The sequence below is a fragment of the Semicossyphus pulcher genome, unplaced genomic scaffold, assembly GCF_022749685.1.
Source record: "Semicossyphus pulcher isolate SPU_LCO1_2020_fin unplaced genomic scaffold, fSemPul1.0.p SCAF_17, whole genome shotgun sequence".
Classification (NCBI taxonomy): Eukaryota; Metazoa; Chordata; class Actinopteri; order Labriformes; family Labridae; genus Semicossyphus; species Semicossyphus pulcher.
The window spans coordinates 10271992-10410930 of NW_027211681.1; the positions used below are offsets into that span (position 1 = coordinate 10271992).

The 138939-nt window shown below is 40.5% G+C and overlaps 15 protein-coding genes across 18 annotated transcripts; 6 read left to right on the top strand and 9 right to left on the bottom strand.

Annotated features, from left to right (window-relative positions):
- Positions 1–1018: 1018 nt before the first annotated feature.
- On the top strand, positions 1019–6820 carry lias (lipoic acid synthetase). The gene is made up of 11 exons (XM_069665993.1): positions 1019–1141; positions 1418–1593; positions 2375–2468; positions 2638–2718; positions 2999–3155; positions 3337–3394; positions 3489–3617; positions 4167–4312; positions 4407–4477; positions 4589–4700; positions 5941–6820. The coding sequence occupies exons 1-11, from the start codon at positions 1019–1021 to the stop codon at positions 6000–6002; spliced, it is 1209 nt and encodes a 402-aa protein (XP_069522094.1). The 3' UTR covers positions 6003–6820.
- Positions 6821–6912: 92 nt separating this feature from the next.
- ugdh (UDP-glucose 6-dehydrogenase) lies at positions 6913–12950 on the bottom strand. The gene is made up of 12 exons (XM_069666122.1): positions 12716–12950; positions 11243–11404; positions 10664–10765; positions 10365–10565; positions 10084–10281; positions 9663–9810; positions 9463–9557; positions 9232–9362; positions 8833–8972; positions 7810–7901; positions 7603–7713; positions 6913–7511 (listed from the first exon to the last, which is right to left on the bottom strand). The coding sequence occupies exons 2-12, from the start codon at positions 11402–11404 to the stop codon at positions 7401–7403; spliced, it is 1491 nt and encodes a 496-aa protein (XP_069522223.1). The 5' UTR covers positions 12716–12950; the 3' UTR covers positions 6913–7400.
- A 1307-nt stretch (positions 12951–14257) lies between these two features.
- map9 (microtubule-associated protein 9) lies at positions 14258–19133 on the bottom strand. Of its 2 annotated transcripts, none has more exons than XM_069666064.1 (13): positions 18829–19133; positions 18621–18711; positions 17846–18346; positions 17569–17741; positions 17368–17461; positions 17219–17286; positions 17048–17106; positions 16799–16961; positions 16606–16692; positions 16324–16485; positions 16090–16235; positions 15374–15509; positions 14258–15154 (listed from the first exon to the last, which is right to left on the bottom strand). In XM_069666064.1, the coding sequence occupies exons 1-13, from the start codon at positions 18898–18900 to the stop codon at positions 15035–15037; spliced, it is 1872 nt and encodes a 623-aa protein (XP_069522165.1). In that variant the 5' UTR covers positions 18901–19133; the 3' UTR covers positions 14258–15034. The 2 variants fall into 2 exon arrangements, with proteins under 2 accessions (XP_069522165.1, XP_069522164.1); XM_069666063.1 differs by having other exon boundaries at positions 17048–17109.
- A 371-nt stretch (positions 19134–19504) lies between these two features.
- Positions 19505–27685, bottom strand: smim14 (small integral membrane protein 14). Of its 2 annotated transcripts, none has more exons than XM_069665727.1 (5): positions 27626–27685; positions 24186–24281; positions 23345–23393; positions 22980–23134; positions 19505–21349 (listed from the first exon to the last, which is right to left on the bottom strand). In XM_069665727.1, the coding sequence occupies exons 2-5, from the start codon at positions 24258–24260 to the stop codon at positions 21311–21313; spliced, it is 318 nt and encodes a 105-aa protein (XP_069521828.1). In that variant the 5' UTR covers positions 24261–24281; positions 27626–27685; the 3' UTR covers positions 19505–21310. The 2 variants fall into 2 exon arrangements, with proteins under 2 accessions (XP_069521828.1, XP_069521827.1); XM_069665726.1 differs by lacking the exon at positions 27626–27685 and adding an exon at positions 25677–25797.
- ube2kb (ubiquitin-conjugating enzyme E2Kb (UBC1 homolog, yeast)) lies at positions 27249–32791 on the top strand. 2 transcript variants are annotated; one of them, XM_069665725.1, is made up of 8 exons: positions 27249–27519; positions 28403–28496; positions 28596–28654; positions 29472–29554; positions 29640–29739; positions 29867–29995; positions 30483–30568; positions 31471–32791. In XM_069665725.1, exons 1-7 carry the CDS (start codon positions 27457–27459, stop codon positions 30555–30557), a joined length of 603 nt encoding a protein of 200 aa, XP_069521826.1. In that variant the 5' UTR covers positions 27249–27456; the 3' UTR covers positions 30558–30568; positions 31471–32791. The 2 variants fall into 2 exon arrangements, with proteins under 2 accessions (XP_069521826.1, XP_069521825.1); XM_069665724.1 differs by having other exon boundaries at positions 30483–32791.
- Positions 32792–32865: 74 nt separating this feature from the next.
- Positions 32866–54743, bottom strand: pds5a (PDS5 cohesin associated factor A). The gene is made up of 33 exons (XM_069666065.1): positions 54669–54743; positions 53605–53757; positions 46010–46213; positions 45781–45867; positions 45585–45682; positions 45255–45381; positions 44860–44940; positions 44618–44758; positions 43994–44109; positions 43521–43615; positions 43262–43407; positions 42810–42961; positions 42157–42270; positions 41797–41878; positions 41664–41712; positions 41442–41581; positions 40639–40754; positions 40050–40155; positions 39773–39933; positions 39498–39621; positions 39180–39338; positions 38981–39049; positions 38669–38805; positions 38253–38376; positions 37822–38026; positions 37381–37495; positions 37123–37255; positions 36777–36896; positions 36587–36649; positions 36318–36469; positions 36129–36210; positions 35779–36032; positions 32866–33884 (listed from the first exon to the last, which is right to left on the bottom strand). Exons 2-33 carry the CDS (start codon positions 53716–53718, stop codon positions 33881–33883), a joined length of 3870 nt encoding a protein of 1289 aa, XP_069522166.1. The 5' UTR covers positions 53719–53757; positions 54669–54743; the 3' UTR covers positions 32866–33880.
- Positions 54744–55882: 1139 nt separating this feature from the next.
- On the top strand, positions 55883–70226 carry n4bp2 (NEDD4 binding protein 2). The gene is given in 17 exon segments (XM_069666652.1): positions 55883–56028; positions 56031–56285; positions 57216–58227; positions 59025–59149; positions 59350–59438; positions 59576–59652; positions 59770–59910; positions 61916–64587; positions 64749–64834; positions 65517–65562; positions 65750–65973; positions 66064–66188; positions 66309–66435; positions 66587–66763; positions 67403–67571; positions 68801–68924; positions 69036–70226. Coding segments are annotated over 17 exon segments (5526 nt in total). The 5' UTR covers positions 55883–55997; the 3' UTR covers positions 69082–70226.
- Positions 70227–71082: 856 nt separating this feature from the next.
- On the top strand, positions 71083–74660 carry rhoh (ras homolog family member H). The gene is made up of 2 exons (XM_069666046.1): positions 71083–71338; positions 72436–74660. The coding sequence occupies exon 2, from the start codon at positions 72886–72888 to the stop codon at positions 73471–73473; it is 588 nt and encodes a 195-aa protein (XP_069522147.1). The 5' UTR covers positions 71083–71338; positions 72436–72885; the 3' UTR covers positions 73474–74660.
- Positions 74661–85322: 10662 nt separating this feature from the next.
- chic2 (cysteine-rich hydrophobic domain 2) lies at positions 85323–90809 on the bottom strand. The gene is made up of 6 exons (XM_069666708.1): positions 90505–90809; positions 89371–89425; positions 88941–89096; positions 88807–88863; positions 88659–88718; positions 85323–88265 (listed from the first exon to the last, which is right to left on the bottom strand). Exons 1-6 carry the CDS (start codon positions 90636–90638, stop codon positions 88215–88217), a joined length of 513 nt encoding a protein of 170 aa, XP_069522809.1. The 5' UTR covers positions 90639–90809; the 3' UTR covers positions 85323–88214.
- A 1356-nt stretch (positions 90810–92165) lies between these two features.
- Positions 92166–93647, top strand: rhbdd2 (rhomboid domain containing 2). Its single transcript, XM_069666592.1, has one exon. It carries the CDS (start codon positions 92366–92368, stop codon positions 93323–93325), a length of 960 nt encoding a protein of 319 aa, XP_069522693.1. The 5' UTR covers positions 92166–92365; the 3' UTR covers positions 93326–93647.
- Positions 93648–94888: 1241 nt separating this feature from the next.
- Positions 94889–97657, bottom strand: LOC138594743 (OCIA domain-containing protein 1). The gene is made up of 8 exons (XM_069665953.1): positions 97486–97657; positions 97185–97269; positions 97017–97070; positions 96869–96916; positions 96456–96585; positions 96217–96371; positions 95703–95864; positions 94889–95087 (listed from the first exon to the last, which is right to left on the bottom strand). Exons 1-8 carry the CDS (start codon positions 97537–97539, stop codon positions 95053–95055), a joined length of 723 nt encoding a protein of 240 aa, XP_069522054.1. The 5' UTR covers positions 97540–97657; the 3' UTR covers positions 94889–95052.
- Positions 97658–101690: 4033 nt separating this feature from the next.
- On the top strand, positions 101691–108833 carry slc34a2a (solute carrier family 34 member 2a). The gene is made up of 13 exons (XM_069665457.1): positions 101691–101720; positions 101936–101999; positions 102109–102219; positions 103150–103278; positions 104518–104661; positions 104774–104885; positions 105367–105559; positions 105663–105758; positions 105848–105968; positions 106495–106662; positions 106777–106893; positions 107174–107298; positions 108270–108833. Exons 1-13 carry the CDS (start codon positions 101691–101693, stop codon positions 108831–108833), a joined length of 1974 nt encoding a protein of 657 aa, XP_069521558.1.
- A 7470-nt stretch (positions 108834–116303) lies between these two features.
- On the bottom strand, positions 116304–117960 carry bglapl (bone gamma-carboxyglutamate (gla) protein, like). The gene is made up of 4 exons (XM_069666531.1): positions 117886–117960; positions 117440–117796; positions 117225–117342; positions 116304–116957 (listed from the first exon to the last, which is right to left on the bottom strand). Exons 1-4 carry the CDS (start codon positions 117944–117946, stop codon positions 116855–116857), a joined length of 639 nt encoding a protein of 212 aa, XP_069522632.1. The 5' UTR covers positions 117947–117960; the 3' UTR covers positions 116304–116854.
- A 5312-nt stretch (positions 117961–123272) lies between these two features.
- Positions 123273–128191, bottom strand: LOC138595353 (endoplasmic reticulum resident protein 27). The gene is made up of 7 exons (XM_069666731.1): positions 128134–128191; positions 127589–127674; positions 125545–125682; positions 125313–125429; positions 124105–124230; positions 123748–123945; positions 123273–123314 (listed from the first exon to the last, which is right to left on the bottom strand). Exons 1-7 carry the CDS (start codon positions 128189–128191, stop codon positions 123273–123275), a joined length of 765 nt encoding a protein of 254 aa, XP_069522832.1.
- A 9237-nt stretch (positions 128192–137428) lies between these two features.
- Positions 137429–138886, bottom strand: LOC138594894 (retinal cone rhodopsin-sensitive cGMP 3',5'-cyclic phosphodiesterase subunit gamma-like). Its single transcript, XM_069666168.1, has 3 exons — positions 138809–138886; positions 138072–138193; positions 137429–137979 (listed from the first exon to the last, which is right to left on the bottom strand). Exons 2-3 carry the CDS (start codon positions 138179–138181, stop codon positions 137862–137864), a joined length of 228 nt encoding a protein of 75 aa, XP_069522269.1. The 5' UTR covers positions 138182–138193; positions 138809–138886; the 3' UTR covers positions 137429–137861.
- Positions 138887–138939: the final 53 nt, after the last annotated feature.

The window sequence follows — 138939 nt, forward strand, 5'->3', positions numbered from 1 at the left end:
GCTAGCACAGCCACACTGCGTTTACTCAACTAGCATAGACACCTTATCTAATGCTAACGGTTAGCTACAGTAGGCAGTTGGACTTATGTTACCCATGTGTTAGACGGAAGAGTGGCAATTCTGAAACAAATTAATGAACGCAACTAACAGCTGAAACTATGATATATATTTTACAAACAATACTATTCAACCCGCCGCGGCCCTTAGCAAAGAAGCAGCCGTAAAATCAGGCCTTCAGAGACTCAGCCAAAAACAACTGTCATATTTCCTAACAAATCTCACGAAAACGGCAAAATACAACTTATGTAGTGAAACACAACACTGTCTGAATTTAACAGATGAAAATTAAATAAAAAACATTTTTAATTGACACAGATGGAGTTAGATGAAACCCAGACAGTAATCTTTCAGCTATCCTCACCTCGCCGGTAGCAGAGGAAAGGAGGAAGGAAGGACGTCACGACGCAAATGTAGAGCACGTACGTAGCGTCATCAGGCATAACAAGACAATCAAGGATATTCGTGCTTGTTATAATAAATGTTGACAACAACATATTGAAAACGTTTTCGCTGTAGCATTTGTTGGGGAAAAAAGCACTCGCATTAAGGCCATATTGTAAAAACCGCAATAACTATAAGCCGACCGGAAAAACTTTTCCGTCGGCTATTTTTGTAATAAATAATAGGGGATATCGTGTTTTGCAACAATTACTGGCAGTTACATCAGAGTATAAATCTATTTGTTCAATGATAAAGACTAGTCTCACATTAAAAATAACTTATTCATTCCTTTCTTTTACTGTTTCCCCCCCTAGTTTTGTATTTTCAATATAGTCGATGCTGTTGTTCTTAAGAAAATCTTAAGAAATTCTTAAGAAATTATCCAATATATCGTTTTTAACTGATATTGGGCTATATCCACGAACCCACCAGCTTTGACAGAACAGAATGTTTTCCTATTTTCCCATTCTACCGATATGTATTGAATGCACCACCAGACCAAAGCAGCTGCTCATCGATGTTTGTTGCCAGTGACCGACGCCAGCTAGCTAAAGTCATGGCGCTGCTTAAACAAAGTTGCTGTGTTGCTGGCCGTTTCTCCACAAACCATCTATGGCTGAGTCCAAGAAGCATCCCACATGTAAGTATATCATTTAATGCTCGAATATTGTCCCCATAACAAACACTATCCGTATGGGCAATCTATTAACAGCTACCGTCGGTTGTAAGCCTCGTCACAGGCCTTGAGATACAACTTGCAGTGATGTAACCTGACGTGCTGTTTTGTTTATCAGCTGTAGTGACAACAAGGTTCTTATAAAATTCCCAAAACGTCTGGTACACGGACTCTTCATAGAAATATTGAGACTCTGTGAAGCAGTGGCACGTGAGCTAACCCTCATTCCTTCCTCTGCAGTTTTACAGCTGCAGTCTGTCAACTGTGGCAAAGTCCTCCCCGGACAGGGTTGACAGAAAGAAGGAGCTTCTCGGTGATGAAGGGCCTGATCTGCAAGACTTCATTTCAGGGGAACTATCAGAGAAAAGCAAGTGGGAAGATTACAGAGGCAACCTGAAGAGAGAGAAGGGAGAGAGGTGAGAAGGCACAAGTATTACAGCTGTGGTAAATATTAGTAACTAAGTGGGGATTTTTAGCTTTTTCATGTACAACCACGCTTCCTATTGTATCTGTTAATGTAAATTGTTATCAGAAGAAGGTTCAAAGACCAGCTCATATAGAACCTTATCTACCAGACAGAGTTTAGCTGAGTCAACAGCTTTCATAGTTTAAAGGAAAATTGTTATACTACCCAGATCCTTATACATCCTGTCCGATAAAATTTCTGTGTGAAATTACCCTACCACTTTCCTTTAATTAAAGTGTAATTAATGTAACTTAACTTTGATTTATTTAACCTGGTCAGGGTTGTGTTTCCTTGAAGAAGTGGTTGTGTTTTAATGATGACAGTACAACAACTAGTTAGTACTGTTTTTATTGTTTTATTTTAGATCTATCGCTAGCTTAGCACTTAATCAATTATGCAGTATCATCAAAACAAATTGAAAATATCATCCATATCATCTTTGACATGTGCTTTTATTTTGAAATTCCCATGGCATATCGCCAGTTAAGTGTTTGTCAGTGTTTCTGTTCTTTTCTAACTGTGTGAAATCGGAACATGATGCCATCTAATTAATCCATCACAAGCCCTTCATTTGATAGTGGCAGGCTTTATGATGTCAACGAATATGGGATCATTAAAGAAAATAAATTATGTCATATTGTGAATATACATATTCACACCCCTCATCCTCACATAGAGACCAGACCACTGTTGCATGCTTATAAGGGGCTCTGCTGTTGTTAATGTGACAGGCTGCGACTTCCCCCATGGCTGAAGACGGAGATCCCCATTGGAAAAAACTACAACAAGCTGAAGAACACGCTGAGAGACCTCAACCTGCACACGGTGAGTCACACAGACAGGTGAAAGAAACAGTTTTAAAGCTGCTTAATGAAAAGGAATGAATACAGTATAATTTAAAATGTCCAATAAATACTACTGCTACTGAAGAGAAGTCTGGTTATTCTGCGTCTGTTCTTTTGCGTTGAAGAAGCTGTGTCTGTTTCCTCCTCAGGTGTGTGAGGAGGCCAGGTGTCCTAACATTGGGGAGTGCTGGGGAGGAGGAGAGTACGCTACAGCTACAGCCACCATCATGGTGAGTCTGCTCCTGACACAGTGCTACACTGTGGTGCAGCTGAAGTCATAGACAGCAACCAGATGTTTGCACTTGGATCTCTGTACTTCTGGCACACAAGTACTTGTCAGCCAAGTTCTTATTCTAAAAAAAAAAGTATATGTCAGTCATACTCATTTTCTGCTTATTGATTTTACAGATAGATGTAAAATCCTTAATCTATAGGATAAAAAAACTAATCCTCTAATCCTAAACATGCATATCCTGAGTTTTTTCTGTCTCTGTATTTATTTACAAATAGTTGATGGGGGACACGTGTACCCGTGGGTGCAGGTTCTGCTCTGTAAAGACAGCCCGTCGGCCCCCACCTCTGGACCCAGAAGAACCATACAACACAGCCAAGGCCATCGCTGCCTGGGGGCTGGACTACGTGGTTCTCACCTCAGTTGACAGAGATGGTAATGTGTTCCTAATTCAGTGTATCTTCTTTTAATTCTACTCAGGTGCAACTTCACAGCAAAGCTGTTAATGTGATTCTGGATTTGACGAAACAATGTTTACCAGATAACTTATTAATGAGAATAAATACTATGTTCACATACACTTTTAATGTCATTGATCCTCTCTTTCGTCATGCAGATATTTCCGATGGAGGAGCAGAGCACTTTGCTAAGACTGTCTCCAATCTGAAGGGAAGGTAAAACCTCCCATCCCTTTTTGATTTATATAATGTTTTTGTTTCAATATCTGTCCAGAATAAATTAATCAGCTTTCCTGTCGTCCCCATGAAGGAACTCTCAGATCCTGGTTGAATGTCTGACCCCAGATTTTCGTGGTGACCTGGCTGCAGTGGAGAAGATCGCCCTGTCAGGGTTAGACGTGTACGCCCACAATGTGGAGACAGTGCGAGAGCTTCAAAGGTGCTGACTCACATTTGAAATATGGCATTCTTTTTTTTTACTGGTTTCATTTTATGTTTGCTCATATTCCTGAGTTTTGATTTAAGTCCATCAAGGACTGAAGCCTCTGCATATGATCTTCGATTTAATCGCTGAGCTAAACTGGCCACTACTTTTTTTAATTTGAATAAATATCTTGTGTTAAAATAAGTATTACACACTCACAAAAGTACACACTATAAAAACACTAAGTGTAGACAGTAATACACACTTTTACCAGCAGGTGGAACTAAAGAGCCATATCCCGTGCTGTTAGTAATACTGGATTTATCAGAATCAGAAATACTTTGTTTATGGGGACAATTCGGGCGTGACAGCTGCTCTGCTACAGAGAAAAGCATGAAGAAATCTAGGAAATATAAGTAAGAAATATGTCAAATATGTGCAGTCTATACACAATACAATAAATGCAGAGGTGGAAACACAGGGAAAACATAATTGTTCATTGTAATCTAGATCCATATTTACTTTATAGATTATTTATCGACCATCTATCCCATCTGTTTCCAGGCACGTGCGTGACCCCAGAGCGAACTTTGACCAGTCTCTGAGTGTCCTGAAGCATGCTAAAAAAGTAAAACCCACTGTGCTCACAAAGACCTCCATCATGTTGGGACTGGGGGAGACCGACCAGCAGATACTTGACACATTGACTGGTGTGTACACACGCCCCCACACACAGAGACACTTCCAAAATGTTGATGTAAAGTACAACAATGTCCTGATCACACAGTCCTGGTGATGTTTCAGAGCTGCGAGAGGCAGGAGTGGACTGTCTGACACTGGGCCAATACATGCAACCCACCAAACGGCATCTGAAGGTGAGCGCTTTAAACTTTATGATGCATTTCACCGTCTACAAGGGCTAAAGTGCTCAAAGAGAGGCACTGAGTAAATGAATGCACAATGTGACAATGAGTGTTTGTGCTAAGGTGGAGGAATACGTCACTCCTGAGAGGTTCGCCCACTGGGAGAAGGTGGGAAATGAAATGGGCTTTATTTACACAGCCAGCGGGCCACTGGTGCGATCCTCCTACAAAGCAGGTGAGACACACACACACACACACACACACACACACACACACACACACACACACACACACACACACACACACACAGACAGACACACAGGCACAGAAGTTATAAATGAGATACAAAGAGTGTAATAGTAGCTTAAAGAGCTAACTTGCATAAATTAGAAATCTATTTTTCACTTGCCCCTGATGGTATGTAGACATGCAGATGGTTTTTGGGTTACTTTGGGCCTTTCTTAAACCACTCCCTACACACTTCCACTCCATTTGCACGCTTGTGTGGAGGCTCCGCCACATTGAGTGCCATCCAAAACCTCTGAGTGTGGAGTGGGTTATTAAACCCTCCACCACCGAGTCTGCACCGATGCTGACTTATTGACCAGGTGCAACGCTGTGTTATGTCCGTCATGAGATGAGAGACGTGTTATATTATTATTAAGAACTCGGGATGAAATTTACCACACTGTTATTTTCGTAGCTTTTGTTATTTGAAACTATGGGTACACACATTTCCTGCCTCCACCGGAGTGAGGAGAGTTCGTTTCAAAGCTCGGCGTTGCATTTAATCTCAATTCACCTTCGAAGGGTGCTCCGTGGGGAGGGTCCACATTTTGAAATTTCTAACTCTGAGACATCTGCCACCACAACATTAAAGTACCCAGATACCCCAACAATCCACAGACCCCTCTATAGTCAGTTCACACAGCGACCTTTTCTTCAGTACAAAGAACTTATAATAAAAAACTGCTCACTGTAGCGTGCAGTAGGAGTGACATTGATTCTGCAAGGACATTATGTTCTGAATTTTTGAAATGCCATTTCCACTTCTTTCAACCTCGAAATCTCTGTAAACTATTTGTCTCATTTATGACACCACTAGCTGAATGTTTTCATGTTTTTATCAAGAGGTATTTCTGTAATTTCTATGAAGTGACCTTTTAAATTCTTTTGCGAAGACCAAGGCTAAAGTTTTCTCACAAAACAAATTTCAAGCAAGCTTACAATCATGTAAGACTCAGAAACAGAGTGAGAGTCATGCTCTGAAGCAAGCTGTTAACGAAGGTGCTGCAGCTAACATTTGAACTACAGCAGCTCTACAGCAGTGTGAGATGTTTAAATGTCTGTCGGTCACAAAGGTTCTGGTGACTGCTTACATCTAGAAAAAGCTCTAATTCCACACAACTCTTCATCTAAGTTATATTAGTGAGAGAACATATATATTTCTAACATATGCCCTTTCCTCTTCACAGGCGAGTTCTTCCTGAAGAATCTACTGAACAAGAGAAAAGCAGAAGTCACAGCAGCAGAATGAAAAACAAACAGCAGCTTATAGAGACTTTCTCTTTTAAATCTAGCGCCTACCTATAATAGCAATACACATGTACAACTCCTGCTGTAGCACAATGCATCTCTAACATGGAAACATATTTATCACATATTACAAACAAAGCTTATGTTAAGTTCAGGGACCAGTCGTTTGCACTAGACCTCCACTGCTAAGCTGTGACGGCCCAGAGCTCAAAGTTTAAGAGGGAGGAGATCAAAGAGAACCAGCAGCAGTTTGAGGCCTGCAGATAAGAAGTTAACCTGGGCGCACACCCTGCCAGAAGGACTATGCCAGTGGTGTTGGCCGTCGCTGTAATTTGCAATCTCTGCAGCTCCAGGGGGGGGCCCTAAATCTCATGCAGCATGTACTCCCTCCCCTCAGGGGCCCTGGAGTTCAGGTGAAGAGCTGCTGACCTTTAACCACGAGCTCTTTGATGTCTGCTGCTTCTGGACTGATGATTTAATGAAGCAGGAGAGGTTGGGTTTCTCTTCAGTCTGAGGGTTTATTCAGCAGCACAAAAGAGAAATTATAGATTTAAAAGCAAAGTTATTGTTGCTAAAGATTTAACACTGTCTCATTCTGTTTTATATTACTATTACATTAGGAAAAAGTATGAATTCATCCTTCATTGGTCGTATTGTCATTTAAAGACATCAATTCAATTTGGCAGTTTGGGCTCAACTGTTTTTTTCCTACTGTAATAAAATACAATTTTACACCTTAAAAAAAGTTTTTTTAGAAAACTGGTTTAGAAAAAACTCAAATGTAATATGTACATTTATATTTATGTAATTAAATGTCATCAGTCCACATGTGCGTGTGTTATTTTGTGTCACTTTTGTTTTCCTACATCGATTCTGAATGAAAAACAGGCACAAATTAAAGACATCACATTTTATTGCATTGGCATTTTTAGTAAAAAGTCACCGATACAGAGGACAAATACTGATTAACATACAGTAAGATGATTTATAAAAATATTTTTAAAAATAGTATAAAATTTTGCAATAATACTTGATTATATAGTAAACACTGTAAGAAAGTAAACCCACATTAATAGTGTTCATTTGAAATGGACTAAAACAGACAGCATCGTGTTTAACCGCACCCGAAACGCTTTGAGACATGAAATGTAGAAAATTAAGAGTTCCTGTTTGTTCAATGGTTTATCACATGGATCACATTCACACAAATTTTGGACTGAAGGCTCAACTTCTTCCTCTCATCCGACCTCCTGCAGGGAGCAGCTAGTCACACCGTTCATCATGAGGCGAGAACCAACCAGCAGAGCAGTCAGGCCTGAATGAAGTGTAGCACAAGCAATAAAGAGCTGGAGAGAGGAATGTGTTGCTTGTCATGCGAGTGCAGCGGCTGAGGTGAGTTTTAGACTTTGGCTTTCTTGGTGGGAGGTTCAATGACAGCGTTGCGAGGACCGACGCCCGCCGGAGTGTAGGGGATTCTGGTTACTGTCACTTTCTTACCGATGGTCTCGATCTGCGAACACAAAAATAAATAAAATGTAACATAAAACTATTGTTTCCAAACATCCATGTCTGTGTATGTGTGGGGTTTCCTGCGGGCTCACCTGGAAGCCGATGTTCTGCAGGTTAGCGTGGAGGTGGTCCAGCACTCTGCGACCATCAAATATGAAGGCAGGCTTCAGCATCTTCTTGTAAATCTTTTCATAGTCCAGCTCCTGTAGTGGATTAGACGGTTGTGATGACTTTAATGCTCTTTTAGTCTGAGGATGAAGCAATTTAAAGGATGTAAGGAAAAGAAAGTGCTGACAGACCTTAAACATGTCCCACTCAGTGCAGATGACCAACGCATGCGCACTCTGGCAGGCCTCATACGGGTCTGTGGTCACGGTCACCAGCTCCGACACTAAGGAACAAAAACAAAAAACAAGTCAAAGAAGAGTCACAATGACTCATATCAGTGATCATTACGGCTTTTAGGGTCTAATTACACGTTTTGATTTTTTTTGTAATGTCCCCTACCAATGACTCAAAACCATAGAGTGAGTATTAAAAAGTGGAAGTAACCACGGAAACATCACCCATTGGTTTGGTCACCCAAAAGTCAAGTTTAATGACTCGACATAGCTGGGGTAATGCCTAGCAGACAGCTAGCAACAACAAACTGTGAGTGTTGCCATAACACTAATTACAAATAACTTCTGATACAATTGAAACATGTGCGTTTATGTCTAAATTACCTCTGCACAGATCAACGGTCATGAAAGAGTAAATGAGCTGTAGAGACCAAGTTGTACAAGGCTGTAAACATGTTTCGATCTGCGCTGAAGCTTAGGGACAGGCTAACTTCTGAAGCCAGCCTCAAGTGGCCATTTGAGGAACTGCAGTTTTGGCACTTTCATGTTGACTTTGTGTTCCCGCCCCAGATGTTGTTGCTTACAACCAAAGAACATAATGTTCAATTTGAGTATCTTCAATCCCAGGCTGCAACTAACTTATTTTCATTAGTAATTAATCTGTGACAACACCAATATACAAGTTATGATCATAGAAAGCTCAGAAAATTAGCTGGGCATTTTTCCTAAAAATTACTTACTATTTTTTGTATGGGTTTTTGCTGATGGAAGACACATATGCAACAAAAGCTGGACTTGAAGTTTCGATTACATAATGTCATACTTGTCCTCCCTCTCTCCCCTCATTTTAAATCAAGTCAACTTTTTTTAAAAAGCCCAATATCATACATTTGCATCAAGTTGATTTCCTGCAATATCTCTGCTGTATCTGCAGTAATACAGGGAAATACATTTCTTTCATTGAACCTAGTTGACACACACCTCTCTCTGGGTTGTCCTCCGAGATGTTGGGCTGCGAGAGGTCATGAATGATTTGTTCCTTGAGCACTTTGGGGTCGTAGATGAACAGCTTGGCTCCTTCATCCATCAGATACTTTGAGATGTAGATACTGGACGACTCCCTGGAGTTGTAAAACAAACACACACACACACTTGATGTCAACTTTGATCAGGGCCAGAGTTCACTTCAGAGGGTTGGCAGGTGTCCATGTGGAGGAAAGCGTGATCAACAGTGACACGGCATGTTTTTATGTGTGCTCTTTAGGCTTTTCATGCACACAATGGTCAGTTAATGACTAACATAAAGTTATTGAAAAGAAATAATAAACTGGGAGGTGAAGAATGTCCACAAGGGTGTGAGAAGCAAGAAAAGAGACTCACCTTGTGTCACCTGTGTCCTTTTTGAAGGAGAAGCCCAGCAGAGCAATCTTTTTACCAGTGACAGTGTTGAAGAGGCAGTCAATTATCCTGCAGGCAAACCGCCGCCTCTGGTACTCATTCATGTCTATCACCTGAGAGGATCACAAACAGAGGTGGAGAGGAAGGTGAACACAGTGAGCCAACACTCTTAGAGAAAGGGGGAAATGAGGTGCTGTACAGTGAAGGTCTCACCTGCTGCCAGTATGAGGCTACCTCAGGCAGGTTGAGGGCCTCACACAGGTACACCAAGTTCAGCACGTCCTTCTGGAAACAGCTCCCACCAAAACCTGACCAGAGTGTTGGAGAATTAAAGAGACAGAAAGCAGCACTTAAATCTGTGTTTAAATGAATTAAAACTAACGCAGAAGCTCACATCAAACATTGTTTCTTACCCACACTGGCTTTGAGAAACTTGCTGCCTATCCTCTGGTCCATACCGATCGCCTTGGCTACCTCCTCCACGTCGGCGCCGGTGGCCTCGCACAGAGCACTGATGCTGTTGATGCTGCTGATTCGCTGTGCCAGGAATGCATTGGCTGCCTAAAAAAAGCATGCAAACATTTGCTGCTTCATGTTCTCAAATAAGATAATTCTATTTGTTTTTCTTTTTAATTGAGAGCATTAAACATATAGATTTACTTGACTGCAACAATAACAAGCTTAAGTCTATTTATCTGTGTAGCTCTTATCTGAACTCGAAAGCTAATTCAATATGTGATCTTGGGATAATTGTTTATTTATTGTAGCATTAAACAGCAAGTTAACTAAATCAAACACAATGAAAATAATCTGTAGTTGCAGCTCTAGACTCACTAGTTTGGACAGCTCGGAGGACCACGTGTTGGTCGTGATGATCCGCGCTTTGGGGACCCAGTGTTCATAGACGGCACACAGCGCCCTGATGGCCCTCTGACCTTCAGCAGTTTCATCTCCACCAATCAGGACGCGGTCCGGCTCCTTCAGGTCCCGCACTGCTGTTCCTTCTGCAAGGAACTCTGGGTTGGACAGCACCTAAAGCAGAAGCAGGATTAAAAAAACCTCACAGAGCAACAGATGTCAGAGATTCATTCTCAAACAGCTACAATAAAACTCACCTGTAGGTTGAGGCTGGGCTTAGTGTTGGCGTCAAATATCCGTCTGATGCTCTCGGCAGCGCGGACCGGGACTGTGCTCTTCTCTGTGACGATCTTGTAGCCATCAGACACCTCCACTATCCGACGAGCGCACGCCTCAATGAACTTGAGGTCAGCCGCACGACCCTTTCCCATCCCATAGGTCTTAGTTGGTGTGTTTACCTGTGGAGGAATATTTTAATAGATGTCAGATTTTTTTCTCCAACAGGTCAAACAGCAGAAACTGTGCATCAGTATGCGTGTGCAAGGGGGGGACTCACCGAGATAAAGACGAGGTCTGCATCCCTGATTGCTGAGTCTATGTCTGTGGAGAAGAACAGATTTCTTCCTCTGCATGATTCAACCACCTCCTTCAAACCCGGCTGCAGTGGGAGGAAGTGGGAAAATGAGACAGAGGGTGTGTCGGTGAATGTGTACGACAAAACACAGCACAGACAGTTACAAATGTAATACGAGTTCTCAGTGGCGAGCGTAAAGGGCAGTTTATGACCAGTCATGATGATGTAATACCCTGTGGTGGCTGTTGCGACATCACACAGCCTGGAACTACTTAATGTTTCAGTCAGCCCGCGATGGAGTAATGTTGTACAGAAACAATGACTGTGAAGGTTGCCTAGCTACAATATATCTACTGATGAACTGATTTTAAGTGGAATTAATGAAACTAACCACTCCCCCGAGATATCTGGCTCTCAGATAAGAATGCAACAGAATAGCACATGGCTTATCAGTGTTATAATAAAATACAACCCACTCTTCATTAATGTTTCACCAGAAGTCACGCAATTAATCCTGTTGTTAAAGAAATGGTCTCTTAATTAATTAAAATCATATGATACCTCATATATGGGCAGGGTGTCTGAGTTCCAGGCTTTGATGCGGGACTCATTGACATCCACGACGGTCACGGTGATCTCTGGACACATGTGGGCGATCACACTACATGTTGGGCCTCCTACGTACCCGGCACCAATGCAGCAGATCCTCTTTATCTGAAACATCTGCAAGTACACAGAGAAAAAGCTGGTGTGAGAAAATACACTTTTTGTAACACAGTTTTATAAATGTATTTCACCTTGACCAAAACTGGGATTTTGAAGCAAATACTTTTAAGACTAAATTGGCCGAAGAGTTTTTTGTTTTTTTTAGATTAATTAATTAAATACATTTGAAACTACTTTTCAATCAACCTACCTGAAACCTTGTTAGGCAGTTTTGGAATCTAATTTTTTGTTAATTATCGATAGATCGGCAACAGACTAATATATATGATAATATATATTGGCCTGTCTAGCTCAATTCTGAATGTAGCGCCATGTTCAGATAACCTCTTTTTCCAATCTATCAGTTTTTTCTAATGTACTATCATACCAAAAAGTTACTCAGCTTCAACAGTGTCACTTCCATGGTTTCTCTAAAAGCCTGCGATCCATCAAAAAGATAGTTTGGTTCCTTGTATTAAACCATTTCTGTATAATTTTGGATATTCCTTTATTAGAACAGATCTCAAATTTACTTGCCAAGACTTTAGAGCTTTTATGACTGCTCGGTCGATAATTAATTCCCTCAACAAAAAATAATTTGCAGCTATTTTGATGATCTTATAGTCGTTTTATTCATTTTTAAGCAAATTCACCAAACGTTTACTTACCTCAGCTTCTCAATTATCTTAATAATGAGGTTTTTAACTTCTATTACTTTTGTGAACGTTTACTTTAAAATGTTAAGTTTTGATTTGATATTTATGTGTTTCTATTGTATAAAAGCCCTATAGATTGACTAATAGTAAGGGCAATCATTAATTTCAGCTCTATGCTACACTGAACATTGCATGTCCACTCACTTGTCCATATATTTCGCTTTACTGAAGAGTATCTCAACTTTAAAAATAACTTCCTCTAGCTTATCTACATTGATAAGCAGAGCTTCAAAAGAAACAATGTAAAGTTTGCTTTCCCTGGTATACTTTTTCTTTTCTGAATCATCTCAAATCATCCTGCTCCAGTGGTAATGGTTACCAGCCGCACCGTTACATCCTGGGAGAAAATAAAGAGCCTTTCATTCAACTCAGCCTCGTCCAGCAGACAAGAAAAATGACCTTTTATCCCAGATACCTTTCAGCTAATTGACATTAGCTGTGATTCCGAGCTAGTGTCACTGATTATAGGGTAACATAACACATTAACAGCATCATAATTACGCCAGTTTGCTTCTTCTTTCATAACGTTAAGTGAGCCAACTGAGCACAAGAATCAAATGAATGGACGTCTCTGTTGAAGCTAGCTAGCAACGGTTAGCTAACGGTAGATTACCTTTGCCAACTCGACAGTCAGTCAACTTCAGGAATGCGCAGATTATGTTGCTCCACTCTTAAATGTGTCTTGTAGAAACAGCAGCCGTCGGTTCCGGAGCCGCTTTTCTGCCACAATAAATATTAAATAACTTAAACTCGGGTAAACCAGCGCTCGACTGACAAAGTCACTGCATGAGGGCTTCTCTAATAACTTTTCCTGCACTACCTTTATCGGAACTGATGCACTTCTGCCAAGGTAGCACCACCTTATTCATGACATCGAGCAGAGGGAGAGACACTTCCGGCGTTAGGTTTTCAGAGTAAAATCATGTTATCACTGTTCCGCCCTAATAACTACACTACACTGGAATGGACAAAATAACAGAAAACATGCTTAATGTATTAGTGGTGGAACAAGTGTTTACTTTTAATTACTAAGTCCTGCATTGAAAGTATCTAAGTATCATCAGGACATTGAACTAAAAGTATTAAAATTAAAGTAGCCTACTCAATTCAGAAAATGGCTTCTATGGCCGTTAAACTGTTAAATATTATATCATTAGAATATTAAGAGTGATGCATTCATCTACAAGCATAAATTTACTGTTTGAATGAATTTAGATTTAGCTCATTATTAGTATATAACTGTAAATCTTGATTATCAATATGGATTCTCTGTTAATCGATTGATTTGTTTGTTAAAACTCTAAAGCTGGAAGCATGAATTGTTTTTTGCCTTCAGTTTGACTTACACAATAACAATTAATAGATTCTAATTATTTTTCAACAGCACTATAAATAATATTAATGCTTTTCTTGTATATACTGTTGGGTCTTAAATGTATAGCATCAAATTAAGACTTCTATATAAAATGTCATAATATTTGTTTGTTTAATCTTTTTTAACTTACTAGTATCTCAAGCTTTCATATATTTTTAGTAATGTTAGGAATACAATATTTCCCCCTGAAGTGGAGTTAAAGTAGAAAGTTCATTTTACTTCATTGTAACAGCAGCATAAACTTAAACTTCAACATGTGGTCAGTACAACTTTCTAAAACGATAAAAAAAAAGTTCACTTCAAGGGTCATTTGGTAGCTCTCATGGAGCTTTTAACCACATCACATTGTCCTTATCATCAGCCCATTTAATAAATGACAAGGTAACCGAGTACATATCATTCCAAATGTAAGCTTATCCTAATTTGTTTTTTCAAGTAAAACTAGCTTTCAGGGTAATTTCGTAAGGAGTGTACTCAAAAAATGCTGCTTTGGCAAATGTTACCTCCATAATAATAAAAATCTCCAAAACAGCTCAACGATGTAACATCGGAAATAAAAACCTCCATGAAGTAATACTAAAAATGCTGCTGTACTGAAGGCCAAGAGGGATCCCAAACCTCACATTTTTACAAGAACATGATGCCTGGATAAGGGGTCATGGTAACTTCAAAAGATACTGATCTAAAGAAGGAACCACTCCTATTTTTAGAAACACTTGTCTTCAGGAGAGACAACCAGCTTGAGCACAGATAGTAGAATCTAAACAGCTTTGTGGGAGCTTTTATTGTAAAATAGAGTGGAAGCACAGACCTAATAATGGGCAATAAACAAAGGCATTAACAGCACTCTCTCATTAAGACAATTAGGTTTCGCTGTCTGAGTTGTAAATCCAAATTGCTTCCGTGTGTAGAGACTTGTTTAAAGGGACGCCTACATGCTGGTGGAGTGGGGCTATCACTTCATTGTGTTGATGCATCACTAAAGACATTCTTAAAGACTGTAAAACAATGAAAATGAATGAATACTAGTTATAAATAAACAACTGAAATCATGCTTAACATAAAATAAGTGTGTAATAACACTGTTGAACAGATCAGTCTCTTAGACTGTGTGACGTTTTGGAGCCTCAGGAAATGTAAAGACACAAATAAACTTTCAACAATATTTAAACTATAAACATTAGTAGGAAAATCAGCTGTTTGCATCAGTATTATTTGTTATTGCTGCTTCAGTTTCTGATGTATTACATAGTAATAAAAGAGTCACATTTATAAAAAAAAAAAAAAAGGTTAGGGTTGTTATTGCAATTTATCACACTGTCTTTCCTTTCATATTATGCCACACAAAATGTTTTCAAGTTTTTGAGCACACTGCAACATTTCACAAAATGAGTTACATAAGAAATATAAACTAGCACTGCAACTGCTGCTATTATAAAATGTGAGAAAACTATACAATTTAGCAGTTGATGTTTAAAACACTCAACATTACGGTACAAAACTTAAAACTTCAATGTAACCTACCACAGATACTGCATTAGTGGTATATTTGAAATGTTATTTCCTGAATGGTATAGTTTTATTAGGAGGGCTCCACGGTGGAGGGGGGCTGTCTCTGAGTATCGCTTGTATTCGTCTTTCTTCTCTTTGTCTCTTCTGTTCTAGGTCTTTCCGTATCTGGGAAAAAAAGGGAAATCAATAACAAGAGATATTAACCCTTCCAGACTACTTCAATATAAACACTACTCTGAGTACTGCCAGATCAACAGAAATGACCCCTCTGATTTCAGACTACACACTGGTGGTGATTGCTAAGTGAGCAACAATTCTTTCAAAAACAAACAAACAAGACCTCTGACGCCTTTAATCGCCGGTAACATAATGTGATCTACTTACCACCCAGTTTTCATACATCTCTAAAGCCGTTTTATCTCTCTCTTCTTTCATGTAGCGTTCCTCCTCTACTTTAGTTCTGATTTCTTTTCGCTCCGTCGCAACTTTCCTATGGAGAACATCTTTCTTCTTTTCATGCCTTAAACATAGTAAGAAAAAAGACTTTAACGTTTGGTTGAGAGTTTGTCCACTTCACTGTTAATGTTTGTGTGAGCGAGAAAGGGGGGATAAAATATGGATAAACTTTAAGTTTAGGCTGACATCTAGTGGTTGATTATTTTACTAATTATTTTAATAAACTGTTGACCACGGCATGCAGCAGTTTGAAATGTACTACTTCTGTTTCGTGAAGGTTTAAATGCTTACTGTCAGAACACACCTTTAATGTTCCAGTAATGTAAGATAAATGTATGAAAAGAATGTGTGCAATCCTGCCACTCTAGTCTCTAAATGTCAGGAACGTGTAAAGTCTGGTTGCATTGTGGGTAGAGACTTTGCAACTAACAGCACAGCAGCTGTAAGACTGAACTGTTCAGACATTACAGCCAATGTTTGCTTTTTTACTCATCAGTCAAAATGTGCAAAAGACCTGAAACCTCTATCACTGGAGGTTAGTGCAAAGACAGGTCATATTACATCACCTTTCAAACAGATAAGCTTAATAAATATATAGAAAAACCCTATTGAGAGAACATATTAAGATGATGATTTACACTCACCAGTTAGAAAAGGCAGATCTGCTGTCTCTCTTTCTTTCTTCCTCCTTTTCTTGTTTATTTAAGTTCTGTTTGCTTTCAGTATCTCTTTGTTTTCTGTTCTTTTCTTTAAGTAGATGATCATGCTCACTTTTCCATTTTTCAAACACCTGTAGCATTTAAAACATTACTGATCAGAACCACATCTTTCCACAGGAGTGATTATTATATATTCCAGAATATAAATGATCAACACACCTGTTGAGCAGATTGTCTTTTTTCCTCTTGCTCCTCAATCGCTCTTTGCTCTTTTCTCATCTTGTCTTGCTTTTCTTTGGCTTTTGCTTTGAGACTCTCCGCTTTCGTTTCTTTCCAAGCCTTGTATGATGCGACAGCATCCTCCTTCTTTGCTTCTTCGTCCTGTTTGTTGATGGCAAGCGAAGTGCATACATGTTAAAAGTAACTAGTGTGTGTGTTTATAGTTTGTTGTTTCATATTTCCAAAATTTCCAAAAATCCATATTTACAAAAAATTAATCACCCTTTTCTTTTTTTCCTTTAGAGTTTCCTCTTTCTTCTTCAGCTGCATGTTCTCTCTTGACTTTTCCTTTTTCTTTTTAAGCCATTCCTGTGGGGACAACATGTTGACTGTAGCAAAGCAGATTGTTACGGTGCGTCCCTCCACCTAGTGGTTTGCACCCTACATGACACTACAGGATCATCATCACACTGACCTGGTAAATGGCAGCTCTGAGTGAATCTGCTGCCTGAGGCTGAGACTCTTCTAGTGAAACTTTGCGATCCAGAACTTTGAGACTTCCCAAATACTTTGACTCCACTTTCTGGGAGCACACACTGTGAGATCTCTGGGTGATCTTTGAGTGAGAACTTGATGTCCTGATTTCAATAAATGACAGTCAGTAAAGTAAGAATCTTTCTCTAATCATAGAGCTATTTTTCATTGTTGCAGCTTGTTTACCCACCTGCTGTCAAATGATTTTCCTTGTACATGAGAGAGCTGATCTGAGTGATCTCCTGAGTCCTGCTTAAACAAGGCAATAAACACGTCGACTGAGATATAATCAAAGTAAGAGGCAGTAAACTAGAAACTACCTAAAAGGCATCACAGTAAAACATCATAGTGAATTACTTACATTAAACTCTTCAAATGATGTGGAGTACTTTCTCTCCTCATCTTTGCTGTCATCAGAATAAAAGCTCTCTGAAACAGTATATGAAATATATAAATACAAAATAATAATGAATATATAAAGAGGATAACTGAGTTAATAATAATACATACTCCTGGATCCAGAATCGACTGTGGACTTGGTCTGCGACAGGTCACTCCTGCTTGAAGACATTTTGCTGAGGCTGCATGAAACTCCTTCCGTCCACTACATGAGGAAACAACAACATGCTTTGATTATAAAATGTTTCTTTGATCACTCTGCAACTGCAAGTACTGACTAACGAGATGTGTGTGTTGACTTCGGGTCCTTACAGCTGTATTGCTGTCTGTGCCGGTGGAGAGGGGAATGGATGCAGAGGAGGTCTGTGGCCTGCTGACATCCTGAGATTCAGCATCTTCAGCTTTCTTTTCTGTAGCATGTTGACTCAATCCCAGAGTCCTTTGCCTCGGTTTTGGCCTGGGCGGCTCCCTCTCTATAGCACTTTCTGGATAATGACAGGTTGTGGACAATAAATTTTAAACCTCAACTAATATTTGTGATATAAGTAATGTTACCTTTGCCTCCTGTTAAGAAACAGTGTAAACAGACCTGCTGAAGATGCATGTTTGAGGTCAGTTGCTGATAACTGGAGTGGAGTCTGTGGAGAGCTGCTCTTCTCCTCTGGAGTCTCCTTCACACTGTTGTCCGGTGGTAAAGGTAAAGGCATGTCCAGCAGAGTATCCCCTGAGCTTTGGTATGACAAAGACTTACTCGAGCCCTGTCTTGTGATTTGAGAATCACTAGACTCCACATTGCTGCCTTTAAATCGTTCATTATCTTCAGTGGCTTCTGTGGAGTGTTGAGTGGAAAATGAGCTATTATAATCATTGTGTTGACTGACAGGCGTCTCGTTGTCATGTGACTCTGATGCTGTTGTGTGTCCCGAGGGAGAGCTGATTCTTTGGGTTTTCAGAAAGGAAACTCTCTTCGTCCTGCCATGTTTGCTTTCATCGTCTGAAACGTCAAAGTCGTTGATTTTGGCTTTGCTCTTCTCAGCCTTAAATATGCTGGATCTCTTTTTTCTTGATTTGAGGAGTTCATTCAAAAAATCTGTAAAAAACAAACAAACAAACAAACTAACAGGATCATTTGGACAATTAATCAACCAGACTTTGTTTGTATGGTACTATTCATACAAGTAAATTCATCACAAAATGCTCGTCATATACGACCCCTTCCTCCAGAGTGTATATCAAGCCGCGAAACAGAATACAATTTATGAATATATATGTACATATCAGATATAAAACTAAATGACAGACCACCTAAGGGACTTGCATCTTAGGGATCTCATGTATTATATTTTGATGCTCTGCCATCTTACCATCTTCATCCTCATTGAAGTCATCAGAGTACGAGTATTGGTTTGTTTTAGTTTTGCTTGCTCTGGCCGATACAGCAGCCTGAAGTTCATCCTTCAACGACATAAATTCAGGTTGATATAACACTTTACAAGTCTTCAGGGCGCTGTTGGTTTAACAAATAATTTCTCAACTATTAAGATACTCCTCGACAAAATATAAGGCTTTTACCTGAAATGTTGTCCTTCTCGATGTTTTCGGGCTTTTCGTGTAAGCCAGTGTCCTGAAGTCCTGACTTGTCATTCTGAAAACAATAACCAGTAGTCTCTCATTGCCTTCACAGAAATTAGCATGCTAGCTATTGCTCGCTGCGTTCATTAATAGCTAGCTGCTTAGCTGTCAATGCTAACAAGAAGGCTACATCCGCATAATGCAAAGTTTGATGTTACATGATTGTTGTCGTGTTCATTACAAACCACACGGCTACTTATTAATGTTAAGCCCTAAAGACACTCTGACATAGCTACAGCGGGCTAACTGACTTGTTGACGGTTACCCAGGGAAACGTGGTGGACACTTCCGGTTTAACACTGCGCATGCTTACAGGATTAACCGAAACAAGTCAAATGCCAGGAGGGGAGCAAATTTGACGTGTAGTTTTTTTTACTTGTGGGATGTATGTATAATAACTATGTATTGTGCAGAGTTGTATGTTGAAAATAATATAATATCAACTATTACTGTCAAGTAAACGAAGTACACATATGTTCCTAAAAAGAGTACATCATGAAGTAGATTAAATTGGAAAACGAACTGTTCTTTATGTTCCACTTCTGGTTCCTGCACTTACCCTGCTTTGGTGCATTTATGGGGTGATGTCTTAAAAAAACAAAAACAGCCAGGAAAGTAAGACTGAGTTATTTTTATTTTTTGTTTTGTTGTAGGAAAAGTGCATAGTTGAAGCCCTTTTTTCGCTTATACAGTAACAGTGAACATCATGGTCTTCTGTGTTGTTCATCTCAACAATCTAAAACGGCTTTCCCTAAATTATACACAATTACTTGTGGTTTACTTAAAATCTTCCTTCTGTATATCTATTCCCTGCCACCTTTCAAGCAATTATAGAAAGATGTCTTAAAAAAATCTGAGATGACATTTGATTATAAGGCTATGAAGAGCAGCCATTGAAGACTGTTGAGATGAACTGAGCCCACATTTGTTACAGAGCAGATACAGGTTCTGAATTCTTTGACAATGCATTAAAGAAAGACACTTCACTTTTAAGAATAATCCATGTCATTTCTGATGTCACCATGGAGCATAAACAAGTCCTAGAAATAATAGCCATGTTACCATAGTAGGTATATGACAAAGATTACACTCTGACTAGAAAACAGGAAACCTACTATCTACTAGAGATAAAAAAAATATTTCCATTATTTAGCAGAACTCTGGATCAATGAATAAACATCAAATCACAGAAGAAAAAAATACCCCCGCATTGTAACCCACTGTAATGAGAAAACAGAAACCTTTACTGCAGATCACTGCTCCTCCTCTTCTGCTTATGACCTTAGCATAAAAATGTCTTTAAGTATTGCTGTTCATTCACAAGACGTTCTCTACATGAGCACTGAGACCAGAACTATACCCTCACATTGTCATTTTTTGTAATATATTGATTTAACATATTATCATAAAGAAGTCTTGAAGTAGAAACCTTGGTTTACACCCATTAACAACACTGGTGGGATTTTAAGTAAAAAAAGACCAGTCCCTCATCTACAATATTATTTGGACAGCTTAATCTGCACACCACACCTTCAAAGGAACCGACACCAGAACAAAAAGTGCTGATAAAATATGATTCTCTGCTACTAATTAGTCAGTACACAATTGTCACTTTCATCTTTCAACACAAAACAATTACAGTACATAGAATCATCTTAATGTGATTAAAAGTCATTTAGTATATCGTGTCATAATGATCATAATAAAGTCATGAAGGTTAGTCATTCTGCTGGTTTAAATATGCTATTAAAACATTATGTGATATTATATCATTACTGGCTCTGTTGAGAGATGTATGAAGTTAAAAGAGTGGAATGAAGAACCCGCAACCCTTCATTACACAACAAGTACACAAACATTATTTTAACTTTGCCAAAAGGGAACTCCCTGCTACCCCTCCCTTCTCTCCAAACCCATGTAACACATTCCTTCATTTTGAGTTTCTGCAGGTCAGTCAGCAACAAAGCTGAAATCATGGACTATCTCAGAACAGCTTAATAACTCCTGAATAAAAACTTGGTGAACACACTACAGTGAGCCCAGCTGATGTATCAACATGTTAATGTCTGAAGATTACAACACAACATTTACAGTACTTGTTTATTATTAGTATTTGTGATAAGATTGCGTTATTATGAAGTTTTACATTTCACCTGACATTTCCTGATGATCTTGATAAAGCCTCATTCTCATCAGATCTTCTATGCTGGTTTTGACCTCATCAATCCAGCCCCAGTTGGGCTCTCATAACAGGAATCATAGACTGACCCGCCACAAAACACAAAGACATGAGAATAAAAAAGAAAAGAAAAAGATATTTGGATAAAGCTAGACAGGGAGATGGTAACTGGTCACAGTAACTCGCTCACTGTGCAGCTCCAGTCAGAGCAGTCGTATGAGTGCTGGTTGTCTGGCTCCACTGCTAGTCAATAGGTGGTGCTGGAGGCTCTCTTCTGTCACTCTGCAGACCAAGACAAGAGACAAGAAAGAGAGAAAAGTGAACAATCTTCATGAAGTCAGGTTCTGAGTCACATTAAAGTAATAATCTCGAAGATTTTCCTTTAAATAAATGTCTGTTAAGTCACTATCCATCGCCAAATGAGGTAACACAACGGTGATTGAGCCTGTGGCCCACTGATGAAAGCCTTTGCATTTGCAGCATTACAGACTGGGTGTCTGTGGTGACATTACCAGAAAAAAATCACAAGCGGCGCCCAGTTAGTGACGCATTTTCCGTCAACCAGCAGTGGTTGTTCTGCCAGAGTGGGTAAGAGGAGCTAAGCGGCTGCTTTTCAGGTCTCTGCAAGTGTTGCGAGTAAACAGTAATCTACTATGGCTGAACAAACAAAGAAAAGATCGATGACTACAGATACAACTTCAAAGATAAGTGAAAATCCAAAGAAAAAGAAACAAATGTGACGCTCAGATGAGGGAAGACAGTCTAAGAAGGAAAGCGACCGTCAGCGAGGAAAGTCAAGAGTTACAACAAGAGAGCCAACCGTGGACGTCACACATGCAACAGTGTCTAGATATCTGTGAAGTGTGCTCCCGCAATCTCTTCGAGGTTAGCACTTTAAGGTACAGCTCTAGCCGAGTTAAAATAAAGAAAAGATTCAGTCTCTGGTTCTTGAAAAATATTGACCAAACTACCTTAAAACAAGCAAATGTATGAATTTTTTTGGTCAGACTGGTACTTCATACATCCTGACCAGCATAGAAAAACATTTAATGAAACAATCTGGTCTAAAACTAACTGAAAAAACAAAACAAAAAACACTGCCCTACAACTACCAATAACAAGGTAAACAAAATGTTAATTCGAAATTGCAATTTAGCAGCCCATCTTTGCTCATGACAGATTACATTTGAAATGTTTCAGGGTTCTTGTATCGAGCATGCTGGTTCACAGGGACACGTGAATAAAATTGAGTCAGTTGTTAATCGTTATAATAATGACCTGTGCTTTACCTGCTATGAAAATGTATACTGCTAAAAACAACCATCAAGTGGAGAATATGACGACACAAAATCAACAACCCTAACTTAATAGGAAAACATAAACCACAGGCATTCATAGCAGTGACCGCACATTCGGCCAATAAAATATATATGATGCATAAAAAGGTATTATCTATGATTTTTATTAATTCTAAGAGTGATTTGTTTGCTCAGGGCTCATAGCGCTCAAGAATCTTATAATCAAAAGGATCATTGATTAAATACTGGGTCACTACAAGACATTCAGTGAAGATCATGCTGTAATTATTCATTTTAGTACATAAATTCATTATTTCCTGCAGATTCATCAGCATTTCATCCCTGAAAACAAAGCAGGAATTAGTTCTAATTTTAGAAGTGACAGGCATTATAATTAGCATGCAGTAAATTAAGTACCATTTTAGCTCATTACAGTGCTTTTTTGTAATCCCTGATTATAGCTTTGTTTAGATCTGACTTTTTAAAATTATATATTAATTACTCACAATACAGGCAAATGGAAGTGTGACTTATACAGTGTCAGGCAGATGTGTATATGTGCCAATGTTTTTATTTGTCATTGTTATGTAGGTGGGACTGTAATCATTACTGACATTGTGGGGTCCGGTAGGTTTGCCTGAGGGACGGGAACCCCTGAGACTGGATGGGCGCAAAAGGAACAGGACCAGAGCCAACATCATCCATGCTATCATAACCATAGGGAGGGTCAGGTCACCACCCCCGCCAAGTGGCCCACTGGGACCAGGCACTGAAAACAAAGATAAGATAGATAAAGATAAGATATACTTGATTGTAACACAACTTTGCTCCTTACAAAGTTATCTACACTTTTAGCACATGATGAGTGCAGACATGCTTCCATATAATATTTTAAAAAATCAATCAATCAGTTGTTATTTATATATCGACACCTTAATCTTTGTAATATTTTAAATTGGTTTAATTTGGCTATACATACATTCCTGAGGGCAGTCTGTGTCTGTGCAGTAGGACTGGGATTGCCTGAGCTGAAAGGGAAATCACAGAAGGAACAAATGAGAGGTAATAGAGCAAAAGAATAGGAAAAACAACATGCAAAACTGCAACTTGTGACTTATATACTATGGTCACAGCTGCCCTCAACTAGGCATCTGTAAAACTATGCTAATAAAACTGTATGACTTTAACTTGAAGAGTTCTTTGTCACACTAGGCAAACAAACACACTCACAGCTATCTGCCGCCAATAGCAAATATTTGCATGTGGTTGGTGCTGAGCAACCATCTTACATGTTTTTCATCTCTGACTGTCAAATTCTTTGCAAATTGTTAAAACCCCTGGGGCGGCTGCAGACTCTGAGCCAACTGCAGCTAGCCATGCAAGTAACACCTGTACACAAAGAGCCAATGAGGTCGCCTGGAAACTGACAACATACTCTCTTTTCTTTCTTTAACGCTATGTCTCTTTATAATTTTAACTTTACATTTTGCTAAATTCTTTACATTAAGAGGAGCCAGAGAATATTTACAAAAACAATGCAAACCTGACAGCACACAGGGCAACAGAGTGAAACATCCCTGCGTGGCAGAACAGATTGGCTAAAGATAAACACTGAACAGGAACCAGGATATGTTGCTTAAGTGTCATGTTTTCGTTTTCTTCCCTGGAGACTTGCTGGTGATTTCTAAAGTTAATCTCTTTGCTTCCCTCTCGAGCGCAACATATTCATACTTTGCACTGCATATTTGGAACACTTTGACCTATCTCTGCTCTGTCATGATCAAGTCTGATAATAAAAGCTACCGAGTTCAATGACTTACCAGGTTGATGAGACGCCTCATGGCATACTCATGGGTGCAAATGCACTCACAAGGGTCGAAGCCTCCCTCTGCCATTTCTCACCAGACGTTGCCCACCTTGGGACAAAACCAAAGTACTGTAAGGAAGGAGGACTTACATGAACAAGTGAGAGAAACCTAATGCTGCGCCCTATTGTTGTTTCACAGGCATTCGCAGATTAGAGGGAGGAGACTGCTGAAGACAGTCAGCAGACTCTGTGGCTGTATTATCTTGCATCATCTAGGTTTTTGTTAACAGCACAGGCTGACAAAATGTTGTCTTCAAGTTAATGATATATTTTTACATTTTTAGCCTGCAGTGATGTGTATTAAGTGTAACCACCTTAAAAGTAATAAGTAAGATGGGGAATAACTACACTTCATGAAAAAGGGAAAAGCTCTTTATTCGTATGATGAAGCCTTTAATAAAAAGATTCGGCATATTTTCTACGCATGGATTCTACTGCTGCCAAACATGTTACGTCCAAACACATCTAGGTCCTTAAAAAAGGAATTAAGCTGAAAGAAATGCAGATGTCTGCTACAGGTGTCTGATCAAAGTTATCCACATCTATACAAGTACACCACATACCACAGTTTTAAGGAGATAAAAATATTGGTAGTTGATGGCTGAATTTTTCTCTCTTTTTCTTTCTTCATTATTTTGTTTTTGTTTCTAGTACAAAGTATAAAATATAATAATGATTTTTTTGCACATGTTCTTTCTGTTTTTGTCTTGGCACATTATGTTCTTTTTATTGCATCTTACGCAGGTTTGTGCCTCAATGTTTGTACATTACAATAGACACAACTTTGCCATTTATTTTCTGCAATTTCTTGTTATACATTGCCCTATGGCTTCGTATATAACTAAACCAATATATTGCAATAAAACGCATGATAGATATGCTCCAGCCCATTGATCTAAAAAGAAAGCTCTGGTCTACACCGCTATAAAGCAAGTGAACAGTGTTTACGTTGACCAATGAGACTATATATTCCTAACAGTGCATTTCTAATAATAGAATTGACACATTGGATTAGCAAGCACTCTGCTCGACCCCAAAATGTCCAAGTATGAAATAACATTTTTTTTTAGATTAACAGCCATTGTTTACAAACGCTACACTGACATATAATCATTGTTGCATTTCCACTCAATTACTAACTCTTTATCACCATTATATAAAAACATGTACAGGTTATACATTTCCAGGGCTGCCATGCCTGTATATTTCTGAAGTGGCAAACAAATAGATGCCAGTTCATCTCGACTCTGCTGAGACTCACCCTGCTGAGTGTTGCATTTACATTGTTTTGCTCTTGAGCTTATTTAGCTAACGCCAGACTAGCCTCTTGCTAACGTAGCCAAACAACAGGGAGGAAACTCACAGCTGTCTTTTGGTCCGACAGTTAATGGACATATGATTGGAGACAGATGTGACAACAACACGGCATCGAAAAACGACTTACTTTGAAGCTTTGTAGATGTTACGAAAACCTTAGATGTTTTTAAAGGGCCTCGGCTGCACTGCTGGTGCACTGTCGTTCTCCACAAGACCGTAAAACCGCAACAATATCAACCTACCGTCTGTGTTTTATTCGATGCACGTGAGCCAACCAACCAGCTATTCTTTATGACAGACATCCGGGAGGGTAAGGGGGTGTGGGGTAGACGCGCACGGGGCGCTTTAAATGTTCCTATTGGGCTAAAGGTTTGATGGGCAGGCCTTTTAGCCAATCACGGTGAGAAACGATTATAGCGTCTGGATAGTAAACAAACAGACCAGCTGCCTATCACCAAACAGAGGCAGATGAACCGAATCCCAACATCTGTGCAGTTGTGTAACCTAATATACAGTTATAGAATGTAACCAAGAACATGTACTTAATTACGTCTTACAACTGTAGCTACTTTGTAGAAGAAGATTTTTTTTAAACAAAACATAACATCAATTTATAACATACAATGCATTGTTAGGGTAATTCTTTATATCCTTTATATAAAGTACTAATAGAAGCATATCGGATACAACTTGAGAATGCAGCATGCACAGTCATAATAATCCAACAAAATAAAAATATAAAAGGGGCCATTCTGTAGCATAATTAATATCTGACTTTGTCTCAGTGAGATTTTGATAGAAGACTTTTGCTCGTCACAGAGTATTTTATCATTGTAGTATTTGTATTTGAAGATCTAAACATTATTCCTCCACTGCCAAATATATAAATACATAACATAACAAGATTTACTGAAAGTTTATTACAATACAGTCTAATCAGGTTTTTTTTCTTAGCTTGTTGTTATTTCTTCCATTTTACACTGTAAGTTGGTCAAAAATAAAGTACCCTATTTGTGTTTAAAAATGAGTAAATAATTAAATATGTTAGAATGTAAGCATATCAATATCCTTACATCTTGTGAATTCCATGTATAATTTTTAAATACAGATCTGCATCTGTAACAAGAGCTAACTGATAAGAGAAAAGGAGTTAAATGAACAATATTGCAATAGTTCTTTTACAGTTATTATATTATTATGGGAGAACTTTGCATTTTTCTTCTCTTGATTTTAATTCAACAATTTATAAAGTGAGAAATGAAGGCAACATAAAAGTAAGTTAATGTCTTGGCCATGAAACGTACTTTACGGTTAGCAAAAGGGAAGGAGATGAAAACTGTCATTTGAGTGAAACGTTCAGTTTAAGTTTGAGAGTGTCAGTTTGTTTAAAAGCAAAGAAATCACTCGGACAGTCACTTTCAGAGTAAAAGAACAGTTGAACCTGACAGCTTTTCTCCAAACTTTTCTATTTTATAAATAAAAAAACAAACAAAAAAGTGATGTTGAGGTCATATTTTTACACATCAGCAGATGTAAAGTCTTGAATGCGAATGGAGGTAGCTAGAAATCAGATGTGTTAAATACATGATGAGAAATGTCCTGAAGGTAAGTTACAAAAGATCATTAACCCATGTACCAGAGCTCATTAATGAAAGTTCCAGTTTCCTCTTCATTTAGCCGCACTGTGTGGAGGGTTTGTTCTGGACTCACTGACGGTGTGCAGTGGCAGGCGAGCAGGCAGCAGGCAGGCAGTCGACGGCAACGCTGAGCTGCCTCTGAAGTGAAAATAAGCGGTGGACGGTGAACGTGAAAGGACGGCTTCGTAACTGTGAAAAGCACCGAGCAAGCAGTCCTCATACAGACGGACAACACAGGGAGAGAGAGGCCCGGGTGTAGCAGACACAGCCATGGCGAACATCGCGGTCCAAAGAATCAAGCGGGAGTTCAAAGAAGTTGTCAAAAGCGAAGAGGTGTGTTAACGTTACTGGATATTTTTTATAAACTTCTTTTAGTTTCTGTTGTAACTCATTGAAAATATAAAGTGTCTGTAGCCTTCATGACAGAGACTAAAATTACCTCTGCTAACGTCAGGTCCCACAGTCCTGTGTTGCAGTAGGTCAGGCCTAACAGGAGAACTTTAGCTAGCTGTAGCTTGAGCTGAGTGTCTGTGCGAACCTCTCCTGTTATGCCAGGTGGGTGTGTTCAGGAAACATCGGTGATTCAGTTCTGTCCTTTAACAGGCCCTCTGTTTTTGCCAAACAATACCGCATACCTTTGGGTAACGACCCACTTAATTAAAATTACCTTATATGAGCAAAAGCACGAGCCTCATAAATTGAACCATGACTGTTGACCAACCGACATCACCTCCTGACGGTTGGTGTTTACGGCTTTTAACGCTCCAACGGAAGCGTCAGTTTGACATCTCATCTACAGTTAGCATTAGCCTGTTTGTTATGCTATAACGTTCAATAAGGTATCACATTTATTAAACCCTTATCAATAGTTTATTTTTGGGGGGAGTGTTAGAGGTCATTTAAAGTGTGTATTTTGTCATCATACCACCCGTCAATTCCTGTTAGTGTGGCTTTGTAGTTAACTTTTTTTTAGCTTTGTTCCGTTAGCAAGCTAGCTATGTTGCTAACGTCTTTAAATGTCCCAGCGCTTCCTGTTAAACTCCTTAACAAGCCGACTTTGATATGTACAATAGAAAATGACAACCAATATATATACATATATATGGCTTTACGTTTGTATGTAAAAGAGTGTTTTTTCATACTTGATAGAGACATGTCCAGACACAGGCTGAAATCAGGATAATTATTGACGGCGTCCCTCTCATTTGTCCCATAGACAAGTAAAAACCAGATTAAAGTAGACATGGTGGATGAGAACTTCACAGAGCTGAGGGGGGAGATAGCAGGTCCTCCAGATACACCATACGAAGGTACTGTCACACACCTGCCTGTTAACAAATTGGCAATACGTGTGCTTAAAAAGTTAACATTTCTAATGCTTAAACTTTTTGTTTTTCTTTCTTTCCAAGGTGGCAAATATCAGCTTGAAATAAAAATCCCAGAAACCTATCCTTTTAACCCGCCGAAGGTATGTGATTCTGTATCTAACACCTGGTAGTTGCTGTATGTTCTTTGCTTCTCCTTACATGCACACTGTTATCCTGGTCAGAATCATGTTTTTTCAAAGCCTGACCGGAGTGTATTGAGACTGATGGTCATTATAGGCTCCTTTGTAGGAGTCAAAATAGACCTTTTCTCCATGATTTATGCACTGATTTTTCAATATCACTATACAAGGGTACTTTCTTAAAAAAATAACTGTGTATGTAACATTGACATTTACATTGGCATTTTCTGAAGTATTTGTTCTGTAAATCGTTTTGATATTTGAAAAAATATTCACCATTAACAAAATATCTGTAATAGGCCAATATCAGCCAGGTTATATCGGTCGACAGAATCAGTGGTCAGGCTATACTTATGGAGTAAGCATAGAGAGTTACCGAGATGTATAGGAACCAAAGACACCCATGCACACAAACAGACACAAGTTAGACTCATTAATACAGGGAGCTGAATCCTTATGTGCTATGTAAACATTATGTCATGTGTAATGAATATTGACATAAAATTATCTATCACTGCAATGTGCAATATATTTGGCGATAGTATAAAGGTTCTTTAAAATCTGTAAAGATTTGCAGTTGAGTCAATTTTTACTACACTGTTTGAATTCAATTATATTTAAACATGTAATATTATGATACAACAGTTAGTATCATGGATTGTGATATTGCCTACCAGTACTTCATACACTTCAAGATATTGAAGTGACACCTATCACAGTTTTAAATGACATGCTTGCCTACTTTTTCTCTGTAATCATACCATCCTGTCTTTCTTAGGTACGTTTCATCACTAAGATCTGGCACCCTAACATCAGTTCTGTGACAGGAGCAATATGTCTGGACATTTTAAAAGACCAGTGGTAAGTCGGGCATATCTGAACCTTGTGAGCTACTGCACAACTTTCCCCATGTTACGCAAGTAAAAACACTCTTTTGCTCCATCAGGGCAGCTGCTATGACCCTGCGGACGGTGCTGTTGTCTCTACAGGCTCTCCTCGCTGCTGCAGAGCCAGATGATCCACAGGATGCTGTAGTAGCAAACCAGGTGAGAGACATGTTTGAGTAGAGTCAATTATCTTGGCATATGTGGCCAGTCTCACAGTCATTTTGACCCTGTTTTCAGATTTCTTTAACGTTTTACCATGTTCACTGTACTTTCTCTCTATCCTCAGTATAAGCAGAACCCAGAAATGTTCAAACAGACTGCGAGGCTGTGGTCTCACGTGTACGCAGGCGCTCCTGTCTCCAGTCCTGATTACACACGCAAAATAGACAAACTCTGTGCCATGGGCTTTGATAAGGTCAGAACCACTTTCCGTTTATGTTGTGCCTTAATTTTTATACATTGAAATGCATGCATGATGTGTCACAATAGAGATTTTGGGTGAATATTCTTCTGTGGTATTTAACTTTTTGTCTTTGGGTTTTAGACTGTTGGTCTGATTTTTAAAAAAAGAGACAGGTGGGGACATCACCTTGGACTCTAGGAACTAATGACTAATGATGTCATTTTTTATAACAGACGACGAATCTATCATGAAAAAAGTTGTTAATATATCGTTAGTAGCAGGCTTCATTTGACAGCTGGCCTCTCTAAGTGAGCTGGCAACAATTTATACAACAATATATACTGTGGAAATAAAAAACTTCTTTGCTGTTGATGCCTGCATCATTTAATTGTATTTGATGACCATAATAGCATACTCATCCCATCTTAAAGCCATTTTTTTCAGTTTTATTAACTTAAAGATAACAATCATTTTAACTCCATTTCCCATTGGCTTACAGAATGCAGTAATAGCGGCCTTGTCTTCAAAATCCTGGGATGTGGAAACAGCGACAGAGCTGCTCCTCAGCAACTGAAACCCAGCCAGGTGTGAGGATCCTTCATCATAGCATCAGCCCCTCGGCACCATCCCACCATTGCCTTTTGTAACGCAGACAACCCCCCCCCCCCCATTCACCACGGCAGTTTGAGCCTTCTTTTAAAACAAGTTTGTTTGCGACAAACTCAACACCGGTAGACCCACAATCAACAATAACACCAATCGCACACCACCCTGTTGCCTGTCTGACTCCATCTGTCCATTACAAGTCTTTTCTGCCACTAACTCAAATTATGTAAAAAAAAAAAAAACTTTCAGTCATGCATCTTGTCTTCCATGCCCTTCAATTATATTTGCTCCGAAGCTTTTTTCCCCCCTTATTTCATAAATTTCTGTTCCTCAGTAATGCAGAAAATCAAATAACTGCCATTGCCTGTTGGGTTTTCCAGGGTAAAAATGTAAACGACATCCTGAATACTGCTCTCACAGCAAATCACCATTACTCCCCTCAGCATCCACTTGGATCGTGTGTCGATCTTTTATGGACATTTAAAACTATAAAGGGTCTAGCTGGACTAAGTTGACTTGACTGGATAGTTTTCTGCAGGAGCAGTGTGATGGTTGATTCCTGATCAGTTCATTGTAGATGTTTCAATCAAATGCAGCGATTTGGATGTTCAGGTTTGTTTTCTGTAGAATCAGAGAAGAGCGCACATCCTCAAACATCTGCACACATGCACAGAAGGAAAAAAAGTTATCTGTAAATAGACGCGTGTACATTTGAATATACAACCGGGATATACTTTTTTTCTTACATTGCATTGTAAAACAAATTATTTTAAATATAAACTATGCCTAGTTTACAATTATACTGGAGAGATAAGTTTTAATGCTTTTGTGAGCCCAGGAGATATCCCTCTAATTATCCTGTTCTGTTTTCTTTGTTTAAGATTGTTTGTGGGGGGATAGCCAAAATCCTGGCCCTAATGGCGCAGGAGGGGACAGCCTGCGCAGGCCCCAGATCAGGTCATTACACGCTACCTTTTGTGCTACACCACAGTCCAACCTTTTCTTGTGTCTTTTTATTGTCCTTGCATGTTCTATGCTGCCTTTGTTTTATTTGGCCAAATGATGTGGTGTTTGGGCGTCTGTTCGATTCAGACTTGTGAAGCTTGAAAGACTCTTTCTAAACCTGTGGAAAGAAACACCTGGATCCTTTGCTCGGAAAGCCACTTTTTCTTTAAAGCACACCCAGTTTGGCTTCACATTTGTAGGGAACCAAAGCCTTTTCTATCGATTTCATGATTACGCTGGAGGATATTGTTCTCACTCTGAAGTTCTGAATGCCATTGGTTTTGTGATGCTGTGGTTTGGTTTTTTTTAACTCATTTCAGAACAATCGGTTGCCTCCACGGGTGTGCTATTTTCAGCCACGGATCAAGGATCTGCTGTGTCTCTTTGTCCCTGATGTTGATCATTTAAAGAGGGGGCTGCATGACTAATCACTGATCCATCCAGCAGTACTCAATCAAACCTTTGGCCATATAAAGAGGTGTATAGGTGGTGTCCTATATTCCCATTTATGCTTTACTACACAGCCAAATAAAATGCTCATCAAGGTTGTCTTTGAATGATGTCTTATGAGTAGTAAAAGAGGCTGGAACTCCTCTGTTGTTTTCTGAAGCAGATAGCAGGCCTGCACACGTTGATTTGAGGTACACAGACTGTAAAGATGCTCAGCATATAGAGGCGGGGTGTTGATTAATCCTCACACATGGCCTTTTGTTGTTGTTTTTTTAAAGAAACTATCTTCCTTTTGCTTGCCCTCCAGCTCAGTCTCAACCAACACAGCGACATATTACAGTACTACACGGATATTGTGCAGCCAAAGGCCCCCCCCCAAAAAGAAGCTCATATTCAGGGTGCACACACCATCTCCTTTACTTGTAAATAATTGGGTTCTCGATAAAGAACCGTCTCGTTATCACTAGAGTGCACCATTGATGGCTGGATCTATATTTTGTAATAAAAAGAAATTACAAAAAAAGGAAAAGAAGCCCCCTCCTCCCCGTCTTCCTGGTGTTGTATGTACAATATTGCACGACGACGAAGCATAAAAACAAGGGGCTGTTGCATCTCGGTTTCTCCATTTGGATTGAGACTTATTTTTCCTCTTTTGTTTCCTTGGAAGCAAGCATCAGCAGTATAAAAAGCATGGTTATTTATTGTGACAGTGTCATGTTTCTTTGATTAATAAAAGTGGAAAATTAAGTTTGCTTAAGTTTTCTTTCTTGAAAATGCACTCCATAAAGATGTGATCAAGACAAAAGCACTGGATGGTTGCGTCTAAAAGATATTTATTTCTTCTGGAAAATTAAATATGATCATGAGAATAAGGAGACTTTTTAACTACATCAAAAATCATCATCAAAACCCAGCACCTTTCTTACTCACTCAATCCTTAAGAGCAGGCTATCGCCAAAAAAATAACAATGAAAAGTACAAAAAATATATATTGTAAAAGAAGAAAAACCTGGCCAAGTACTTGTATAGTAATATTTTGTTTATGCATTCCAAAGTGAAGGACTGTCATTCTTCAGCAGTAAAAAACCTAAAAAGTGTATTCAGCTGGATGTAAGGCTCAAAATTGTCCACTAACACCGTACAAATAAATCCAAAGGCCTTCAAAACACTTAATTACAGTTATCTGCCACCCAGAGTTACAGCGAAGCCAAAGCACCAACACATACCAAAGTTAGAAACCTAAATATACCAATTTAGGTGCTGATACATCTGTTAAATTCACAGATCTGATGCTGTGATGTTCCAACAACTTATCAATTTGCTGCTATTATAATTTGTCTGATGAAAGGTTTAACTGCATTTTTACAAAATACAACTGTGTAAATAAAAAATAAAAAAATCAGTGAGCTCAAAATGAAAAGACACAATGAGGAAGAGGTCAGGACACGTACAGTAGGATTTTTTCCAGGGAATTTAATAAGCAACAATCATAACCAGATTAAAACGTTTGTAAAATGTCCATCCTGTTTTTTTTTCTTAAAAATGGCTCCACAAAAGAAGCAAAGAGCAACAAACACAAAGGAAAAAAATAACATGTTTTTTTTAATAAGACCTACATACAATGAGCTTTAAATCATGACTATAAGGTATTTAAAACCTTCTAGGATGTCAGTGGTGTGTGTTTGTGTGTGTACATGTGTGTTTTAAGAAAGGTCCATAATGTGTCCAGGAAAGCTTTAGAGTCGGAGGAGCGAGTGCGCAGGGTCGGGGGAGGTATGAGGAAGAGTCTGGCCCATTTTCTCTACAGTCTTGATTTCACCTTCACCGGTTTCCTCTTTACCTGAAAGACAAAGGTTGGACTCAGTGTCAGTCCCCTGCAGTGACTTACAGACCATCAGAACAGAGAACAACAACATAACACTGGTTTTGTTGTCCACGGCTGGTTGCTTTTACTTTACTTTGACTTGAAAAACACAATATACTGAAAGTTAACTATTGTGAATAATGCCCCTCATAACATAGCAGTTATATACCACTTAATCTCCATTTACAGATTCTACATAGAAATGTATTATCTTTAGGCAGGGACGTGAACTGCGAGTGTTTCTGTTTGTGCTATGCTTGTAGTCCAAGTAATATTGACCAATCACGTATAAGCAGGCTGCGGCATATGCAGGAAAAACAGTCCTTGTGGAGCGCAAAAGCAGGTGGAACGTAATGCGCCATAATGACCTCCCGGCTCCCATCAGCAGCTATCTGACAATGATTTACCTTCTTATTAATATCTTTAAAACAGACATCTGCGTGCTAACAGCTAACAATTCGTTCTAGATCTGAAATTCGACTTGAGATAAATTCCCTTGACGCGGTGTCACGAAAGCCGTTCAGCATTCAGATTTCCAGACTTCCTCGAATGCATCAGAAATGATCAATCCGACCTCTGTTCAACAAAGGAGCATTTTAAAATTAGTTTTCTTCTCGTCTTGAGGACAGACCTGACAGAGCTTCATCTTTACTTCTTACAAATCTGCATCATGATGTTGAAATTTTGGCAAAGGCAAGACCTGTTAATTAAAGTAAATCACAAGAAAACAGGTTCTTTTTCTGTAAACGCTGCAGCACACGGAAAAGGAAGTCTTGACTGGAATCCGTTTATCGCTAACCGCCCGGCATGTTCACCAGTGTCCCCAGAGGCTATATCGTCGTCAGACTATAGCCGATGGGATCGGAGATTGCATTCCATTTAGCAGAAATTTCTTTCCTATGGAAATAGTTAATGACACTTCCTGTAACTGTTCACTTATAGAATTATAACTCATCTTGATGTGCTTTCGTTAAGTCTGAGAGCTCACAGCAGCGACTTAGACATCTTTACTTTATGTTTTGAGCACATGTTAAGCCCCCAAAAAACAATGAAACCTTCATTTTCCATGAAGCCCCTCATTTGCATCTTGGGTTAAGAATTGAAAGAGCTTCCTTTAAGAGCCAGATATACTGCACACAGGTTGCTGAGGGGTCGCTAAACTGTTTTCAGGGAACAAGTTCAGCATGTAACTTACTACTACTGCAAATCTTGGACTGTATATTTCTGTTTGTGTTAACAGGTTAAACAAACCAGATATAGGATGTTTGTTAGTGAACTTTGGATGTTGTGGTAGACATATATTTGGTCAGAACCAGGCTGGCCTTTGCCACTCTCTGCCATGCTAAGCTAATGGTTGGCTAACACCCTTCCAGCTCAAGCTTCTTTCGTCTCACCACTCTAAATTTATTCCTAAAACGTTTTTAACAAACTCATTGTGTTAGGGCTGTATGACATCCTGGACTAATCCAACTCACTGCCAGCCTGTCTGCCCTGTTGCCACTGTTGGGGTCTCCCTGCCTGCCAGAAGGAGCTCCCCTTCTTGCACACTTGTTATCCCCCTGGGGGGATCTCTCTCTGTTCTTCCTGCCACAGATAACTCCCTCCGGGCTGGACTCCAGTTCTATCTCTGTGTCGCCCTCACTGCCCAGGAGGAGGGCAACTACAGCTCTCCCTGTCTCCTCTTCAGGCTCCCACTCTCTCACTGTTTTATTCTCTCTGCTCAACGGACACCTGAAGAGAAGAAAGTTGACATCTGAGGGATAATGGGAAATCTGTGCAATCCGTCAGGAGACACTACACAGCTAAAAAGCATCCCAGTAAGCTTAGAGAACCACCTTTTCTCTTCCTCGGCTCCTCTCTTCTCTCTCACCTCTGCAAGTCGATCTGTCTCTTTGTCCCTTCATCGTTCTGCTGTTTTGACATCTTGGTGTTGATTGACTCTGCAGAAGGGTTGGAGTTTGGGTCGGCTGCTCTCTTCCTTCCTCTGCCGGCCCCCGTTGGTGCTGCTGCTCCATCTTTTTCAGCACCCGCTGGAGCAGCAGCCGATTTAGGTGGACGGCCACGTCGTTTGACAGGTGACGCTTCTGTCTCGGTGGTGGGGGTTGCATTCTGACTGGGCTCCTCCTGATACAGACATTAAGAGGATAGCTCAGTTAAAGCTGCAAAACATTTCAGAGTAAGTAGAGTGTGTAGTTTCACACATGGTCGTCCTGAACTTACCTTCTTGCCCTCGTCATTCTTGATGACTGGGTTCTCATTGTTTTCCTGCGCCCGGCTCTCTGATGACTCAGTGGCAGCGTTGCTGTTATTACAAGACACATTTCAAAACCACACAATGGAAGGCAGCATTGTTTTTTGTTGGTGTGTATGTGTGTGCGTGCATGTGTGTTAGCGTGTGCATGTCTGTACCTGTTCTTGTTGATGGTTGAGGAGCTCAGCGGGGAGGAGTTGGTGCTGGTGTTACTGGCTGTGTCTGAGGCTGGTGTGGTCTTGGTGAAGATCCTCCTCCCTGGTACGGTCAGAGGCTTGTTCACAGCTCCCAACACCGGTGCTGGTTTAGGCTGTGAGGAGGAGAGTTATTTTTCCAATAAATGCTTGAAATTAATTTACCTCAATCCTATATTGTGGATCTTTCCTTCTCACAGTGGTCATGAAAGCATCAAGTGTATTGCATTTACCTTTCCAGAGAGCAGTATTTGTCTCATCTCTGTCGACAGATACTCCTTATCATTTTTGAAGTCCTGATAAGAAGAGAAAACCTTCATTAGGACAAACATTAAGGCACAAATATAACTACATTTGGGCTCTAACCTTACAAGTAGCTGCCCCACAATTATATATACTACTACACAGGTGTGTATATATTGCCTTGTCCTGAACGATGAAGAACTTTGAGGGTAGGACTGGGTCTTTCGGTGAATCCAGGTGACAGGCAGTGCTCTTGTTCGCGATAACAAAGAGAGCAACATCGCAGACGATATACAGCTTCTGTAACCACAACATGAGACACAAGCTTAGGACTGTTGGATGGTTATTAGTTCACAATGATCTGAGTTTCCAAATGATGTGTACACTCAAAAATGGGGATGCTACCACATAAATTCAACATTTTAATACATGATTAAAACCTGAATATGCTGCAGATTTTCAACTGTCGGGAAGCTCCAGCCAAAAAGATGTTTTACAGCCAAACATGATATGTGTCTGTGCATACCTCATTGGCCTTTGTATCATCCGGACACTGTGCATCTTTCGTCTGTTTGATGTTCTCGACCATCTTTCTTAGAAAAGCGTGACTGTTGTTCTCATTCTTAGTCATCAGCACTTCCAGCATGAACCACAGGCACCTGCAAATATAAGCACAACAAACACGTTACATGTTACAGTGTGAATTGCAGACGTTTACACCTGCATTATCAGATTCAGGGTTAGTTAAGAACACAAAACCAAAACACAGGATGTCGACACTCACTCTTTGATGTCTTTGAGCTGCTCATATTCATGCGGTTTTGTGAAGTCTGGGTCGTGGGCCAGCAGGTGAATCATGTAGGGAACGACATATTCAGGAAGGAGGGAGACTAGTTTTTCTGAGGAGAAAAGAACATATCTTATTTTAATGTTTAAAAGTCTCCATCCATCTGTTTGTGTTTGCTTTTTTTCCCCTTTAAATTAAGAATTAAAAAATTGAGAGGAAACACTTTTGTGTTCGACTGAGGTGAACAAAGATCGACAGACAGACGTAGGCAATGAATCACAACACAAAGGCTGATTTCTGCTACAATTTGTGGTAAATCTGGATTTTCCTTCTTGTCCAATAAAGCACAAATAAAAACCAGTGTAAAGAAACAACAGTGTATAATCACGTAGTGCATGAAGCATCATTATAAAACACATCCAAAGGTTGAGCACTGACCCTGAGCGAGCGGATTTTGTTTGATGTACTCTCTGCGGACGGAGATGTTTTTAAGGAGGCACTGTCGGGCGTGGGCGCGGCGCTCCTTCACCGGGTCCTTGGCACACAGGGCGAAGACGGCCAGGTACTCCAGGGGCAGCGTCAGTTTGACAAGAGCAAGGTGCAACTTCTGAGCAAATATCTGACGGACCTGGTAGCACTCATCCTGCACAGAGGAAGACACATTTTAGGCTTATCACAGCAGACTCGTAAAAGTGAACTAACGTGTTGTAATAATAGCTCCATTCTGACAGCAAGCCTGCATGCACAATACCAGGACCCTGAAGCAGCTACATGGATGTCAGCCATTTCTCAACTTCACAACTGTTGCGTGTCAAAAAGTGTTCTGTGAAAAAGGCTTATAAAAAAAGTTGTGTGAAGGTAAGACTGACGTTGATAACAAGACCGCAGAGCTGAAACTGTTCAGGTGTGATGATGTCATGGTAACAGGGCTCCTGGGCCAACTTCATGATAGCTCCCCCTGCGGCCAGCCTCAGACGAGACATGTCCGACTTACTGTGAAGAGGAAGAGACGACAAACAGGCAGAAGGATGACACTGATGAAATAATTAAAATCAATTCACATCCTGCAATTTTGTTCCTTAAGTTTACCTCTGAATCTGTAACTGTTTATCTATTGGGTAATAACATTGTTATAAACATCATGTTGACTTTACTTTTACTCCTAAAGATCAAGACATAGATAAAAAGCTAAGGGCTTCCTTCAAAGTTAGCTAGTTCTCTCGTACATGCCCCAACAAGATCATTAACTTCCAACAGCTCTACAGTAAACATCCCACTAAGTTACCTGATCTTCTTCTGCTCTGTGAGGTCTCCTTCGCTGACCAGCATGGCTGACAGCAGACGCAGGGTCGAGTTTGCCGACTTGGACTGGTTGTTCTTCATCCCTAGTAACCAACGTACTAGCAGCTTGATGGCCTGCACCTGCAGAAACAGGATGAGCATAAATCATCAGGCAAAGCGTAATCCTGTCAGCTCTACATCCAATCTTTTTTTTTGTTACAAAAATATCAAACAAGATCCAAATCGTAAACATCTGAACTAGACTGTGGATGCACATGAATGAATTAAAATAAACATGAGATTGAGCTTCTCTTACTTTAGCTAGGACCTCAGGTGACACCTCCTCATCAGTGGACCACAGCTTCCCGTTCTTGTTTCCCACAGACTGCAGACACACAGACACATCAAAGTATGTTTGAGTGTTATAACTTATGAACAGGTGCTAGATGACAGTTGCAGCAAACATACGTGTAATTATATTTGCACAATTGGCATATAATTTAATCTCCACACACCCTGTCATTCATAAGCAGGTCCTTGACAATGAAATTAGCAACAATGGACTTCATTGGTGAAGCAAACTGATCTGGGGCCAGCATGGAGATGTGGCCCAGGGACACAAGGGGAGTGATGAGCTGCTCGGGGACGTCTGCGTTCAGACTACGTGACAGAGGCTGAGGGGGAAGGCAGAAGGAAAAATGTCAATTCAAGAAAATATTGGCAAACACTGGAAAGACAGGAGAAAATCATGTACAGTACAAGTTGATTAATAGAATGTTCTATTTATAAAACAAAAAGGTACATCCCTGCAAGTCAGTAAGTTTGGAAAATACCTCAAAAATCTGTGCCAGCTGCACTTCCTTGTTGTTAAAGATGGCATGGATACAGTGGACGGCCTGCTTGGCCTGGTGAGGTGTGCCCCGCTTGGCTTTCTGATGCAGGATGGGAATCAGAGTCCTGGTAGACACATAAGAACAAACAGTCTTCTTTAATTGTACAGCATCATATGTGAATGTCCTTTGCCTAAATGTCGTGTAACAACACTTAAACTGCAGAAAACTGTCCTATGAAAAAAAGTCTATTGTCTGTATTCTTCGCTTGCACTTACGATCTTATCTGCTGCAGCTCTGTCTCAATCTTCTGCCCCGTGTTTCTGAATATCTGGATGGCTGCCTCGGCCACTTTCTCATCCTCCATTTTCAAACATTGGAGCAGAGACTCGTAGGTTTCTGCTGAGTGGAACGCTGTTGGGTGGGTAAACGACAGGACCTGCAAGAAGCATAGAAAGATCAGAAATAATTTACTTACCAGTTAACTACTATTCACGCGCATGTTTTGGGCATTGACTTTGTTGTTATACAGTATGCTCGGTCCATGCAATGTACCTTAAGTAGCTCCAGGCCTGCACGGATGGCTGTATCAGGGGTAACTCCTTCCTCATCATCGTCAGCTGTGCCCTCAATGGATTTGTTCAGCAGCTTCACCAGAGCACTAAAAGAAAAAAAAAATATGAATCATCACCGTCCCTCTGTTCAAATTATCTCAAGATTTGTGTTTCATGTGACAAACTAATAGTTAGGAAAAATATAATAATAAGTATAAGACTGAAGAAGTCATTCAGTGTGCGTGTTTCCTGTCTCATGGTGTTTTTCCATAAAGCAGAAAGGGTTAAACCTGTTCCCTGTCTGAGGCCTGTAGTTACAGTTCCCCACCACAAGGTGTCTCAGTGAATGAGAAAAGCCTGTTTATGGTATTACACAATGAAACAGGGAGCTTCATGCTCTCCCTGTGTCTCTATCCCTGAGATAGTCGAACACACAGCCTGCTGGTCTGTCTTATGACCGCCTGTTTGTGTGTGTACTGTACAAAAAGACACTTTAATCCAATATAAGAGGAAACAATCAAAAATAATCCTGTTCAATTTGAATTAAAATCTTCATTAATCCATTTTATTGGTATTAGAATTTTTCTGACCTGATGGCCTCAGAGTCGATGTGGACGGGGGCGATGCGCTCCAGCAGGAATTTAACCATCTCCAGGAACGGGTTGGTGGGCTGCTTTGGGAATGTCAACTTCCGAGTGATCTCCCTCTGGACACAGTACAAACATTACACAATTAATTACAAGCATCAATGGATATGACCCGATTTATCTGCATATGCATTTACGCACAGGTTTGAGTTGCTAAATTTGGGACAACCTTCCCTTAACGACGTTCATTCGTTGACACTGGAGGAGAGCTCATAGGACCACTAAAATTCAAACACACAAGGTGGGATAGAACATTTTTTTTCTTCCCTTTTACTAAAAGTTGAAGAGGAGTGAAATGTGACCAACATGTCTAACAATGAAGGTAGCTTGTAGTCACTGTGACTTCTTAGCTTAAAATCAAACTGGTCGGCAGGTTTTTGTAAATAACATTAAACCTGATTTCCAGGAAAAGCAAAAACAAAACAATAGAAAATAGAATCTTGCGACTGATCCTTGAAAGAACAAAAAACAATGATCAACTTTCAGGAACTACCCTGAGTTCCTTCTTTTCTTTAAAGCCACAGAAAACAACAATCGTCCTGTGGGAATCAAAGACACAGCCTCAACTCCCAGAGGACTCCTGTTGTCAGCTTCACAGATTTAAGCCTTGTTGTGTTTCTGTAGCCAACATGTTTGCAATGTTAACACTTGTGTGCATGTGTTAAATATGGGGGAGAGTAGCAGACTGACTCTGTGTGTGTGTGTGTGTGTGTGTGTGTGTGTGTGTTTGTTCTGTATCCTCTCACCACACAGATCTCAGCCTGTTTGCAGGAGCAGGTCGGGCTTATGAGCATCTCCAGCTGGACTCTGAGCTTCTCGTCCTCACCAAGAACCTGGTTGAACTTCTTCATGAAGTCCTGGGCCTTTCCCGCATCTGGAAGATTCTCTGTGAGCATAAAGCAGAGTAAATGAGGATGCCGCTCACATTAAGTAGAGTGAACATTTATCATTTGGAAGTTCTAACTTACTGGCAATGCACATCAGCTTCCCAAACATGGCTGTGTTATTGGCCTCGGACTACAAGGGGAAAGAGAGAAAGACGTCAAACGAATTTAAAGGCATGAAGGACAAGGTTTAATTTCTAAGTGTGTGTCAACTCACCGCCGGCAGCTTGTGGAGGTCCAGCAGCTCTTTGACGAGGCCTCTGAGCATGTTCTGACACTTCCACATCTCATTCAGGGCCCTGGATGAACGGATCAATTACATCATGAATGAGTTGAAAGGAGAGGAGACACATACACCGAGGATGATCAACATACTGTCCTTACAAATGTAATGTTGATATCATAGTGTGTGTTGTTTGGGTTAATGTTACAGGGTCGGATGTGCTTGCTATTTCGCCATCATCGTTTCATGCCGCCACGACAGGTTACAGCAAACATTCTGTCGATATTCATGCGTGAACTCACATAAACTAACTCTTTTGTTTCTGCGAGAAATCAATGTTGCACGTTTACTTACTTGACAGCATTTGTGTCCAGGCAGGCATACAGGTAGTACAGACACTTCATCTTCTCCTCTGTGTCAAGACTGTGAGGGACCATGTACTGGGCAAAGATCTTCTCTACTAACAACCTGGAGAAATGGAGCAGAACGTTTCTATGATTTTTGCCAAAATAGGGAGAAATAAGCAGGAAAGGACTACACAAAGATCTGTGCTAATTACACTAGCATCTATACACTCACCGGCCACTCCATTAGGTACACCTGTACAATCTAATGCGGTTCAATACAACAGCACTGCTATAGATTCTGCTTTAATGAAGTTTAGTTTTTGTTGACTTTTGTTTTGTTGAGAGTGTGTTGATTGTTTATTACTGGGGCCATAGTTAAAGGTGGTGTTGTAGTGAACTAAATAATAGAGATGTGTTTGTAATTTTTTGTTATTTACATACATGAGGGGGCCGGAGTATTAGAAACCTCAGTACAGCCCCACCACCAATTATGACGCTGAAATACCACTGAATTAACACGTCTGTGACAGCTTAGTACATTACAGGCAACATACAAGCAAATCTTATGGCTGAGCTGGTGTGTTGGATTACATTAGATTTTTCAGGTGTACCTAATGAAGTGGCCGGTGAGTGTATATACAGGATCTATGCATTACTCACTTGTCGTCAATGCTGTTCTGATAGTAGATGTGCAGCAGTTTGTCTTTGATCCAGCTGATTTTCTGAGCGGACTCTTTCCCGGCCTCGTGGTGCAGACAGTATTTCTTATAAAGCTGAGCCAGGCCCATCATGGCCTCCTTACGCACGCGCCACTAGAGGGGGAGGGAAGAGAGACAAATGAAACTAAGATTTTTTTGAAGATGTCAACTCAGTGTTAAGAGGATTTATTCTACTGTTGCGACATCATGAGAATCTGCAATCTGTTAATGTGGGTGGGATGGAACAAAAGACCCACAAGAGCTGAAAATCAGACTGAATGAACCCTATCATAGTTGCTGTAAGTGTCTGAACAATGATATGAAAGCTTTTATATTAAAGCTAAATAAATACAGCCACCTGCGTATAATATCTGCTCTATTGATGCTCCATATGCAAGTGCATCTTTGTCTCACCCTCTTGTCTAAGGTCCTTTCCCGTACGAAGCCCAGCAGCTGGTCGTTGACCAGGTTGAGATCTTTCTTCCCGGCGTTGATGATGGTGACGATGACGTCATGACGGATGGCTTCCTCCGGGTCATGGGAACGCACCTTCAAATACTCTGATTGGACGATAAGTAGAAAGACGTGTAACTTAATTTTTTGTTCAGAGCATAATGTGAAAGGAAGAGTGAAGAAGACACAGCGAGGAACACAAACATGTGGGAAAGTTCACCTGTCAAGTCTCGGGCCAGGTCTGGGTGGTTCATGAGGCAGTGGCTGGCAAACTTGACACATTCTAGCCGGACTGGAACGTGGATGTCGTTGAACCTGTAGAAAAACATTGGTAATACATAATGAGATCAAGTGATTGTGAATCATAATTTGAGAAGGCAGGAGAGCAAGCAGGTGCTTGGCAGTGAAAATAAGCAGTTTCTGAATGACACTGAGTAAATGTCTTATGAGTGCTACTGCTCATTTGTGCACCCTCTTTCATTAGCTTACTTCCTTCTTTATTATGGGTGGTTCATTGATAAATCTCAAAAGGAACCTAAATTAACCAATTATCACATGACCAACAGAATTCAAAACTTTCCTCTCACTTATAATTCTTATTTCAGTGTCAACCTCCTGTGCTCAAGTCTTTCCGAGCTGAAATGGATCAGATCAAAGCATCACATCCGTCTGTAAAGTGTTCCTGTAACTCACCGTCCTAAGAAGCACTGCCACAGCGGTCTGTTCTGTGAGGCCAGCTCCGAGTCTTTGGCCCCAAACAACTTAGCTAGCAGCCGCACGACAGCCAAGCGCTCCTCGCCATCGTTGCTCTGCAAGCACAGAAAGCAATGTATTGTATTTATGTATTATTCAGACATTTTCCAAACTAAAATTAATTTTATTCACGTCACTCTCCCAATAAGAAAAGAAAACAGTGTAGTGCTTTGACTGGGAAAAGCTGGGAAGTTTTACTCCCATTACCAAAAGAACAATGAAAAATAAACTCCCTTTACTCAAATCACCTCAACATACTCATCCTGACCAATATACATTCAGTCTGTGGTACACACAGGAGCCGCAACAGATAGCTGCCTCTTCTGCCTGCCCTGCAAAGTGACCTTTTAATGTGGTCATGCTGATGACACACAGAGCAGACAAGGGAGATCCGATCACAAGTGGTCACTGAAGATTTGTGAATGCTAGTGCTTAGAGCTGACCACTTGTGATCGGATCACCCAGGACATAAAGTATGTTAACACCAGGTGTGTTAAGGGTCATACTCTCTCCTAAGTATGATATATGGTAATGGTTTGAGCAAGGCATGCGTGTTGTATTAACCTTAAGTTTGAACTCCAGCTGTGGCATGACAGAGGTTAGCAGCATGGGGTCGATGGCGAACAGCTCCTGGATGAGGTCAAAGACGTGCTCCGAAAGGTCGCTGACTGATGACTTGCCCATCACTAAAACCTGATTGAAGAACTGTAAAAGGGAAATAAAAAGCAGTGTGAGATAAATAATTACAACAAAATGTGCTGTAGATAAAAGCCAGATATGTTGACAGTGAGAAGAAAACTTCTTACGTTTGCAATGCACGTCTCAATGGTCTGCACGGTTCTCTTCAGCAAAGTCTTGGCAAGATCGTACGCTTGCTTGTTCAGATTCTGTTCAGAGAAAAGTTAAACACTGATGAATGAGTTTAACTTACAGTGAACATCTTACTAAAACATCCACTGATAGCCAGAACATCACGACTTTGGTCGGTGTCCAACATGACAGAGACAGATGTGAAAAACATGCAAGGCTAATAATAAACAGTAATCCACAGAGTCTTTGTGCTGAAAACGGTCATTTCTAAGTTTAAGTTATTTTTTCTGTTTTTTCCTCACCAATGTATTCATTTATAAAAAAATCTCAAATGTATTCTAACAATTAAATGACAAATAAAAAGACAAAAATATCATTTTGTGTGATCTACCTTGTGTGCAGGAATGAGGTTAATGAGGATGGTGTCCAGCAGCTCCTGTGTGACTCCGTCTCCCTCCATGATGATGGAGCTCATCAGGTCCATCATGTGCATCTGCACCTTCTGGTTATGGCTGTTACTGCAGAGGAAGAGACACGAGATGAGAGGGAAAGATCACAGTCGGTTCAAACAATCGCCATCAGGAGATCATGTTATAAATACCTACTTCCTCCTACCAGTGGGGACGATTTTGAAATATAAAAATGTCTGATAAATAGTGATCTATAAAAAATAATGTGACGTAAAAAACAAAGAGATTTAACACAAAAGGACGGGCCTTACTTGATGACAGAGAAGAGCGTCTTAAAAAGCTGGATGAATATCTCATTGCAGTCCTCCAGCTCAAAGCATATGTTGTATGACTTCACCCACGCCAGATTCTAGAGAAGCACAGAAAATAACATTATCATCAGCAGCTTGATGTGCGGTCCCTTGAACTACAATTACCAAGACACATGTTCAGCCCCTCGTCTCTCACCTCCAGCAGGTAGAAGTATCTGTTGAACTGAGGGCTCTTGGTGTCTTCCAGTCCCTTCAGCTGCCTGGTGATGAACAGGAAGATGTCCTGGAGACATGAAAAGAAAACATTTTAACATGTCATTGAATAATAACTAGTTTACGTAACTGCAAACAACTGTTTACATAGTGTATGAGTATTATTCCTATGAGTATTGTTCTTAGTCACTGGTCCCGGGTCTGTTCCTGACCTTGAGTTTGTCGTGGGAGGTGTAGGGGGCCTCAGGAGCATAGATCCTGAAGATGTCGGCCAGACAGCAGGCCACCAGGAGCCGTACGTCTTTGTTGGGGTTCCTGAGGAAGAACTCTGAGGCGAGGTGGAGCGCCAGGGCGAGATACTGCTGCTTCTCTTCTTCAGAGTCCTGGTCCATGTCCATGTAGGTTTTCACCACCATCTGGGAAACAGAGCGACAAGGGAGGAGGGTGAGACGGGAAACATCAGAAATAAAGCAATCTGATTGTTTACAAGCACTGCATTTAGAATATATAGCATCAAAGGTTTGTCTACGTTATCTTTGTAGAGTTTGTGTGACAGAGGGCTCGGCCTCTTTTCATCTCCAGCACAAGATCCTGAAATTTCTAAACTATTTACAGCAGCACTTTTAATTGAGTTGGTTGCGCCTGCAAAATGTCTGTGTGTGGCACAAACTGCAAAACTGTTGCCCCTTTTACACTGTCAGTTCAAGGTGGAATTGTGGGGCAAAGTTGTTCCGCCTCTGAGGCAACATCGGAGGTAGTAACAGAGACGGAACAGCGGTGTATGTGAATGTGTGTGTGTGTGTGGGAAGCACGTCTTTGTTTACACCTCGTGCACGTTTTGCTTCCACAACACCAGTACGCTACGTAAAAACCACAGACTATATTAATAATGCATGACAGCTCCCTAGAAGTGAAGCCAAAACATTTTGAGCGCCCCCTGCTGACTGGCTGTAGTATAGGTCATAAAGCCCGCCTCCTCAATGTCAACAGATGGGAGATGAGTCAATCTATAGAATCAAAATACATTTTTCTCAAACATGGTTTCATTATTTGTCAATAATAACGGTTTGGCATCAATTCCAAACACCATTAGAGCAGATGGAGACGCATCGTCCATCTGTATATGCAGTCATTGGTAAAAACACACATTGGGGCGGCTTTACTCCGGCGTTGCTTGGTTCAATGTAAAATAGCAAAGGCGTCATAATGGTGGAGCATTGTTACAGCACTGGGGCGGAATTGCAATGTAAAAAGGGATTGTGTTTTACCAGACACACAATCTTACTGCTAGCTTAAGCATAGTGGCCTCAGCTGGAACTGCACGTCACATGCATGTCACACGACGCCCACTGACCCAAACTGACTATTCCCCTTACACAACCAGTACAAGTAAATATTTACAAAAGAATGAAAGATTTTTTTAACTAACTAAAACACGACAGATTACTTTTCATTTAATCAAAATTTGTGCCATTAGGTCCTTTTAAAGTGTTACAGTCCCAAATGTAGGTGCACCAATCACATACTGATATTAGATTTCAAACAGGTGGTGACTCAAAGAGGCTGATAGTGTATCAGTGACAATGGATCGGATCCTGTTTCAGTTAAGTTAAATTAAATGTCCTTGTACTGCTTTGCACATTAGCAGCGACCATTTTGCTCAAAGGAAGAAGGAGGGAGCTAAAGGGTCTGCTGTCTGGATGCTTTGTTATGTGGTTACCTGCAACATCTGCAAAGCCACATCTGCGGCATACTTTTTCAGAAATGTTTTGTCACTTTATGATCATGTCTAGATTTTGTTCTTTGAAGTTGTGTTGCTATATACTTGAATCATAGTCTCTTATACGCATAAGCCCCTTATACACTGCCAGTTCAAGGTGGGAGTATTATGCCTCTGTTACACTCCGTCTTCTACGTAAAACGCACAGAGGCTGAATGGTGGGGCGAAGTCGTTCCGCCTCTGAGCCGGCATCAGAGGTAGCAACAGAAGCCAAATGGTGTCTGTGTAAACTGCAGAGCAGGCCGGGCGGAACAACGCCATGTGTTTGTTTTTAAAGCACACACTGTTTGTTTACACCTCGTGCACGTTTTGCTTCCCCAACACCGGAACACTATGTAACAAGACTAGGTCAAAGCCTAGTATGTGACTGATCACATCAGGGGGCAATGTGTTACAAGAACTGTCCTTGGGAGGTCGATGAGAACATGTTTAAAAAGCAGGTGCACGCTGCGGACGTAGGTGAGGACAGCATACGAGCAGCGGTGGAGCAGCCCCTCCTACTCCCCGAACAAAGTATCCAGAGCCGTATAGAGAGAGTCGCATCAGTTGAGGTCCAATCTGCTCCATGATCTGCCATTGTGATGTCGCAACTCTCTCTCTCCGAATGGCTGTGAAAGTACCGTCACTCACTCAGTCAGTCACATACAGACCCATGTGTAGGGCTGACCCAGGCGGTCAGCCAAAAACACACACTGGGGCGGCTTAACGCGGGCGTTGCTTGGTCCAATGTAAAATGGCAAAGGCTGCATTACGGTGGAGCCTCGTTAGAGGGCTGAGGCAGAACCACAGTGTAAAAAGGGCTACTGATTGAGGCATAAATGTATTAATTTATCACTGGTCAGATCGGTACTCGGTGGAACACTGAACCAATGATTTTAATACAAAATGTTTAAGAGACAAGTTGTTTTTGCCAGTCATCTACAAAGAATAAATAAGGAAGGAACACAGAGGAAGTTGAGTATATAATGTCTGGCATTTAGAGCATCTTAGAAAATGACCCACAGCACCTTCTAAGCTGCCTCAGTAACAATTCTCTTGGCTTGTCAGAGTGTGTTTGATGAGAACAGCCAGACTCAATCATACAGCAACCCAAGCTGTGAACTAAAACACCACAGAGCTGCAGAGATCGGCTTATAAATATGTGTCTAACACTTTAAAATATCTATATAGATAATACAGGAATAAAACAAGTTCCACTCGGTTTGCTGTGACTTGTAGCGAGTTAAATGACCAAAAGAAAAAAGCCTAGCACGGATCCTAAATTATTTTGTTCTTGAAAAGGGGGGTTGAATTTAAATCCCTTTTCCATTTGGGTGACATCAAAGAAAACAAATAAGGCCCATGGTTAAAATAACAGGAATAAATATTATATTTAAGAGTCTTTCTAGGTTAAACATTAACACTGTTATCTCAAGGGGTTGTATATATATAGCATTGGACTTCCCAGGCCTTGTGGATAGGTTCTAGGACACCACACTTTAAACTATCACTTCCTCTTTGAGGATGATGAGCGACTGTGTGTAAACGAGAAGGAGGCGAAGCACAGCAGTGGAGCTCTCTAAACAGCCAGGCAGCCAGCGGGGGTGGGGGATGGGCCAACAGCTCCAGCAGACTGCAGAGCACCACACTCACTCCTACACACACTCGTACACACACTCACCCCAACCCTCTGCTGTTCTTAGCTGAAACAGTCACAACCCATTTGATGAAGGCTCTCCAAACAGAGAGGAGTGTGTGGGCCAACAAAGTATGTGTGTGTCTCTGCACCCTCTATTTACTGTCGTATATTTAGACTGAATTTAAGATCCTTTTTTAAAAACAGTCTGAACCGTTTCTGCTAATCTTTAACTATAATTAAGCCATAAATTAAACCTGTACTTTATTCAATCATTCTGATAACATCTAATGGATCATAAACAGACAATTTTCCTTTTATTTCCTTTCCGTCAGGTAGAGTCAACAACATTTACCCTCTACTCGCACGTCATTCAAACAGGTCAGCCAGGGTATTGAACCCTCTGGCTGTGTTCAAACTGACGTTACGCTGCGGGAAAAGTAAAAACCCTGCCCCCCACCATTCATTTCCGTGTGACAAGCAGAGTGGAGTAGTGGTGAAGCAGGCTCTGGCAAAAGAGCAGTCGAGCAATGGTCAAGCCCAACTCAACTTCTACCAAAGCGATATCATCCAGCAGCACAGCTCGTTAGCCATTCAATCTGCGGCCGATGTGACGAGGACTTTGCGCCTGCTCTATCGACTGACTGCGCCCCATTGTGATACCTTTTTAGGATTGTAAATAATTTGCCCCTTATATAAACTACGGCGCAGAGTTTTGAAACCTGATAAACGTTCAAACTTTCCGATCTGTTGCTCGAACTGACTTAAACTATTTATCTTTAGCAACAAAGCAAACCTCATCGACACAGACACTTGCTTATTTTTTAACACAGAGCTGCCAGAGCTCAAACATTAGGTAGTTAGCTTAGCTTAGCACAAAGACCGGCGGGAAAGCACTTCTTTGAACAAGTTATATTTTGTTTCAACAATAACACGGGGTACCAGGGATAAATGCTAACATTTTTAAGCACTGAATCGACTGACCTCCCAGCCCCTAAATTCTGTGGACAAAGTACGAGTTTGGTTCCAAATTTACGCGTATGTAAATATAACAGAGAACAGGTAACTAACGCATGTTAACATAGCAGTAACAGTGACAAGTACAAGGAAATAAATTGACATAACTTATTTTCATTGTAAACTTTTGCTGCATATGTTCTCTCAGTCTCGTTGTTAAGGCTTCCTTTCTTTGCCTGCTCAAGTTAGCCTCTAGAGAAGTTCAAAAGCCGGAGGATTGGCTAACACTAGCGCAATTAGGATGTTGAGGAACTGTAATCATGGAGAAGGCTCGCAGTACGGGGATAACACTTATTAACACTTACTCATAAGTAACATTGTATATAACATGTATGTGGCCACAGGGGGCCATATACATGTCATATTTGGGGGTTTTGGGGTCATTGAACCCTGTATGCGATTTCTTGGCTGGGACAGAACCAAAACAGTAAAGGGATGGACTAAACAGCTAAACGTTGGGCTGAAAATCGCTATAAAAAGGTCCACTATGACGAGTAGTTTGGCAAACTGATAATTTTACTTTGTTACACTGCATCTTAATACCCAACCCTCCCCTTCCCCCACTGGCTGGCAGTCACTTCCTGTAGTCTTCACTGGCTACCTGGTAGACCCACAGAGACTACAAGACTCCAACGAGCTGCATCGTTGTAGCTTTATAGTAATATTGATACAGACATGAGAGTGGTGTTGATCATCTTTTCTACTCATAGCAAGAGTAAAGTATGAATTGTCTACTATTTATAGTCAGGTAAAGCAGACAGTGCAGTCTTCAGATTGAACGCCCTGCAGCACAATAATTGACCATAACTTGGTGTTAAAGGGAAAAGGGGAGTTCATGAAGGTGTGAGTGAAAAACCAAGCAAAAGCAGAAGTCACAAGTTCAACACAATGCAAGGCGAGTTGCTTAATACAATGAAGAAACAACAAACAAACCAGGTTGTCATCGTATTAAACTTAATCCCACATATACACTGGGAAAGTTAAGTAACATATTATTGTATTGTGTAAGTAACATATTATTTAGCTCGGACTCCCCGGCCACTTTATGAGGTACAATCTAATGTTATGCTGTACAACAGCTCTGCCATAAATTCTGCCTTTATTTAAAGCATAATGTTCAGTTTAAATAAACACTGTCAAAAGGCATGACTTTCACTACATCTTCATTATTGAGGTTTTAGTATGAACTGGACTGCATTATATTCAGAGATAATCCTAATATTTAGCAAAGTGGCATAGCTAAGAGGGGCGGAATATTTGAAACACCAATATACACAATATAATTCACTCCAGTACAACACAACAATCCACTGACACCTCAGTTATATATTCAATACAATTTCTGACAGTGTCAACAAAAATGATAATCTTTGTAAAAGTAGACGTAGTGGAAGAGCTGTTTTAGATACTATGAGATTGTACTGGTCTACCTAAAGAAGCGGCAGGTGAGTGTTTATTCTAAGATATTTATATAATATTAAGACAGCACAGCCGTACACCTATTTGACCAATGGGGCAAATAAAATGTAACTGTGGCCAGTCTGCTGCTATTTGGACTCCCTCAGTACTGAAACCCTGCCGTGTGTCATATATGCAGAAAGGTTTCAACCTACCTACCACAGCAACTGGACCAAACTATAGAACTACTTTTGATAGAGGCTACTGTAGTTGAAAACGACTGAATAAATGGGGCATCAGCCTTATAAAATAAGCTGTCCTGCTAGCAGTACAACATGAATCTTAAATCTCTTCGAGCAGTGGAAAGGCTGGATTACTTCACATGCAATTAGTACCAGCTCCCAGCAGTATACAGCAGAGGTTAAATGGATCTGTAAACATCTGTCTTGCACAGTCAACAGCCTGTCATTCAGCACACTGGTCCAGCTTGACAAGACCAAGGGTTGTGTGCTTTGTAGTTGCATTACTACATTATAAAAACAGCTCTAGGATGTCAGGAAACCGTTTCAGTATTAGTGTAGTAAACACTCTAATGTGATTACGAAGAGTCACAAGATCAGTGTAAACACAGATGCACTGGTGCCAACTTTGAAACTGCTGACGGTTTGAATAGTGGGGGAAGGGGGGGGTTGGGTATTAAGATGCAGTGTAACAAAGTAAAATGATCAGTTTGCCAAACTACTCGTCATAGTGTTCCTTTATAGCGATTTTCAGCCTAATGTTTAGCCGTTTAGTCCATCCCTTTACTGTTCTGGTTCTGTCCCTCTTCTCTCAGAGCATTGTTTTGGGTCATAGACAGCTGTTTTTAGGGGAAAAGGTCTTAGCCCACTGTACCCAATCTGCTCATCATCTCTATTAAATACACAGTCAACTGTTAGGTGGTGAACATGGCAGAGCATTTAGCAGCTAAAAGCCAGATAACACCGTCATGAGTTGGTGGATATTAAGAACAAAGATTATAAGAGATTGGGTATTGGACTCACATTTACCAGGCGGTCAGAAACACAACTCAAATTAATATTACTGTTGGATATTTAAATAAGCAAGGCTTGTTAATAAGCCTACCATATCGACTTGGAAAGAGGTGATATGTCAATATTTTGTTCACGATTAAGGTTTATTTAACAAAGGAGGGCTAAATGCAAACACCAGTCACTATCTTGTTCCCTTGCTGTAAAAAAAGCTTCTTAGTGCAATGTTTTGGGATCATCCAATTATTCAGGCCTCGAGGCGATACGACGAAATGATAGGGACTTCAATACGTTAGAACAGTTGCATCTGTTGTATCATGCCACACTCAAGTTTAGCAACGTCTCGGTAGTGGTAATGTAATTTTAATGTAATGTAATTTTTCTGCCAATAAATCAACGCTTTAATTATGCCTGAATGCTCAATGATTCCCTAAAAAGCTTGACGAATATTACAGTTTTCTTTGAAAGAAAATGTTAAATACAAATAAATATGGCATTTTGCACATAACCTAAGTTTAAGTAGTTTTCTTTTCCCAGTGAATGTGTACATTTTAAAAAGCACTGTATTATGTTATTTCTGCATCTGCCAGAGGGCCACTACCATAAGAGTAAGCATGATATCAATTCCACCACAGAGGAGACTTGATGTTCTCTCTCCAATTAGGTGGAAAATAACATGTGCCTAATATATCGGTATCGAAATCGGCAATCGGCAAAAAGGGTTGGAAAATATCGGCAAAAAATCCAATATCATCCCTATTTACAAGTGTTGATACAGAATCAATGATCCCAACAAAAGTAAAGCATTGAGCAAACAAGCTGCAGTAAGGTAAGTAGTAACAGCCTCTTATGATTTAATATACTGTAGTTTACAAAGTAAGGAGGGTTTGGGCATTGAGCCAGGGAATGGACGCCGATAAAGGAGGTGACGTGTATGTTGACAGTGAGACAGCCTCTTCAACATACCTTCAGCCGTTTGACCACCTCATCGTTGCTGATTTTGTCCGTAATCTCCTTTACTCCGGGAGGATAGGTGATCTTTCCGTCCCCCGCCGGTTTCTGCTGTTGCGGGAACTCCATGCTTGTTGATAAATGGTCCTCGCGGTCTTCTACTGGCCTCTATGGGTCAGAAAACAAAAGTTCAACACAACCATGCTACCGCTCTTAACCAAAACCTCGCTTTAATCACCATCCTCATTTCCCTGTCGTTCATTTCTCTCGCTAAAATAAAATCACAGTCCCTGTATATTAAACGATATTATCATCTTGAAAACTTTTCTGACGTAAAGCCAATATTAAACCAGCAGTGAACATATTATTAGCTTACATGCTAAAGTACCCCAGCTAAACATCAGCTCCATTTTTTCCGTAAATTTCTCATCAAACATCGCACAGCTACACAAACAAGCTCGGCTGATGCTCCGGTGACCTTACATCTATAAACCGCTTTAAAAACAACACAAGAGCACCCGGTGTATGTCTTCTGTCATACAGGTTATGAAATTAGCTAGCTAGCAAGTTGCAATACAAACATCATTGGTTAGCGGCTAGCATTTTGCGGGAAGGAAGCGATGCTAGCAGCGAGCGGCTAAAACACGTTAGCCCTGCTAGCAAACTGAGTAGCATACTTTGCTAGCTTAGGCCGCAAACTACTCAGGTACCCATCACATCTCCAGCTACAGACAATCACAGAGGAAGTGAAGTATCCTACAATCTTTGCCTGAAACAGCCACGCTCTTGGTCAATTCCAGGTGTTTACAACAAATGCAACTACTTTATGAAGTTTAAATATGAAGCTAATTTACTTGTTACTGTCTTTTTTCAACTTCAACGCATCGCTCCGTACTGCCGCTAGTTTACAGGCGAAGAAGGGCTGCTACCGTCGCCCTGAGCCCTCCTCTCTCACTACCAACTTGCCCCCACGGATGATTTTGAGCAACCTAACAAATGCAAAATCAATCTATTTTAAAACACACAACTTCGACTACAACCGCGGGTTATTTGCAAAGCGTTTCCTCGTTAGTATTTACCTCTGAAGTGGGCCGTTTTAATTCATTAGTCTGACACAGGTTGGGTTTAGTTTTCGGCACAAAGCTCTCTGTCCGTTCAGTCAGTGCTGTCTGTGTGAAGGCTGGGTGCAGAGCGCCCCCCTCGGTCTCACAGGAGTACTGCAGCATCAAATACATGGCGGGAGTTAGAAACAAACAGCTCGCACACTGACTTCAATTTCTGTCCCTCACCCCAATGCAGGGTTATGTTTGAAATGTCAGTTATTTTGTAAGTTTGTCTGTGAATTCACACATTAATAATAACAACATTAATCTGTTTTTGTGGCACAATATATTGCAAAAACACTATTATCCTATTAATAATTATTATATTTTTATCATCACGATTGTAGTTTGGTCAGTGCAATTAAACAAAACAAAAAAGCTTAAGGTCTGTCAACACTTATTTTGACTACCAATACTTTGATTAACATTGTTTTTTTTCTGCTTCTGATTGGCACTACCACTATACCAACAACTGTAATTGCTTGTGGCGGTAAAAATAATTTAACACGTTCACTTTCTCTATACAATGCTAAATTGAAGTTCAAACTGACCAGGTACATTTACTCTAATACTGTGCTTGAGTACCATTTTGATATACTTATAGTTGATTATCTCGACCCCTAGGTTTGAGGGATACATATTTAACTGTTAACTCCGCTACATAATTATCTGTCACCTAAATACTATTTTTTTACAGTTAAAGTTCCCACATAAAATATGATCAATATGTAGAAATCAATATTTGCAGCTAGTTATTTTTTTTTCTTAAATGTGAATGTAATTCTGTATTAAAATACCGCATAACAAAATTATAAATTCACAATGACAGGGCTCCTGAGTTACTTGAGATACTTCACATTTCCCCTCATAAAATTCATGTTCTATCAGTCAAGCATGGTTTTGAATGTAGTATTATGTAGTACTATATTATTAAATGTAATACTTGTATTTGCGTATTTTCTTTCATTGGTACGTTCCTACGTGTACTTGAGTAAAACCTCCGTTTAATCTTCAGCAATCAGGATTGGCAATACTCAAACCCAAACAGGGACCATGTCCTAGTGTAACCTTTTATTTTGAAGTCTCTAACTTGATTTCCGGCTTTAAACGTCTCAGGCGGACTACACGCACACTTGGTACAGTTTGTATTATCTCATGTATTTCCGCCACTTGGAGTGCTGTTAGATGTTGTAACCTTAAATTGTTTCACTTTGGTTTCTCTTCTTAACACAACATTAGCATGGCTTCAGCTCGCTGCGACGTTACTGTAGCTCTACAGCTACTTAGCTAGCTCCGCTGCGGCTAATGAGAGCAGCCGGCGGCTCCAGCTCGGCCGCGGGATGCCTCGGAGAAAGAAAAACGGCCAGAGCCCGGCCAGAGTTCCCGGCGGGCCGCTAGAGGGGGGAAGCCTCGGCCACAACACGGGCAACCGACTACCTCAGGGATTTGACGGTTCGATGGCAAACAACTCTCTATCCAGCTCCTCACCCCCCGGTCCCGTCAAGGAGAAAATCGTCAAAAGTATGCAGGAGATGTTCTCACACCTGGACCCTGAAGTTATTTACATCGTGATGTCCGAGTGTGATTTTAAAGGTAACACTGGCACTGATCAAGGGCGCATAGTAGTCATACCTGCTGTGTGACTTTGAGGGAAGGTATTTAGTATAGCTTTGCTAACCAATTGGCTTGTTAGCAGTGTAATTCTGTCAGGGTGTCTTTAAAGTGGTGGTCCCACGTGTATTATTCAAAGTATCAACTGTCATGTAAACCTGCACCTTGCATTCCTTGCTTCACCACCTGTTGTGCCAGTTTAGATGACCTACAAAGATACAGTGCATCTGAACTCTTATATGTTAAGAAAATTCAGCATCTGTCATCCCGATGCGGTATAAAAAGAGGATTGACAATCAAGGCCTCACCAAAGTCATCAATGTGCGTGTCTTGATTAAGCTATCTACATTACTGAGTGATGAAGAGTCAAAGGCATCTCCAGAGGCTTGGAGGGCACAGCTGAAAGATAATTGCTGAATGCGTCATTGCTAATTCACAGTTAGGTGACTTTTAGTCCTGCCTAAACATGTATAGTACAAGGAGTTAACCACTTTACACAGAATAAATGCAAACTGGCTTCAAGCACCTACACTGCACCATTCTCTGCTCTTATTTCTACTCTTTATAGGGCCAAGGTACAGTAAAGCTATTCTGCAACTGTGTTATTCCCATTAAATAACATTAAAGTTAGCTAAGGCATCCAATTATACGTTACAAGGACTGTAAAGTATTAGTAGGACAGCTGGGTCATCAGCTGCAGTGATTACTTTTGTTTCGAAAACCCTTATTGTATAACAAGAATGACTATCTTGTGCACTTTTTTTGACCACCTTTATTTTTTTCTAATTTACTTTCGTATCCACTATGTTAAAGTGGCAATGAAGATTAGGAACATTGAATGATGCTTTGTTGATGTTTCACATAGTTAAAGTGTCTAATTCGCTCTTTTTTTGGTTCTTTGTTTTGTTTTAGTTGAAAATGCAATGGACTCTCTCTTGGAGCTGTCTGTGGCTGCTGAAGTTGCTGCTCCAATACCTTCTCCTGTCTCTGGCTTTGAGCGCACTGCTGCAGCCCTGCTCAGCCCAAGACACTTTCCTGAGCATGGACCAGACCCAGACTCCTCCAGACCATCACAGCTGGCCTCTTCTCCTCCCCTCCTGACAGAAGAGCTGGACCTGCTAGTCGATCAGGAGCTAGAGACACTAACAACACAACAAGAAAGTACTGCAGAGCACCAAAGCAGCCAGTATCTATCCTCTTTTCCTCCACCACCATTCCCTCAGACGGACCTCCCAGAGCTGCTTCAATCCAGCCTGCAGCCTGGATCGAGAGGCCCCTCTGTCCAGCAGCAAGGCCCTGTCGGTGGTCAGGTGGAGCAGACTTCTGGAACTTCCTCTCCGCTCGGCCAGCTCAGCACTTGGGAGGAAGACAAGTCTGCTGAGGAGCAGAAGTCGACGGTGGATTTCACACATCTGATGACAGAGACGTCTGCTGACAAGCCAGCACCTCCTTTGGACCTGGCAGCTTCAGGACGTCCCTCGGCTTTCCAGGTGTATAAAAAGCAAGACTCATCAAACGCTCTCCCAGACACGGCTGGTGTCAGGTCCTCTAATACAGTAGTCGGCGGAGCAAGATCTAAGGTGAACATGTTTAATCAGGAGCTGCTGGGCCACATACCATCACCCTGGAACCCGGAGGCACCAGTGTTTTCTCCCCGTTTCCATGGAAATCAGGAGCCGACCTTTATTACCCCTGTGGCTCAAGCGCCCTCCAGCTGGTCGAGCCTACCCAGGAATGCCTCTCCCTGGCTCGGTCAGGCCCTTGTCAGCCAAGCTCCTCTCAAACCTTCTGCGACTATTCCAAAGTCCTGGTCCCTGCCTGCTGCTCCCCATCCTCATGCCCAGCACAGCAGGCTGGATCTGGAGGGGAGGGTCCTTGTGCTGCTACGCGGTGCTCCAGGGTCCGGCAAGTCAACCCTGGCAAGGTAAGGATGATGGGAAACTCTTGATAGCAATGTTAAGATAAAAATGTTCAGGCTTTATATATTGGCTTTTTAGGATAGGGATTCAAGGAATGATTTTTTAGATTTTGCTTTTAATGTACAAGGCATAACATGGTTAGGTGCCACTCATCTCTGGCAGAAGCCTAATGTCTAAAGTAGAGATAGACCGATATGGTTTTTTCAGGGCCGATACCGATTATTAGTAGTCAAGGAGGCCGATAACCGATATTTGAAGCCGATATTCATTTGCAGTAAAAGTGAAAATATTGGTGTCAAAATTTTGAATAATACAAACTCCAATACTTAACTTTGTTTAAATGCCTTTAAGCATATGCATCAGAGCCAAAATAACCCAGTTTTTTTTAAATTGATCTCTTATCAGCCATTGGATTAAAAAAAAAAAAAAAAAAGGTTGATGCCGATAAGCGTCAAAATGCCGAATATCGGCGCCGATAATCGGCCTGGCTGATAATCGGTCCATCCCTAGTCTAAAGAGCTGGTACTACTGGCCTTGCTAAGGCTGAAAACTAAAGGGGATAATGCTGTGGCCGAAGGTGACTTCACCCTGAAGCTCAAAACCCCTGCACACAACAAGAGTACAAGTAGTATCTAACAAGATAAGAGAGTCACTCTTGACCAAGAGTCACAGACTTTTACAACAGCATCACAACACGTGTTACATCATTTAAGAGAGGTCTCGATCTGTGTGTGTGTGTGTGTGTGTGTGTGTCTGTGTGTGCGTGTCTGTGCGTGTCTTGTGTGTGTCTGTGTGTCTGCAGAGCCTTGGTTGAACATAACCCAGGTGGAGTTAAACTGGGCACTGACGACTTTTTCACTCGCCATGGAAGATATCAGTTTGACCCCACTGCTCTGGGGGACGCCCATGAGTGGAACCATCAGCGAGGTAAACAACACACACACACACACACACACACACACACACACACACACACAGTGTTGATAAGAGGTGATGCAGCAGTAGCAAAACTCCTTTGTGACGTTGAATACGTTTTTATCTATGTGATTGATTGTCATTGTTCCTTTTAAGTGCTGTTTTCTCAAAACGTCAAATTGTTTCTCTCTTGTGCAAACGTTTGACCACAGCCAAGGAGGCGTTTCAAAGGGGGGCTAACCCCATCATCATTGACAACACCAACATGCAGGGCTGGGAGATGAAACCCTATGTGGCTCAGGTCAGCCAGCACAACAGATCTCACATCGCTTATTTATTCTGGACAAGAGAGTAATAAGCACCTCTTGAGTAACATATAATCCATGACACTGTAAATGGTTAAGGCTTGAGCCTCTGTTGTTCCCCTGTCTGTCTTAGGCGCTGAAGCATGGATACAAGGTGCTGTTTCGAGAGCCCGACACTTGGTGGAAGAACAAGCCCAGAGAACTGGAGAGGTGAGAGAGATGTGCCTTTAATGTAGCATGTCAACTGTGCTCAAATATATCACATTTTATACAATCTGTTTCTGTGTTTTGCATCTGTTCTTTTTGTGCGTCCATATGCATATGCAGACGTAGCACACATAACGTGCCAGTGGAAACAATCCGTCGCATGCTTAATGGATACGAGCGCTTCGTCACAGTCCAATCCATCATGGGTTCACAGATGCCGGACTTTAAACAGCAGCTCGTTCTGGAGAACAGAAGCTCACAGTAAGTGCAGCTGAAGCTTTTGTGCAATTTCAGAGCGCTTCTCGCAGGTGCTTACTGTTGCTGGGTTACGAAAGTTGCCAGCATTGCTGCTTCCCTCAGTGGTGATCATTGAGTCTGTTTTAAATCGCTCTGTATGCTTAATATTTGCTTTTATTCAAGGAAATTTCAAAAAGAAAACATAAAAACGATGGAAAGGAAAGTGTGTCCTGGCATTAGCAGCAGCTCTAGACAAGCTTGTACCTCTGAAAAAACTAAAGGATTAGTTCCTCCTCCGCCATTATTGTTGACGAAGTTGATATGAGAAGTCCAATCCCTTCTTGATTTTGATTGGTCAGTGAGAGAGAAGACATTGATGAGCGCAGCAGTGTTTCAAAAGTTTAACTATTTTCAACTGAGAGCGCTGAGCGACAAAAAACCGCTGACACCGAGGGTGCTGAAAACGCTGAACTGCATTGGTTTTCAGATAGAAAATAGGTGCTGCCAGTGCAAAAAACAGGGTTGGTGGACACAGGCCCTTTACCTACAGATGGGTGACAAATAAAGGCTTTAAGTAGCATTAAGTGTTTAAGGAAGGTTTTGGGCCAACGCGTGCTGCCAGAAGAGCTTCCACTCACTCCACACTTCTCTTCTAAAGATAATCCCTCATTTTATGATTTGAAGACGGTCACAAAGAGCGGTATCTAACACGTCGGTTCAAACTCTCCCATAGGTGTTTAACCGGGTGGTGATCTGGTGACTTCTAAGGCCATAGCATATGATTTGGATCCATGGTTCTCAACTGGTGGGTCGGGACCAAGAAGTGGTTCATGTAGCTGTTTTCAGTGGGTCGCGGATGTGTGCTTGGAAAAAAAAAGTTGTGGCAAAAAGTCGCTTTTATTTTGAAGGACATGGCTTTCCTATAATGTAGGTGTAGTAGTAGTGTAATTTTTTCACACACCACGTATTCACTGATTGGGTAACCCCAACAGTACAGTCGCATTTGGATTCTTGAAACCTGATGAGCCCTACAGAAGTTGCATTTATGTTGCACTTTTTAAGTTCATTTCTGTTGAAAAAAGGCTGCTAATTGGATGAATTGTAGAGCGAATATTTTCCTCGCACTGCTACCTTTTGGTCATTTTGCTCGACTATTATACTGTTGTGTTTTGTGAAGCTGACATACTGTGATGTTTTGTTCCGTCTCAGGTCCAAACTGCACAATTTTTTATTAAATAAACAAGTGGTGGGTCCTTAAGTGAGACCAGTTGAGAACCACTGATTTAGATAATTCTCACATTCATCAAACCAATCTGGAACCCCTTATGCCCTTTTGACGATGTCACTGTTATGCTAAATTGATAGTTGAATTGTAGTATTAGGTTATCACTTAGTGCAACTTTGTATTGATTTTCAGATATCCTCTTGCTATAAAGGGACGAGGACTCTATTGCGTTTTGATAAAAAAAAAAAACTATGGATGGAGAAGCATGTTATTTATTATTTATCTTATTTTATTATTAATTTATTTATACTTATTCTAAATCTACAGCGCACAGTTCTGTTGCATTCTTGCTTGTGATTCCACCGGATCTGCTACAGAGCATTTTAGAAGCGGCTCTTCTTCCTGTGGAGACAACCGATTATATAGTACAGCACTACATCAGCATTTAACAGAGTAGTCTATGGTAAAAGCACAATACTCAAAACCAAATAAACAAGATTAGAGCGAGAGAACTACATAGCAGAGGCAAGATCTCTGTGGGCTTTGTAACTGCATGGACCATGCAGAGACGTGTCACAGATGCATCATAGAGACATGCCAGGTGGAAGCTCATCATAATAGTGCATGTGAATATTTTTTAGTCACAAAATTCAGTCAGTAGATGTTGTGCCGATGCATTTTCTTTCACTTAAAGACGATGACATGAACCATCCAAAACATTAGGCTATATCAGACAAAATGTTGTGATTGTGCACCCATCATCAGTGATTTTAATCGTACCTGTCGCGTCTCTTTCGTCTCTAGGCTGGTGTCTTCTGAACCACCGTGTCCTGACCTTGTGGGGCAGCCTGGGCTAAATGAGGGATGTAAAAAATCCCACCCGCAGCTCTTCTCTTCTCTCCCCGATGTTTCATCGATCGATCGTTCTAGCGAGGTTGGGATACTGGAAGACGGCACGGACAAATCTGCAGAGTCCCTTGATTTCCAGCCTACTGAAGGACTCACAGAAACCCCTGAAATATCAGACAGGGAGGATGAGATAGATTTGGGGGAATTAGATTCTGAGTTGGATGCCCAGTTAGAGCTGAGTCATCCAGGAGATCAGAGAATCCCTGACTGTATTGTAGAGTCAGTAATGAATGAGGATCAACGTGGGGATGAAGGGCCTGTGGCTTTCTCTGAGTCTATTAGACAAAGAGTGAGGAGAGAGAGAACCAGCAGGAGGACTGGTTTTAACAGGATGGAGCCTGCAGATCTGGTGAAAGATACGAACCAATCAGACAGTGAGGCAAGGGAAAAAGAAAAGACAGCAATGGGGGTTGAGGCAGAGAGGGAGGAAGCAGATAAGGGAATGATGTTAGATTTTGTAGGAGATTGGCCTTCTGAGGGATCCCTCAAGCAGCGACAGGTGAGGAGAAGAGAGAGGAAAAAAGAAGGGACAGAAGATGACGATGTGTCTGAAGAAGCTAACGAAAAAACAAAAGGAAAGTCGGGAACGAATGTGGCAGAGTTTCAGAGGCTTCTTGATCTGATTCAGACGGGTGTCACTGCCATTCAGACCAGCTCTTCACGCTCGTCCTCTCTTTCCCCGAGCTCTGGAGAGGAATCTGCGAGAGAAGAGGAGGCAGGTGGCAGGTTTGTGGAGTCCCATAGCAGTGAGGAGATAGAAGAGAACGTGAACAGGGTTAACAGCAGAGGAGAATTGCCGGACTGCGTGTTAGACTGGAAGGCAGCGGACTCCTGTAAGGTCAGGGAATCGAGGTTAGATAATTGGGAGCGACTTAAAACTGTAAATGAACAGAGTACGACCCCAGCAGGGAATGATAATAGGATAGAAATCAGCAGAGAGACAGAAATTGTGGATTCCCTCTCAGCTCTTAATGCTGATTCACTGCTTCTCTCCAGAACTGCGGAGGCGAATGTTTGCAGTGATCTAGAGGGAAGCCATGATATTGAGGGTGAGGTTAGAACAGAGCCTGGTGCTGGTCATACTGATGTGGACACTAATAACGGCTCAGAGCCCAGACCTGAGTCTGATGGCAGTCACATTGGTGAGGTGTGTCCGAGTCCTGTGTGTGAGGGGTCTCTGGAAGCAGAAATCAGTGCTTTCAGTGGAGGCAGTCAGGAGAGGAAGCAGCGTCAGGGTCGTAGATCTGGTAAACAGTGTAAACTAGCTCTCACGTTTACTCAGAACTGCCCTGCACCTTCACCAAATACTTTAGAGGGGCTCAATGCCACAGACAGAAGTATAAACAGTGGTCAGAATAGCAATAATGCAGGAACTAATTGTAACACCAGCCTGAGCCTTCAATCAAACCTTGACATTTTCACTGAGTCTAGATCTGAGGCACACCTGCAGCCTGCTTCCTCACTTCCCCTGGTAGACACCGGCCGCCCCACCCAGACAGAACCTCAAGACTTTGCCCTTCTTTGGCGTCTCAACCGTCACGACAGCCCGGATGATGCCGGCAACACTTTGTGCAGCCACCCTAGTGACATCGCGGTCCTGTCTGGAGAGTCTTCTCGCTTTGTGCCTGAGATGTCCTCTGCCGTCTCCGCAGCGGTTGCAGTTCACCCGTCCGGCCACAGAGAGGTGCCCTACCGCGTGGTGCACGAGAAAGGCACACAGGTGGAAGAGAGAGAGTTTGGGGCAACACAAGATCGCCTGGAGAGCCTGCGCATTCTCAGCCGCCACTTTAAACTGGTTAGTTTTGACACATTAGAAGATCTGTATGACAAATGCCATCAGGACCTAGAATGGACCACCAACTTGCTGCTGGACTCTGGAGAGAGGTTCTTTAAAGACGAGGATGGTGAGAAAGAGATGGAGGAGGATGTAAAACACCAGAACACATCCAGTCAGTGTGGAGCTTTAGGTGAAGCTGTAGGAACTAGGTTATGTGCTAATTTGTTGGAAGAGCATCACCCTGAGGATTTGCTCACTGCGGTTGAAGAGGGGAATCAGCAGGTAATGTTTGACACAGTTAAAATGTCAGACGTGAGCTCCAATAATAACAACGTGCTTAGTTTTGGGGGCGCATCTGCTCCAGTTCGAAACAGAGATCCTCCTCATACAACTTCACAGTTAGAAAAATCTCCTGAAACAGAACTTCGTCTACCTCAAGCAGTAAATGAAGGAGAGAGATGTGTTGACACCAAACAACAGGTGACATCACAAGTGGACCTGGAAGTCAGCGCTTGGGGCGTAGGCTTTGATGATGCCGTAATAATAGAAGAATCAAGAGTTGTGATGGAGGAGGAGATTGCCAGCATGGACGAGGTCCAGCGGATTCTGCAGGCAGAGCTAGAGGAGATGGAGATGGAGAGGGAGGAGAGACAGAAGGAGAAGAGTCAGAGGAGTCTACAAGAGGGGAGAAGGAGGCAACACATGGACATTCAGAGCGTGGAGTTGAAACTACCCACCGAGGTGGCTCTGCAGCTGACTGAGCTGTTTGGTCCTGTCGGAGTAGATCCAGGTAACGCCCACTGAAATGTGGTTTAATTCACTGTGAGCTGTCAATCACTGTTTGAAACACGCTCGTGCATTTAGTTTTCATTGCTGAGCCAATATATGAAAGACTTTTTATACCATCCTGGTACTCAGATCTGACATGAGGCTGTCCTCTCTGGTCCTCAGGTTCATGCCCCTCTGATGACTACGCCGTGCAGATGGACCTGAACCTGGCTAAACTTCTCCACCAGAAGTGGAAGGAAACCATTCAGGTGAGCTCTTTAATCGCACTGTAATCAACATGTTTGTGACTAGGGCTGACCCACATGCTTCGAAGCTTCAGTCGTTGCCATGGTAATCTACTGCAGAAATCCAGACTCAATTTTTTGTTCCTTTTTACCACAGACATTAGGAGACGAGCAGAACACAGTTGTGTGTGTTTTTCATGCTCTACCTGGCTCAATGAGGTTGTGATCTGTCCGTATTTCCGCGCACAGTTCCTATAAAGTATAAAGTATGTCTCATCATGCTGTGAATGACACGAGCAGGAGCTGTAACCTGCGATCGGGTCATCGTAGTTTATATAGCGCAGCGCGGGGAGAACACAGACGTGTACAACATGAATCTGTCTGTCTGTCACTGTTAACAGAGACTCCAGTCTGCTGTGTAGCTCACACAGAACTTTACACTGAATATTGGGATTATATTCACCATGGGGACACAAACAAGACTCTGAGTAATTGAAAATGTTGCTCCCTAACTCATCATCTTTTTGAATAATAAGCAACAGTTTGCTGACAGCTTCTTGTCTCTGTCTCCCCCATGTGGCCAAAGTCAAAAGTTAATGCAGGTTATGTATTTGGCTGTAATACAGGATTTTTCTATACTACTACAAACCTACCCTGATACTCTGATCTGATTCTTTTAATGTGACTTTTTATTTCTGTTTTACAGGAAAAGCAGAGACAAGCAGCTCTGTCCTTCCACTTGCTTCAGGAGAGTAAGTTCACACACACTGAGACACAAACTTCCCTGAATTCTAACCAGCAATTGTGGCTGCAGCTGTGTTTACCTGCATTTTTTTCCCACTCAAACAATACATTTCACAATATAAACCCTCCTTTTTAGACACAGACATAACATCGTTAAGTTTCATCATCGCTGAATGTTGACCTTTGAATGCGTAGGCTCGGTTCACTGGGGAGACTCGCAGGTGGCCAAACCAGGACCACGAGACTCGACACAGCCTGCCCGTTTCCTGATCAGTGCGGATGGTTACGCGACACCGGACGTCCAACCAGAGAACCAGGGTCAGATCCCATTCATGGACCACTGGAGTGTGTCCCGCCCACACGTCTCTCTCAGAGATATCATAAAAGAGGAGGAGGCGATGCAGGAGAACGTGGTAAAGGTCTGTCGCACAATCTTGATTATGATCATCCTGGAGTGTTCTCCTCTTGTTCCCCACATACTAACCCCTGTCCAACCCTCTTTCCTTCAGACCAGACAGAGTCGCGCAGACCTCGACAAGCGGGATGGAGCCACCCTGATGAAAGAGAGCCAACTGTACGCCCTCTTCCCCAACATAGACAGGCATTTCCTACAAGATATCTTCAGAGACCACAAGTGAGAAAACATCTTTGTTGATAGTGGAAGTTTCTGCGTCTTTTCTTTACCAAGCAGACTCATTTATGTGTTGGAGCACTGTTGTACTCTCCTTAGTAACTTGTAAACATGTGTGTGTAGTTACTGCCTGACCCAAACTGAGCTGTTTCTTCGCTCTCTGCTGGACGAGGAGCCCGTCAAGACAGTGGTCGCTCCAGAGGCCCCTCGGTCCGACCACCACAGAGCAGCCAGCAAGGAGAGGGAGAAGGTATTCAAACACACACACACACACATGCAGGCAGAGTGTTACACGGCTTTAGTATCACCGCAAGTTGTGCATATGCAAGAGTAAGTTTCACTCTATACTAGTCAACTTAAATGAGCCGTCTGTATCACTTTGTCCCCTGCTCATTTGTCAGAAGCAGAAGCCCCTGGAGTCCGCTGTTCCCGACTATCAGGACACAGAGGATCCAGAGTATCAGGACTTCAGAGCCGAGGCCAGCCTACAGAGAAGCAGACAGCTCGAGAGCTTCGCTAAGGCTGCCGAGGCCTTCAAACAAGGACGCAAGGAAGTGGCTTCATTTTACGCACAGCAGGTGAGGAGTAAAGTGCTTTACTGTCACACATGCACCACACTCCTGAACATTTCCTGACATTTTCAAGGTGGGCCGCATGTGTGAACGCAAACGGCTGAATTTTTTACCCCGCCTGTTTCCTGCCAGCCTCCTGGTAAATATCAGAAGGAAGCTGGGGTCGGCCAATGTGTGAACGCAGCAGGTAATACTCAAGAACATTCACAGTGTGAGCAAGAAGGAGGGGGGGGCTGTACGTTTTACAAAGTTGCCAAAAAAACACTTGCTTCTTGAATTTTTTCACCAGCGATCTCGTTTTCATAGCAGCGGGTGAGCCGCGCGCGAAGGACGCTCGTCCTTAAAGACGCTTGCGTATCTTTTAAAACAGAATAATCAGGTCCGTATTGAACAGAAGATGTTGCATCTCAATCACTGCATTTAGACAAGGGACCAGCAAACTTCTGTGTGTCTGTGTCTGTGTCTTAGCCGGCAAATATACAGATGGTCCTGAAATGTTCAGGAAAATGTCAGGAGTGCATGTGTGAAACAGGCTTAACTGTGATTCAGCTCTCCACTTATTTTGCTGTGTGTTTTGTACGTGCAGCTCTTCTTTTACAAATAATAATTCTGCACACAGGAAATAAATATTCACCTCTTTTGCAGGGACACAGCCACGGCAAGCGGATGCGTGAGGCCAATCACCGTGCAGCAGTTCAGATTTTTGAGAGGGTCAACTCATCCCTGCTGCCGAGGAACATCCTGGACCTCCACGGGCTGCATGTTGACGAGGCCCTGGAGCATCTGGCCCAGGTCTTAGAGGACAAAAGCTCAGGTACTATATACACTGGGTATGAGTACTGAAGAAGGATGAAAGATAAAAGTTTGTTATGTTAAAGTAACAATCTCAAACTTTTTTATTTGAATGAATGTCTGTTAAGTCACTATCTATCCCGGAATGAAGTAACACAATGGTGATTGAGCCTGTGGCCCATTGATTAAAGGCTTTGCATTTGCAGTATATTGTATTATTACAGACTGGGTGTCTGTGGCGACATCTGTGAAGAAAATCACAAGTGGTGCCCAGATAGTGATGCATTTTCCATCACCCAGCAGTCTGTCAGAGAGGGTAGGCGGAGCTAAGCGGCTGCACTTCCAGTTTCTGTAAGTGTTGAGAGTAAACGGTAATCTACTATGGCTGAACAAACAAAGAAAAGATCGATGACTTCAGATACAACTTAAAAAATAAGTCGAAATCCAAAGAAAAGAAACAAATTCGATGCTCAGATGAAGGAAAACAGTTTACAGTCAAAAGCGAGGAAAATCAAGCGTTGGAACCAAAACAGAGAGAGCCAGCTGTAGACGTCTGGTTAAATTGGGACGTGTGCTCCTGTAATTACCAATTATCGCCATTAGGTGGCGCTCAAGAGCACACAAGGTTGTAAAAGATGCAGGTTGTATGAAGCAGAGAAATCCCTTTTTTTTATTATTTAAAGATTAAAGGAAAGTCCTGTGTGAACGATAAGTTCTTAAATTATGGCTGTTATTGTTTAAAATGACTGTTTGTTGAATTTCAGCTGCGTGTTACTTAACTTAAACCTGCTGTGAGGAATTCTTAACTGGTTATGATGCCTCTATGTTAATAAGTCGTTAGAAGATTGACTCTTTATAATAAGTGTCACAGCGTGCTCCAGTTTAAAGGAAGCAGGGCCAGATTGTTCTTTAGATGCATTTTCAAAGAGATAAGATGTACCGCGTGTTCACAGGGGCCATTAAAACTGACACATAATGAAACTTCCTCAGAGTTGGTTTAACTTGATGTTTAACTTTAAGGGTTAAAGGTCCTGCTGAGTGAACTGTACATTAAACACTTTGGGTAGCAGGTGGATGGTTCTGTGTCTGAGCTTTTAGGGTATCAGGTGGTTCAACATTGCAACATAACAATCATGTGAGGGATCAGATCATGTAAGGATTCTGCCTGCAGACGTTTTGTGTTTCTCAGTGTGCTGTTCCTGTTAACCGTTTTTCTGTGTGTTTGTTCTTCTTTGGCCTCTTTCTGTGAAGAGTGTGAGCAGGGTCTGTGTCAACCTCAGCTCTCTATCATCACAGGAAGAGGAAACCACAGCCAGGGGGGCGTGGCCCGCATCCGTCCCGCCGTTATAGACTACCTCACTAACAGTCACTACAGGTACACGCACACACACACACACACACACACACCAACATACACACACGCCACAAAACACTGCATGATATGTTCACGTTCACCTACCTTTTCTCCTATCTCTGTCTCTGTCAGGTTCACTGAGCCCAACACAGGTCACGTGTTAGTCTCTTTGAAGTGAGAAGAACTGGGTTTATTGGATTCAAGCTGCTATGGAGGAAAACACACACACACACAGAAATCTCTCTCTGTTTCTCTCTCTCTCTTCCACTTCACCACATATATAATCGTTACATGCACACTACAGTATACTCATCCCACATCTATGTCAGTTGTGTTCTTCTCATCCCATCTTTCTCCCTCTTCCAAATCAATAGAAGAAGAAATTTGATTTGATCTTAATTTTCCTGAAATTGAGGTTAATTTGATCTTAATTCAGATCTTAATAAGAAGTTTTTGTTTAGAGTTAAGTTAACTACAATGGCGTCACACAAATAAGGTATTTTTACAGATCTGTAAAGTGAGAATTTATGTACATTTTAGATTTAAGAACATTTTATAATGTGGTTTATTTCGATTTACATTTATCTTTGTGCCTTTTAAAACATGTTGAATATGCTGTTATATAATATTAACACAACATCTTGAGTGACGTTGGATTTGATCAAACTTTAACTGAATCATGATTGCATGCTGCCTCCCTGACGGTTGTTCTATTTAACCCTTTTAATTGACACTAAGTCGACATGTTATCTAATCAGGGATTGTTGTGTTATAAGGTACCACAAAACCAAACGCTTAGAAGGAACCTTTTCTCTCGCTTGTAGTGTATAGAAGCGTCTTACACTCAAAGAGGGGAGACTTAATCGCTTCAGATGAAGCAGAGAAAGAGTTTGAACAACCTCCACTCTGACTTCGTCTTAGCACCTGCCTCAGCCACAAACTCCAACTTTGTATTTACTTCAGCTTAACGCCCGGCATTGCTGCTCATATATTGATACTCAAACTCAGGTAAAGATTTCGAAGCCTTTCTTGTTCTTAAAGGCCTGTCGGTCGTCTGAAACCTGTTCCTGGTAGCTTTTTTTAACGCATTGTGCCAAATGTTGTAGCGGTTTTATTGTTGCTACAAGAGTTTTTTAGGCTTCAGTTTTTCTATCTTAGTAATATTTTTTCACTAAAGTAGAACAATGATGTTTGAAAATTGTATTGATTGTACATAATGTTGTGAACAGATGAGTTATAAGGAGAAAATTGTATTTTTTTATTCATTTGTTCAGAAAGTTTTACAGAAAATATTGTATTGTGGAATAAAATCCAAGAGTTCTGTGCCGGTCTACATGAACGCCTCTCTCTTGCGTTTTTTATTCACTCATTACAGGTTTATTCATATGTTTGGATTCTGGATGAAAAAGTATTTACTACTTTTAAACTGATCCGTGACTAAAATACGCCTGTGTTTTTTGATATTAATATAATCAAAGGTTGTTTGAAAGACACCACTAATTTAGTCAGGATCGTCTCCGGACTTCCCACGTGTTTAAGAACTGAAAGAAGCTCTCATTCCATGCTGCAAGAACTGAGATCTTTTTATTTCATGGATTCTTCGTCCTCGGCTAACGTAGCAACTGTTAGTTTTAGAGGAAATGAGGAGTGGGCTCCAGAGGTCTGTTAAAACGGGCTTATTTTTAAACCCACATGCCAAGATTAATTTTACATTTTCAAACCATCCAAACAAAACTAAATCAAATGACTCGAGGAAGCCTTTCAGAATTCACCCGTCCTTCGTCAACGACAAACATTTGTTAACATCCACAGTAGCTCTCCCAAACACCTGTACACCAACTTTAATTTGTAAAACTCCCATTTAACAATACAGAATACATATATATATATATATATATATATATATTTAAGGTTAATAAACAGCACAGAATAAGCATTCAGAACAATATCTAAGTTATCAGTTTTTATATTGATATTTGACTGGAGCTCTCATAGTTTTTTTTCTGTAATTTACCACACATGTAACCTGAGATCTTTTATTTGTGCTCGCTGTATCTGACAATGGTTCAACTCACCACAGAAAAAAAAAACCCAACCATATCTTAAACGCAGGTGCTGTGGGGGAGCGAGCAGAGACTCTGTCACACCTCCACACTCGCACTCGCTCTTTACTTTTCTTTTCTGTCGAAGCTACTTCCGCTGTTTCCCTCCTGTAACCAACCTCGGAGTTGCATGTACCGTCCGTGTGTCTTTTTTTGTCCTTTTATGTTTTGCGTACTTTGCAGTTGAAGTTTTCAGGCGTCCTCTTTGAGACATTTTTACAATCGATAACAAACAGATTTGGAGTCTGAAGGCTTTTTTTATTCGCGCTGTGAAGTTTTCAGAGGCAGCAGCAAGCATCCGCCCGACAAAGACCGAGACGACAGACGATAACGGTAATTATCTTTTTCTTTGTGCTCTGTTACTTTACCTTATTACAACACCATGTTGATGGGTTCCTCGTAGTTACTCTTTTATTCTCTTTTTTATTCTCTTTATGTTTTGTAAAACTTAAAGAACCTTAAGTTGTGTCAAAAGTAAACTTTAAAATTACCAATTGTGATATTTAGGGTGTGATCTTAATCTCTTATTAGGACAAAAAGATAAAAATATGAATGGGTAATAAAACATTTTTATTAACTACATGATTACAACAAGAATCTCCTTAAGAGTGAAACGGTTTATTCGGGGGCACAAAGGGTTCAACCCTTGTTTTCTTCCTTTATGAGTCCGTTAGTTTTGCCCTCACAGTATACTGAGTGATTAAAGCTAACACTTGTTTTAATGGGGTAGTTTAAAGTTGATCAGTGGAAAACACTCATAATAAAGTGTCCCATCTACGTAATGAAGATGGAGGTCTTTCCATCTACATGGCTGTGTGTCATGGCAGGTGGTTTTGAGGTTTTGACTTGTCGTGCTTGGATACAAATTACCGTCAGTTTAACGCACAAAAGAATTCATATGAAACCGTCAGCAGGTTGTGAAGGAAAAAAACAAAAAGATTTTTATCCATCATTATGTCAAACCATAAAACACAAAGAAACCTCCTTTGATATACGTCCCTCATAACCAGTCCTGATTCAACCATAGACGCACTAATAGTCAGAGTAATAAGAGACACTTAGATCACAAGTATGAGCCTGATGATTCATTTAATGTTGAAATAAGTGAGCTGCTGTAAAGTCTTCTGTGTCATGCTGTGAATTCTGGGTCACACCCAAACACACATACTCTTACTTCCGTGTTCAACCAGTACTTTGTTAAACATTATTGCTTTATACTTTGACTTTTCTCTGTAAATACTGTGTAGTTAGTGCCATCTGCCACATGTAGAAGCCTCCTCTAGCAGCTCACTACTTCTATGTTGTTTTAGCAAAAAATTCTCCTTTGCAAGGTAATTGTGTTAAGCTGCTTCAGTCTTTTCACACAGAGCTCTGCCTGCTTACAGATGCAACATGTTCTTTACTAACCCTCTTCTATATCTCCTCCTCAGGACATTCCCCCTCCTCAGCTCTGAGAGGTTTGATCTTGTTCGAACAGAATGACAGACCTCATAACCCGTAGAGAGAAGACCAGAACCAGACCACACTGCAGACTCCGAGCAGAAGGGAGACAAGCCGAGACGGTCTGAAGAAGCAGTACGTTATGTGAGGTGTGTATGGAGCTCACTGCTGGATAACTACCAACAGTACATACCTACTCTATTAGAGACGATTAAGGACTCGGAAAAGGGGGACATAGGTCAGTTGAACAAGGCTGAATGACACCAAGAATGGAGTTACTTCAAGTCAGAGCAACAAATCATGTGGTATGAACTCTACTTCCTGTTCTCAGAAGTGCAGCAAAGCTTATACCCCGTGAACCTTGCACCTCACTGGATAGACAGAGTCTAGAAAACTACCCCTAAAACATCCGGAGGAGAGAGAAACTGTCAGAGGGAACCATGAACGGCTTGACAGAGATGTCGTTGAAGTGTGTCCTGGTCGGGGACAGCGCTGTGGGGAAGACGGCCCTGCTGGTCCGCTTCACGTCAGAGACTTTCCCTGAATCCTACAAGCCCACCGTGTTTGAGAACACCGGGGTGGAGGTCTACATGGACGGGGTTCAAATCAGCCTCGGGCTGTGGGACACGGCGGGAAACGACAACTTCCGACAGATCCGACCGAGATCCTACCAGCAGGCCGACGTCGTCCTCATCTGCTTCTCGGTGGCCAACCCGAACTCTCTGGCCAGCGTCCAGTATAAATGGATCAATGAGGTCAGAGAGAACCTGCCGAAGGTCCCGGTGTTGGTCGTGGCCACACAGACGGATCTGCGAGAGATGGGGGCGCACCGAGGCGGCTGTCTCTCCCCCGCAGAGGGGAGACGCGTGGCTCATGAAGTCCACGCTAAAGGCTACCTGGAGTGCTCGTCTTTAAGCAACCGCGGCGTGCAGCAGGTGTTCGAGTACGCGGTGCGGACGGCCGTAAACCAGGCCAGGAAGCAGGCCCGGCGACGGATGTTCAGCATTAACCAGTGTAAGGTCTTTTGACCCTTGACCTTGAGTTGGCGGGCAGCTGTGCCTCCATGGAGGAACTCGTTATTGATGTGCCTCAGCGTGCTGTTCAAACTCAGTGAGGGCCTGTAGAAAACAGTTTAATTTCTTTTATCTACAGAGACTCCCCTAAACTCAAACTATATTTAAAACTGAGGAAACACTGAATCAGTCATGTGACCCACACGCAAACCAACATGAGTGGAAGTGCTACTTTATTGTAATCCACAGACAGATGTGAGGAACAGAGTTCATCTTTTATTCCTCTGATCAGTTTAAGTGAACACCCATCCTTCATCCTTTAAAGCGTTAATACTTCAATAACACTTTTGAACGAGGAAAGCACCTAACTGTCACATTATGTTGAAGGATGGGTGAATTAACTTTTGAATTTTGGCCTAAACAATATAAATGCCTTTACTAAGACAAATAATGTGCTTCAGTGGAGTAAATTGTGGTGGCTGGTGTAGCTCAGTGCCCCATGTATAGAGGCTACAGTCCTTGACGCAGCGGCTGCAGGTTCGACCCCTGACCTCGGCCCTTTGCTGCATGTCACCCTCCACTCTTTTCTCCCTAAACTTCTTGTCTATCTGCAGCTTTCCTATTGAAAATAATCTTTAAAATAATGGTGGTTCACTTTTGAGTTATTACTATATACTTAGTAAATGATTTTAGCTAAAGGAGCCTAATGGCTTTCTGCCGCATCCCTCTACATTCACTGTTGTTTTTGTGCGGAGGGTAACACTTTGTCGCCCTCATGGACAGTTACACAAACATGCCGTCAGGCTGCAGGTTCCCCTCGGTAATAACTGTATTTTATATGACTCTGTCAGATCTATTTAAACAATGCCATTGTTTGTATTGTTTTAAATGTTTTGTCAGACATAAATTGGATTGAAATTAAATTTTACTGGTAAATGCCGATCAACACATATCAGCTTTTAAAATGAATCTGAAAGTCCATAAAACATTTGCACAGAAAAAACAAATATGCTATTAACATTTTGTGGCTTTTGTGAATTTTCTGTCCATTGTATTTGTTCTTTATTATTTAACTGTAAACCTTAAAAAAAGAAGAAGAAAAAGAATAACACACAACCTGCTACCTTTTATGTATTTTGTCTCATCCAATCAAACTGTCCCGGTTGTTATTTGTTATTCACTTTAATTAAATTAAAACTCATTTCAACACAGTTTGGTTTTATTTATATCCGTGTGGTTGTTTTCCCGCAGCATAACTGAATATAAGAGGGAGGTCGCTAAAAATCCTCTAATAATCTTTACATATTTTAAATGTGTCAAGTTTTTTCCCAATGACGCCTGTTGTGTCTTTTACGTATCCTGTTTCATGTATCTGAAGGTTACGCTGGATTTGAATATGCGATCATATGTGTTTATGAGGTGATAAGGTAGGGCTAGTTCGTTATAGGTTTAGACCGTAAACAGGATGGTGTATCGGTCAGGATACGTTAATGAGGTGAGGAGACGTAGTTATCCGATTAGTTATCTTCCAGCAGTCTTTATTCCTAATTGTCGACAGTGTTTATGTCATCAATTCAACAACTGGAATAACACTGCACAGAGTGAGGAAGGACAGGAAAGAAGGCACTTGTGCAGGTAACAGCTCAACTAACTGCAGAGCACATGAACTCCGACGCTGTCTCTCGCTCCCGCTGGACATGCACTCTCACGTTACCTGTTAACAAGGTGACGTCACGTCCTTTGCCCGAATGCGCGATCCGCCGCGCACCTCACGGAAATGTCCGAGCCTTTTATACAATATGAAAGCCCCCTTTTCTGCCTTACTTCACTTCCACTTTGTCAAATACACTCTCTAAGAATCATACATGTGAAATATATTATTTAAACAGTTTTTATGTGAACATTTGTGCATATTTTCTTATATTAGTTTGACACTTTCAGACACATGTATAGAATACCATTTGGAAAATGATGCATTATATGAGATGTTCATTAACAAATGATTTAATACCTACATTTTTTCAACTTATGATTGAATTTTCTTTTATATGAAGATTAAGTATACACTTTTGTTTTCAAGGACATCACCAAACCATGCTTTACAACAGAGTCACCTCAGTAAAAGACAAAGACGGAGAGAGACAGTGCAGCTAATGACATCACTGTACAGCTAGACCAACAGTGGCGCTCAAACTCGATACATAAGAGATGAAGACATGACCTGAAATCTTTGTATCCATTCCGGTCAATTCAAACCCGTTTTAGTTATTTAGGCCAAAATCCACTGAGAACCTTTCACACCCGTACATGTGTATGTGAGTGTAATGCAGTATATTATATATATATATGTGTGTGTGTGTGTGTACACAAGACAAACGCGAGCCTCTGTGTATGTGTTGGGGTTTTTATTATCCACATAAGAGGATGACATGAGGAGATAAAAGCTATCATGTAGCTCGGTGATAATGAAAGTGAGAAAAAAGAAACGAGCAGAAGAAACCTCAGAGAAGCTTTTCCTCCCCCTCTTGCTTTCTATCACTCTTTATGTTCACTCCTTTGTCTTATACTTTGTTCAGAGCTGCTTCAGGATCAGAGAGGTACTTAGAGACATTTCAAGGATACAATGAAAAACACCAAACCACATCCCAGCACACAAACACACGCACAGATATGTACAGGATACAGTCAAACTTGAGCACGTCTTATGCATGAACTTAAACATAATGTGTTCTTATTTAATGTAGTGCATTCTAAATGAATTTAATAGAATCACCAATGCACAACCCATTACTTTTCTAACATTATTACTGTTGTAATCAGACCACTAGTTGAAGGTGTGCTGAGGTATCTGGCAACAAGATGTCAGCAGCAGATCCTTTAAGTCCTGTAAGTTGCGAGGTGGGGTCTCCATGGATCGGACTTGTTTGTCCAGCACATCCAACAGATGCTTGTTTGGATTGAGATCTGTGAAATTTGGAGGCCAGGTCAACCCCTTGTGGCATGTCTTCCCCAGGTAAATCTGTATTTTGAGTTCTTGTGGATGGATTGGATAATCCTATGAATTCACCAAAGAATACTGTATAAAAACAACAATCTTCATTTAAGTTATGTAATTTTAAGGTATTTCCACAATATTTGTAATTTTTACACTTTTCTTTTTTTACATTATAGGAATGTTTTTTAAATGGTATTTTATTTTTATTTTACATCTGTTTGACTGTAAACATACAGAGAATGTCTGCAGTAAATATCTATATTTTTAAGAAATCTCTGTAAAATTATTAAAGGTTTTTTACTATAATTTCACGGTAAGTGTCTGGCAACTTTTGCTGCCGGACTTTTTACAATTTTTTTTACGATTTTATTTTTTCTACAGTGTAAGCAACACACGCGCATCTGCCCATCCACAGGCCATCGGACCAGGTCACCTTCTTCCATTGCTCCGTGGCCCAGTTCTGATGCTCACATGCCCTTTGTAGGTGCTTTCAGCGGTGGACAGGGGTCAGCATGGGCACCCTGACCGGTTTGCGACTACGGTGCCCCATTAGCAGCAAACTGTGATGTACTGTGTGTTCTGACACCTTTCTGTCAGAACCAGCATCAACTTTGCTCCCCACGCACATCAATGAGCCTTGGTCGCCATAGTTTTCCTTCCTTGGACTACTTTTTGTGATACTGACCACTGCAGACCGGGAACACCCAACAAGAGCTGCAGTTTTGGAGATGATCTGACCCAGTTGTCTGGCCATCACAATTTGGGCCTTGTCAAAGTCACATTCTTACGCTTGCCCATTTTTCCTGCTTCCAAAACATCAACTTCAAGGACAAAATGTTCATGTCCCACCCACTGACAGGGGTCATTGAAACGAGGTGTTACTCACTTCACCTGTCAGTGGTCATAGTGTTGTAGCTGATCGGTGACGTGTTCAGCAGAGTCCTCAGTTATCAGCTGGAGTTTGACACCTGGTTTTGATATTGAACTCGATCATGATAAATAACTGTTATATTTGGTTTCATTCCTTTTATTTTCCAGTTTTTGTCACTTTGCTTTGTTTTACAACCAGCACTGAACATTTCAGTAAGTTTGTCCAGTTTTGGAGGCCTGGTTAAGTTTTCAGAATCAACAAGGTTGCAACACAAATGTAAACAACCCCGGACTCTGTGTCCCGTCCTGAATCCAGTGCACCAGTTTCACTGACAAAATCAGCTTCAAGCTACGACCAACACACACGCAGAGCCTCTCACATTTAGGATCTTTACTTAGTGGATGTCGCGGGCCATAATGGAGGTTATTCACATCGCTGTGGCTGTGCTCGGCCTTCTGTCTGTCGGACACTCGGCTCCTGTGACTGTCTGTGAGAAGCTGATCAGTCCTCTTGAAAGACAAGGACCAGAGCAGGTAAGTCACTCTTGTCACCAGTCTCTCGCACTCTCACTTTCTGCATTTTGGATTTTTAAAAAGATCACACAATCCTTTGATGCGACCGTGTGTGATCTTCTGTCTTTCTCAGGTGCTGGGAACGTGGACGCTCTTAGGAGAAGCCACATCCATCCCCGGATCTAAACTGCTGACAAAGATGTTTGTGGAGAGCGCCTGGGCGAGACTCACTGCTGCTAATGAGAGTGATACAGTCAATGTCTTTCAGGCGCAAAAAATGTAATTTAAAGCATAAACTTGCTGATTTTAGCCGTTTATCTTCTTCTTTAACCGCATGATTTGGTCTATATTGAAGCCTCGGCTATGTGTGCATGAATCTTTTTCAAACTTTAAACATTTCAGTCTTAAGTTTCACTTTTTAAAATGTCCTCTCATGTAAGGTTCGGTCGCTGCTACACACTGCAAGCTAGGATGTCCATGAAAAACGAAACCCTCACTATGGGTGAGTATTATTGACCAGTCTGCCCTGTGTTAATATATTGACTTGCATGAACCAGCACAAACAGGTCTGGACTTTGTGACCAGAATTGCGACGGGCTCTTTGTGTTGATGTGTGTGTGTTTGTTTGTATCTACAGTGCCAAATCTCGGTTCTGTTGGGAGGATCCTGACCACTAGCTGCCCTGACTGCCTTGTTTACTCCTCAACATATAGCATCGGACAGCACACACACACGGGTGTCCAGTTCATGAGTAAGATTTTAAAAGAATGATAAAAAGGCTGATTCGCCAATGCCGAAGAAATTAGGTGGCTTTTAAATTCAAAACAATTCAAAAGAGAGTTTACACGATGTGTTTAATGTTTGACTAGGGGTTTAATTAATTAGGGGTTGGGTCTGATTAGGGCTGGATTAGGGGTCTGCCCCTGTGTAACCACTATTGGAAATTTGCAAATGCAACATAAACGCCAACAGGTGGTGTAGCTCGTACACAACATATAACTATATATAACTGTCTGGTCTCATGATTTGTGAGTCTATAATCCTTTAACTTGAGGACTTTGTGTCAAGGGAGAGGACTAACTAATCATTTCCACCCTGGCTTTGAAATATGTTTCCATATTTAACAACTGAGACAGAGCTACGGCTGACTGACTACGGGTGTACAATATGGTTAAAATGTTCTGTCCGTTTTACGATATGTGATTCTATATCGCAGTATCAATAAATATTGTGATACAGAAAATTTTCCAGAAACTCAGTTCATTAGAATATCATAGAATATCTTACAAATGATGGTACTTCATCCAAATGATGCAAAAATCCATAAAGCACATAGTGGTGTACGACAATGGCACCTTTCTATCGTCTCACGTCTGTGGTTGAAAGTAAGAACATTACTCAAGCACCACACCTGAGTCAGATTTGAAGGTATTTTTAAAGGCTTTGACATGACAACCTAACGCACAACACATTGTTACAGTTTAAACCAGTGGGGCCCGACCTATGACCCTTCACAAAGGTCAGTGTCTAGTCTTGATTCTTTTGCAGTTTCATCAAAGAGACATTTCAAGTGTAAACTTCATGGTTTTTTTGAAAGGTCAAGTGTACAACTTAAAGTTGTAATCTCGAAGATCTCAGTTTTGTTCTCTTTGGCGGCACCTATGGTGATAAACGGTAATTGCGGGAGACTTCCCAGATATCCAGACAGTGTTGCATGTGTAACGTCCACCGTTGCGCCGGTTGTAACTCTGGAGTTTCCTTTCTGACGGTCGCTTTCCTTCTTAGATTGTTTGCCTTCATATGAGCGTCGAATTTGTTTCTTTTTCTTTGGATTTTCACTTATTTTTGAAGTTGTATCTGTAGTCATCCATCTTTTCTTTGTTTGTTCAGCCATAGTTGATCACTGTTTACTCGCAACACTTGCAGAGAGCGGAAAAACAATCGCTTTATGTTACGTTAGCTCCGCCTACCCTCTCTGGCAGACCAACCACTGCTGGGTGATGGAAAACGCGTCACTAACTGGGCGTCGCTTGTGATTTTTTTCCGCAAAAGTTGCTCCAGACACAAAGTCCGTAATACTGCAACTGCAAAGGCTTTCATCAGTGGGCCGTAGGCTCAGTCACCATTGTGTTACCTCATTCGGCGACAGATAGTGACTTAACAGACATTTATTTACATGAAAATCTTCGAGTTTATTACTTTAAACTGAGCTGTGTGTTAGTGTTAGTTGGTCACATTTACTCTTTACACATCTTAGCTCTGGAGTGGGCCTTTTGTACTGTTCATTTGTTAGTGTTTAAATTTCTGAAGAAGCCCACTAATATTATATTGATACATGTAATAAAATATGTTCTGTTCCCAGGCAAGAGATCCAAGGTGTCTGCTGACGAGCTGGAGGAGTTTCACAAGCAGGTGGAGTGTCTGGGCTTACCAGAGGCTGCCATCCTGAACCAAAACACAGGTAGGAACATTCATACAGAGACTAAAGATGTTTTTCAACAATATGTCCCAAATTATTTGGCATTTTAATAATGAAATCATTAATACTTTATGATTGCCATAACAACTCTACAATGACCCTTTATCACCACAGGCTGCAAGTGCTACTTCAACAAGCAGGCATAAAAAAACAACCAAATTTACACTGATATTAGATTAGATTGGATTATAATTTTAACACAAGCAGGTTTTACTGTCCATCATCTTAAAGGTCAAGCTTGCAATTCATCTCTTTATAAATATCATCACAGCTTTAATCTCTAAGTTGTGACTTTAAATTCTCATCTCTGTCCTTTTGTTCTGCAACGTGTTAATAAGGTTAATTCTCCACCTCACAGATCCCTGCCCGGCCGAGTCTCCACTGAACATTGATCTGACCGCTGACTTGAAAAACCTCGGGCCCGAATTTCTAAACTTCTTGGACAAATTTCTTGGGACTGAAGGTTGGCTGGAAATGCTTTTTAAAATTATGTCCTCCAACTAAGACCGCTTAAAAGACAACTTATGCTGTCATACATGTGATGACATGGTTCCATAATGAGAGGCCATTTCTGTCTTCAGAGAATTCTGACAATAAATATCAATGTGTGTCTTACTTTGTGTTTCAGAGCGTCTAACATCATACTAATTCAGATGATTTTCTTTGCTCAGTTTTGTTATATGTTAATTTGTATTGTAGCGGAAGTTGCACCTAATTAAAGGAGGGATGTTTCCTGTTATTTCACATATTGCCTCTCTGACAGCTTCTGGACTAGTTTCAGTTACTTTTTCTTATTTCTAGCAGCTTATGTACTTTAATGCAGGGGAGAGCAGTGTATCATCATTTATGAGGTGAATCATCAATAGGCTAAATCTGCATATATTTAAGACAGCTCAATGGTAGCTTTGTAAGAGAGAGTGGTAGACTGCCTACTATGAGTTCACTGCCAGGTTGTCACATTCATGTACAACAGTGGACGTGAATTATACTGGTAAGTAGTATCATTGGACCAACACAATAAAAGTATCCGTCAAATGCTTCAGCAGAAGCATTTTTATAATAATTCAGATAATGGCTTCTTTCAAAGTCTTTTTTAGTAAATATTATTTTACGAATTAAACTCAGATTTGCTAATACTGTATTTCAGCGTTTACTCATAAGTAGGCTATATTTTGATCTCCCTCTTTCTTTCCAAAAATCCTCTGTGGACCCGCTCTATCCGCCAGCATCCTCTGTGCACCATACTGCAGACGTTATAGAACAATATGTTTCTGATAAACAAAACAATAAGAGACAATAAATACAACAAGAGAAGAAAAAAAACAATTCACTTTAATTTAGCTTTAAAATAGCAATATTTACTTTTGTTTTTACATTAAAAAAGTGGCACATCCTTTGACCTGTAATCACAGAAAGATAAACATAAGTAACCTGGTAATTTTATTTTTTATTATTTTATTTTTAATAAGACATTGAATTCTTAACTGAAATGTACATGCAGGTGCGGTTAAATTAACCTGTGATGAGATTTGACTCCAGTTTGACAGTGACATTGTTTTAGGCTACTGCTTGTACACTTTTTAAATTTTTAATGCGAGATAGTGAATACAGAATTCTCATCAACCTAATCTATCATCAACTCACTGATTTAGACAGTAGTTTGTGCTTTTTAGGCGTTTTTGGCCTTTAATTGTTTTAATTTTAGGAATGAAAGCTGTAGCCTAAGTAACCCAGTTTTTGTTTAAACTCTGTAGAAGAGATTGCCTCATCGAACTGGTATATGTGATGCTTTGATTTAGCCTTTTCACTGCCTTAGGCTTATGGCGCTTTATTACCTGTTACGATGAAGCAGACTTTTATTTTTAAAAGACCTTAGAGTGATCGTAAAGCGTAAAGGTGAACGGTCAACGAGTTAAATGTTTGATATCTTAGCACCCCTGACGAAGCTATAAGCAAACACTTTTTTATTGTTTGTTTTTCTTTTTAATAAATCTTAAACTCATCAGTGGAGCGTCTGACCATCTAACATCCAACATTCAGGACAGCTACTGGATGAAACTCTCTGCTGCTGAAGCCAGCGATGACATCTTTCTCATGGGCGTAGTAAAAGCGTAATTTTAAAGAATTTATGAGATTTGTACAATATTTTTCAATCCAATAACCCTGATTCCAGTGATACAGGTCAGAACTTTTTTGGCAAAGATTCTGTTATTTCAGTTTGCATTTAGTATTTGTTTCTGCCCGCTCAAGGTTTGGATTTTGTTTGACGACTGCAGTTAAGCTGACCTTGGAAAACAGCACTCTCCAACGTAAGTAGGCAAATTTGTCATCATCTAAAGCCGCTTTCCCACTGGTCAAAAAACATGCTAACATCCGGCTTTTTTGCTAAATGGGAAAGGCTACAATCTGCATTCAGACCCGGGTAATTATCGCCTCGGCTCCGATCCATATTGATGGGAACACAAAACCCGTGTCACATGCTAATATCCTACCCCTTTCCAGCGGGATGCTATGCTCTGTCGGTAACTTCTGCGACTCCTCGTCATCTCAGCTACAAATTCCGCCCGTCTCAGTCCGAGCAGCGCTCGAACATCGTTCCAAATTGGTCAGCGCCGAGTTTGATAAACAGATTGAATGAGTAATAAATACAATAAAGACCTAACCACTGTAACATCTTCACTGTTTACTAACACTGTCTCTGGCGCGTTTGTGAAGTCAGACGGTGACGCAGCAGAAAAGAGACCTACCGGAGTATACTTCACTGGCAATGGGAAAAGAGACAATCGGCATCTATAAGCAAGTTTTCCCGGGTCTGAAAAACTTGCGTCAATACGCTAAATTTACGTGTGAAAGGGGTATAAGTAAAGGCTCTACAATTTCTTGGCAAACTTTCAACCTTTATGAATATATCTGAACTTTTTGTCCAGCAACAGCACTTTGACACTTAGTTCGCCTAAAAGTCACTTCATTAACATAAGTCATCATCTATTAAACCTCTTTCTACCATCACGTAAAGGTACAAAAATAATAACCTGTTTTCAAACATGTAGAACATTTTTTTTTAGAAAATTGAATAAGACAGGGAGTGCTCTCGTACAGTATATCAGCATGGCTGTGATTCATGATATACAGTAGTACAATAGAACGGCCTCAAGTGTAATATTGCTTTTATACCACAGTTCTACAAAAGTGCATTGATGTCAGAGTCGATTGATGGGAATTTTTTACATTTAATTTTATTGTGAAAAAAAAGCAACACATTTATCTGTATGTTTCCCTTTATCATGCAGCCAGTGAAGTAAGGGTCTTTTGACCGTTGCTTTGATGGCCTGTGAGTCTGAGATACCAGCTCGATCAATCAAGGCAAACATCCTCTGCTGTAATGTTAATTAACGATGATATAGTGGTTGAGAGAAGAACAGTCTGATGGGTTGATGAATGGGTACTCATGGATCTGATACCTTTAAACTTAATCAGTTGCTGCAGTTGTGTCCTGATGTCTGATATACTCAAGTAATAGGAGGAAAAGAAGCAGCTTAGATTTAGCTGACAATAATGTTCTAATATAAAAAATACCAACTTCTGGCAGGAAATTTCAAGTGTCAATTTAAAAATATTCAAATATATTTATAAATCTAATGTACCTAGAGGGGTACCCAACATTATCTATGTTTTGATGTAATATATAAAGCAATAGAACATGTTCTTGGTAGGTCCTTAAAAACAAGTCTTAACATTTTTGTCTCTTTTTTTTTTTTTAACTCTGGTGAATAAAAAGATGTGTCTAGAATAGAGATCCTAACCCTGTTTTTCGAGTAACTGTGGAAAATTTAAGATTAGGCAATGGATTTGTTTTTTCAATCTTTTTCATCTTTGTCACAGCCACAATAAACGAGACCCTGGAACCTGGTAAGTAAGGTCGTCTGCATGTTGTGCAAACTTTTTGTTAGACAAACACAAACTTGCAGATACACACAGACTTTGATCCCCAGGGTCTTTCAATTCCCCCACGATTGACCCGCTGAGAACTGGCTGTCCTGACTGTCTGCTGCTGCAAACACAAAACCTACTTTTTGGAGGGGAAGTCGAACTTCTGGTAATGAGTAAGAAAATACTGCTACTACTGCGACTACTTCTGATACTACTACTACAACAACAACTACAACTACTACAACAACTACTACTGCTGATGATACTACTAATACTACTAATACTACTGTACTTCACTACTTCTACTATGTCTACAACTAATATTGCTACTATTACTACTGCAACTACTGTACTTCTACTTCTTCTACTACTACTGCTACTGCTACTATTGCTACTACTACTATAGCTACTACTACTCGTGAACTACTGTACTTCTACTACCACTACTACCGCTACTACTTAAAGGGACAGAGCTGACGTTCCAGGCAGAGGCTGTTTGAGGGCCTGCACAGAGCACCAGTGTGAGAAAAAATCAGTTTTTTTAACTGTAAATTATGCTAAGCTACTCCACAGGTATCACAGAGTGAAATATAAAGCTTGAAATTAGCATAGTGTCCCACCTTAAATATTTTGTGACCTTGAATAACTAATAATAATGAATAACTTTTTTATTCATTTTATTGATCCCAATCTTTTTATCTCTCGTCCTCTGATGTGATGTCGTCCTTTTATAACCTTCTATGGTCTTTCATTGCTTTTATCGCTTTATTTATCGCTTTATTTGTATTGCTTACTTGCTAACAGCCTTTGTTTCTGTTTTGTCACTTTTATTCTTTTTACTTGCATTTATTCTTGTTTACCTTTGTTTTTTGCCTTTTGTTGAAAGTTCTTTAATCTGTTTTGTATTCTGTAATCTTCCTGAGTTCCTGCCTTTGCTTTGTCTGTCAAAGCACTTTGTAAACATTCTGTTTTTAAAGGTGCTATATAAATAACATTATTATTATTATACATATCCCACACTTTATGGAAAAAAGCAGGAAAAACTGAACTCACATTACAAATAAAAATCACGCTATATTACAGAGGACAATGCCCATAGCCTTGTTTATTGGTAGTTTATTACTGTACATACACCTGCTCATGAGTCATATGTACATATCATATCTCTCTCATACACACAAACGCACACAAAACACTCCAGATTATATAAAAAGGACTCTCTCTCTGTGCAGGGTTCAATCACAGTCTGAGATCTACAAAGAGCATTTGCATCTGCGTACACCCAACGCACACGCACACACACACACACGCACACACACGCACACACACACACACACACACACACACACACACACACACACACACACACACAGGCCTTAATTTTCATAGAGCAGACCAAAAATATAGAAAATTGACTGATGAGAGAAACAGGCAACCCAGTGGTAATCAAGTGAATTTGGATCTTTGACATATAAACCAACACTTAACTTAACTTTGTGTGTCTGTGGAGTATGTGCTGCCTTTACTGTCTATACAGGAAAAATAGAAAAGTCAGTTATGTTTTCTTAAGGGGCATTTTTCAACTTCAAAGCCTATGTCGGATGCATCATTACACTCAATTTAAGTGTGATCTTTGTGGGGTACTTGACCCCTTGGTGTAATTTTGGAACACACCCTGACAGTGACATCTTGTTGTTTATCTATTTAAACCCCCTGAGCGTGACCCATACGATCACCAGAGCCGAGCGACTTCAACAAAGTGGCTTTGTTTAATCCAGATTTTCAGCATCTGTATGTTTGTTTATACATCAAGACGTGTTACGTGGGAACAGCTTATTCTATACATATTTAGAAAGGTCTTATTTTTCTGCTCTGCCTTTCCTCCTACTTGCTGCCAAACAATTGTATGTTTCTTGAAACCGAGATGTGCTTCATGATGTGATCTATAAAATGCCAAAAGACTTCAAACCGTTTGAGGCTTTTATCACGAAGCAGGATTGTTAGTTAGCTGGATAACTAATCTAAATTGAACCTCTTCTTACTTAATCTTGCACGTATGGCAAATATTTACACATCCAGTAAATACTGATTCATTTTCAGTCACGTGATGGGTCACCTGATGAATGTTAGTCCAATACTCTCTTTTTAACCTCAACGCCACAGGGAAATAATTTGTTAAATGCTAAACATTTCACTATGTTCACCAGCTCATCACTACCATTGTAAGCCTGCAGTTTGGTGCGGGGCTTATAAAAAGTGGGTTAATTAGAGCTGTTTTTATGACAACAGCTGCCTGCTTTTGATGCGACAGGCAAGACTGAATCATGACAGTTTGGGTTTTTCTTGGGGCCAGAAAACCAAACTTCATTGCTTTCAATGACAGTAAATCGCTGGTAGCAATACCACAATGTTAATCCTTTTACACTCAGTCAGATTACATTGTTCATATAAAAATATTAATTATTGCATTTACATTCCTGATTCAGAAGCAGTTTGGTTTTTATTCAGCGCCCTTAACAAGCTAACATCAGTAATCCTGCTTCATGACACAAAGCCTCGATTATCTAACACCTAATAAAAAGGACCTGGCACGACCTCTGAACCAAATGAGTCAGTCCATATCAAACAGAGGAACTTCATCATAAGGGTCACATCTTTCACTTGAAGACTCGTATTAGTAAGCCAAGCTCGGCAGATAAGAAAGAGAGGCCATGTGGAACTGTTAAGGACAAAGCGATTGTGTGCTTGAGTGTTGACACGACCATAAAAGTCGAAAAGGAAAAAAAACATGGCAAAAACGTTTGAAAAAACAAAGCAAATGAGGCCTATTCCACAAATGCACATATCAAGTGTGCACTTATACATTTATAAATTACTACAACAAAAGTTACAAAGATTGGTTATGGCAAAGACACGCGTAAAAGAAAGCACCCTGCTTTACAGAGGAAAGATGTTTCTCTTCGATCTGATTTGTCTCTTAATCTTATACACGCACACGCACACACACGGTGAACAAGAATCGACGGCCTCTCTTTCACCAAAACATTTAACATAACTTCAAATACTAAAAAAAAAGAAAAGAAAAAAGAAAATAGGGTTTTTTCTCTAGGCCTTCTTTTACTTGTTCCTCTGCGACTCGGAAGCAGATGCTAAGCAGCCATCACCTGGACACACACAACGCTGAAAACAAATTGGTCAACTGTGAAGCATAAAGACCCATTCATACAATGTGGAGTACAGTCAGAGTGTGTGATTGTCACTCGGTTAGGATGACGTACAGTGAAGTGTGCAGAGATATGATGGGAGGCGAGAGCATAAGGATGTCTGGTAGTAGATATGAGGTGACATTGAGTTCAACATGTTCCTGTACGACTCGTCTGTCGGCTGCAGAGTACATTTGGATGAAGGTTCCTTTGGAGTTCCACGTTTTGTTGCCTCCACAGCCTCTAGTAATGATCCAGAGCTCCGAAACAACTGTTACAATAGCACTGGGGTGTATTTTTTGCAGGTGAAGTCGGCATTGTGTCTGAAGGTAACATGTGAAAGTGTTTGTCTTATCATGGTCTGATTGTGCCATGTGCTTAGGTAAGGGAACAAACAAGTGACAAAATTCCAGTTGTAGCTCACAGAACTCAGTTTTCAGAGTCCGGTCTCTGTCTCTAGTTTCATAATCCATAACGCTGCCCGTGGCTGGTTCTCCCCTGACATCCCACAGGTTGGCGGCGGTTAGCATGGCCGCACAGTGTGCCAGCTGCCTGATAGCTCATGATTCAGTGGTGATTTTTCTCCTTAAAAAAGGGTTAGGATGCTGGATTTGTAAACAAGGGAGTAGAGAAAGTAGCAGAAGTGGGGAGAATCAATGCTACCCTGTAAACAAAAATATCGGAGTATTCAGAAATGGGTATTTTTTCAGGGGCTTGACAACCATTGTGGGCAGCTGTGGAGATTTATGATCAGCCGCAGCGGGTGCTAGTCCGGTCTGAAGATGGGGATCTTAGGTAAGAACTCTATTAGGATTACCTGAGGGGGATAAGAAACAAACTGTTACTTTGAGATTCTGCTAGTGCAATGTTGCTACCAAAGCAGCTATTACCTTAGTTACTCAGATCAAATTGGGTCATTGCTGGCAAATGATTCACAGAAAAAACAATGCTCTCCAAATCAAACAGAACTTGTGAAACTAAGGATAGCATATTTTGTTAAAATACAGTGATGCTCAAATGGTATATTTTGGACAGGAAGTTAGGAGGGACTGAAAGCTGAACTGAATGCTAATGATGTTAGCTCAGGTTTTAGGGCAGAAGCTCTTAAGTGTGTCATTCAAGAGGTTTTCACCAGGTGCCAAATTTTGTCTAACCATTAGGACTACAGACACACACAGAACTAAAACATTAAACAACTACAGATACTTACATATTCCATCATGTTGTTGGTTTCACACTTCCTTTTGCTTAGTCTCCAATGCAAACACAACTGCAAAGAGCAAAATAGTGAACAGGATTTTTTAACATATTGAAGTAGACCATTAATGCACACATCCATTCATGCCTTCACTACTCACCTTGTGGTAAAGTCTGCTGTTCTCCCACTCCAGAAGCTTCTCTAAAGATCTTCTTGTCTGGAAGGCAAAAGTGACATGAGACGATTTTCTTTTCACAGCCCCTCCAAAAAACACAACATTAACCTTTTTCTCACCCTCTTGCTGAGGCAGATGACAGGCCACAAACTGAAGCCCAATGTGCAGCAGCAGCAGAGGCAGCCACACAGGAGCCACCGCACATTCACTGGCAGCGTCTTCTTCAGGCAGCTGTTTACACGGTTGATACTGGCTTTGAATTCCTCTGGTGCCACCTGAGGAATCACATACAAGGTATAGTTATCAGAGCAATATTAAATAATATTAGGTTGCAGGTTGAATTACTTTATATATCCTGTGCACCAATTTCATCTGCGTTTTATATTGCTTATCACGTGACTTAGGTCATTAAGACATTAAATATAACATTTTGCAATGTCAAAATAAAGTTTTATAACATTAAGTGTGTTAGCTGGTTGCTAGAATATAATGTAAATCTATTAATTTTGCTATAATTAATGTGTAATAATGGAAAAATGAGACACTCACCTTTCCCGTAAGTGCTGAAGGGAATTCTGACTCAAATTTGTTACTTAGCCCAAACCTAAGGGGTGAGGAGAAAAAAAGTCAACTGTGAAGTATAATCAAAAATACAGTCTATATTTTCCTATTGGCATCAACTCCACCAAATGAGCCACTCAACTTAACACTTAAGACTTGCTGTTGGGTAACATTTAACACAACTGCTGGACCCACTATGTATCACGGGTAAAATATTACTGTTTAAATATAATTTGCATCTGAATAAATGTTCTAGATGTACCCTCATTTTTAGAGGGCCTTAACACACCTATTTTGTAATACCGAAATAGAAGCAAGCTTATAACATACACATTATTCATAGGACGTCAAAGATAATACACAGTCGTGTAAAACCCTAAATAGATGTAGGAGTAGCCGATTTAGATTGCCCAAGACTTGATCAATTTCACGGTTGAACTGTGCGAGAAAGAGCAGCAAGAGGAATAGTGTGATAACATTGCACTGTTCATTTGATTATTGATATCAGTTGTTTGAATACTTGACTACAGTAAAACCGCTGCTAGTCAGCAGCTAATGCTCTATGTGCTCCTCGATATCTGACGGTACTAAACACAACATCCAGTAACTATGGTTCCTACTGCTAAAACAATTTTGTTTTCAGGATATTGTTTGATTGTCAGGAGGATTAATGAGATTGTAGACGTACAATATAGCAATATACTAGGGTTATTAATTCCAGGGTAGAGGTCCCAGTTTGTATGCACGATTTAACAACATCTAATCTGGTCACGGGAGTCTGATCCCGTACTTAAAGTCCCGAAATACGAGCACCAATAACCGGGACAAACTGTCTTGCCTTGTAAATAGTTCACACGACAGCATATCACATTACGTGGAAGATACAGAACATGTACACGTTTATTAGGTCATGTACTTAACACGACAGCTGAATCTGTTCTGCCACTCCTAGCCTGCTCGCAAAGTTAGCTCGCTGCTAACTTAACAGCTAGCTGGCTATGCTAGGTCACCAGCATTAGCTAACTTTGCTAGCAGCAGATTGTTCACTGAGGCCAGTGAATTTTCAGATTTTACGATGACGATACCCCCTTTTGATTCCCGTTAGCGTCACTCGGTGCTTACACAGTGACGTGGCCAGACCCTCGCACCACCACCGGGTCCGGAGCGTACTTGAGGAGCTGCTCCTCCGCGGCCCTGTCCTCGTCCTCCTCTTCCTCCTCCTCCTCTTCGTAGATCTCATCAAAATCCTCCATCATGGCACGACTCGGCCTCGCGCTTCCCGGGAGAGACACCGGGAGAGACACGATGCCAACGGACAGTGAAACCTCACCGAGAAAAGTGTACAATAAGATCCGTGAAGACAACGACGAAAAATCAACCCGTCCCGGAGACGACACAGTTCACATCGTTCAGCAAGAAACAAAACATCAACATCCGCCGCAGTAACCGGACGACACCGGAAGGGGGGCAGACGTGCTTACGTTTCCTTGTGTTTTTTTTCCAAGAGGTTTTTATTTTACCAAACATTTTAGTTAATATGAAATTGTTAATATTCATAAATGTAACAAACCCTTGCTGGAAAAAAAAAAAAAGTCATATCTTTTGTTGCTTTTAGTGTAAAACACTAAAGCATTTTTTCCCCATGTAAACTGAAGATTAATTTTTTCATGATAAAACTTTATTGAAATCACCAACATGTTACAATAAAATGTAAACAAAAATCAGTAAAAGGTGAATCTTTTTTCCGTTTTATCACTTTCTTAAAATAGGAAACTGTGTAGTGTACTAGACTCTATTTGATACTCGTGTAAATGTGTTAGCATTTTAAGAACTTGACTGCAAAGTACCATTTTTTGTTTGGTTGTTTCGAAGAGATTAAGAAATTTAAATCAGAAAGTTTAATAAGTTCTATGAGACCATTTGTTTTCATTAATTTAATTTAGGTAATCTTGTTTAAGTGAACTGAAAGTTACTTGAAGTATGTTTATTTTAGTGGTGTTGATGAAACATTCCTATAATTACATATTTTAAAAGTCCTGCGTTCAATTTTTTTTTTACTTAAGTAATACAGACGTACAGGTGCATTAAAATGTTGTCAACAAAGTGTAGCCTATTGAATGTATAAATAATGTATTGTGTTTAAAGTATAGCTCTTTAGAATGTGTTTTTATATTATAATGTTATTGAATGATGAAGATGTAATGCTGCATTTAAATGTTTGCCAGTATGAGTTAATTTATAAAATACTGTGTAGTCTAATCTGAACAATGAATAATAATCTTTTAGACGATCATATACTCTACATGAAATGATTGTGAGGTGAAAAGTATAAAATTATTTTAAATAGTAGTTTACAGTTCTGAAGTAAAGGTATTTATAGTTCCTCCAACCGCAGCTGTAGTCTCAATGCATTCAATAGCATTGATAATGATAATAAAATAAGATATATGTAAAAAAATTTAAGAAGAGAGAGAGAGACAAGTTAAACCGGAAATTAGAAAAAGTGTCCTTCATAGTAAGATATGGGCAGTGACAAAAAGTTAGAAATTAAATGTAGCGTCTTCTCATGACCTGGGCCTGGGTAGGGATGTGTGTATTTGCTCTGCGGACTCACATATAGTTTAGACATTTTTTTATATCTTATGTAACCTTCACAGAAAATGTTCCACTGTGCGTAAATACAACTTTTATTTTGAAGGGTCTGACCAGAAGTCGTTAATAAGCACTAAAGCAAGCCTGATAATATGAGTATCTTTAGTTCTGGGGACAACTATTAACCAACAGCCGTGAGAAAGTGTGTCGTATTCTTTTTTTTATCGATGACTGAAAGCCTGTTATTTATCTAACGAGGCCTCGAGAAGAATACATTTTACTTCGGCTAAAAGGAGTCTGTGGTTAAAAGGTTCCTTCGTGTTCAGGAAGTGCGGATACAACAGGAGCTTTATTCAGGTCAACTTTTAATTTAGCTTGTGGATGTGACAAGATGGCACAAGCAGAGTACTTGAAAATGATTTTTCAAATGTTCAAAGACGTGGTTCCTGTTCCCACAGTCGGGATCCTAACAGTGGTACTATTATCTTGTGTTTTGTTTGGTATCCAAACATATTTTAACGTTACTTCAGGGGTCTTCAGTGTTGGCGCCACTGTTTTTCAAAATGGACACATTCACAGACTCTTGATGTACCCCTTTTACCACAAAACCTTTGCTCAGCTCCTCCTGAACATCACAGTCCTGGCGTTTCTCAGTGGCAGTTTGGAAAAAGGTTTTGGCACAGTGCGTTTCCTGCTCTTGTTCCTGCTGCTGTCGACCACCACAGGCTTTCTTTACAGCTTCCTGGATCTCCTGCTCAGTGACAGCAGCCAGAGTCACACCGAGGGGTTGCTTTCTGTGGCCCTGGCATGTGTAGCTCTAACTACCATGCGCACAAAAATGACTAAAGGATTTCTGTTTGGGGTCAGTTTTCCCACCATGGCTCTCCCTTGGGTGTTCCTCATGATCACCACTGTCTTCGTTCCTCACAGTGTGCTCCCATGTAACATCATTGCCGTCCTGGTCGGGTGGATGTATGGGAAAGGATGGTTCTCTCTTCTGGACGTGTCAGAGGCCAGGGCTGGTGTACTGGAAAAGACGACGCCTTTCAGGTTTTTGAGGAGCATCAGCGGTAATATGTTTCTCCCTGCTTCCTCAGAAGAGCGGAGGAAAACCCTCCTTCCTCAAATCAATCCTACACCTGGGTCCTACCCAATCCAGGCTTACGCTCCAGTGTCCAGCATTAACACAGCAGATACCACGGCCAAGTTTTATGAAGGTTGGCCAAATTCTACTAGTTCTCTGTCCAGTCCCGCACATGCTCTCCATCCTCATGGACATGGCTCTGCTCATAGCTTTGGGATAAGTCATGGACATGGCCACAGCTGCAACCACAACCATAGTCATGGCTAACTGTATCCTGTGTCCTGGTTATGAATTTAATTGCTTTATCTATCTATACTGCTGAATTTTCACTGTTATTCAGCTATGGGCACCTGCAGCATCTCGTGTCATTGGATTGTTTTGTCGACAAAGTCAAAGGCTTGGACACAGTTATGCTGATTTAATAGAAGGTTTTTACAGTGCTTGTGGAGGGTCTGCCTGCCTGTGTGATTTACTGATATTTTTCTGATTGTTTTATTGTTATGGGTGACTTTTTCTACATACATTTTTACATTTTACTAATTTTGTATCTTTTTTTAATTACTGCTTCTACCAGTAAACGAACATGTGCGAAAAGTTTTTATTGTTTACATAAATCATGTTCTGTATAGCAGATTGAGTGTTTTTTTTTTAATGCCAGTATAGTAAGTATAAAATACTTTAACACCGAAAAAGGCAATCGTTCAAACTTTACAGGAATAAATCATATAGCAAGGAATACCTGCATTAGCGCCCAGAACTAGATGTCATCGTGAATGGATAACACAAAAAACATATTCTCTGCAGACCTCCATATAGATTAATACAAATCTAAATACTTCCTAAAAAGTTATAAGAATCACACAAATTATACACACAAAGTGTCGGGATATATACAGGATAAGACATATAAAAAAGGTTGCTTTGAACATTGTCTGATATGATTTTTCCCCCCAAAAATCAATAACATTGTCAACAATATTTTTTATAAATGTAATGTCCACTGCACTATCTATTAATATATATAATATTTAAACAATCTAATTTCAAAAGTTTAACTTATAAAAAAGATGCCTGCTGCTTCACATTGTTTTAATGTCCACTGGAAGTTTCAAGTTTCATCATCCAGCCTGGCTAAGATGCATTCTGGACCCAGATCATCTCAAAAGTCATTCTGATGACACAAAGTCATTCCGATACGTCTCTTCTTCATATTCAGATTTAAATTGAACAAAGAGAAACTTTCCCTCTGGAGCTGATAAATGTGAAAACATTTATGTCATACTGTGTCATTCTGCACAGTGACGCTAAAACAAAACAAAAAAATAAATAGGAAAAAACGTATTAATTGGACTAAAACTTTAATATTTGGGTTGCAGCGTAACATTACGACACCAGACGTTTTTGTAGTTTTGTGTTAAAAGTATTTAAATTAATTTCAACCACTTGACCATATGTGGATATTTCTTTTCCAGTATAACTTTTGTCCTTCAAACTGTCTTCATGTTCTTTCCAGTTTTCCAACGTTATTTCTAGCTGGTGTGCAAAATCCATTTATTAAATGATTTAATTTGAGAACAGCAAAAAAAAATCAAGCTAGACTATTATACTGAACACCATTGAAAACAAGTTGGACTTACATAATGGTGTTACTAGTAAAGCACTGCTTGTGAACAAAGTAAATATTCAATATCTTTAACAAAAACAATAACAATAACGTTATTGTTATTACACGTAACATAATACTTGCTTTTGTTATTTAAATTTTATGCTTGTGAAAATAAAAAAGTACAGTAAAATAAATGTAGAAAGCACTGAGAGACAAATGTAGTCCTTATGCAGTTTAGTTTAATTGATTAACTTTCTAAAACATACTGATCAGAACTCATACTCATATAGGTGAATCACACAAGGTAAAAAATGGCCGCTCAAATGCCTTCTGGACTGTGGTGTCAGTGACATCAACTTCAGATTACAACTTCACTTCAAGTAAGGACTCATTCTTCCCAGGTGTCTCCATAGATGTTTTTAGCTGTAACATAAGAGAGATAAAGGGAGAAAGAGTTCAGACATTCTTTCACAGATTATTTAATGGTCACTAACACAAAGTAGTTTATACCCCTTTCCCACCAAAATTAGCGCGCTGACGTGGGCTTTTCAGACCCAAGAAGACCCGCTAATAAATGGCAATTGTCTCTTTCCCCATTGCCAGTGAAGTATACTCCTTTTGGTCTCTTTTCTGCTGTGTCACCGTCTGACGTCGCCTTATTTTTTCTACCCCTCAGATCAGAAGAAGCTCTTTCACCTCACTGTCTTGCCAGTGTAGCTGCATCTTGTACGAAACAAAGAACAAATTTGCCGCTGTATGTTGTTCTTCTGTATTTACAAAACAGCCGCCGGAACGTCAACACACATCATAGCATCGTGCCAGAAAGGGGGCGGAGATTAGCAAGTTGACTTGGGTTTTGTGTTCCCATCATTGGCTTTCGGACCCAAGGCGATAATTACCCGGGTCTACTGCAGAGTCACTCAGACCCGGGTCTGAATGCCAATTGTAACTTTTCCCATTAAGCAAAAAAGCCAGGTGTTAGCAGGTTTTTTGACCAGTGGGAAAGGGGCTTTACAGATCTCTGCATTAGGAGCTTACACTCTTTCTTGGGTCTTTGGGGCTCTTTCTCAGGCGATGGTTTGAGCAGTGTCTCAGCCTTCTGAGTGAGCGTGACCTCATAGTTTTCTCTGTTTTTGAGCCTCAGGTCCTCATAGAGGATGGACTTCCTTCCGGGCTCCTCTTCTTCCACATATGACTGGGCTGAAGGTGATGGGGACAAAGAAAAGGACAGAGTTTAGCTATTTACTGATGTGCAGTATTAAAAATGAATGACAACGAGTATGAGCTAATTCTGGCACTCCTAGTAAGCACTGAGCATTAATCATCATTTCATTGTCTTTGAAAGCAACATAATGGTTTATTTGCAGATTTCAAGATGTAAGAAAAGAGTTGGCATATCTAAATATATCATAATGCTCTTTCACTCGGATTGTTTGAGTATCTCTGATCAGTCCTTGAAAGAAGGCATTTTACCATAACTACACACATCAATGGTATTTTCATGTCTGGTACATTGTTTCTGAAAAGCTAAAACAGAAGCTCTCTGTGGTACCTGGAGCGCTGACTCCAGCTGACTCATCTGCTCGGCCCATTTGTACAGGTGACTCTGGATTGAAGCTCTTCGGGACCGAGGCTTCTGCTGGCTGGAACATGGGGTCGAATGACTGGGTGTCTGGGTCACTCAGCTCTGACTGAGGAGCCTGGGAACTGGGGAGGAGAAAAGACAAGCGATCAAAAGGAAGTTGATGTCTTAAGCAAACAGCATCAAAATCAAGTGTGTTTGCTACTCACAACTGTTGAGGCATTCCTGTCCGCTGTCTGAGGGCCTCTCCAAGAGGGGAGTTCTCTAACCTCTTGAACTTCTCCTGGCACGTCTTCATGTAGGACATCTTCCCAGCCAGGTAACCACAAAAGCCAGCAACTGTAAAGACAAACATACTTAAATAAATGATTACCAATGCATGTGACACATTTATATTTCTAATATTTAAATCTTTGGTGTTCAGTATTTGATCATGTGTAATTTCAACTGTGGGCAGGTTATATCTAAATATTGTTTTGGTTTTATTTTTTGATTTAAAATGTGAAATGTGAATGACACGTAACTATATTCTGGCCATGAGTATACTCACACGTTTCACACTAATGAGAAGTTAAACACTCAGTTGTCATTTAACTCCCAGTTTGAACTTTCACAAACTTACAGGCCACTTTGGGGAGAGCTCCAAACCTTGGAGATGGAGACAGAGTCCCTATAAATTGAAACAAAAAGAGATCAATTTAAGTTCAAGGTGTTTTAAAGATAAGGTCACAGATATGTAAGTGATTCTTCAAAGTCATGCATGGTATTACCTCTGGTAACGAGGGCTTGAGTGACAGCCATGCTGACCACAGAGAAGGGCACAGCTGTGAAGGAAACAAGTCAGACTGAATCCAGAGAAATATCCTCTCACTTTTTATCCTTTGTTTTAACAAGATAACAATAATAATGTTAGCTGTTTGTAAAAGACAGAAACTTACACCTGTACCAAAAGCTCTCCTGGTTACACTCTTTGAACACCATCCTCTCTTCATCTGTGGGGATATACTCAATGCCCATTGGAGACTGTAGATTAACAAACACGCAAGCACACAACACCAGCGTTAACCAAAGTTCTGAGCCACACAGACAGACCCACCTTGCAAAAATGAGATTTCACAGAAAACAATACAACTCGTTTCTTAATGAGATACTAAGCATCTGCAGTTCATCTAAAGTTTAAGCTTGCCAGCTAGCACGTTAGCATCTCGTTAAATAAGGTGCGTGTATTGGTGTGTTTACCTGTGGTCCTCTGGCCTGCCGATCCTCCGTAAAACCTGTAGTAGTGGATGACATGTTGACGCTAATGTCAGTACTAATTTAAGCTTTCAAAGCATGTGAAATAACAAACTGTGAGCCACACGGTGGACTGACTTCGTCTCTGTTTGGTACAATGTCATTGCTCTTGCTAACACTGACGTAACCCGGAAATAAAAAGTCATTTGCAGCGTGGAAAATGTTGTTGTAATAATTACTTTACGATAGTGAAATGGCAGCAAAAGGTGAAACAAATAACTTTAAAATAACCTTTCTTCAACGATTCAGTGGTGTATTAAAGCATAAAATGGTATATTTACTTTTTAGACAATAGTGGTCTAACTTGAGCTTTTATTTTGAAAATTCTGGACGCAATACAAAGGTATCAATATGGCGACCTACGTCCTCTAGTGGTTGTAAGAATAGTGACAATAATGACTATTTCGTGCATACTAATAATTGATTCATTGTTTATATGTACAAATACAGAAACTCTGCAATACAGAGTATAAGTTTCATAACTAACACATTATCACATTGGACTGTATCACTTATATAATACAACTTTATACTGTTACAGTTTTAAATAAAATACAAATCAGGCCTATATGGTATTTTATTTTATCAAGTTTTGCTCTAATTATTAGTTACAATGTAACAAAGTGGTATCCTGTTGTAATAGCACTTCATGGTACCTTGGTGATGCTGTTGCATTTGCACACTGTTTGACTCCTCGGGCTTTGATTGCCTCCCGTAACTACAGTCCAGTACAGTAAATACAGTAAAAAATAAAATTAAATAAAACATTGTTATTCTGCAATTCATATTTGGTAAGATGAAGGTTTGGTTTATACAGGAACAGGGAGATGGGAGAAGAAAAGAGAGTTGATATTAGTCAATCAGCTAACATTTATTGATCAAACTAAAAATAGAGGGGTATTTTTCCTTTGTTGCCCCAGTTTTCTTCCATTCAGTTTCACTGGAACATGACATGACAGGAAGCACCCGACCAAAATTCATTTGCGTCTGATCTGTGCGGCTGTGCGTGACAGGGTAGTTTATTCCTCTCCTGATGTGGCAGCAAAGCAGCAGGGCACTTGGACCAGTCATAGCAGTATTCGGGGAACCGTTTTGTCCTACAGACGGGCTATTAGGCCGAACTAATGGGTACTTGACCACAGGGGGCACCTGTTATGATCATAATGAGCACTTGGGTGTCAACTGAGTTGGATCATTTGAGCAAACCAGACAGATCCTTGGGCCACTTAAGTACATCTGTTCATGGGTGGACATTACCTGCTAAGCTAACCCTGTAAACCAATGTTCATTGTTAATTGGCATTAAATATATATAGGCTAGATGCTTTTATCAAAGTCAATTGTTTTCAGAAGATGTGCATAGTTTTTGTAGTTTTGATATTAATGATTCCACCATTGCAGAGCCGGGTAGCAAACAGTTAGATTTTTGTTGAGTGTTACCTGGGCCCTATATAAAGTTAGGTAACAGTATATAATGGGCACTGCCCGTGATAAAATAAACACTCAGTAGCTAGATATATTAGTTACACCTCATAAAACTAATTGATTGAACTCATTGTCCTGCAGTAAATTTTACCTTGGTGAAGGTTTTACAGTTTAGTTTTTGATAAGACTTTTTTAGCAACATGCTGGTTTATCTTTATGGACTAATTCAAGGGTGTGGTTTTGGGTGTTGTTTTTTAAATGACTTTCCATGACACTGCCTGGTGTTTCTGTAAGTTTGTCAACCCCATTTATATAAATTGGGACATGAATGCAAAATAACCAAAAATGTCTCTTTTTCTTGTAATACTGAACACAATAAGCATCATGAAGATAAAAGAAAAAGTACACAGGGGTTTCTTTCTCTCTCCTGTAAGTTCCCTCAGCCGTCATCGACCTAAACTTAGGCCTAAACTTAGATCATTGATATTTTGAAGTATCGAACAATGGGAAGCTGTATTCACAGAATCAATAGATTGTGACAAAAAAATCTGATTGTGTGCTCAAAATAGAACACACACACACACACACACACACACACACATACACACACACACAGTGCCCACATGACACAGTGCACATCCTGCTGCCAACCCCCCCACACCCATGTGGTCTGTCTGTAAGCGGGATGAACTTCTGCCAGGGGATTCTCTCTGCCACTCTTGTCCCATGCTTCATCTCAGTGTCCAGCAGCTGGAGCTTTCATCACTCTGAGGGCGGAATTTAGAATTTTAAATGGATGGAAACTTTTACAATTTGGACAAACAAATAAGAGAACTTCTTCTGACTCTTAAGCGTAAAAAAACCAGTGAGATATTTAGGGGAGTTGTAAGATTAATATCAGCAGGTGTATGCAGGTGCAGGTAGATCAGCGATTACCACTTATCAGGCACCATGTGAGGTCAATTGCAACACAGCTTGAAAAAAAAATAGATTACACCGCTGTCAGGTAAGACTAATCAAGCTTTGAAAGGTGTGTTCAGCTTATCTGTGAGGCGGCAAGTGTTCATGGTGATGTGAACGCTGCACATCGCACTCTCCTCTGCCCTCCACGGAGGCCCTCACCTTCCCGCCCACAGCTTTTTACCACCCTACCTGCTTAAAGGCAACAATTCTGCACCTGAAGGAGAGCTCAACACACACAGCGCATGGACTCACTACGTCTGCCACAGGTGAGGACAAACATGGCTTCTACACATCTGCATGCTTAATGACTGCTGTCACCTGAAAACTTTAGAGTATTAATTTTTTTACAAAATAAAAGCGCAACATTTTACTTTTTACTATTATTAGGTCTAATTGTTGCTTTTACTTGCTCTAACTCCACTGTGCTCAAATGTTTGTGCGTTTTTAACATGATTGCGATTGTTTTTGTTTTGTTTTTTATAAGCTTAATAGTATATTTTACTTGTAGAAGCCCACAGAGTATGTTTGCGCCAGGACTCTAAACTGTAGTGACATAAAGTATCAAGGCCAGCAAGACTGGAAGAAATAATTTATTAATCTGGATTTATTTTATGGCATCATAAGAGGACACATTGATTTCTAGCTTGGAAACAATAGCCTGTAGACCACTGAAACTCAGCACATGAAACACACAAATAATCTAAAATAAATACGTGGTGATTGTGTTATAAGAAGTAGAATATTATAAAGTTAGTTAAGAATTGTACAAACTGATCATTTCAGGGACACTTTTGTTAATATGGATTTCGTGTGTGGAGCACTTTCAGTGTCACACTGTTGTGTGAATGGAATTTCACTGCCAGACCATGTGACCGTTAGATCAATACGCTGGCATGTGAGGGGAAGCGTGTTTGCGTGCATGTCTGAATGTGATATTTGTGAACCTAACGCCCTGCTTATAGTCAAACTATAATAGAGTTAACCAACAGTTAACAAAGGAATAAATACAATTAATACCTCCATTATAACTGCTCCTAATTCCCCTTTGTGGATGCAGATACACACCACATACCAGCTTTAAATAAGCAACCAGAAATCCAGCCTGTGTTCAGTGTCATCCATGTTTGTGTCTCTGATGTGTGACCCCGTCGCTGACTCTCCCTGTATATCCTGTATTTTTATATAACACTATATGTCTTACTTTGTGTACTCTACATGCATCTATTGTGTTCACCCTGAGGACAAAAACATTTTCTATCTGTTTCCAAACATTATAGTGCACTTTTAAATTCAGTCCTTACACAGTGTAACGTCAGTTACACTACAGCAAGGTAATACCATGGTGATAGAGGGGTAATAGTTTGATACAAAATTAGTCATAATTAAGTTAAAACATGTCATATCAAAACCTCAAGCAGCTAATAACTTGGGATAAACAAAGGGTATATGTGGGAAATATATGACTTCTTAAATATACATTTATTGAATTCGGTAAAAAGGGGCCAAAGACAAAGAATAATAATGGGAAAACATTTAAAATTAGCGGCAAAACTATTTAGTAATGGAACCTAAAGTTGCAATTATTTTGACAATAGATTGACCGTCTAAGCAAACAAAAGGTTAAATTAGTGATAAATTAGAGGTTATCTCTCACTCGGAAGGTTGGGGGTTCAATTCCCTGACTGCTACAGTCACATGTCGAAGTGTCCTTGGGCAAGACACTGAACACCAAATTGTTCCGAAGGCATAGCCATTGGTGTGTAAATGTCCTCAGACAATCAGGAGATTAACAGGGTAATAACATGATTATATTACTGTACTAAAATATTTTACATTTCTAGCTTCAAACTAAAGCCTCTAATGAACATTAAATTGTTAAGCCGACATAACACATATGGCTGATTTTGTTGTAAAAGCAGCAGAATGACTTCTGCCACACCTGAAGGTAATAAAAAGAAATGCATTAGGTTGTACAAAGCGTTTTATCTTTCCGCGTTTTTGTCTTTCAGCCAAAGGCAGCTCAAACCAAAGGCAAGGACCACTTTGACAAGATGCAAGGAAATACAAGCAAAGGTATTTTTCATATTGTGTAAAAGGCCTCTGATGCATCTACATAGCATCACATCTAACATCGTGTATGTAGAAAAAACGTAAATGTATTCATGCTCTGTGTTCGTCTCAGAGGTGACAACGAGCCCGGCTCACTCCACTTTGGCCCTGGTTCAGGAGGAGAAGGAGGAGGTGGACCCATGGGACATGCCCGAGCTGAAGGACACCGGGGTCCCGTGGTCAGGTGAACACTTGTAATGTAACATTATTATTAGTTTAACAGCAGTTGGAACAGTCTTATCCTTGTGTTTTTAAAGGAACGTGTCCTGATTAGATATACAGTGTACATGGTCAGTAAGTAATACATTTACACACCTAATGATTGATAACATGTAGGCTTCTGTAGATATGATAAACAGTCCCACATAGCACTGTTACACAACCACATTGTTTCTGTCGATCCTGACAACAACATTCAAACAAAGTACATTTAGATTTTCTCCAACATTACTTCACGGTCCCAAACTAACCCTGAACAAACCAAGTGGCTGCACTATACTATATATCTGTAATCGATTCAGATAACTTTGTAGAGTGTAACTTTTATTGTGAAAAAAGCAAAGCAGTTTATTCTTTCTATGAAGAAAAAAGATGGCTTAATATCCAAAATATATTTACCTGTTACCTGGACAACAAATCAAATCTCTCTGATCTGATTATATGAAATTAATAGGGGTCATAAATAATAATGACTCAGACAGAGGGGCAGCTGGCAGCCAGTCAGTGTCAACACACTGGACAAGATGTCAAAGGTTAACAGTGACTTCATTCAACTGGCACCGTTGAGTGAAGTCAACAGGTTTAAGAGTTATATTTTAACTTATATAAGTTATACATTATATTATTTATTATATAAGATCAATCCTGGACTCCATTTATCTCTACTAGCTCCACGCTGGCCCACTGACGTGGCCTAATTATACACTAGCATGAAACAGAACCGCGATTTTTAGGTGTTCATCAAACCTGAGTTTTTCCTGAAGTGACAAGTGAAAGTATGTGCTGTGAAAAGGCCCAATGAAGAAACATATAATATAAAATCAAGATCATGAATAAAACACACATTTTTCTCTCTTCTGTTCTGTGTTTAATCCCCTTGATTTCTCTGTCTCAGCTCTGGACACGAAAGGGAAGGTGTTGCGAGTGTTCGTGTCGGTGGGGAAGTTGATTATCCTGCTGGGTTTGCTCTACACGTTCATCTGCTCTCTGGACGTCCTCAGCTCAGCTTTCCAGCTTGTTGGAGGTAAACACCCTGACACTTGTCTAAAGCCATCTTCAGGTGTAATGATGACACACATGAGCGTGTTAGCCCTTATAACAGCAGAAGTGTTCATTTGTTAAGCCTGAGCCAGCCCCAACTTTATCAAAAGGAAAGTTTTAAGCCTTATCTTAAAAGGGTATCTGCCTGAATCCTGACTGGTAGATGATTCCAGAGAGGGGCCTGATAATTGAAGGCTCTATCTCACATATGACTTTTAGAGACTTTAGGTACCACAAGTAGGCCTGCATCCTTGGAGCACCATGTTACAGAGGGGTAATAGGGCTCTATGAGCTCTTTAAGATATGATGGTACCTGACCATTAAGAGCTCTGTAGGTGACAAGAAGGAAGCCAGTGCAGAGAATCTAATACAGGAGGGATATCGCTTTTCCTAGTTCTTGTTAGAAAACGTGCTTCAGGATTTTGTACCAGCTGAAGAGTTTTTAGAGACTTAAAACAGCAGCCTGATAATAAGGAATTGAAATTATTCTTGAAGTAACGAATGCATGGATCAGTTTTCCTGCATCGTTTTGAGACCAGATTTGTCAGATTTTTGCTATGTTGCGAAGGTGAAAAAAGGCTGTCCTTGAAATGTGTTTTATGTGGGAGTTGAAGGACATATCCTGATCAAATAGAACTATATCAGTAGATAACATATCTCTTAGATGTTTTGGGCCAAGCACAATTACAAGTTAAGCAGCACAACATTTCTGGTCATCCAGGTCATTATGTCCTGCCTGCTTTGAGGTTAGTTAACTGATTGGATTCCTCTGGCAACATTGATGGGTATAATTATCGTCTTCATAACATAAAGGTAAACAGAATCGGCCCAAGCACTGAACCTTGTGGAACTCCGCAATCAACTTTTGCGTGCATCTAAACAAACAGAAATCAATCTCATAAATAATATTAAAACCAACTTAATGTGGTTCCTGTAATGCCAATCAATTGTTCTAGTCTCTGTAACAGCATGTGATGGTCTATTGAGGAAAATGCAGTGCTAAGATCTAACAGAACATGTACAGAGAGAAGTCCTCTGTCCAAAGCACTAAGCACATCATTTGTAACACTCACCACCGCTGCCTCAATACCATGACCCTACACACTAATTTGCAACTGTTCTGTCTTAGCTACTACACATACAACCCTGATTTATATTCTCCTTTATACATCAGTCTTTAGTGCAAAATGTTGTAACATGACCTTGTGTCGACCTTGTGCAGGTAAAGCAGCAGGTGACATCTTTCAGGACGACTCAGTTCTGGCTAACCCTCTGGCTGGTCTGGTTATTGGTGTTCTGGTCACCCTGCTGGTCCAAAGCTCGTCCACCTCCTCCTCTATAGTCGTCAGCATGGTCTCCTCTGGACGTGGGTGCAAACACACACATACACATTAACACACAAAATATGTATGCATGAATGATGATGTTGTGGAGGAGAGGGAAGTCTGATGATAAATGAGACCCATGTGTTTTTGCAGTGCTCACTGTACAGCTGGCTGTTCCCATCATCATGGGCACCAACATCGGCACCTCTGTCACCAACACGCTCGTGGCCATGACGCAGGCTGGTGACCGCAGCACCTTTCGCAGGTAATTATTTTTGTATGTGATGGTATGCTTTCTTTCTCTGCATTAAGCCCTCAAACAAGTTTTCCTCGTAACAGTATCTACAGTTTGACCCTGAAAGAGTATCTTTTATTGGGCCGTTTGCAAAGAGGAAACAAACTGAAACTGAAAGATGCATCAGACCAGCTCTGAAGTAACAAAACCAAACATCTATTACAGTCTGTGAAAAACAAGTTAGAAATACTAGATGGAGTTTTGTTGCAGTGGTTTTATGAGCCACAAGATTAATTATCAATATCTAATCCTCCAAATAAAAAGATTAGCTTTATTTAAACCCTCAGATATTCCATTGTAATTATTATATATGATCCTCAAGTGTATCTGGCAATCATTTTTATTGCACAGATAGTTTTACTTATCTACTTACCAATGATAAGTTGCCCCCATTAGGTAGGTCAAAGTTCATTTTACCTGCATTCATCTGTCTCCTCTCACATGTATGCAGGGCTTTTGCAGGAGCCACAGTGCACGACTTCTTCAACTGGCTCTCTGTGCTGGTGCTGCTGCCTCTGGAGGTCGCCACTGGCTATTTGTACGTGGTCACCAAGCTCATCATCGACTCCTTCCAAATCCAAAGCGGAGAGGCCCCGGACCTGTTAAATGTGATCACTGATGTCCTCACAGATTCAATTATACAGGTAAAATGTATACCCAGTGTGAGGAATATGAACCGTGAATGTGATTGTAACATGATCCCCTAAAAATAATCCTCCAAATTCTCTTTCTTTCCCTCTGACGTAGTTGGATCAGTCCGTCATCAGTGGGATTGCCACCGGAGACGAAGCAGCCAGGAACAAGAGTCTCATCAAGAAATGGTGCAAAACCTTCACCAACACAGTAAGACCAAAACATGTCATTCAAACGTGCCCAGTATTCAGAAACATCCAGGTGAAAATCATAATTGTCAAACTATCACTGTGTTTCAGTCCTTAGTGAATGTTACAGTTCCCGGTCCAGAAAACTGCACATCTTCGTTGAACTGCTGGGTGGGTGAAAACGTTACCACCACGCTGAAGAACGTTTCAGACACATACAATGTCCAGAAATGTAAGACCAGTTGTCAAATAATTTATTCTTAGATATCTGTACATTTGCCGTTTGTTATGTGTAATATTCTCATAATAATATAAACCGGGTTCTAACTAACTAAGCAGCTTAACTTTGCAGTGGCAGTAACATAAACCATGCCCTGTAGTGTCTTTAAGTCTAGATCACAAATGTATTGACCCCAAAAGCAGAAGACATCAGTTTTTAGAAAAAAAATTGAGCATCTAGCCAAGAAAGTAATTATAAAAAACATTATGTAGTGATTTAGTGAAGTAGCAGACGTGTTTGGGAAAAATAGCCCAACTCAAACACGTGTTTAGGCTACACAATTTTGACCTTTGCCCTTAAAAAACAATAACCCTAACCCGACTCCCATGAAACACCTGTAATTCCCATCACCACGAGCATTAGTGTGTTTACAGGGTGTTATCTGCCGCCAAGAAGCCAGAATGAACTCACTAAATGCAGATTTAAAACAAGAGTGATTGAAGACATCTTAAATGGTCGCGTTTCTGTGTGTCTGCAGGTACACATCTGTTTGTAAATGTGAATCTGCCTGACCTGGCGGTGGGTCTGATCCTGCTGGCTCTCTCTCTGCTGGTGCTCTGCTCCTGCCTCATCCTGATTGTCAAGCTGCTCAACTCCATGCTGAAGGGACAGGTGGCTGGAGTCATCAAGAAGATCCTGAATACCGGTGAGCAGCATCACACACACACACACAAACACACTAAATAGTCAAGTAGAATACATGTGATTGTGATCACATTGGTTGGCATCACAATAATATTGCGTGTATTTCTCTCTGCAGATTTCCCTTTCCCATTCGGGTGGGTCACAGGCTACATCGCCATCATAGTCGGAGCTGGAATGACCTTCATCGTGCAGAGCAGCTCAGTTTTCACCTCTGCTATTACTCCACTTGTTGGTGAGGTCACTCGTAACTTTTAACTAATCATCTTTAAGTTTGACCTTTTCATGTCTTTGTACCATATTGTACTCACACTCTCTTTAACTTCAGAGGAAAGTGAACACTAACCCTAAACTAGCTTACTGTGTTCATCTTGTTGTATCTATCTCTAATTAGATTAATTTAATAATGTAACACATTTCCTGGTAAAACAGAAAGATCAAAGGAATACATGGTAGCTGGAGATACAGACAGAGTGTGTGAATGTGTTTTTTACGCAGTGTGTTTGTTTGAATAGGTATTGGTGTCATCAGCATAGAGAGAGCGTATCCATTGTCTCTGGGCTCGAACATTGGTACGACCACCACAGCCATCCTGGCAGCGATGGCTAGTCCAGGAGACACACTGGCTAATGCTTTACAGGTCAGTAATTCACACATAAAACTCTTACACATATAAAATACCACATTGACTTAGTTGGGAATGCATTTTTCTAGTTCATCTTCTTGTAAATATGATTGTAAAAATATTATAAATTGAGGATGTTTTCTTTAACATTTAGGGCTCCTGAATCTAAATAACCATTTTTGTTACTATGAATATAACTTGAACTTTTTATGGCAAGAAGGGCATTCAATATTTGTAAAATTCAGGAGTTATTTACAGAAATTCTTAATTTATTAAGATTTATTTCCCGTATAACATATGCTATTTTAGATAATTAATTGAACCCAACTAAAGAAGCTTTTACAGGAAGATTTTGGAGTCCAAGAAAAGATTTCAGTACAGATTAGTTCAATTGGCCAGATGTCCACAAGAAGTTTAAAATACACTGTTAGAAGTGTCTTAAATTAGAGTAAGGTTAGGTATTAACAAATATAGCATAAATTATATGGTTCCTGCAGTGGTTAGCGCTGTCACCTCATAGCTAGAAGGTTCCTAGTTTGAACCCCGGTCCAGAGGAAGGGGGCCTTTCTTTGTCTGCGTGGGTTCCATCCTGGTACTCCGGCTTCCTTCCACAGTCCAAAGACATGATCGTTGGTGCCAATTGGTGACTCTAAAATTGCCCGCAAGTGTGAATTTGAGTGTGACAGGTTGTCAGTCTCTATGTGTCTGCCCTGTGATTGACTGGCAATCAGTCCAGGGTGTACCCCGCCTCTCGCCCAATGACAGCTGGGATCAGCTCCAGCTGTCATTGAACAGGATAAGCGGTGTAGATAATGGATGGATTCAATATAGTTCTTTCCAGAGAACCTAATATGAAATTAGTAATAGTAAGTAAATATGGCTTAGTACAGTAATTTCATTTTAAATTTCATAAGAAAAATAATAATACCTGACACTCATTATTCATTTTTTTTATTGATGTCTTTTATTTTTGATGATTTCTCCAGATTGCCCTCGTGCACTTCCTGTTCAACATCTCTGGCATCGTCCTGTGGTATCCAATACCCTTCACCCGCATCCCGATCCGGCTGGCTAAAGGCCTGGGCGACATCACCGCCTCCTACCGCTGGTTTGCCGCTGTCTACATCATCTGCTGCTTCTTCGTTTTACCGCTCTTCGTCTTCAGCCTGTCGCTGGCTGGATGGCCGGTTCTGGTGGGCGTGGGTGTCCCTCTGCTCGTCATGCTAATCATCATCGTCTTGATCAACGTGCTGCAGAAACGGAAGCCCGGGTGTCTGCCTGCAGCGCTGCGATCCTGGGACTTCCTCCCTCTCTGGGCCCACTCCCTGGCTCCCTGGGACAAAGTGGTTGGTGTGATCACCGCCAAATGCTGTTGCTGCTGCAAATGCTGCAAACTTCCTGCTGACGACCAAGAACACGAAGAGAAAGAATTGTCAGAGAACGGCGAGAAACCATACACAGAGGTGTATGATAATCTTGCTATGATTGCAGAAGAGGAGGAGAATGAGACAAGGATAGAGCTGAAGGGTATGAAAATTACCCGGCTTTGAGATTTTATATACAGTACAGTACAGTGTGTGTGACAATGTGTGTGTGGTACAAAGAGATGTATTTGTCGTGGTACACAGATCAAATACTTCAGGCAAACTTCTGAAATGTTCACTATATTTATGCTGGGAAATGTTAGCAAATCAAACTTTCATTGTATCAGGACCAATGACTGTAAAGATGGACGACGCCTCTCCATCTACTCTCACTGTACAAAATTGAAGCCAAAATACCCCCCGAGGCGGATGCTGCCATCTTGCGCTGGTGATGTCATTTGGAGCCAGAGACTGCACAGTAGAGATTGGCGGGTGGAGCCGCCCCACTTCCGCTAACCAAAATACACACTTAACTTACAGAAGAAAAACAGTAAAGATCCGTCGGCATATATAACAGCAGAACAGCTTCTTGTGTCGGTCTGAAGCCGTATTTTGAAGAGAGCTGTCAATCATCCTTTAGCATCAAATAACTAATTAAAAGAAAACTTGTCGGAAAAACACTTGACGTAAATTTGCATGATAATAACTAGCTATAATGACAGAAACCATGTTTGAGAAAAATGTATTTTACATGTATTTTGATTTTATAGTTTGACTCATGTCCCATCTGTTAACATGGAGGAGGCGGGCTTTATGACCTATACTGCTGCCAGTCAGCAGGGGGCGCTAGAGATGTTTTGGCTTCCTTTTAGAGAGCTGTCATGTCCTCCATCTTTTGATACAGACTATGATCAGGACAAAGAACAATATAGCAATTGCTGGAAAGAGTTACAGATTTATGTTGTTAACTGAAGTGGATTTTCCCTTTTCCTGTCTGTGGTTTTCAGCCGTGCACCAAACGGCTCCTGCCAAAACAAAGCTACATCTGAAAAACTGCTCCAAGATATGAAGCTTCATTTTTGAAAAGGCTAATGTAGCTCAAGTGAAAGGAAATATATTTATTTTGGACAATTAAAGTGCCTACGTTCATCGTAAAGAAGGAACATGTCCCCAGTGCAACAGTGTGGCTCATAACTGTCTTTTTAATAGTCAATAGCCAAGCTAGCAGCTCCACCATGACAACAGAGACTCCTGTGCAAAGGTGTGTTTGATAAGATATCATTTTAATAGTCACCAATATAAATGTCACTAATAAATAGCCCTTCTTATTAGCAAATCGTAGCATGATAGTGTTAAGAGTTTGTGGTCACATATGTTCTGTGGGACGGCACAGTTAACAGGCTAACATCCCTAACTTATTTAGTCAATCAGGCTAACATGTTACCATAATCATTTTTAGCACGTAAGCAAGCTAATGTAAGAGCATCACAAAGCTGCTAGCATGTCTTTGAACTTGTCGTGTTGGACAACAGTAGAAGTCGATGTCTCGGAGGAAAACAGGTTATTGCTCCTGTAAGCAGGTTCAATTCATTCTAATAGTGGTGTTTTATGTGATTCATGCACAATGAGAAAAATATGAAATATTACCAAACCTATACTATAATATTTATTTTTGAACTTCTAATGCACTAACACAGAATTATTGAAAGAGCAGCGCTATGATACAACGGCGTTTGTTCACTCGTAGGTTTGATTTGACAGTCTTTATCAGAAAAAAGAAATCTCCTTGTGTTTCCACATTTCCATCAGGTTTCATCTTTTGTTTTTACAGAGAAAAATCATTTTTTTTAGACTATGTATAACTTAAAAATCTCTCTCTTTTTAACTGTGTATAAAAGACACATTGAAATCCATAACACATCGTTTTAAGGTGTAAAAAATATTTTGTAATTCAGAAGGATAATTGTATTCAAGGAATATTATTTATAATTAGATGAATCAGCATCTAACTGTATGTTTTTACTCATTATTTTGACTTGTATATTGTTTCTCAAATACCTATATGAATATTTTAAATTTAAACCTAATTAAAAGATTTTTGTTCACTTTTTCCCCACTTGTTATGTTATGTTATGTTTCATTATTTGAGCAGGGACAATGCACAAAGAACATTAACCTTGTATATGTAGCCCTGGCTAAAATTAATTTCGATATAAAGATACAAATAATTTTAAAAAACATGATACATCGGTTAAAAATGTTTAAATATTGTTAATATGTATATGTATGTTTTAAAAGCTAAAAATATAAGTTATAATAAAAGCACATGCAAATGAGCATAGTTTGTGTTTTTCATGTACATGAGCCCACAAGTGTCGTCAGCCTTACAGCCTAACTGATTAGAAGTATTACCTGTCAATCTTTTCTTTTCTTCAATCTGATTGGGAGGTCCTAAAGTTATAGCCAATCCAAGTCCATTGTCACATATAGGTGTGGGGCTTAGACTGAAGATGCTAGATATGGAGCATCAGCGAAACAAGGGCAGGATGTATCATCATCGAGTGACCATCAGAATATTGTATGAGAGCAACAAAGGTTCATAACTGAGTAGCTGACGACCAGTTGTCAAGGGGTTTGGACTGGTTTGTTCTACAGGAGGTTATAATGAGTTTGTGTAAGGTTTATTGTGACTAAATGTTATGATGTAAAAACCGAGCTTAATCGCTAATAGCCGTTAGCATTAGCATAATAGCGTTTAGACGGATAGCTTTGCATTTTAGACAATTGGTTAATACAAGCTAATGCTAAATAGTCATAATATGGTGCATGGACTTATTATTTAGTTAATGTATCTGATTCAGGAGACGTTTAAGCGGAACGAGAAATCTTCCTCGGACCACTGTGGAGGCCGTTTCCCTCCTGCAGCTGTGCTATCGTAGACAGCCGCTGCTGTTTCTGCTGCGCTCTGCTGGCCGTCCATTACGTCTAGCTTCTCCCTCATCCACCCCCTGAATATTCCCTGGACCCGTGAGTACTGATTTCCTTGCACGTGCCTTTTTATTTCTGCCTGTGTAAACCAGTGAAGCGGCCAACACAGCTTTTAGGCCTCAACGCTCCCAAGCTACGACTCAGGTCTTCAACTGGGTTTTGTTTTATTTCGATTTGCAGAGGAAGGGAGTGTGTGTGTGTGTGTGTGTGTGTGTGTGTCCGTTTTATATTGCTGTTTAAAAATATATGTCAATGGTGACATGCATTTGTGATCATGGAATTAAATTAAAGGTTTAAAACTGTAGATTTAAAAGACATTTGAAGTCGGTTAAAGAAACAAATAGTTTTGTGTTTATTAATATTGGGTATAATTTTGCGTTCATTGCATTCATTGTGTGAGTTATCTCAAGTAATATCTTGTTAATAATTAACTGGATTTGTTTTTACTGAAGGTATAATTATTGTTTCATATTTCATCAGAGATATTTCATGTTTTGGTAATAATTCTCTTTAAATGGGTATAATATTAAAACACTAATTAAAACTATTAAAAAACTAAATAGGTTATTATTTTTGGAGTAAACAAAGGTTGTAACATACTATAATAAGTTAATTGTACAAGAAACAGCGCCGTTGTATTTTAAATTGTACCCAGGGCCCCGTCCATAGTACTTCTACACCATAACAGATTTATTAATATTAAATAGCTACATGGGTCGGGTGCTACGTATAAAACAAGGAAAGATGTATTGCACAGGGTTTTAGCATTTGCACTTACCCCTCAGATACCGCTAGACTCATGATTTTACATATGACTTTGTCAGCAAAAACCTTTAAGTGACCCTGAATTAAAGGGACGATAGGTCAGTATTTATTGCTCGCGTGTCGGCCTTATCTGAGGATTTTTCTGAGAAAGCGTGATGGGAGGGAACAATCATGATCCAAGGGAGACACAAAGTTTATCTTAAAGTATCATAAACCTAATCAGCATCATTACTATTGTTGGTATAATTAATATGTTACGTTTTATGTCTGTATTTTAGAGAGCTGGGTACTTTTCTGTTTCAGGTAATAACCGTTTAATTTCCTTATTATTATTCCTTATTTCCTTATTCCAATCCTTATTAGTGCAGATAAGAACACATAAAACAGTAACTCTCCACGTGATCGAGTGATACTCAGTCAAAGAACTTTGTGTACATGTCAAGGGGCTTCAGCTGAACTGAAGCATTTTTATTTATTGCAGTTTTATATTCCTACTAATGAAATGTTCTAATCCTATGAACTACATTCAACTGAGAAAGTGTCTGTTCATCTACTTTTCAGATTAAACATTTTCATAAAAAAATCAAATGATAAGCTTATAACATACATTTCATCATTTTATATTTAACTATGATTCCAGCTCCAGCCATCAAAAACAGGAAAATGTTGCTGAGGCATTGATGCATCAAGATTAACAAAATGAAGACATTATATACTGTATAATAACATAACACTCCCAAGAACCATGAAAAGAATGACTGCTTTTACTTCTGATTCTTTAGGTAGGCCTATATGTTACTAGTGATACTTCTATACTTTATTTTAGGGCTGCAACTAACAACTATTTTGATAATAGATTAATCTGTCGATTATTAGGAGTAATCGATTAATAATCGGATAAAAACAAAAAAAGCTAAATTTTAGTATTTCCAGGATTGTTTTCAAAACACAAAAAATATTGTGTTCTTGTACAATGCAATGTTAATATATCAGTTAACTCAATTAATATCTTTATCATTTTGATTTACTTAATAATTAATTCTGTAAAAGGAAAGTACAGACAAGGCCAGTACAATAAAAAAGGACATTGGGGATGCAGTAATGATGTGAGTATAGTAGGGAAATGTTTCTGTTGTGAATGACTAAAAGAGTCACTCTAGTCCATCTCTGACTAATGGCATGAAATATTTAAAACACTCTATAACATTATGTTACACTCCAGTATCTCTCCCACCCAATTACAGCTAATTAGCATTAGCTTATTCTGCCATCTCTCACAGATTAGTGTCCGGACAAATGCGGGATTACAAATTAATATAAAACACGTGACCCGACTGACAGAAATACTTTCCATCAGTTTTCTCTCCATTTTATGATGATTCAATGACACCCGGCATTAGCTTTATCAAGAGTTAGCGTTAAAATAGCTTTACCAGTTGCGTTAGCCTATTAACAGCCTTACTTTGGTATACTGTCCTACACTGCTTTATCAGGGGCTCGGCTATATCACAAAATAGAGAGGAGAGAAAATAGACGCAATTTCAATCTGTTACATTAGTTTTTAAATGAATGTTAGAAACTGTAATTGTTCGTGTAAACGGACACTAATCTACCGCAGGCGGACACATCATCAGCACTGACAACAAACAGATACTACCCATTGAAAAGCAGCTTGTGAATGTTGTGTCAGTGTAGACAATGTCACGTTAGCCGTAGCATTCTAGAGAGCTACCGATGTTTTGCACACAGGCCTAACAGAATGTGGGGCTTTTACTTGTTTAATAGTCTTATTGTGTAGAATTTGTACTTTAGTAAGTAACCGCTCAGAATACTTCCTAAGGAGTCTCTTAGGACTTATTGTTTAAATAAATATTATACTGACTGCTACTAGCTAGCTGTAAATATTAAGTAGCAACTTAAAGCTATTTTTTTTCTTTTGTGTTAACCAGTTTAAATATAGGGATGTCCACTTGGTAAAAAGTGATTATAACTCTACACAGACTGAGCTGCTCCCTCTGTTAATGATAATGATGATGATAAAACGATATGATATGATAAAACGGCGGCACAGTGCACCATCCACTGGCCACACGGCCTCCTCGGCACGTGACAGGGTGTGTTGTAGCAGTGATAGAGCATAGAGTACACCTACTGATAAGGCTTAATCACTTTTATCTTTTCTTATAGTACCAGTATAACTGCATTCATATTTGTAATAATGATAGCATTACCTTAATCTTCTCCCATGTCATTATATATTCCCTCTTAACTACATTTTATTTGCTTCATAGTTTACATTTCCTAATGTCTGTGACCATAATTCACTTTCATACTGGAAATCTGTCAAATTTGGAGTAAAGAGGCCGATCGATTTTTTTATCCACTGAATATTTGTTTCCATTTTAAACCGTAAATCAAGACTAGTATGCATGGATGATTTATAGATCTTTAGTGTTTTAGTTATTATGGGAACAAATTGTGAGTGTAGGAGCTATTTATTTGTTCTTAGTATTTAGTTGTATATTTAGTTCATTAATAATAAGTATTATAGTTAGATTATTCTAGGCGTTTGCTTTATTTAGATTAGATTTTGATAATATTTTCTTTTGATAGTTGTTTGTTTAGTTTAATAATTATTGTTATTTTTGTTTAGTATATTTAGTTTTGCATAATTAGTATCTTTTGTTTGGTATTTGGGGTAACACTGTGGGCACCTGAGTTTATATAGGTAGGTAGGGAGGGAGGTAGAGGACCAGGATGCACCTGGGTGGGCCTATGGTTTTTTACCAGCACGAGGGAGGCAGCAGGAGCCATGATTTCTTTGTTCCTTTGTTTGCTTGCTTAATTTTTTGGGAAAATAAACCATAAGAAACGCACAACCTAGAATGGACTTCTTTTGCCTGCGTACACCACATCCCCACGGTGCATCAGTGGCACTTTGATTATGTTTGATTTATTGTAAATTGGATTTTTCGGACAAATGGCCACTACAAGGATCACATAAACGGGTAGCACAAATCCTCTCTGAATTACCATACTTATTTCCACAACATCACTGTGTTTGATTTGTTTTTGATACAATTACATAAAAACGTGACATTTTAACTGTCTTTCAGCCTCCCACTCAGCTTCCACTGTTTAGACATCCAACACAGAATTAGGTCTTCTTGGTAACATTGGAAAGCGTGTTCTCTCAGATAGAGAGTTAAATTAAATTTCTGTTGGTTTTGGTCTGGTTCAAGGAGCTGAAGTATTTTCATGTATTCCAATTAATCAAATTAAAGTCTTGAATTGAAAAATCTGCTCTAAAACGTTTGACAGACAAACACTGTCATCTAGAGGCGAATATAAGACCAGCAGCAGCACAGAGTCAGCCATGTGAAGACGCTTCATAAGGGAGGGAGTGAGAGTGCTGATGACTTTTATTGTGCATGTTTTATGTTTATAACAGATTTATATACTAATCCACTACAGAATATCATTTAAGCAGCTTTATTCAATGTCTGATAGCACCTTTGTGATGTTTAGCCGGCAACTGTTTCTGTTTTGGTTGATCATTTGTTAGAAAAATCGCAGCTTGATTAGGACTTCATTAGGTACTTGGGACCAAAGCTTAAAAACTTAATTGTCATGCAGCGGAGTACATATTCCCTCATCCATATGATGAGAAGGTATTTGTTTATTTATTTAAAAGTAAATAAACTTGTTGCTAGATGGCCCTCTCACCATTTCCCATTTACAGAGCCAGAGATTAAGGCAGCCACCAGTGCAAACACTGAACAGCTAATGGATCATTGTTGTTTACGGCTTGTTTCCATGAAACCCCAAGTGACCGAAAAGAGCGGGTTCAAAGTAAAGGATCATTCTTTACATCAGGACCAAACATCAAAACAAACTCAGTCATTGAGGACAAAATAACATTTAATAATTTATTTTCAAACCCAGAGGCAATTTGTGGTTACAGTCATTACAGATAACTGATGTGCATTCACACACACTGTACACTACAACTAACACTATCAATACACTACAACTAAACTACAGTACTATGCCCACTACTTACATAACTACTACTTCTAGTTAAAGTAAGACAAAAGCACGATATAAAAACATCAATATATTAACATACAATGCGTCTGCACTTGTAGCACCATTCATTATAATATATTATAGACGTTAAGAATAATTTAATCTTGTGTGGGCTACGGCATACTTCACAGGCTTGTGTTTCCATCTGCCTCTCTCTGTAAGCCTGCAGGAGAACTTCTAATACAGGAGCACTAAAGCTGGTCACTTGCCAAAAAAATCTCAATTTGCATCAAAACATGGGTCAAGCCCATTTTTTTGTTGTATTTTTTATGACTGTTTGCTCCATGTCTGGATTCAGCGGGGGAGTTGTAGTGCTGTTTTACACAAAATGACAGAGAAAAAGTTCACAGATAAAAGAGGAGACTTTAGAAGGGGACAGGTCCGTAGTAGGCGGTGTACGCTGCAACGATTCCTTGAGTGTCGGCCATCTCGTCACAGGCAATGTTCAACTCGCACACCTCTCTCAGGCTGGAAGGCAGAGGAGAGAAAACAGGTGAGACTTTTAAAATGTCCATATTTTCACAGATTGTTATTATTTTTTTGTTCAAACCTTTCTTAGTTCTAACAAAAAACAATTATTTGACTGTTGCTAGAACTTTGTCAGCAAAGAATTTCAGTTGATACTCATTTCTCTAATTAACTTCTAAACCAATCGCAGCTATTGGTCAATATAGCTACCAGAAAAATAGATTGTATAAGTAAGTAGATGTTGTACTATAGAGTAAATAACTGTACCTTTCCAACTGCAGAGGGGTGAGGTCTCCTGCTGGGGCAGCTCTTCTTCTCCTCAGGAGAACAGCAGCCAGGTCTCTCTTCATGACCACCTGAGCGTCTGTGGGGCCTTCTGTGGGGACTAACATGACAAACACAGACTTTCATGAACTTCATTGTTTTACGGTGAAAACTTATATTTCTAAAAACATGCAAACATTCTTTTCAGTAACAAAAACATTGCTTACCCTCAGCACTGTTTGACTCTGATGAAGAAGATGAGGATGAAGAAGATGAGGACGAAGAAGAAGAGGAGGAATCGGAGGCAGAAGAGTCAGAGGAATCTGAGGACTCAGAGGAAGAAGATGAGGACGACTCAGAGGATTCAGAGGAGGAGGAAGATGAGGAGGAGGAGGAGGCTGACGAGTCTGAGCTTGAGTTGGAATCAGATGCTGAGGAGTCTGATGAAGAGTCAGACTCTGAGGAAGAAGAGGATGAGGAGGATGAATCAGGGGCGCCGGTTGCAGGATCAGCAGCTGCAGCATCAACAACAGCTGTGTCGGATTCAGGGTCCACTACAACCTCTGGTTCTACAGCTGAGGAACACAGAAAATAACACTCATAAACAAACTGTACAACATTGTTCCAGATAACATGGAGGGCAACAGAATGAGTTTCTCCTTACCTCCCATGGACCAGCACACTGACAGAAGAGCAGTGAGGAAGAGGAGAGTCAGAGTCTTCATGATGCCTTTTATTAAGTCTTTCACCGTTGACAAGTTGGTTTCTTGATCTCGTGCTCTTCTTAGCTTTCCTTCGAAGGCTCGTTCGAAATCCTTCCCCAAATCCCAGGTCAATATATACTGTAGTCCACCTCCTCCGTCAGACCAGACCCACACAATGAGACAACCCTCTGATTGGCTGGGGACTCAAATGTCAACTTTTCCGCTTCCACTTGTCATGAAAGCTCACATAAACACCCACGCAACCCCTGGCACAAAGTTCAGCATCTCAATCACCCGCTCACAAACATACACCACCACAAACATTCTTGGCATTCAACTGTACATTCAATGTACAGTGCATGTGCTGTTTGTTAACATATATGTATGGATGGATGCCTTTACTTCCCATTTAAGCTCCAGTCCAAGACATACTTTTCACTTAAAGGGATTCCCCGTCTCCACAATACACATGCATACACACAAACATAAACACACAACTTTATCTAAAATTTTGAAGTCTGACTATGTAAGCCATTTATTTATAATGTCATGTTTTATATCTGAGCAGTATTTTTCTCATAGTCCCTCCAAAATAAATGCAATCATTTCCCTGTCAATCGTTTTCTGAGGTCAAACCAAATCATTTTTATCCTTGCTGCGTTTACCAATCCTGTACATTCCCTTCGAGTTCCTCTCCATCCTCACCCCTCATCACTGGAGTAAAAATAATACTACCAAAGCCCTGAAAGTCCCAACAAGTGTGTTTCGGATCACTATAAAATACCCCTTAAGATGTGATTGGACTTTAATCAGGAGACCCGTTGCATGGTTGACTCTCTAACGTTGAGGTCTGCCGTTGCTGTTATGGTACCATACTCGATGCCCCAGATGTGATCTTCCTCCTCCACAAACCCCAAACTACAGCCTCAGCCAACCACTAGCTACTAATTGAGGGACACAGCATAGCACTGAGTCTTGTTATGCGACAGAGCCTAATTAGAGTGTTGTAGAGTCCCAGCAGAACCACAGTCAGTCACTATTTACAGACGCAGCTCGGTCTAGCTTTCTGCTCCAGGCACGGCTACGGCTTACCAACGCCAACCAACGGTCCAATGCACAGCCTTGCTGAATGTATTTTAGCATATATACAACTAAATATAGGCAACCCTTATGCGTTGGATGCACAGTGATATGCATGCGGGTTTGGATGCAGCTTTATGTTTGTGTGATAATGTCAAGCGTGGTTTAAGCTGTGGTTTATGATAAGAATGGTGTTTGCAACATAAATCTAAACCATTCTGCACAAGTACAATCTGGTTAACCAATCATCTATGCTCACATATTGCTTCACATATATATATATCTCGCAAGCCCCCACAATCTATCATGTAGTGAGAAACTCAGTGCTGCTGCAGTGACCTTGGTGTCCTTTGTGTTTCATAGTCTTGTGTTATTCCTGGTTTCGGGGATTTGTCTTGAACAGTGTGCCGTGTAATTTTGATGTCTGGTCCAGTGTCCATTTTTGTGGATGCATTTGAGTGCATGGGGGAAACAGTTGGAGAAAAGAGTTGCCACATTGTCCCTGGATGGCTATGACAAAATTACGTTTCTGGATCACTTCTTCTTTGGAACAGTTCATTGTTTGTTTTTGTGTTTTGGCTTTGAAATCATTCCTTCTAGACGGTAATGATTTAAGTAATGCCCGTGTTTCTCTGCTGTTGTTTTGAGTTTACAAATTCCATGCCTGTGAACAGAAACCTTTTGGTGAGGCAAGTGTTTCAATCCCCAAGCTGTTAAACATACCTCTTACCTGGCTTTAGATAAGAATTTTTTATGGTTCTTACTTTAATTCGATTTAACTATTTAATCTCTTCACTTAATTTTTTTTTCTGTAGAAGTCCTGCAGGAAGTATTTCAGTTTATGACTCAATAACATTGAGAGGAGACCTAGGAAAACAACCCTTAATCTTATAGATCAGTGCTTTAATAAGTCTGTACTCAAGGTTTGAAACAAAGAAATATTGTAACCTTAAATAAACACACCACAACCAAGATATCTGATTGATAGATGATTGTTTATAGCAACATTACCAACTTAGCAAATAGTCTACGCAGTGTATACCAGATGACATTTTAAATAAAATGTCAAAGGATTAGTTAATTGTAAATATTTGCACATCATTGTAACAAACAACCTTTAAAAATTTAAGTTGGAGAAACTCACACAAACTTAACTTTACCCTTAACATAACCATTCGTCTATGGTTCTGTCTGTGATGGCATATACATACAGTATACTACAACAGTAAAGTACATTTACTTCAGCACTGTACTTTTGTTCAAATTTGAGCAACTTTACTTTTAGTTATAAAAAAAATGTATAATGTATTTTGAAAACCTAAAAAAAACACTGGTAAGAGACAACTCCGAGCACCTTCTTGATGTGTGAGCTTCTTATCCTACCTCTAACGCTAAGCCAAGCGACGGAAGAGTGAACTAATTTCCGTCGTATCTGCGATCTCACTCTCTTGGTCACTACGCAAAGCTTATGACCATATGTGAGGGTTGGAATGGAGAGCAACTGGTAAATCGAAAACTTTACCTTCTGGGTCAGCTCCCTGTTAACCACAGTGGCTAAGTACAATGTTTGCATTATTGCTGACACTGCACCGACCTGTCTATCAATCTCAGGAAATATTTTAGGTATAGAGGTAGCAACTCTCTCCCCACCTGGAGGGAGCAAGCTAGCGTTTCCAGGCACAGAGCCATGGCCACAGACTTGGGAGTCTCATCCCATCTGCCTCACACCTGGAGGTCACAGTTTGATGAAGCCAACAAAACCACATCATGCAAAAAGTAGAGATGCAACTCAGAAATGTGGAGCCTCAATCAGCTAGGCACTAATCAAGGCTCTCATTTCCCATTTGAACTTTCTTGTGAGTTGGGTCTACCAGGCGCCCCCCTCTGAGAATTAAGCATACTCTTCTTTGCTTCCTATGACCCTGAATATAATTTTGCAGAGGTTTTCAACAGCTCGCTGTGATGACCATTTTCACTGCACTCATCTGAACCAGCCACTGAATCTGACCTAAAAGAATATTTCGTCTTCTACACCACCGGTGTCCAACTACAGGTTCTTAGGTGGCTGCTACAACAGGCACTGACATCCTTCTGGCCACAACTGACAGGAAGCCACTTCCACATTGGAGGCTTTCAACATGGCCCACTCGGATTCCATGTCCAAAACTTAAGGGATGCATGAGAAATTCTTCTGGAATTGGGAGTTGAAGAACCTGCAAACAGGGACCTCAGCCCGACTCTCCCAGTTCCCTCTTAACAACATTTTCAGATTTACCATGTTTGTATGGCAGCCTCCCCTACCACCTGATTAAACTCACCAGTAGGTGGCAATCAGTTGCCAGCTCTGCTTCTCTCTATGCCCAAAGACCTAAAACAAAGGTGGCAGATCTGATGATATGAAAGTAAAGTGGATAGTTGATATTAGGCCTGAGGTTTTCTGGTACCAGGTGCACTTAAAAAATTAAATCCAGGACCAGCACAGAAGTTGAATAACAAAATGCTTCTCAGGATCAGATTGGGCCGGTTGTTCCTCCTAAGCATCCACGTCCAAGTCTCTCTATTATTGCCCACAGGGGCATTGAAGCTACCAGTAAGAACTACGGAGTCCCTAGGAGGAACCCTTTCAAGGACTCCCCTCAGAGACTTCACAATGGCCACGTTCTCTGAACTGTTGTTTGGTGCAAAACCACCTGACAACAGTCAGAGCCTTCCTCTGATCACAGTGATCATACATTTTTTATGATCGTAAATTAATCCATCCATCCATTATCTATACTCCTTATCCTGTTCAGGGTTGTAGGGGAGCTGGAAAAATCCCAGCTGTCATTGGGCGAGGGGTAGGGTACACCCTGGACTGATCGGCAGTCAATCACAGGGCTGACACACAGAGACAGACAACCTTTCACGCTCACCTCCACCTACGGGCAGTTTAGAGTCATCAATTAACCTAACAAGCATGTCTTTGGGCTGTGGGAGGCCTGGAGTACCTGGAGGGAACCCACGCATGCCCCTAAAACTGAACTGGGATTGGAACCAGGAACCTTCTAGCTGTGAGGCTAACCCAATAAATTAATTAATTAATTAACAAATAAATTTCCATTTAGGTTTATTAAAAGAAATCTAGTCTGTAATACACTGGGGGCAATGCAACTGTACATAATTTTTAGAGCTGTTTGATGAGCCATACTCAGAAAACAGCAGGACCCTTGCAGAGATACAGAGATAAGATATAACACAATTGTACAATACATCACAGTGATCGGTGACCATATGCTGTCTCTGGGATGAGACGCAGTGCTATTTAAAATAATTTCTAATGGGACTATTTGTTTCTGAGGCCTTTTGATAGTATAAACTCAAACTCACTGTCATCTCACTACCCCCCAGTGCCCCCCTTTGGTACCTTATGTAACACCGACTCGATGGCAGCAGTAATATATGTTTCCATCTGGTCTCTGAGAAACGTCCACCTGGCAGGCTCTCCAAGTTCCGCCGGATGTATCCGCCATACAACACCACTAATTATACTGATCCCAGTCTGGGCCTTGAAATTCCCTTCTTGCTCGAGAGAATGTTTCGGGACAAGCTCCAACTTTTTCACGTTTTATGTCTACAGCCCATATGTTGTTCTTTTTTTGGAGCTTTACTGCTAAAAACTCTGTCATTTGCCATATTTAGACCCAGATATGTCTTTGAGTCAAATCTCTTGAACCCCCCCCCCCCACACACACACAAACACAAACAGACACACACACACACCTTTTCAACTCTGTGTGATTATGCCTCTGACATTTTTTATTTGGGAGTTTCCCGTGTCAGTTTATTCTGCACTGAAGATGTTTTTTTTTTTTTTACTTTATTTTTCCGCTTTTCTATCCAGGATGAATCATAAGAGAAATTACAGCTTCTTAACTTCCCAGTCTGCTTTCTGTCACTCTCTCTGAGGTTGGTGTGTTGTGGTTCTGACAATTACTTTGGTGGACAGACTAACAAACTTCACCAGATCTCTATGACTTGTGGCCAGTGACCTGCGGTCAGCTAAAAAGGCCGCAGACAGGCTCACACATGGGTGAACGTACAAAACATAACAAACACTGGTAAATAAGCGAGGACGCAGAGGCACACGTGCAAAGATTCTCTTTAAATAGTTTCTTTTGTGTTGGAAAGAAGATGTTGCAGGGCAAGACAGGCACACAGACTACACAGTTGAGACACTCCTTTTCCATTTATTCTTTTATTTAATAGATATTATTTTAGATTTTTTCTTCTAGAGCTCAGTTTTGGGTTCTGCTCCCGCCTGCTTCACCTCCTAAAAAGATAAAAGTGTGATCAGTGAACACAGCACAGAGGGAACAGCATGACACTGCATCACTGTGAACTTGTAAGTTTACCTCAACTTAAGTAGCATTTCAAAGACACAAACATGAAGTCTGATTTTCCATCAGAGGAAAGTTCAAAGAATCATCTTCATTAAGGAATTAATGTCATATCTATTTCAACACCACTCGTGCTTTCTGAGATGTTCTTTGATCTATTGGATCAGCTTTTGGTTTCTTATGTCAGTAGTTTTAAATAATTCAAAAGAACATGTCATTTTAATATTCTCACTAGAACACATAAGAAGAAGAGTGCTTTAAATTCGTCAAAAGTCGGAATACATGTTATGGAAAAATACTTCTTCTTAGCACATCTCGTAAACTTAACCCATGATTACATTGAGGAAAACCGCAATGGCTGCTGACCTTTAGTTCCCCTCGTAAGAAGGACTGGCAGAACTCCTGCACACGCTCAGTGGAGATCTCTCCCTCAGGTAGGAGCCACTTCATGTCAGAGAGTCCGTCATAGATACCGACTCGGGGGAGGTCCTGAGATGTGATGCCGAAGTAGCCCAGTGACCGGAGGTTGGACTTCACTGCTCCGTTTATGAGCACGAACAAGAACTGGAACACAGTTTTGAGGAAACATGGAAGTGTTTAATATCTTGGCTATGTATAAATAAATATCACAACCTTGAATTTTCAGTGGTTTGATATATCTTTGTGAACCTGTCCAGCACACAAATCAAAATTAAACAATGATTTTGTGGCTGTTGTTCTCACCTTGCCTGTGAACTCGGGTGCCAGAGCTCTCAGTTTCTTTTGCAGCTCAGTGTATTGTTTAGTCCCTCTGTTGGCGAAGAGCAGGAGGTGTGACTTCACCTCTGAGTTGAACAGGCCCACTGCTGTCTGAGAGGGTTAGGAAAGGAGAAGTTCTGTCACCACTGGTCGCTAGTGATCCTCTTTATTCAAGGTTTTATTATTTGTAACAGATTACAAATACTATTTTATTGTGTTTTTTACTATTTGTACATGTCTTAACTTACTTATAGTTATGAATTCCTCCTCAATGTCCCTTGTATTTTATGACGGAAAGAGAACAGTCATGGGCTCAACGTTAAGAAAAGCCATTGTGTTAATTTAAATGTTTAAACTTGATCCGAAAAAATTGAATTGTGTCTGAAGGCTTCTCTTCTCCAGGCAAAGTTTTGCTGTCAGTTTAAAGAAAGCAAAGGGAGGTTTTTAGTTTGAGTATACTACACTGGCGCACCAGGCAGGATCAGAAAAAAAGTTAAAATGGAGACTAATTGAGCATGTACAAAAATGCAAGTCGAAGTCTTTCAGCTGGTGGACAGAATTGTGGGATTTGAAAGGCTTCGCACCCGTCTTGAATTGGCTCTTTCCCTCCTTTACAGGCATAGCAAGACGTTGTTTTACAGCATTTTATGTATTTAGGTTTGTGGAAAAAATGTTTCAGCTAACCTAAGTCTAATTTAGCTTTACTTTAGCGGTATTAGTCGCGCAAACTAGCACTGCCAAGGTCTGGGATTTTGAGTGTAATGAACAACATGCAGTGGGGAATGTATCCTGCAAACAGGCAAGTCAAAAATAAGTCACTACATTCTTTCACTTGCTTCTAAGACAAAAGCACAGCTAGCCAGATTAAACAAAATGTTATGACTAAAACTTCTGTTCCCTGAAGGAGAGGAATGAGTTACAACACATATACTATAGGATATCATACCCTTACTAAAAGTGTTGTACCAAGTTAATTGACTGAAAGGGAACTTGTACACACGGGAAATCTTCATTCCCTGAAACTATGCCACTTCTGTCACCGGGGGGTTGGCCAAAATCAACTCAACTCATGAAGTAACTCATGTTACTTGAAGTTAAAACAAATGTAACCAAAGACAGTAAAGCTTTAAGGGACAAATGACACAAAAACTGTTTGCGGAGATGTATTAAATGAAAGCACGAGTTGGACCTACCACTTGGTTATACTCTGTCAAGTATCGGACTTCGTTGATGGTGATGAAGTTTACGAGACCGTCAGCTTCTACCTTCTTCGCCTCGGCGATATCGAGGTTCTCCTGGTGGTTATCGGCCTGGATCACATAACACACACATCAACAGCAGCGTCAGCATCATAAAACTGAAACCCTCATCCCATCTGTGTAAAATGATGACTCATGTCAGCACAGTCAAAATGATGGAGATTACCTTTCTGAACAACGTGATGGTGTCTGAGGAGACGCTGTAGTCGGCCCAAACCTCTTTCACTGTGCAAATGGCTACAGACACTGAGTCAACCCGCTTAGCAGCTGCAACGAGCTCCTGATAGCCGTGACTCTCCTCTCCCTGAGGCACCAGAGGGGAAGACAGCTAGTTACAGAGGAAGTGTCTCATCTTTTGTTCTTTCATTGTTCCATGTAGTAATTTCAGGAAAGTTTCTTGTTTCCTTCCTTGGATTTTTTTATACTTATACTTGTGTTGTTGTTGTTGTTGTAGTACAACCTGCTTTAGCAGTTTATTTACTTTAGTAATTTACTTATTATTTCCATTTTGTGCGACATTATATTAAGGAAATATATAATTTACTTTACTATGTTTATTTGAAGTATAGAATATTTTTTAATCTTAAAAAAAGTAAGATCAATATACATTTTTTTACTACTGTATAACTGTCAATCATGCTGTCAATTTAATTGCCACCACAACTTTCTGCTTATTTTTATATTTTTATGACACTGTTTTACATTAACCTATACACTTACAGTACACACACACACACACACACACATATATAATTACTGTATATTTACACTTATATTTGAGTGGTTTTTTGTGTTACCCTAATTTTGTACTGTCACTGGCACTATAATTTCCTTCGGGATCAATAGAGTTCTTATCTTTTCTGATGACCTTATGATGTAATGCTATGTATCAAAAACATCCAGCCATATACAACATAATACAAGTAGTTAAGTACAAAACAAAAAAATCCATAATAGATAAATTGATATAGATGAAATAAATTGTTGGGAGTCCATTTTGCTGATGAAACTTTTGAAGTTGTCCTAAATGAACAACTTTTAATGTGTAACGTTCACTTACGATGGACTCGTTTTACACTTTTCTTTTTAATGGATTTTCCTTCAGAAACACTAAACCCTAAAAATAAAAGGTGATGTCGAGCCAATTAGAAAACAAACTCAAAACAAAGAGTAAAAGCTTCCACAGTCCAGACTCCTAAAAAAGTGCTGTGAGGTAAACTACACGTTTACATGACAAATCTGGTTTTTTTTAGCAGATTTGAAGAAAAAGTCAAACCACACATAAAACCAGTCTAAGGATGGTTTTGTTTCAGACAGACAAATTAATATTTTATAGTTTATTTGCGCACATACAAATGTTACCCACAGACTATTTTGTGTTCCCTGTATGTGTCCCTCAATGTTTACACATGGGCACAGGAAATGCTACATAATTTAATATAGAAACAATATTTCACCATCTCACCTCAAGACATTTTATTGTTATCCATCATTCAGTATCATTTTCTCATACCTCATCTTACCTATGGATGAATAGTAAGGCTGCAGACACTGAGAGAAGAACAACACAAGTGTAATGTTATGTAAAGGGAGATGGAGCTGACTCGAAGGAAGGTGAATCATTTCTATTTCAGTATTGCATGAGCTCTGGCTCTGCTTTTTATTATTTCGCAGCCTGTAATATGTGTTCATTCTCAGTGAGTCACAGCACCAATATTTTGGTCTCTCCTTGCCTTCAGCATCACGGTCCAGCTATGTGTTATCCTTAAGTGCTCTCTCCTCCGCTTTCCTCTCATGAACCTTCCGTCTAACTTTTGCACTTGTTTACACGAAGGTCATCTGAGCCAATGCCACAAGTCTTCAGATATGTCTTTCCTGTCAGAAACGCCATCTTCCCACGCACACCGAGTCTGGCCAAAGGGCTCGCCCCTAACAGACAGACAGCCACTCTCTTGTCCTCACTGCCAAAGGTGTGGCCACAGGAAATACATTCTTCCATCAAATTCTATTTGCGACAGCAGCATCAGCAAACCAGCATGCAAACAAAAGCTGCATTTCTGCGGGCCTCACTTTTGGTTTGTCTGATCATGTCTGGTTTGCCGCACGCATGTAAGTATAATAAATGTAGCAATAAAACAGCTCCTGTGGGCTCGTTTCAGCGATGTCTGAAAGCTTATGGCGAAGACTTTTTTTTAAAGTTATTCTCTGACCTCCAGGAATCCGATGACCACCACCTCGGCAGAGTCAATGAAGGCCTCAGCAGCTTTGGTGTTATTCAGCCTGGGAAGAGCGATGTCTGAAAATGAAAGGCACGGAGAACACTAGAAACACGATTCAATAGAGTTTTTACCCACAGCACCGTTCAATAGCGAAGTAGCATTTAACATAAAGTTTTTCTGATAATCGGACACAAACAAAAGTATTGGACACATTTGAGGACGGCACTAAAGAAAAGCCTCAAGCTTTGGCAATCACTTTTGGTAATGATCTAGAAATTGTTGAGATCTTTCACTCAAAACAACCAATATCTACCTCAAGGAGACAATGAAAGAAACGTTAGGGATTCATACTCTTGAAAACATAAATATAGTAGATATTGACATTTTACTAGATAAGTGGGATCTTTTAACCTGCTGGTGACGCTAACGAAAACGTCAGGGGATCACCACAGTCAGTGATTCACCCTCTGGGCGCCATGAATGTGCAATATACAAGAACTACTATCAGGAAGACTGTAACCTTAAACCAGATTTACCTTTCTCTGTGGCAATGACAGAAGACACCAGGATGGAGAACAACACGGTGATCAGCATGTTTGAAATGATCCGACTGACGGGGAGGCAGGAAAAGGAAACAAAGAGTGCCTAGAAGACTTTTTACTCTGTACGAAGAGTCGCGTCACCTCTGCTCCGTCTCTGACCGTTTGCCAAATGTCAGCTGACTGTGGCTGCTGCAGCTCCTGTGGGATATGATTGGAGGCTTCATGGGAACCAGGCAGGTGTTGTTGATGAGTGAGGGGGGGCTCAGACTTTGGAGTACGTGTCACCATGCAAAGGGGACAGGTGTTAGAATGTATGTGTGCATGATGGCATCCGAGGATATGAGTGACTACAGTCCAGTTGATGTTGGCTTTCAATAAACATCGCACATCTTCTTATCTGCTGCTGCTCATCTGTGCTGACATCTGTTAATACTCCTTTATTATTCCACAGGCAGGCTGTCAGCAAAGAGGCCTGTGTGATCTGTACAGAGCCAACACGAACCTGCATTTTGGTCCATTCACCACAGGAGGGACGCAACCTCCACTTAATCCACTCATCCTCTGCAGGCACCCAGTGAAGTCAGGTGTACTGTCTGGTTTGCAGTGTAAGTATTGTTTTCGATGCACAAGTGTTAAAAGACACCAAGCACGAAACTAAAGTGTCTGATGGCAAATAAACATTTAACACCAGCAGAAGGCTGTATGAGTTAAATGCACACTACATCTACCTTTATGGCCTTTTTGGTTTCAACATATACCCAGCTAGAAATGTTTGGTTCTAGGAACGTTCTGAGAATGTTCCGTGCAATGGTTTAATAGCAGGAGAAAATGTTCAGAAAGTTGCAGTGAGAATGTTCAAATCACATTTTAGGAACGTTTTATAAATCATGTTCTGATAGTTCAGGCCACACTAACATCCTGAAAAGATCCTCAGACTGTTGCAGTAAGCATCTTCTACGTTTGTTTTTATGTAGTGTTGAGCAAATGTTTTATAAAAGGCGTCCCAGGCCTCAATAACATCCTGAAAACATCTTCAGAATGTTGCAGTTCAAACGTTTTGTCTTAGTTTAAGTTTTAACGTTATAGAACTTTATTTGAAATGATGAACATCCTTAAAACGTTGTTTGAATATTAGATTAAAACGTTTTATTTCAAACATGATTCGAACTTGTAGGTAATGTTAGCTGATGTTATGGTAACGTTCCCTGCTAGCTGGGTACTTTTCAGTGAAAGTATAAAGTCTGAAACTGTGAGCAAGAAAACAACTACATAAATAATTTTCCAAGAAATATTGTCAGAAAGTTGAAGAGGCCGCCCCCACACCACCACAGAAATGTTGAAATATTTGGCCTGATGTTAAACAAAAAACCTCTGAAATGCAGAGATGTCTATGGCAAATATCAAACTCAACTCAAACATAATCATGTTTAGGTTTTTGACCAAGAATCTCAGAGAAATTGCAGACAAACAAAGAGTTTGGTCGACCACAGAGCAGAAAAAAAAACCTGCTGGATGCATAAAAATACAGTGACCTCTTAAGGAGAAGAGGGTAGGAACAGTTTTACATCTGAACCTCGTGAACCTCCTCTTATGCCTCCATAAAATCCTTCACATAAAACTCTCCTTACATGGTCAGTGGAAGACAATTAATGAGAGCAATAATGGAAACAACCTCAAGGCCATAAATGTGGTTCTTGGAAGGAATCAAATAAGACGAATAGGAGCTAAGCAAAGACGTGCAGCTTTAAGCTGTGTTCGTATGATGTGCGTTCACATGGGGCTTAACTGCGACAGGACAACACTAATGCTGCACATGAGGGCAGCACCTCACGTCAGAGACTTATGACTTCTTTTAAATGTGTATACAGACGTCCGAGCAGTGACGCCTGTAACATGAGCATGCAACTCTCCTCAGGTGAGAAAATAAAGCTCCTTACTGACACTTATTCTATCCCTGTGGTGTCACAGCACACTGAAGGTCAAGGCTGCAGAGTACAAACCGAAAAAGACTTTGATAATATTAATATATCACTAAAATACATATTATAAGGCATACATTTGGCATATAAAAATGTACATAAACACCAATCAGCCATAACATTATGACGTAATATTGCCTGCCTTATACTGTGTAGGACCTCCTTTTGCTGCCAAAACAGCCCTGACTCATCGAGGCATGGACTCCACTAGACCTCTGAAGGTGTGCTGTGGTATCTGGCACCAAGACGTTAGCAGCAGATCCTTTAGGTCCTGTAAGTTGTGAGGTGGGGCCTCCATTGATCAGACTTGTTTGTCCAGCACATCCCACAGATGCTCGATTGGGTTGAGATCTGGGGAATTTGAAGGCCAAGTCAACACCTTGGACTGGTTGTCATGTTCCTCGAACCATTCCTGAGCTGTTTCTGCAGAGTGGCAGGGCGCATTATCCTGCTGAAAGAGACCACTGCCATTCGGGAATACTAGGTACTGACCACTGCAGAGCAGGAACACCCCACAAGAGCTGCAGTTGCAGAGATGCTCTGTCCCAGTCGTCTAGCCATCACACTTTGGCCCTTGTCAAAGTCGCTTAAATCCTTACGCTTATCCCTTTTTTCCTGCTTCAAACTCATAAACTTCGAGAGAGAGAAAAAAAAAGTTCACTTGCTGCCCAACAAAAAACCTTTTATACTCATTCAGGATGTCGTTTATTCTGTAAATTTGGTGAAACGTTGTTATAATCATGACACAAACTATAACTTTTAGTCACTCAAAGCTGGATTCTCTGTTTAAAACCATCAGATTAAAATAGCTTCTTATTGTCCGTGCAAATGTCTCATTTAAGATTTTATTTGCAGCTTTCAGACTTCCTTTGTCTCGCTGCATTCTTCAAACAGCGTTGTAACATCTCTATATTATAACAGTGCCGACACACATGCTTTGCAGTAAAGAGCGTGTTTATAGCATTCCTGACACCAAGCATGCTGGAGAAAAGTGAAAAGGAGAGAGTGACAAAGGGAGGAAAAAAACGGAAATAAAATAAGTTGTCTTTGGCAGTTTTCGGTTGTGGACGAGTGTTTAGTGTCCGACAGGCTCAGAAAAGATGAATATTGGTTTAAATTACAGGCCTGCATGGTCATATTGTTTGTGCTGCAAATAAACAAAAAGCAAAAGTGATGATTGAAAACACACAGAGGCAGAAATTCAGACAGCAGATTTGTAACAAAGGCTGTGAGATGTTTTTATTCTATTGTGGTGACTCTTGGTCTTTTTAAGTTAAAAAGCATGCAAACACTGTCTGGGACATAGAACCATGTAATAGGTTGATTTGTCGTTTTTGTAACGGAAAGTCAGAACAAAATTAGGCTCTAATTTGTGTTAAAGGATTATTTGATATAAAAAATCATTTTTCTACTCATGTTGAAGATAAACTTATAGAGAGATTAAAGGACTTTGCTTTCATGACACTTGTTAAAAGCTTGGTGTCTTTCATGCCGACCAGCCATAACATTATGACCACTGACAGGTCGAGCGAATAACATTGATTATCTCATTACAGTGGCCTCTGTCAGTGCGTGGGATATGTTAGGCAGCAAGTGAACATTGTTAGGCAAGTTGATGTGTTGGAAGCAGGAAAAATGTGTGAGAATGTCACATTAACGAGGGATAGATTGTGATAGCTAGATGACTGCGTCAGAGCATCTCCATGACTGCAGCTCTTGTGGGGTGTTCCCAGTCTGCAGTGATCAGTACTTTCCAAGAGTGGTCCAAGGAAGGAAAAGCAGTGAATTGACAACAGGGTCATGTGGGACCAGGGATCATTGATGCGTGTGGGGAGCAAAGGCCGGCCCATGTGGTCCAGTCCAACAGAAGAGCTCCTGTAGCTACAATGAAGCGCCTACAATGGACACGTGAGCATCAAAACTGGACCATGGAGCAATGGAAGAAGGTGGCCTTGGGAAGACACGGCACCTGGATGCACTATGGGAATGCTGCTATGGGAGTACTAAAGGCAAGCCGGCAGAGGCACTGTGATGCTTTGGGCAATGATCTGCTGGGAAACTTTGGGTCCTGCCGTTCATGTGGATATTACTTTAACACGTACCACCTACCTAAATGTTGCAGACCAAGTACACCCCTTCATGGAAACAGTATTCCCTAATGGCAGTGGCCTCTTTCAGCGGGACAATGCTCCTGCCACTCTGCAGAAATAGTTCAGGAATGATTTGAGGAACACGACAACGAGTTCAAGGTGTTGACTTGGCCTCCAAATTCCCCAGATCTCAATCCAATCGAGCGTCTGTGGGATGTGCTGGATACCTCAGCACACCTTCAGAGGTCTAGTAGAGTCCATGCCTTGATGAGTCAGGGCTGTTTTGGAAGCAAAAGGGGATCCCACAAGATATTAGGCAGGTTGTCATAATGTTATGTCTGGTCTGTGTAAGTCCTCCTATTTAAAACGTTTAGAAACCTTAACACTGTTTATCATCCAGATTAAGAAAAACAGTTTTCAGTATTTGTACTCACACAGGAGATTTGTGTTTCTGTGAAATCTCGTTCTGTACAGTCCGCGTGGGACGTCCCAACAGCTCAATGAGAGTTCCCATGCAGGGGGAGATTTCAGTTCAGTGCTGAGATCAGTGATGTAATGCAGGTAAACAAGAGCTCCGTGGATTACTGGTATTCAGATTGCGGCCAGATTACAGCTGTCACTGTTTGTCAGTCTTTACCAGTTACACAACCTTTAACCCTGTTAGGCTCTGACACAGCCTCAGAGTGTAAAAAGATCGCACATCATGTGGTATTAATCCTCCCACTCTGCTACTCACATTCTCCTCACACTGACACTGTCTCATCAGTGCAAATAACAACATTTAGGGGATGTAAAAACTTTTTCAAAAGAAGAGATAGATCATTGTGTCGGCTCGGTGGGAGCGTTTGCAGTATGGATTTCCAGCTTACAGGCGGTGTGACGCTGATGTCAGGGGGATGTCAGGGGGAAGCCCTCACACTTCAATTACCCAGATGACACGTTTTAATCCTTCATCTCCGTGGGAGATACTCAGTTTTTCAGCAGGCAAAGTGTGTAATACAAGGACTGAAAACACGGGCTGACAAAAGCCAGAAATCAAATAATGCATACATGGTAACTTTGCCGACTACTGCAAATATTATTGTAACCAATGAGTGTGGGTAAAAAAATGTGAATGAACAATGTATAACCCAGTAATGATGAAATGGTGCAAGAAAATAGCTTGAAAGAAGACGGAAAATGTCCTTGAAAAACAAAAATATGACTAATAAACTCACTATTGGAAATACCTACCATCCCTTACCTGATATGTTTCAACAGGTGGCTTTATTTTCTTTAGAATACCAGAAGTTACTATAAACTCCAAATTGTTTGTAATATATGTATATAATAGCGACAAAATTATCTAACAATTCCTTATATTAAAGGGTTCAATGTAGAGCTCTGGTAAAAAACACAAGAGAGCACTCCAAAGTTTCCTTACATCAGCATCTCTCTCTACATGTCACGGCCAGCCCAATCCAGATGTGAACCCCATTGAAAACCTGCTGAACGTGATCAAGAGGAAGATGGATGTTTACAAGCTATCAAACAAAGCTGAGCTGCTTAAATTTTTACACAAAGATTGGCATTACGTCACCCAACAGCAATGTGGAAGTTTAAAGATGACCATGAACTTGTTTTCTTTGCATTCATCGAGGCCTAAAAAACTTTTAGTTATCTCAACCAGTCGTCATGTTCTGCACATAAAAGACCTAAATGAGAATATTTTATTTGGAAGAAGGGAGAAATGTCGTTTACAATAACACAACAACACAATAACAATTTTATACAAACACAAAACTATGAATATTAGAACCAGAGAAAAACATAATTTTGCAGTGTTTTTATTCCGGAGCTGTAACTGTGTTTATATCATGGAATACATTTGTGTGAAAAGTTGTACAGAGCATGTATAATGATTTGAGTCAGGGTTGTGGTCTAAGAAAGAAGAAGTGTAACGTATGCGCCATGTTGGAGGAGGGAAAGTTAAATTGGCGCATTACTCCTTTAATTGAAAAAGTACCTCAAGACAACGAATCAATGTACGATTGTGAAACAATAAACAACATGGCAGCTGCTTGTTTACAATAGTCCTGCAGATGGAGGAGTATACCGATGCAACTATCAACTATCAATACAATGTGCATTTTTATACATAAACCAATTATATGGGTTTCATTGAGGGGTCATCATTTGTAATATATAGGTGAAAAAGGAGATTATAGGTGATACAAAACTACATTCAGTGATCATATAAACATGAATCCACACCTGTGTAGAGATTAAATATTTGACAGAATTTTTAATGTAACATTTTTTACCATCTTTGTTTCATGGTAAATAACAGCTCTGTTTGCTCCTGCATGTTTGCATGTGCTGTCCGTATATAGCATCATGGTCAGGGTTAGCAGGATAATCCTGGCTAATAAAACTCTCACACGGTGTGTCTGTCTGCACTGACCCACATGGGCGAGGCCCAATCCTATTACAGCCGGAGTAAGCTGCCAGCGCGTCAGGCGTCAGAGTCAGGAGTCGAACCTGCGTGTCAGAGCAGAGAACAAAGAGACAAACAGGAAAAACGCCGGGCTCAACCTGACGGGCAGCGTGACATATACTGTACCTGCCTCTGCTCTGAGCTTTAATACACACTCTGAGCCTGAGACGAGGGATAACGTGAGAGAAAACTCCAAACCAGAGACATACAAGTCTACGCCATGCATCACAAACACGCTGGCTCTACAGCACATGCAAAATGTTTCTCAGGACTGTTTATTTACACTTCATGCTCAGACAGAAATACCCAGTCAGATTTCAGGGTGATGACCTGAACTGCTGCTGGTCTCTGAGGCAGACGTTTTGACACTGCGATGATCGTTTGGACACGTTTCAGCCAGCAGTGCATCTCGTCTCTCTGTACATGTCAGCTTGGATTTGCTGTAAAAGTTCTCAGAGGCATTCAGGCTTTCTGGTACAATGACTTAACCAAGAGAAGGGCTGCAATTTCCTGAATGCATCCTGTTTCCGAGTCTTGCTGTGCTAGACCTAGACTTAAATGAATGAAAGGGTTTGTGTCCAACAAGTCAAATAGAAAGGGAAATAAAATCTTCAAACCACTTGTAGACAGATGTTTGAGGGACTCGTGTTACAAGAGTGAGTCATCTTAAATCAGATTGAAAACGAGAAAAAGAGGGAAGAAAACATGGAGCAGAAGCAGGCAGCAGTTTGAGTGGCAGGATGGTGAGTCACATCTGTGGTTCTTAAATAGGTTAAATAGCCATTATGCTGAATATACTGGTCCATGCCTCATGCACAATGTAAGATCACATAGGTCCTGACAACCAGAGATCTTTGCAGAATCAGGATCTAAGTTTAAAGAAACTGAATGTAGAGTGAAGTGAGGCACACAGTGTAAATCAGTCCAGCTCACACTGTGCAGCTCATACGAGTCGTATCCTGCAGGCACACTGTGAAAATACACACAGGAGGATAATTATTCTCCAGCCACTTGAATTACAGCTTCTGAAACTTCACGCTGCTGTCACGATGTATCGTGTCAGTGATCGGACTCTGATTACTTTCTTTACCGGCACGTGCAGGTTGTTGCAGCTCTGCCAACATCTGCAGAGTTACAGCCAGAGAGCGGACTGAAACCTTAACGAGCCTGAGCGCTCCGGCCGGCTCCGACGGTTAATCTCTCTTTAATGCGACTGTAGGTGCTCTGACAAACTGTAACACACTTAAAACAAGAAAGGCTTAATCATCTTACATTCAAGTCATTAAGCAGCTGACTAATGCTTTATTATGTGAAGGTGCTTTTACTATTAAAAGGAGGGTGTTTGTTAGTTTTTATTTGCCCATGCATCTTTACACTTTGACTATTTCTGTGATTCCCATCCTACAAGAGGAGTACCAAGATGAAAGCTAAAAATACATTCATCTTTTTTTTGGATTCTAAGAGTTTGGATTGAGTTATTAATGCAGACTCTCTAATGTTCATGAGTTACTGGATGATCTCTCTTCATCAGGACTCTGTAGTTGAACTGGTCTCATTTACGCAGCCATAGAATTTGCTTTGATTTGAAGGGTCACAAGCTAAAATGGTTGCAACCTCTGCTGACCTTTATGTAAAGAGTTCAACCAAATTATGAAGGCACATATTTTCTCTCTTAACGACGCTCCGTCCTCATGCCACCTTTGTCCTTCTACATTGGTGTAAAGCCGCCCCAGTGTGTGTTGCTAAATGGCATTCCGGCGTTGCAGAAGCAAAATGTGCGCGAGGTGTAAACAAACAAGTCACTGTTCCGCCCTGCCGGCTCTGCTGTTCACACAGACGCCGTTTCACCTCTGTTACTACATCTGATGCCGGCTCGGAGGCAGAACGACTTCACCCCACCATTACGCCTCCGTGCGTTCTATACAGAAGACGTTACAGAGGCGTAATAATCCCGCCTTGAACTGGCAGTGTAAAAAGCCCTCCTCTGTTTTATCTGCTATGGTTTGGTGACATCAGTCAGACTCCAGCCTCCATATTACATACAGGTATTCATTCATTATATCCATACTAATTAATATTCTCTATATATATTTTGTAGAGGCTAATCGCACATGACAAGAGTTAATCCATTTCAAATAGACCCGGTAATGTTAACTGCCTGTGTTCACCCCTCCCTTTAAAACATCTTTACCCCTTTAAATACAGCCGTGATCGCACTTTTATTTGTGATGCTGTTATCTTGAGCTTCTGTTCTTGTACTAATGTTCGTCCATCTTTTGATCTTAAGAAAACAATTTACAAGGATAACATGATCAATTAGCGCCGCTCTCTGATATACAATAACAAACATAAGTGGTAAGAGACGAACCTAACCTGTTAATAGTGTGTGTCTGTAACATGTGGCTCTGTGGGTTCTCTCCTTGTGATCATGCGTGATGCTCCGCACTCTGTGAATAAGCAGCCTTGGTTGCCATGACGACAACATCTCCATTTATCCTTGAAGCCAGATTTATTTTTGCAATTTCAGTGAATAATAAAAGAAAAGGCAGCAACACCAGCGTCAGTAACGGATTAAAGGAGATATTTTGCATATTTTATATTTCACGCTGTGGAAGGAGCCGGAGAGACGAGCAGAACGACACAAACTCAAATGTTTAAATCATGTGAGAACAGTGTGTGTTTTTATAGCAGGAAGGACACGCAGACAGATGCTCACTGGAAAATATACCATTTATTGAGTTCTCTTCTGACAAAATGATCAACTTTATCATAAAAATATATTTAAATTCATTACTAATACACAAAATAGACTTCTGTGCTGTGGGAGCAGCAGCTTTGAGGAGCAGAGGTGAAGGAGAGGAGAGCAAAAAGTCAGACTGTTTTTTTTTTTCTTCTTTGGAAAGTTCAAATTAAACTCATCACAAGTGGAAAGGATTTTTTAAAAAAGACTTTCAGTGGATAAAGAGCGGGTAGGACAAGTAGAAAAGGGCAAAATGGAAATAGTTGGAAAGGGAAAATAAAGTGCAAGAGAGAGAGAGCTGGATCCCTTTCCAGGTCAAACCTCTAAGTCATCAAAAGCTGCCTCCTTGCTATCACACAGTTACAACATTTCAACTGCTGAGTCTGCAGCTGGATCACATGAGGGGTGGTGGTAGTAAAAGGCAGAGGAGAGGAGGGTTAGACGATCCCGTATTTGGCCAGGTCGCTGAGCTCCATGTCCCCAAACGCCTCCCATGGGCAGATCACTGTGATGTCTGTGCCCAGACCCTCCATGCCGGGGATGTCGTCTCCGAATCTGAAGGGAAGAGACAAAAAAAAGATTAAAGATCTGTGGAGTGAAATTAGACCTGAAGTGGAAAATAAGACTTGATCTTTAATTCGTCTCACCCCTTCTGGCCGGGTTTGGGCGCCTTGCTCTTGAAGGTGCGCATGGCCCTCTGCTTGAATTTAGGTGGGGCCTTCTTGTCAGCGGGAACTGCGACTGCGACGTCAGACATTGTGATGAGTTACTGAAACAGAAAAAGGACAAACGTTATGAAATGTAGGCAGAAATCTTGTTGCTGAAATAAACTTGCACTTTAACTTTCACTCAGCTTTAGCTCATTTTCAAGCGTCTTCAAATCCTGTTTGCTTTGACTTGTGTTTATTTCGTCCGAATGTCCTCTTACATCTCATGTACAGCACTTTAACTTGGCCTTGTTGTTGTGAGGTGCTAAACAATGTACTATTTTCCTCTGCAACATCTCCAACAATCTCCCCTTTAAAGAGTTATTTTTCAGTTTAATCCCCCCACTCTGTGAAATGCAACCCCATTAAGCTCTACAGTAAGTTGTCCCCTTATCAACTCCACTGGTTCCATTCAAATCCATCATGTAAAAAGAGCAGAGGATAACAGAAAGAAACAGAGGCCGAGCCTTGTTAAGGACCAAAAACAAGGCCTGCACGTCCGCTCAGAGAGTCTCAGATGTTATTTTAGCTCCATTTCAGACAAAATACTAAAGACGAATCACTATAAAGCCACCACTCTGTCTGTCCATCTCCTCTGTAAGATGTTACTTGTAATCAAAGCAGTAAAAGTCTCAGGTACCGCCGACACAGCTGAGAAAATTGCAGTTTCATCTCACCTTGTTGTTCGTTGCTTCCGATGCCTTCTGATGAGTCTCTGTTACTCCTCTGTTGTCGGACTTCTCTCCCCAGCCGGCTGTCCCTTTTTAAAGTCCCCGAGCTGCTAATCCCCTCAGATGTTCCGCCTGCG

What these genes read in the sequence shown, in the direction of transcription:
- chic2 (XM_069666708.1), bottom strand. Translation starts at nt 90,638, where the DNA reads ATGATGGAGGATTTTGATGAGATCTACGAAGAGGAGGAGGAGGAAGAG. An exon ending in ACAGCAGACTTTACCACAAG is followed by an intron (nt 88,719 to 88,806) that starts GTGAGTAGTGAA and finishes TGCTCTTTGCAG; the next exon opens with TTGTGTTTGCATTGGAGACT. An exon ending in CCAACAACATGATGGAATAT is followed by an intron (nt 88,266 to 88,658) that starts GTAAGTATCTGT and finishes TATCCCCCTCAG; the next exon opens with GTAATCCTAATAGAGTTCTT.
- pds5a (XM_069666065.1), bottom strand. Translation starts at nt 53,718, where the DNA reads ATGGAGTTCCCGCAACAGCAGAAACCGGCGGGGGACGGAAAGATCACC. An exon ending in AGCTGGAGTTCAAACTTAAG is followed by an intron (nt 44,110 to 44,617) that starts GTTAATACAACA and finishes CTGTGCTTGCAG; the next exon opens with AGCAACGATGGCGAGGAGCG. An exon ending in AGCTGGCACAGATTTTTGAG is followed by an intron (nt 39,339 to 39,497) that starts GTATTTTCCAAA and finishes CTTCCCCCTCAG; the next exon opens with CCTCTGTCACGTAGTCTGAA.
- slc34a2a (XM_069665457.1), top strand. Translation starts at nt 101,691, where the DNA reads ATGTCCTCAGACAATCAGGAGATTAACAGG. An exon ending in AGCTTTCCAGCTTGTTGGAG is followed by an intron (nt 103,279 to 104,517) that starts GTAAACACCCTG and finishes GACCTTGTGCAG; the next exon opens with GTAAAGCAGCAGGTGACATC. An exon ending in CAGCATGGTCTCCTCTGGAC is followed by an intron (nt 104,662 to 104,773) that starts GTGGGTGCAAAC and finishes GTGTTTTTGCAG; the next exon opens with TGCTCACTGTACAGCTGGCT.
- ube2kb (XM_069665724.1), top strand. Translation starts at nt 27,457, where the DNA reads ATGGCGAACATCGCGGTCCAAAGAATCAAGCGGGAGTTCAAAGAAGTT. An exon ending in AAGTTGTCAAAAGCGAAGAG is followed by an intron (nt 27,520 to 28,402) that starts GTGTGTTAACGT and finishes TTTGTCCCATAG; the next exon opens with ACAAGTAAAAACCAGATTAA. An exon ending in TCCAGATACACCATACGAAG is followed by an intron (nt 28,497 to 28,595) that starts GTACTGTCACAC and finishes TTTCTTTCCAAG; the next exon opens with GTGGCAAATATCAGCTTGAA.
- rhbdd2 (XM_069666592.1), top strand. Translation starts at nt 92,366, where the DNA reads ATGGCACAAGCAGAGTACTTGAAAATGATTTTTCAAATGTTCAAAGAC.
- LOC138595353 (XM_069666731.1), bottom strand. Translation starts at nt 128,191, where the DNA reads ATGCTGATCACCGTGTTGTTCTCCATCCTGGTGTCTTCTGTCATTGCC. An exon ending in TGTCATTGCCACAGAGAAAG is followed by an intron (nt 127,675 to 128,133) that starts GTAAATCTGGTT and finishes TTTCATTTTCAG; the next exon opens with ACATCGCTCTTCCCAGGCTG. An exon ending in CACCCGAGTTCACAGGCAAG is followed by an intron (nt 123,946 to 124,104) that starts GTGAGAACAACA and finishes ACTGTGTTCCAG; the next exon opens with TTCTTGTTCGTGCTCATAAA.
- map9 (XM_069666063.1), bottom strand. Translation starts at nt 18,900, where the DNA reads ATGACAAGTCAGGACTTCAGGACACTGGCTTACACGAAAAGCCCGAAA. An exon ending in CTTCAATGAGGATGAAGATG is followed by an intron (nt 18,347 to 18,620) that starts GTAAGATGGCAG and finishes TGTTTTTTACAG; the next exon opens with ATTTTTTGAATGAACTCCTC. An exon ending in AGATCTGCCTTTTCTAACTG is followed by an intron (nt 15,510 to 16,089) that starts GTGAGTGTAAAT and finishes ACTATGTTTAAG; the next exon opens with GCATGAAAAGAAGAAAGATG.
- LOC138594894 (XM_069666168.1), bottom strand. Translation starts at nt 138,181, where the DNA reads ATGTCTGACGTCGCAGTCGCAGTTCCCGCTGACAAGAAGGCCCCACCT. An exon ending in CCCAAACCCGGCCAGAAGGG is followed by an intron (nt 137,980 to 138,071) that starts GTGAGACGAATT and finishes TCTTCCCTTCAG; the next exon opens with ATTCGGAGACGACATCCCCG.
- lias (XM_069665993.1), top strand. Translation starts at nt 1,019, where the DNA reads ATGTTTGTTGCCAGTGACCGACGCCAGCTAGCTAAAGTCATGGCGCTG. An exon ending in GTCCAAGAAGCATCCCACAT is followed by an intron (nt 1,142 to 1,417) that starts GTAAGTATATCA and finishes CTTCCTCTGCAG; the next exon opens with TTTTACAGCTGCAGTCTGTC. An exon ending in GAGACCTCAACCTGCACACG is followed by an intron (nt 2,469 to 2,637) that starts GTGAGTCACACA and finishes TTTCCTCCTCAG; the next exon opens with GTGTGTGAGGAGGCCAGGTG.
- LOC138594743 (XM_069665953.1), bottom strand. Translation starts at nt 97,539, where the DNA reads ATGTCATCCACTACTACAGGTTTTACGGAGGATCGGCAGGCCAGAGGA. An exon ending in GGCAGGCCAGAGGACCACAG is followed by an intron (nt 97,270 to 97,485) that starts GTAAACACACCA and finishes GTTAATCTACAG; the next exon opens with TCTCCAATGGGCATTGAGTA. An exon ending in CCAAAGACCCAAGAAAGAGT is followed by an intron (nt 95,088 to 95,702) that starts GTAAGCTCCTAA and finishes CTTATGTTACAG; the next exon opens with CTAAAAACATCTATGGAGAC.
- bglapl (XM_069666531.1), bottom strand. Translation starts at nt 117,946, where the DNA reads ATGAAGACTCTGACTCTCCTCTTCCTCACTGCTCTTCTGTCAGTGTGC. An exon ending in AGTGTGCTGGTCCATGGGAG is followed by an intron (nt 117,797 to 117,885) that starts GTAAGGAGAAAC and finishes TGTGTTCCTCAG; the next exon opens with CTGTAGAACCAGAGGTTGTA. An exon ending in ACCCCTCTGCAGTTGGAAAG is followed by an intron (nt 116,958 to 117,224) that starts GTACAGTTATTT and finishes TCTGCCTTCCAG; the next exon opens with CCTGAGAGAGGTGTGCGAGT.
- smim14 (XM_069665727.1), bottom strand. Translation starts at nt 24,260, where the DNA reads ATGGCAGAGGGAGGCTTCGACCCTTGTGAGTGCATTTGCACCCATGAG. An exon ending in TGAGGCGTCTCATCAACCTG is followed by an intron (nt 23,394 to 24,185) that starts GTAAGTCATTGA and finishes TTTCCCTTTCAG; the next exon opens with CTCAGGCAATCCCAGTCCTA. An exon ending in CACAGACTGCCCTCAGGAAT is followed by an intron (nt 23,135 to 23,344) that starts GTATGTATAGCC and finishes CTTTGTTTTCAG; the next exon opens with TGCCTGGTCCCAGTGGGCCA.
- rhoh (XM_069666046.1), top strand. Translation starts at nt 72,886, where the DNA reads ATGAACGGCTTGACAGAGATGTCGTTGAAGTGTGTCCTGGTCGGGGAC.
- ugdh (XM_069666122.1), bottom strand. Translation starts at nt 11,404, where the DNA reads ATGTTTCAGATAAAGAGGATCTGCTGCATTGGTGCCGGGTACGTAGGA. An exon ending in AGCCCAGCCTCAACCTACAG is followed by an intron (nt 10,282 to 10,364) that starts GTGAGTTTTATT and finishes CTTCTGCTTTAG; the next exon opens with GTGCTGTCCAACCCAGAGTT. An exon ending in AAGGACACAGGTGACACAAG is followed by an intron (nt 8,973 to 9,231) that starts GTGAGTCTCTTT and finishes TTACAACTCCAG; the next exon opens with GGAGTCGTCCAGTATCTACA.